At 38.5% G+C, this 121,896-nt stretch overlaps 5 protein-coding genes across 8 annotated transcripts; 1 reads left to right on the forward strand and 4 right to left on the reverse strand.

Annotated features, from left to right (window-relative positions):
- Window positions 1-10,223: 10,223 nt before the first annotated feature.
- On the reverse strand, window positions 10,224-22,872 carry arcn1b (archain 1b). Its single transcript, XM_088345853.1, has 10 exons — window positions 22,699-22,872; window positions 19,170-19,433; window positions 18,420-18,599; window positions 17,466-17,671; window positions 17,195-17,356; window positions 16,888-17,053; window positions 16,159-16,306; window positions 15,105-15,213; window positions 12,685-12,889; window positions 10,224-11,375 (listed from the first exon to the last, which is right to left on the reverse strand). Exons 1-10 carry the CDS (start codon window positions 22,699-22,701, stop codon window positions 11,286-11,288), a joined length of 1,533 nt encoding a protein of 510 aa, XP_088201979.1. The 5' UTR covers window positions 22,702-22,872; the 3' UTR covers window positions 10,224-11,285.
- A 3,570-nt stretch (window positions 22,873-26,442) lies between these two features.
- LOC148358600 (porphobilinogen deaminase-like) lies at window positions 26,443-46,534 on the forward strand. Of its 2 annotated transcripts, none has more exons than XM_088345757.1 (14): window positions 26,443-26,632; window positions 29,451-29,504; window positions 30,610-30,682; window positions 31,622-31,671; window positions 34,304-34,359; window positions 34,629-34,706; window positions 35,941-36,018; window positions 36,092-36,167; window positions 38,177-38,290; window positions 41,032-41,070; window positions 41,170-41,289; window positions 44,751-44,804; window positions 45,141-45,227; window positions 46,304-46,534. In XM_088345757.1, exons 1-14 carry the CDS (start codon window positions 26,609-26,611, stop codon window positions 46,475-46,477), a joined length of 1,077 nt encoding a protein of 358 aa, XP_088201883.1. In that variant the 5' UTR covers window positions 26,443-26,608; the 3' UTR covers window positions 46,478-46,534. The 2 variants fall into 2 exon arrangements, with proteins under 2 accessions (XP_088201883.1, XP_088201884.1); XM_088345758.1 differs by having other exon boundaries at window positions 45,141-45,221.
- Window positions 46,535-51,448: 4,914 nt separating this feature from the next.
- Window positions 51,449-80,589, reverse strand: LOC148358601 (ubiquitin-associated and SH3 domain-containing protein B-like). 2 transcript variants are annotated; one of them, XM_088346244.1, is made up of 15 exons: window positions 80,463-80,589; window positions 80,084-80,367; window positions 70,379-70,432; window positions 67,851-68,037; window positions 65,971-66,169; window positions 64,191-64,360; window positions 62,816-63,024; window positions 58,836-58,962; window positions 56,971-57,094; window positions 56,789-56,908; window positions 56,607-56,699; window positions 56,378-56,522; window positions 54,692-54,798; window positions 52,407-52,516; window positions 51,449-52,050 (listed from the first exon to the last, which is right to left on the reverse strand). In XM_088346244.1, exons 2-15 carry the CDS (start codon window positions 80,209-80,211, stop codon window positions 51,913-51,915), a joined length of 1,911 nt encoding a protein of 636 aa, XP_088202370.1. In that variant the 5' UTR covers window positions 80,212-80,367; window positions 80,463-80,589; the 3' UTR covers window positions 51,449-51,912. The 2 variants fall into 2 exon arrangements, with proteins under 2 accessions (XP_088202370.1, XP_088202369.1); XM_088346243.1 differs by having other exon boundaries at window positions 56,971-57,097.
- Window positions 80,590-83,564: 2,975 nt separating this feature from the next.
- gkup (glucuronokinase with putative uridyl pyrophosphorylase) lies at window positions 83,565-107,064 on the reverse strand. The gene is made up of 23 exons (XM_088345390.1): window positions 106,916-107,064; window positions 103,265-103,371; window positions 103,137-103,181; window positions 102,907-103,060; window positions 98,848-98,919; window positions 98,688-98,776; window positions 98,459-98,612; window positions 96,038-96,115; window positions 95,241-95,332; window positions 95,018-95,123; window positions 94,876-94,955; window positions 94,727-94,795; window positions 93,898-93,958; window positions 93,795-93,811; window positions 93,608-93,665; window positions 88,985-89,077; window positions 88,834-88,894; window positions 88,631-88,744; window positions 86,623-86,680; window positions 86,414-86,482; window positions 86,028-86,091; window positions 85,843-85,914; window positions 83,565-84,477 (listed from the first exon to the last, which is right to left on the reverse strand). Exons 1-23 carry the CDS (start codon window positions 106,970-106,972, stop codon window positions 84,382-84,384), a joined length of 1,866 nt encoding a protein of 621 aa, XP_088201516.1. The 5' UTR covers window positions 106,973-107,064; the 3' UTR covers window positions 83,565-84,381.
- A 1,474-nt stretch (window positions 107,065-108,538) lies between these two features.
- Window positions 108,539-121,619, reverse strand: usf1 (upstream transcription factor 1). 2 transcript variants are annotated; one of them, XM_088345994.1, is made up of 12 exons: window positions 121,555-121,619; window positions 120,971-121,032; window positions 120,791-120,840; window positions 118,058-118,170; window positions 116,372-116,485; window positions 113,904-114,057; window positions 113,728-113,815; window positions 112,670-112,728; window positions 112,499-112,593; window positions 112,295-112,423; window positions 111,071-111,154; window positions 108,539-110,790 (listed from the first exon to the last, which is right to left on the reverse strand). In XM_088345994.1, exons 2-11 carry the CDS (start codon window positions 120,976-120,978, stop codon window positions 111,071-111,073), a joined length of 894 nt encoding a protein of 297 aa, XP_088202120.1. In that variant the 5' UTR covers window positions 120,979-121,032; window positions 121,555-121,619; the 3' UTR covers window positions 108,539-110,790. The 2 variants fall into 2 exon arrangements, with proteins under 2 accessions (XP_088202120.1, XP_088202119.1); XM_088345993.1 differs by lacking the exon at window positions 111,071-111,154 and having other exon boundaries at window positions 121,555-121,616.
- Between the last annotated feature and the right edge of the window lie 277 nt (window positions 121,620-121,896).

Raw genomic sequence — 121,896 nt, forward strand, 5'->3', positions numbered from 1 at the left:
CGAGTCAAAAACTACGTCAAACTCTTGTTCCTGTCCCTGCGCTCAGCTGCAATTATCGCCTCTGTGTCAGTGGGCAAACTGAGTGTTTTTTTTCCTTTGGAAACGCGTTAACGTCAGATTCGCTAATGAAGAGCCAACAAACGTCACAATGTGAGCTCTCCTTGCTCACATTTTCCTAAAGGTATTCCGGATTTTGTGACTTACAAGAGGATTAAGATCACGTGTGAGCAACACAGAGACGACTATGATAACCATCTTTACATTCAGCTCATTCTACAACAGTGTACTAATGCTGATTGTCATTCTTAAACAGGAGTTTCCAAACTACAACACACGCCAGGCACAGGTAAACCTTTCCAATTTTTTAATTTATCAATTAATAAAGATTTTTTGTTGTATTTTCAGAGTAAGATGTTTGTAGTATTTATTTAGTAGTAGTAGTTTCGTTCTTGTAGTATTTCTGTAATAGAATTTTTGTAGGATTAACACGATTTTTGTAGTACAGTAATCCCTCTCTGCATCGCGGTTTACTTATCGCTACTCTTCATATACCTTCAGCCATAAAGATATTTTCAGTACTTTATTATTTAATTGACTATATTTGTTTCAGAAGATTCATATAGATAGATAGATAGATAGATAGATAGATGATAGATAGATAGATAGATAGATAGATAGATAGATAGATAGATAGATAGATAGATAGATAGATAGATAGATAGATAGATAGATAGATAGATAGATAGATAGATAGATAGATAGATAGATAGATAGATAGATAGATAGATAGATAGATAGATAGATAGATAGATAGATAGATAGATAGATAGATAGATAGATAGATAGATAGATAGATAGATAGATAGATAGATAGATAGATAGATAGATAGATAGATAGATAGATATTTCTATAAATCTATATATATCTGGATCGATAGATCTATATTTCTATATAAATATAGATAGATCTATATTTCCATATTAATCTAGATAGATAGACAGATATATATAGAAAATATAGATCTATCCATCCAGATATGAATCAAATTATAGATCTATCTATCTAGATATATATCAAAATATAGATCTATCTATCTATTCATGTATCTATCTATCTATCTATCTATCTACCTATCATTTTATTTTATTTTTTCCATTTAGTGCTTTCAAAAAGGACACAATTTGTATATATATATATATATATATATATATATATATATATGTATGTATGTATGTATGTATATATATATAGCCCTGCGATTGGCTGGCAACCAGTTCAGGGTGTCCCCTGCCCACTGCCCAATGATTGCTAGGATGGGCTCCAGCACCCCCGCGACCCTATTGAGGATAAGCGGTGCAGCTGATATGTATAGATAGATAGATAGATAGATAGATAGATAGATACATAGATAGGTAGATGGAAAGATAGATAGATAGATAGATAGATAAATAGATATAGATATATTGATACATCTATATATATATATATATATATATATATATATATATATATATATATATATATATATATATATATATATATAGGTAGATAGATAGATCTATATTTCTAGATATCTAGAAAGATAGATTTATATTTAGATGGATCTATATTTCTATGTATATCTTGATAGATAGATCTGTAGATAGATAGATCGATGGATAGATAATCTATATTTCTATATATTATCATTTTTCATTTGATTTTTAATACACACACGTAGAACCACGAGTCGTTTTAGACTCCAGGCACAAATAATTGAGTTACCTCGAGGTTAAATGTGCCAGCTCTCAAAGCATCATTGTCCTGACTCTTAGATAAAAACTTTTTGTACATCAACGAGGAAAAAAAACACAAAAGACGTTTTCCTACCTTGAATCGCACCTTCTTCAGCATCATCACCAAATTTCCCGGCGTCTGACTCGGGAATGGCCTTTGCCCCGCGTCCTGTCCGTGTAGCCCTCGATTGTGTGGCGGTAATTCCAGTCAAAACATTGGCGGCCCCTCCAAAAACTCTGTTTCTCCCAAGCCAAAGACAACAGGCCGTCCGGACTGCCCCCTCTCCCCGCTCTGAGACCCTTTCAAAGTTTACCAGCCTGTTCATTCATTCGGAAAAAACGACACACCCTCTTTTTATGGGGAGAGGGGATGCAAAGCACCCCCCGCCCTCCACCCGCAGTCAAAGTATGGGTGCTGGTAAACTCACTTCAACTCCTCCCCCCCTTTGCTACAACGCACACAAACCCATTGTATCTTCCCGTCCTTACCCATCTGTTGAGATGTTCCTCATCTTGTCCGTTTATTGTCTGTTCTCACTGCATGTGTTCTATCATGGCAGAAACAACAAGGAATTGTTTTGGTGAAAGGCCTTCTTGTTTCCCGTAGGACTAATGAGACCACAAACCCCGTCAGAGGGTCCCTGCTAATAAAGCGGCTTATGTTTAGTTGCGTTTGGTGCTAATTAACTAAAGTGCTCAGGATAGCCATGTTTTAATGCACAGGAGTCAAACAGGCGGCCCGCGGACCAGATCAGGCCCACCAACAATGTTCCCTTTAAGCGCACTGCTCGCACATTCACAGCGCACAAGAAAATCTAGCCAGCTCACAAAAATCAGGGCTCAAAATTGCTAATTAAGAAGCAAATTAAGTCAAAGTTACAGTGCATGAAGGTAAAAATACACAGGTTCCCCTGACGCTGTGTTCTAAATGCGGTATTTTGAAGTCAAAGTCGAAGTAGAACGAAGTTGAGTAAAGTCAGTAGAGTTTTTCGAGAACCGGCTTCTTCGGCTCGGCTCACTAAAAGGAACCGGCTCTTTCGGGTTCCAAACGGCTCTTTGGGTTGTTTTTGCTTCTTTATCCCAAGAAGAAGAAAAAAACACGGAAAAAGAAGAAAAAGTTTGTGTTGCATTCAAATAATTTCCAATTATACCAAGTCAATTTTGTTGCCAACATTGTACTTCCACTAAAAAATGTGATTAAATGCAGTTCTGTATCTTGAAACCCAAAAATGTTAGTATTATGCGACAAAATATATCAGGAAAAAAAAAAATCGATATCTTGTGAAAGAATTGTAAGAAAAAAACGACGTTTGTAGGCCGTACGACCTTTGCAATGAGTCAATTCATTCAAAAGAGAAAAATAATTTTGCATTGCCGGAAACTCAACAAAATGTAACGTGATGTCAAGTTTTGTACATGTTTGATAATGATTTAGTTGCCAGACTTGGGATTGCTGTTGCTCACTGTAGTTTCAAGCGTTGCTCACCGACTTTTTGTGAACGCTCAGACCCGTGGAAAATTAGAGGAAACATTGCCCACTAATGGTTTAAATCCGGCCAGCAAGCCAACAGTGAGAGAAGCGCAAGAGGAAAATGAGTTGTAGTTTTAAATATTTCCACCGGATGTCACCAAAGCCAGTTAACACTTGCAAAACAATTGTGGTAGTATTTCTCCATTTCTCTCTGACTCACTTCTTTTTTATTTATTTCTCCCTCTTTTTCTTTTTCCTGTTCACTCTCTCCTTCTCTTTTCTCTATTTCTCTCTCACTCTCTAATTCTTTCTTCTTCTCTGTCTTGCTTTCTTTCTATTTTCTCTCTCTAATTTATACTTTAATTCTTTCTTTCTATATTTGTCTTTCTTTCTCACCCTCTTTCTTTCCCTTTTTCAACCTCTCTCTCTCTCTCTCTCTCTCTCTCACCTCACTTTGTCTCTTTTTCTCCTGCTGACTCTTTTTCTTTCTGTCGTTTCAAATCTCTTATTCTTTTTATCTTTCTCTTTTTTCACTTTCTTTTTCTCTCTATAGTCATTTCCCCCTTCTTCTCCATTCATATCTCTATTCTGCTCTCTCTTTTTCTCTCACTGTTACTCTGTCTCCCTTGTTCTCCCTATCTGTTTATCACTCTCTCTTTCCCTCCCTCTCTTTCTCTGTCTTTTTCTCACTCTCTCTTTCTCTTAAACTTACCAGTGAGATTTTTTATAGCATTTGAGGCCCCCAGCCAATGTTCCCTCTAATTTTGCAGGGGTCTGAGCGTTCACACAAAGTCGGTGAGCAACGCTTGAAACAACAGTGAGCAACAGCAACCCCAAGTGCGGCAACTAAATCATTATCAAACATGTCCAAAACTTGATATCAAGTTACATTTTGCTGAGTTTCCGGCAATGCAAAAATTGTTTTCACTTTTGAATGAATTGACTCATGTATTATTGCAAAGGTTGTACGGCCTACAAACGTCATTTGTTTTTAAAACAACTCTTTCACTTCATTTCATTTTCTTTTATTCCTGACATATTTTGTTGCATAATACTAAAATTTTGGGGGCATATTTAGTCGGTTGCACGATACAGAACTGTATTTAATTACATTTTTTTAGTGGAAGTACAATGTGGGCAACAAGATTGACTTTATATACTTGGAAATTATTTGAATGCAACGCAAACTTTTTCCTCTTTTTCCCTGTTTTTTCTCCTTCTTTTAAAATTTCTTTAAAAAAAAAATCTCATTGTGTTTATTTTTTCCTAGCTGTTAATCTTTTCTTGCTTTTTTGTTCTCTCTTACCTTTTTCCCGTTATTTGCTTCTTTCTTTTCTTCTGGCTTTTTTTTCTGAATTTTTTCCTTCTTTTTTCTCTTCCTTTTGTTTCTTTTTTTCTCAGCTTTTCACTACTTTTTCATTTGGGTATTTTTTTCTTTTTCGTTCTATTCCCCCTTCCTTTAAGTCATTTTGTGCATCATTTTACATAATATTTGGTCATATGGGGATGAAAGAAGCAAAAACAACCTGAAGAGCCGTTTAAGACCCGAAAGAGCCGGTTTCTTTTAGTGAGCCGAGCTGAAGAAGACGGTTCTCGAAAAACTCTACTGATTTTGCTCAACTTCGTTCTACTTCGACCTTGACTTCCAAATGCCGCATTTAGAACACAACGTCAGGGGAACCCGTGTATTTTTACCTTCATGCACTGTAACTTTGACTTAATTTGCTTCTTAATCAGCATTTTCGAGCCCTGATTTTTGTGAGCTGGCTAGATTTTTTTGTGCGCGGAAAAGCTCTGGGTAGTGCGCAATTGCGCACACACACATCTTAGAGGGAACATTGCCCCCAGCTAAAACAAGTTTGACACCCCTGTTTTAATGTCACATTCAACGGAAGTCGAAGAGTTCGAGATCAGGGCCAACAGGAAACTCGGGGCGGTAATAGTGTCAAATTGATGGGGCAGAATTATTCGCCACACCCAAAATGTTTACAGTCCAGTGGTATGTTTCTGATAGGATCAACACGTCCTGCATTTTTGTGCATGCAACATTCAATTTTAGTGCAAACCAAACGCAAACGAGGAAAAGTATATGTAAAACCTTTCCAGCCCTTTCCTACTACAGGTATAAGCCTAAATTCAAGTCTTTATTGTCATATGCACAATAGAGAATGCAGAAAATGAATGAATAATTTGAGTAAGAAAATGTATTATTCTACTTAATTCTATTTGCATGTATTTTTCCTTCTACGGTGAACGTCCAAGCTACTTCATTTTTGAACATTTTTATAATAAACCTCATTCATGTCGAGCAACTCAGTATCTCACAACAAAATGTTAATTAACAATATATATGATATAACGAAACACGTGACCAATATAACATGTTCAACTACATAAATAAACACGTTAAAAAATGGTGTAAGATTATTTTGTATTTTGTAAGGGAAAATACGACAGTTTATAAGGGCATGGAGCCGGGGTGCTTGACAGGTGTGGTACACATAATGTTGTGAAAATATGCCTTTGAATTCAATTTTAAACCTCACCGCTAGATGGCGACAAAATGCATAACTCAAATTTCACAAATTCACATAGAATCCTCTTCCAATACACACATTCTTCGCTTCTAGTTCCATCAAAATGGGGAAAACATTTCTAAAGTCGGATGAGAACAGATTTAAATATGAACTTATTTTGCAGCACTAAATCATTTAATATGGAATATTTCTCCAGGTGACACTTGCATTGGTCTAGCTCAGTGGTTACTTCCAACCTAACCGATAGAATGCTGAAATACTAGTCGTTAACAAGTCCTGAAAAGGATCGAACCACGGGCGCCGTCCAGTGTTTTTTTCCTTCACTTTTTAATTTCGTTATTTTTTAAGCAAATCATTGTTTGAAAATGCAGGTCGCCCTCAAGCGAATCCCACCATTCGCTTTCATGCACAGGAAGCGCCCCCTACCGAAAATCGATGACACTCCCGATACGCAGTTGTGTCTCTGAGGGTTTTTTTTTTGGAGCATGAATGCACATTTTACAAAATGACTTTAAACGCGGGGGTGTGAGCAAGAAAACGAGGCGAACAAAAGGAAAAGAAAAAGGGGAAAACAGAGGGAAAATGACGAAAATGTAAAAAAAGGGGGAAAGGATTCGAAAAAAGAGACAAAAGAAGAAAAAAGAAAGAGTAAAAAGAGGGAATCCAATCAAGATGAAAGAAGTAACACGCTAGAAAAAAAAAAAGAAACAGAAGAATTTTTTTTAAAGAAAATAGGAAGAACCGGAGAAAAACAGAGGGGAAAAGAAAAAGGTTGGAAAAAAGGGACAAAAAAGAGAAAAAAAAGAAAAGGAAAAAAGAGAAAACGAAGGGGAAAGCAAGAAAAGGAGTAAGAATGTAAGAAAAAAAGAAAGTAAGAAAAAACTAAGAAAGTAGGAAAGACTGAAATTATATAAGACTGAAAGTAAGAAAGTAAAACTGAAAGTAAGGCTTAAAGAAAAAAGAAAGAAAGAAAGAACGAACGAACGAAGTTAAGAAAGAAAGAACGAGAGAAAGAATGAAAGAAAGACTGAAAATAAGGCTAAAAGAAAGAAAGACTAAAAGAAAGAAAGAAAGAATGAAGTTAAGAAAGAAAGAACAAAAGAACTAAGAAAGAACGAAAGAACTAGGAAAGACTGAAAGAAAGACTGAAAGAAAGACTGAAAGAAAGACTGAAAGAAAGACTGAAAGGAAGACTGAAAGAAAGGCTGAAAGAAAGACTGAAAGAAAGGCTGAAAGAAAGAAAGTAAGGCTGAAAGAAAGAAAGAAAGAAAGAAAGAAAGAAAGAAAGAAAGAAAGAAAGAAAGAAAGAAAGAAAGAAAGAAAGAAAGAAAGAAAGAAAGAAAGAAAGAAAGAAAGAAAGAAAGAAAGAAAGAAAGAAAGAAAGAAAGAAAGAAAGAAAGAATGAAGTTAAGAACGAAATAACTAAGAAAGAAAGAAAGGCTGAAAGAAAGAAAGAATGAAGTTAAGAACGAAATAACTAAGAAAGAAAGAAAGGCTGAAAGAAAGACTGAAAGAAAGGCTGAAAGAAAGACTGAAAGAAAGGCTGAAAGAAAGAAAGAAAGAAAGAAAGAAAGAAAGAAAGAAAGAAAGAAAGAAAGAAAGAAAGAAAGAAAGAAAGAAAGAAAGAAAGAAAGAAAGAATGAAAGAAAAAAGACAGGTTTCTGGGGGTCCCTTCAACGGGTATATTACAAATAATAATGTCACACTATCCACAAAATGTGTTTATTTTGTTTTTAAATATTGTCCTGCTAAATAATCAAAGCATTTCTAGTTTCTCTCTACAGTAAACATAAGCCATTTTAAACATATGTACTTTTCACTGTAACAATAAACAAACTACAGAATCCAAAAATAAACTTTAAAGACAACTAAACGTGGAAAAATGTAAATGACTATACTGTATAAAGGTGACCATATAAATGCGTGAGAAATGTAAATTGGTGTGCATAATTTATAATCATAGTAATCCAAATTAAGCATAAAATCTCTGGAACACTTACAGGTATAGAGAAGTAGCCTATTTGCGGGTGATGGTAGTTGCCACAAAACACCGCTAGAGGGCAACAAAACATAACTTCAATATTCTGAAATTCAACGTAAAATCCTCTTTCAATCCCTCATTTTTCAACTATAAACCATCAAAATCAGGTAAATATATCTGCAATATGTTGATACATGGTTGGAATTTTACCCTTTAAATACTAATATTTCTCCCGGCTACATTCGCATTGGCTTAGCTCAGTGGTTACTTCAATGACGCAACAATGATTTATTCAATCGTTACTCAGTCCTCTACCGGATCGAACCACGGGCGCAGTCCAGTGTTTTCTTATTTTATCTGATTTTTTTATGCAAAATAATTGTTTGGAAATGCAAGTCGCCCTCATATAATATTTTACGCATAAAAAACGCAATTCCTCTGCAGAATATTAAAATAAAATAAAAATAAAAAACGTGTATGTTCAAAACCTGTATAGCGAAATCGAACGAAAGAAAGAACGAAGTTAAGAAAGAAAGGAAGAACAAAGTTAAGAAATGAAGAAAGAAAGAAAGAAAGAACGAAGTTAAAGAAAGAATCCAGGGGTAATGTTGGTGTGTTAGTAGTTACAATGTAACGATTATTAAATTAAAAAATAAAATGATTTTGCCAGCAGGACCCACCCACGACTACTATGCTTCTCGCAATAAAATTACAAAAATAATTTGGCTCGGTTCTGGTATCGCAATTATATTATTTTATTTGTGCGGCTGCAGTTAATATGAATTGTATTCATTTAGTTTATATTACTCTTGTGTTGATATTATCATCTAAAATATTCTTGTCAAAGTACTTCCGGTTTGTGGTTGAACAAACATGAACGAAATATAACTCATATCTCCTTAAGTCAAGTAATAATAATAATACAATAAAATAAATAAGATTTTAAAAAAAACAATCCTTACCTTGAACATATCATTCATTTTGGAAGATTATTAGGAGAGTAGACATTACAAAAACGTGGAAAAAAAAATCGGAAATTCTAAAACCCGTCTATGTACCACCTTGTTCGGTAAAAAAATGAGTGAAACATGTCATAGTTATTACTTTCTTTGCTTTGTTTTCAAGTTTCTTCTCTATTCCCGCAACACTTTATGTTCCCTTGAAAATTGCTATCCTTGTCTTGCTGTTTGACTGTAGTGTGCCAATTTTGTTGGTAATGATGCAATGTTCAATAAGACATTAAAACCATAAATGACGAGTCCGCCATTAGTGTGGGTATATAGTGTTAGGAATTAAATATTAAAACGCAGCGTTTACCGAATTGTTCGAATTAGTTATCTGACTCCATTAACCAAACACAACCTACATTCACTCAACAATGCACGCTCGTTTCTTGATGGAAAAGATGAACAAGAGAAGCTGACATTTTCACACAGGGCAGATTCAAATTCTTTAACAACAGAACTAAGTGAACTCCATCGTAAATGGCCGAATTAGTGTCGTCAGAGTTTCAGGCAAACCCTCTCTTCAAGTACTCTCGATTCTCCTCTCGGCCCACTTCTTTTCACAAGATGGTGTGCCGGCTCCCCCCATGGGCGTGCCAATGAAGCCCCAAAGTGAGCTCCAACACCTCGCCGCAATGTCAAGAGAACTCAAAACAGCAGAGAGCGTTTCTCAAACAATGTCTGCCGTCCTCCGTCATCAGGGCCTTTCTGCGTCGTCGGATGTGCTGATTATCTTATTCAGATCTACTTTGTCATTCTAGTCCATGTGTATACAGAACGAAATGTCGATACATCTGACCCGGTTTCCTTGAATGTACAGATATAAATAAAATGTTGTATTGAGTTGGAGTATTGAAAATACTAAATAATATACTAAATAATTATAGCTATGTATAGTATTATCAGCCTCACGTCCCGTTCCCGCCATTCCTGTAAACAATATTTTCTACCAGGGTTCCTTGAACTTGTTCATTGAACTTAAACCTACTCGGTGAAAATCTTCATTGCACTCAATGAATGTAACTTGTATTCAATCGTATAAAATCTTTTATAGTCAAATGTATAAAATCCTTCAATAGTTACTGTGATGTTTTCGTCAACACCCGAATGGTTTGGATAAATACACTTGACGCACTTTTCAGGATCGTAACTCTTGTCTGTTAACATTCTGATTTTCCATATATATTTTAAATGTTTGGTTACATTAAAAGTTTTTTTTTTCCCAAGTAAATCAATTTCTTTCAATCAATGATTACTTTAAATAGTATTTTTAACAGGTACCAAAAAATATGGGTGGGTTCCCTTTACCAGTACGGTCATAGGGGCACCATTTTCTGGGGTGTGTCTTGAGCAAGTAAAGCCTGGTAGCGCCCATCCCACTCCAGGCCAAGAAATGTTTCCACCCTGTCTCAATACATGTAATTAAATCACAGAGAATGTGACACCACTTTTTTTCAAGAATACATTTTATTACATTAAAGATTCTGTGTTCCCCCTAATTGTACAATGGAATGTTCCGATTCCCCTTCAGATTTCTACTTAACAAAGTCTCGATTTCGTCATTTCGACTCGCAACGCATCCACACAACCGTTACTAAATTGACATTTGGGGGAGTTCAACTGAAACCAAAAAAAACAGTACGTAATATCATTTTGAAGATTGATTAGTCACCCACCAAAATAAAGTCTAAATGATCGTGCATAATCCTCGTCGAACGCAAATGGCCCAATTTGGTTTTTAAATATTTTGTAGTATTTGGAGAATAATTTTGGCCAACCTTTAAGGTACATCTCACGATAATTCAATTCAATTGCCAGATAACTGTTTCCAATTGTTTGTAAAGGCCTAAAAGGTTTATATGTTATGCCATTGAGTAGGTTCTTTTCTTCTATGTCAAACTTCAACATCCTGTGGTGGAATATGACAAATAATAACAGCAAGTGACAAACATCTCCACATGAAACCAAAAAATACATTGCAAAAGGGGATTGCAGTTAGAGCATAATATCGAGCATCTGCTTTTGAGCCGAGGTCCAACCATATATCATCACCTGAATTGAGTGAGCTATCAGAAAGAAACAGAGAGTTATGTGGTTTACTACTGACAGATACAACGAGAATTATGTTGAAGGCAAGAAAATCTGAAGAAAAAAAGAAGACCCCCCCAATCTGCAATAGAGCCATTACAAGAAGAAGCACGGTTGTGAAGGGTGCACGTTAAGTTCTTGGGCCAATTCCAGGGAAGGCTGATAACCATTGCCTCGGGTTTTCAGAGAGTTTTCAGAGTGCTTTTTCCAAAGTAGAGACAGACTGAGTCTCATCACATAATACAGCGCTGCAGCTCTGCCCCTGCACCTGGAGTTCCGATGGAGTCCTGCTAACGTACTGTACACAATCTGTGTAATTATATAAAGGAAGGGCAGGCAAGGAATTGTCGATCGATCTCTGGGGCACAGATTTGGACTATTTTTCATTTTTTCGTGGGCTATTTTTCCATTTTTTTATTCAAATATTCTTACAGGATTTCATATTTGTCGACAACGAAGGAGGTCTCTGAAGAAAACCGAACGGCGGCGTCCCCATCGACGTGTGTCACTTTGACAACCTGATGCAGAGGGAGAAAGAAGAAGGTGGTCACGATCAACACAGTATTTCAGGCATGAAAATGGCACAGGGAGTTGTATGCTGTACGGGGTTTGGGGGTTTTAAAGGGTTATTGTTCTATCTTCGTTATTCATTATCCATTATCCGTTATCGGTCAGTTCATAATACGCTACAAAGATCTAACGAAATATGTAAGTCTGTCCACCCACACTGCGTTTCAGTGACCTGCAGGAAGCACCATACATACATACACTTCAAGGGTATTTATATAATGAGGGTATATTGTATAACGAGGGACTTTAACTCCACCCGGGGGAGTCAAAGACCACATTAAACCCCACCCCCACATTTGCATATTACCCTATTTTTATTACAGCATGTATTTTATGCAGCACTATTCAAATACTCTATATCAACACGTTATATTGGGTATTTATGTATTCAAGTAAGTCAAGTGAAGTCATGCTTATTTGTATAGCCCTTAAAACACAAAAGTCTCAAAGGGCTGCACGGATCAAAGACGATTGCAGACTATTATTACAGACTATTATGACACATTATATTTCTTTAATTTTATATTTGATTTTATTTTCAACACAAGGATATTGCTGGAAGTGTGAATTTCCCTACGGGGATGAATAAAGTATCTATCAATCTATCTATCTCACAAAACCAAGATAAGGGATTAGGTCGGGATATGTTTGTTATTTTGGTTCAGTTAAGCCTCTGGTCGGTTGCATGAAAGCAGGGTCAATTTAGCTTGGCTCAGTGTCTATGCTAATAGACACAGGACGACTTTTCTTCTCCATTCTCTAACGTTTGTTTCTGGTACCGTCAATTAAATTGGTGTGATAATGAGATGAAATCTAATGCACATCACACACAAATCTAGTACTTATGCCTGCGCGAATTGAACTTTTTTTTTAAATTCACACGCACAACCTCAAACGCACGTTTCACTCTGGGAAATCTCAGGTTACACCCCCCCTCCCCACCTCAAACCATTTTATTATTCAATACAATACTGTACACGTAGGTCAACCTTTTGACTAAAAAAACGGAGATTTTCTCTTAAAGGTGAGGAGTTTTCATGCCTGGTTTTATAGCTATTTTGGGTCAACTTGGATGATTTTGGGAGGCCAGCAACTGACTTAATGGTTTAAAGTTATTTCTTATGTGGAAAATTACATTGAGATACAAGAAATTCTAGATATGAGCTCGATCGTGGAAATAAATATGTATGTAGTGGGGCCACTCTATTAACTTTGTTGATCTTTTCAAATCAGGATTTGAATCCTCAAAGTTCATACCTGGATGTTGCAGTAGTTGTTTTTAGACACAAAGGACACGTTGATTGGGAAGAAGTCAGTGGGCAGCCCGTTGATGCTGAACTCAAGGTTGCCCGACTTGTTGTTGGCATCAATGACTGGTAGGCACCACTCCAAGACGTTTCGTCTGCTGTCGTGTTTGTATTCGCCGTCCAGATCTCCGATGACAGGAGCACCTACGCCAGACCTGCGCCCACCACATACTCTCATTACACCTATAGAATTCTTTTGACCTGCTGTTATTTTTAATGCCATTATTATTTAGAGTTTCGCATGCAGAATTCATACACCCTTTCCATGGCCAAATACAAGCACTTTTAAGACTTTTAAGATTTTCCAATTTCTCCAGTAAAATATCCTGTGTAAATCATGTATTGTGCAAAGCCACAAATATACCTGCGTTTTACACATGTGATTTTCAATTTTACGTGTCATTTATTATCAAGAAACATGATTTTAAGATAGCCGTATAATCGTTTTTGAGACAAATGTCTCCCCATTCAGTAGTTAGGTAAAAATGACAGTAATATGTAGCTTACATTTTCCCCCCTGGCCAACACTACCTTATTTTTTTCCATGGACCATAATATATGCCCATACCTGATAGGTCATTCTTGCACTAATGGACATTTCATAGTGCCCTGTTTAGGTGTAGCAGGCACCTGTCCTATTGGGCGCGACCAGGATGGGGCAAAGACGCTTCAATGAATGCCTTACAAACTAATGCCAGCAGCGGTTACTCACATCAAGTCATGTTTATTTGTAATAACAGAATGTCTGGTTGACAGCTTCCTTATATCAACATAATTTATAAGTTATCGAATGTAGAGCGCTTTTCTTGGGATCAAGAGGTTGCAGGTTCAATTCCCAGCTCCGCCGTGTTATATGTCGAAGTGTCCTTGGGCAAGACACTGAATCCTTAATGCCCCCGATAGCAGGTAGTTGCCTTCCGTGGCTGACGCTGTTATCGGTTTGTTCGTGTGTAAATGGGAAAAGTGTGAAGCACATTGTAGAGCGCTTTCGGAGGTCTTCATTGACTTGAAAAGCGCTATATAAATGCAAATGCAGAACAATGCAGAATAAATGTGTTTTATGCCGTGAAACATTTTTTGAGAACCACCAAAATTAAAATTCAGACGCAAGGGGATTAACGGTAAAAAGTTTTTCTATTCAGTCTCAGGGAGTTAGTAAAACTGGGTTGTCCTAGTTGCCTCACTTTTATAGTGGAGACTCTGTGAGAGTTCAGATCAAATAGTCAAAGCAATGAATAGCAAAATCATGTATCCGTTAATTGTCGTTGTAGTCAAAAACTTTATTAAAAAAATAATAATAATATTTAAAATAAAAAGCAAAAAAAAATCACTATCATATACGTGTTTTTTTAAATCATGGCAGGTTGAGAACTCAAGAGGGAAAAAATTAATGGGAATGCGACAGGCAACAGGAGAGGTTTCCGCATCGTTTTTGAGCAGACTTGTTAAAAAACATGGCAACAATTACAAGCATTTCTCAATCCGTGTAGACACAACATTAAAATTCAATCATTTGAGAGGATTTCAAGCACCCGTACAGACCCTGCAAATGTTACTTTTGCCGTTTTATCCGTTATTAACCCAATTGTGTTCATCACTACTACGAGAACATTCAAAATGTGAATATTTGCCGATTTTATTCGCAAAAACTCGCCCTATGTTGTCCCAGCCTGATGCTGAGATTATAACTCATGCGCGTCTCGATCACTCTAATGTACAACTCTCCAGTCTCCCGAAGTCTAGCATCAAGAGCCTGCAGCTGGTACAAAACTCTGCAACGAGGCTTTTAACAAAAGCTAAGAAAGTTGGACCTAATAACCTCAATTTTGGCTGACCTGCATTGTCTCCCTGTCAATTTAAGATGTTATTCTAATGGTATTATATAAAATTATGCATGGACGTGCCCCCTCATATCTTTCAGATTAAATTTCCTCCTTTGTTCCTGCTCGTAGCCTTCACTTGGAAAATGCTGGTCGACTAGTAATCCCAAGAACAATGAAGAAATACGCAGGTTGGAGAGCTTTCTCCATTCCTGTGGAATGCTCTGATATTTGACCTCAGTGGAACTGTTGCAAACTAGGCTTTAAACACACTTATATTCTATAACTTATAATTGACAATATCTGTGTATTGGTTGTTATTGCAACATCCATTGCAACCTGTTCATCCTGGAAGGGGGATTACCTCATGTGTGGTCCTTTCTCAAGCTTTCTTTACTTTCCTCATGTTGAGGTTTTTGAGTTTTCCCTTGCCCTCATGTAGGTTTTAGATCAGGGGATGGTGTAATAATAGTCTGTTTTTTTGCAATAATCTGTGGTCTGTGCAGCCCTTAGAAACTTCCTGCGATTAAGGTTAAACTTGACAACTTACGGCAATGGTATGGAAATGACCACATCGTTGAGTTCCAGGTTCTCGGCCTGCAGCTCGTATTCAATGATGACATCACAGCCGTCACTGCTCTCTGAAGGCCAGCAGGTTACTGAGGGATGAATGAGACGTTGGGACAAAGATCACTTGACTCGCATTGCACATAAACTTTTCAAGATTTACATGCGGCTTTCTTTTTTCTTTTTAGCTTTCATGTTGGTTTAAGATCAGGTAATGGTGTAATCGTTTTCCTGTGCAGTCCTTTGAGACATTTTTGTGATTGAGGGCTATATAAATAAATGTGACTTTACTTTTATAATACGAGCTATGGTATAACAAGCTAATGTTTACACCGTCTATGTGGGATCCAGGAATCCTACAGCTTATGGCAAGTTCAATTAAAGACTTTTAAAAATACCTTATGATATCAAATTTAAGACCAAGTCGACAAAAAAACAATTGAAACCAACAAAACACCACCATTTTTTCTTGCACACAACACATTAGTCTTGTACACATTGTCTGGCACAGCTTTTAGCCATGGAGAAAAACGTTCTTCGGATAGCCACTGCTCTTTAAATGTACACTTTCTCATTGTTCAAAGTAAACAGTTCTGTTTCTGCTATGTGTATTGTGTATTGTAAACCCAAGACACGTGTCTGCTCTGAAAGGCCCGACCAAAAGCACATCACCCTTTTGATAGTTCTGTTATTGTGGTTACGCGACATTGCCACCAAATTGGTGAATTATTCACAAAAGACAATTGATGAATGGAACTAAATCTTTTTACTCCAAACAAATATAAATCTGATTAATGTGTTGACTTTTTAATACTTTGTAAAACTGGACTCAAGATATTTCAATGCCAATTAAGGCCTATTTTTTACAATAATGAATTCAATGCCTTTTAAGACTTTAAGGATCCTCAAAAACCCTGGGATCCTTTTTAAAATGTTGATCATGTCCTGTGAAGTAATTAGAAACTATGATCAGGCAGCAACCAAACAAACGTGCCATCATGTGTACAAGACTTTTTTTGTTGTACATTTAGACTTACTTGTTAAAGGTATGAGTGACTCGTCTGTAGTTTGTAATCTCCATTTTAGCACGCCGACATCATTGTTGAGAGGAAAAGACTTCTCAGGGTTCTTTAGAGCAATCACTGAATCAGATGTAAACAACTTCTTGTCCACATTGGGATGCGTCTAAAGGGCAAATGAGATTTTGCTGTTGATTGTGGGTCAATTTATTTTGTAAATTGCGTTACATATTTCGTGTTAAGTGTAAGGATTAACAGTCAAATGCTTTAGTACTTAGTACTCCAAATGAAAAAAAAAATACTAAAATGGTACATCGTACTTTTTAAAATTTTTCTTCTGTTGCAACAAACATCACAAAATTTAAAATTCACCCTGAAAAAAAGGGGATGACAGATTAAAGCATTAGGCTAGTAGGAGAACCGTCCCATTTGGTAGACAGTCTGCATTAAGAATTACCAATTGATAGTTGATAACAATCACTGCATACATTTTTCTTGGGAAAAAAATGGTAACCCCCACGCTAACTGTGCTTATTATCCAAATGCTAGGCATTAATCATGACTAACATAGTTTACTAATGCTTAACTGCTGGCATACGTATTATAAAGTTTTACCAACTACTGTGATGAAAATTTTCAGGATAATTTACAAATAGTAAGCGAGTGAGATTTAAGTGAGTTTTAAGTGTATTCCTCCAATTAAATATTTTAGTATAAATTATCACCCCTTGTTTTCAAAACACCTACTTGCAGCTGTAATCCTTTGCTGTCGTCATTGAGGATAACAAGGCGGATGCGTCCGTTTTTGTCATCTGAGACTCTGAGAGTCACAATGCCGAGCACTTCCATGTTCTGCAGACCGCCACTACGACCGCAAGAGAGCGAAATCTTCTCCTCTACACGAAGATGTACGCTGTGGAGCGCACACAAATACAAAGATGAGATATGTAGCACAAGTGACATCAAAGTAAATGTAGAGGCCATCAACTTTGGACAGCATTCTGTGTTGGGGGTGGGGTAGTCACACCCACATGAACTGCCCTAAAACAAGTACCTCTCTACATTCACTGGAGGTGGTAGGGCTTTGGAAACATCTGATCCCCTCTTCCCTAATGATGGCATGATTGTTTCCCCCTCTGACTTCAGCTTGTCAACAAAGTTGTCCACCTCTTTTCCTTTAGCACCTAGTTTTAGTGCCTTACTTGGTCCACTTGGTCTGGAATAAGGGAGAAAGAGTTTGTCAAATAAGACCTTATGACCATTTGACCAACCAAAAAAATATGGAACCTAGCACCTTCAGGCTCATCATTTCTCATTTTGTGTACCTGACTGGAGCTGGTGTGATTTTGGGCTTCTCGGGTTCTACAATGGTTTCTGTGATAATTGATCCTGAGGAGATGCCGGTCATGCCGCCACTGCCAAAGCCACCAAAAGCTGGTCCCTTTTTGCCAGAACGCTCTGCATCCCTCCTAGCCTGCTGGAGCTCCTTGGCCTTTCTCCTCATCTCAGCCTTGGCTTCTCTTTCCTGTGTCTGTAAGATAATTAAATTTGAAAAATTGGGTTTTACACACCATTTGAATCATAAATCAAAAAGGACAAAAATTTGAAATATTTCTGTGAAATTTGAAATCAATGAAGAAAAGCCTTAACGGAATTGCCCTAGTTTAACGCAGGGATTATGTTTCAAAAACCTCCTGCAGTAAGTGAAAACTTTGAAAAATAATATGCATTTTCCTGTATTCTTGTTGCTTTTATGGGAGTGGAGAGATGTAAGCCTTCATTATGTAACTATGAACCATCTAATACAGTTTTCCTTCTAAAGAATTTCTACGACTACAAAATATAACTGTTGAAAAGTGCGATCAAACACTTTGCAATCTTTCTAACTCAACAGTTGAGGATAACTGTTCCAACTTTTAAATGGTTTCACTTATATTAAAAGTGGCAATGTCATCAAAAAGTACATTTCCTGTTGATGTTTAAGCCTATCGCCAAAAGATGATTTGTTGTTTTGGGAACAAATTCGAAGTTGACCATACAACTAGTCTCGTTCCATTTTCATTTTGAAATACGTAATAATGGAAATATGTAGATTCTCCAACCCATGCAGGTTTTAATGCATAACTACTACGTCTTTTTTTTCTTATTTCCAATTACAAAAAAGGGAAATTGTGGGCAATATTCATATTCTGAAAAACAAATGAATTAGGAACAGACAGCTGAAGACAGCGATAAAACATTTGACATGAAAAGGCCCGGACCGAACTTGATAAACGTACCTCTCTGACAGCACGGAAAACCTTCTCTTCATGAGAGTCCATCTCAGTGAAAGTGCGGATTTGCGCCAGGTTGACATTCTCTCTGTAGCCAAGAGCAACGATCTCATCAAATGCAAAGATTAAGTCAAAACAGTGCTCTGATATTTCACTCTCCTCCAGCACTCGGCAGTATTCAGGGATCTGGAAACACATGAAACAGACTTGATTAGACTTTTGCATTAAATTAAATATTTCTGCGCTGAGATAACTCCTTCACTGCCTATTTAAACAGAAAAAAATAGACATATATAGCTGTTGATTAAACTGAAGGCTATGTAGGGGTGGAAAAAAGTAAATACATTTGGGTCCTTGAATGTTTCCAATAAAGGACTTACTTCTGAAGTAAATATAAAAATGTGAGGCAGGTGAGTGAGTCACATGGTTTATCCTGGTGGTGGTTAAGAAAAATACTATTTCGTTTGTTCAATGTATAACGGTTCCACATCTCAGGTAAAACAGCTGATCTAAAAGTCCTACAAAAGATAATACCACAACTCAGTTCATTTTGGAGTCGCTGTCTAGAAAAAGAAAGGGAAAAAAACAGTGACGACCTCACAAACTATATTGTGAAAGTTCCAGAGTGGACAAAACATTAGACTACATGAAAATACCACAGGAGAGAAGGAACTAATTTTATTTTACAAAATAAATAGCAATGATCAGGTGAACACATCTCCACAGCAGTGTAATATTTAACAACATAAAGCTCACCACACGAGAAAAGAGTCTGAGTGTTTCAAGGTCCTCGAGGATGTTGCTGTTCTTGGTGGTGATCAGGACCATGTACAGCTTCTCCAGCGGCTGGTACACATAACGGACACTGTCCGTTTCCACAAAGGTATGCTGCTTCCCAGTGTTCATCAGTTTGGGGAAAGCAGCAAGAAGACCCTCGATTCGTGTCCGCGTCATTTCCACAAACTGACGCGAAACAATGGCCTTGCCAGACTTGGTGCACACCGCCGCTGCCAACAGCACCTGAAGATACACAGTTGACACAGAGTTTTAATGAACTGTACACAGGACACATCATTGTGCTAAAACAGTCACAATAAAAATAGATTGAAGACGTAAAATTGAATCATGGCCAAACACTGTGATCAAAATACCTGCTATCATATTCACTGATTTTGTTAGATACCAGCAACATAAGCGTAAGTTAACTGCATAAAAATTGTCCACAACAAGTTGCGCTAAATTTTCATATCTCCAAGGTTGAGTCTGTAATTTGGTTACAACATTTTTTTCCTGCAATATCTTGGTTGAAAACACCAGCATAACTTATATTTCAGAATCATCTCAACAACCAGGACAAGAACATTGGAGAATATTTTATCTATATTTTAGTTTACCTTAATATTTTATCTATATTTTAGTTTACCTTAATTTAGAAAAGCAAATTACGATTATAATACATTTTTAACCTGTAGCCTGTCTTGAGGCAATGCTTTTTAAGGGGGAAAGAGGCTTATTTAGCCAGGCCGCAAATGGAAGAAACAGAATAAATGGGCTATACAAAAAAAGACAGTAAAGTGATAAATAAACATGAAAATATTAACACATTAAAGAGTTACATAAAAACCAAACATTTTCGTTCTGTATAAATGCATTACCAATATATTGATGCATTTCTAAAAGCCCAAGACATACAAAAAATAAGAGTAAACATGGGCATTCAATTTTGTGCTAAAACAATCCTTATTAAACAAAGGTTTTTGAATGTTAATTTCATATGGAGCAACGGCAAGACCTTGAAAGAATAAGGACGTTCACCATTTTACTTTTGAAATTGTAATTATGTATGTCATGTTGTACTTCAATGTACTAGTCCTACAAAATATTTATGTCTTCAAACTTGACCTGTTTGGTAAACCTAACACATGTCGTCTGCATGGTATTGCAAGGTTTTTATAGAAAAGTTATTGTTAATTTGAGGAACTAAATGTTGGGCAGAACACTCTTTGCAAACACATATCATGAACACAGATATTTTACCGATCGTGAATGCTTCCTTTTTGGGAAAAAGATCAACAGCACCCTCATAATCTTTAATAAGCATTCCCTGAACTAGAAAGCCACAACAGTGAATTATTTTGGCAATTGTGCACAAGTTTCGTGAGTGTGTGATTATTATATATCCATAAATATTTTACTTACCAAAGACATTCCACCTACTAAAACTTGGGTTTAATTGTCAGGTTTTTGTTTTAAAGGAAATGCCAATTTTGTCAGCTTATTCAACTGTGTAAATATAAATAACAGGACAGTTGGCACGAAACCATACAGACACGGTAGTTCCATAAATCCACTAGGGCAAACTGGTTTCATTTTACCCTTTAACTCCTCAACAACGTCAACAACTAAGTTACATGTTACAGTAAAAACATTCGTCTGACTTATTCTACGTTCTGGATATTGCAACTCCTTATCCAAATATTTATTTTAACTGCAGGTGACTTTTGTTTTGTTTTTCAGTTAAGTACAATATTGTATAGTTCAGCAGAAGGTGGAAATTTATCAATAGGACCAATCAGAATCGTGTTAAAATCAGTAGTGAGGACGGCAGAGGAAATAAAGGTACTGGCCTCCCGTTCCTGCAAAGTATCTACATCGAACGAACGAGAAAACGGACACTAAAAATTATAGACAATCCCAGTCACCCTGCTCATCAGGTCGCCGTTTTCGCTCCATTGTGAGCAAGACTACACGTCTTAAAAGAGTTTTTACCCTTCCGCTATTCATATGTTCAACAGGAATTGATTAGGTTATTATGTATAGTATTATTATGCCAACGGCGTTCCTCCGACCAATTCTACTCTAGTGTTGTTATTTACATATTCTTTCTTTTTAAACTATTCTATATAATTACCTTGTATTATACACTACAATATTTTTTTACTCTATTATTTTTTTTCTTTTAAATCTATTATATTATCATTATTGAGAGTTGGCGTGTCAAATGATTTCTTGTACATATCATATATCATTTATACCGGCTGAATAAATAAATACAATACAATCACTCCTAAGAAAACAATACCATTTGGGAACCAATTCCACCATTCTAGCAATATACCTTCATGGGAAAAGAAAAGGTTTAAGTTTTCTTTTTTCAGTTGTAACCATTCATGTATGCAATTAAGAAGATAATGTAATTAGTTTCAATAGTTTTGACATATGTAGTGATTGTTTGAGTCAGACCTTGTGTAGGACACGTTTCCTTGAAATCTGTTATTTATACAGGACACCCCGGCAGTAGCTCAGGAGGTAGAGCACTCGTCTTGGGATCAAGGGATCCCAGTTCGAATCCTGGCTCGTCCGTGTTACATGTCGAAGTGTCCTTGGGTAAGACACTGAACCCCTAATACCCCCAATAAGCAGGTTAGCGCCTTACATGGCTGCAAGGCCGCTATTGGGAAATGTGGAGCACATTGTAAAGCGCTTTGGGAAGTCACTGACTTGAAAAGCGCTATATAAATGCAGATCATTTCATTTCATCACCCTGCACCATTGGATAGCCATATATTGTTATCATCAAAGTTGATATTGTCTGTAGTAAAATGTGATTTTTAAAAAAATTAGATTTGAATTATCTGAACAAAAAGATAGCTATCTTCTAAATAGCAAGAAACTTTAGATCTAGGCTTAAAACACACTTCTTATCTATATCTAATGAATGACCTATGTTTCCTGTTGATATATGTGTATTAATTGTTATTACAACATCCATTGCAGCCTGGTCATCCTGGAAGGGGGATTACTTTATGTGCAGTCCATTCTCAAGGTTTCTTCATTTTGCTCATGTTGAGGTTTTCCTTGCCCTCATGTAGGTTTTAGATCAGGGGGTGGCGTAATAATAGTCCGTGGTTTGAAATAATCTGTGGTCCGTGCACCCCTTTGAGACTCCTTGTGATTGAGAGCTATACAAATATACATGACTTGAGTTTAGCAAAGCTCCTGTAATAATGAGTAGCAAGCTAGTGCACGTCACCACTGCCTGTAACAACCGTATCGCCCATGCAACCCTAATATTCAGATTCAATAGCTACAATTACATTCATGTCATTATTAACTATTTTTCAAAGTTAGTTGTTTGTCACTAAATCATTTCGCCGATTCATTTCCTTTCGAAGACCAGACTGGATTTCGCATTAGCCAGCTAGCTACCTTCTTAGCCTGTGTTTTGTAGCACTAGGCCAAACAAAACGTCTTTAAATGTCGGGAAGTGAACATTTTCACTCACCATTTTTACTTCACTGGTATATGATGACAGGCGTCAGGTTCTTCCTTTGTGTTTAGGTTTAGAAACTCGGAATAAGCAAGGAAGACGATATCGTTGATTTAATGATGTGCTTGTTAGCTTGCCTGGTGTCAATATGGCAGCAGCACAGAGCCACGTCTCCACCGGAAGTACAGCGGTGGATCAACCCACACTGCAAACCTGTGACGTGGTGCGTTCAATGCCGCACGTGATTTTTCGACTTCAATCGCTAATATTTATTCTAAACACCGGCCTAAGCCTTCATGGGGCCCTAGGCAAAATTAGATTTCGGGCAAGTGTCGATAAAAATTGTTCAAACCTCATATTGTTAGAATATGATGTAATGAAATAATGAATGTGTTTTGTTTTTTTTTGGTTTGAACAATTTTATTGACACTATTAACAGCAAATAAACAATGTGAGGTTTGAACAATTTTTTTTCGACAATCTTAACAACAATTAAACACACAATTTCATTATATGGTTTTTAGCAAATAAACAATTAAGCATATTCACAATTTCGTGACGTTTTAACCATTTTTTCCGACATTTTTAACAGCAATTAAACACACAATTTCATTATATCATATCCCAACAATATGAGTTTTTATCGATACTTTTAACAGCAATTAAATACATTCACAATTTCATTATATCAGATTTTAACAATATGAGGTTTGAACAAATTTTATCGACACTTTTAACAGCAGGTAACCAAAGTGTAAAGGGCAATACTGTTGTGCAAGGGCATAGCTCTGTCTTCTCAAGTGGGATTCCATCCAACCCTCCCAAGCAGCATCCTCCAGTCCTCTGCCCGAGACGCTCAGATGGGTCTTCACCCTTCTAACTTCTACCTTTAATTGCTGTTAAAAGTGTCAATAAAATTGTTCAAAAAAAAAAAAAAAAAACAAACCCTAATACTTGTTAATGTGGGCAACTATTTGGAGTCGGGGGCTGCATGGGACATGTTATACTTATTTTGAAATCGGTTTCATCAAATTGGTTTTGAAATGACCACAATTAGAGCAAAATAGTATATTAGGTCTATTAAGCATTTCATTTGTTATTAGTTTTGAAGTATTACTGTAGTTTTTTTTGTTGTTGTTTTTTTTTTAGTATTTCTTAAGTCTGATTTTTTTAAGTCCCATAGTTTTTGTAGTGCTACTGGAGTTTTATTTTTTTACTATTTTTGTTGTACTTCAAAAGTAATGTTTTTGTAGTATTTCCATTGTAGTATTTTTCCAGTCGTACTTTTGTTGTATTTCGAAAGTAGATTTTGTTTTAACATCTGTAGTATTTTCATAGTATTTTTGTACCACGACAGTAGTTTTTTGATTATAGTACTTTTGTTCTATTATTATTATTTGTTTTTGTATTTTTGTACAATCTCTGTTGTATTTTGTAGTACTTCAATGTATGAATGTTTGTTGTGTATCTGCAGTATTTCTGTAGTATTTTTGTAGTACAGCGTTATTGTATTTTTATTTTTGTAGTGCTTTAGTGATATTTCTGTTGTAAACCTATTGTAGTAGTATTTTTGAGGTAATATTTCTCTAGTAGTTTTTTATATTATAGTATTATGTCTTGTTTTTTTAGTATTCCAGTAGAAGCAGAATTGATGTACTTCCAAAGCAATATTTTAGTAGTATTTTTGTACAATTTTTGTAAAATTTCCATAGTGGTATTTTTGTCATATTTCTTTAATATTTTTGTAATAGCACTGTAGATATCTTTTTGTAGTATTTTTGCAGTAAATAATTCTGTAGTCTTATTTTGTATTATAGTATTACTTTAGTAGTGTTTTTGTAGTAATTCCATACTCTTTTAATTTCAGAATGAAAGCGAAATAATATCTGCGGTCCCTGTTTAAAGCACTTCATTTGTTGTTTAGTTTTGAAGTATTGCTGTTCTTTTTGTTTTAGTATTTCTGAAGTCGCATTTTTATTGAAGTTCCGTAGTTTTTTGTGACTGTAGTTTTATTTTTGTTCTATTTTTGTGGTATTTCTGAATAAATTGTATGTAGTATTTCCATAGTAGTATTTATTTTGTATTTCTGTAGTACTTTTGCTGTATTTCAAAAGTAGATTGTTTCGTTGTATATCTGTAGTATTTTCGTAGTATTTTTGTATTATTACAGTATTTTATGATTATAGTGTTTTGTAGTATTGCTGTAGAATTTTTTTTTTATATATTTTTGTACTATCCCTGTTGTACTTTGCAATATTTCTATATAAAATGTTTGTTGTATATCTATAGTATTTCTGAGGTACAGTGTAGTACTTTTATGATATTTCCAGAGAAAAAGTTTTGTAGTATCGCTATAGGTGTAATTTGCAGAATTTCTGTTGTAAACCTCTTCTACTGTAGTAGTATTTTTGTAGCAATAATTATCTAGTAGTTTTTTTTTACATTATATTATTTGTATTTTTTAGTATTTCAGTGGAAGTATAATTGATGTATTTCCAAAACAGTATTTTAGTATTTTTGGAGTAAATAATTCTGTAGTAGTATTTTGTAATATAATATCACTGTAGTCGTATTTTTGTAGTAATTCTATACTATTTTTTTCAGAATGAAAGTAAAATAATATATACTGTCCCTGTTTTAAGCACTATATTTAAAATTCTGTTTTGTAGTTATTGTGTAGTATTTTTGTTGTACTTCAGTAGAATTACTTTTTAGTGGACAAAGTGACAATGTTGGTACCAAACAAATTAACCACTCTTGGGGGCCCCCTAGTGGTTTTGGGGCCCTAAGCATCCGCTTAGCTCGCCTATGCATTGGACACATTGACCTGTGTGCCCACCCTGACCCAAGGTCTAACTCAGTCCTAAACAACCAAAAAGAAAGGAGTATTGCTCAGTATCGAAAATACAACATACAAACGAACATTATATGCATCCATAACCATATATTTCCGTTGCATTTGTATATTATGGCCACTTAGACACATCATTTATTATTTCTTGTAATATTAAAATAGGTCACTGGAGACCATAGCTTGAGACTCCTATTACATATGACACAATTCTTCATACATGCTGCATGAAGTTATAGTCAAGTCAAATAATGTTTATTTGTATAGCCCTTAATCACAAGGAGTCTCAAAGGGCTATAATATTATTGCAAACTACAGATGATTATTACACCATTTCCTGATCTAAAACCTACACGAGGGCAAGGAAAAACTCAAAACCTCAACATGAGGAAAATGAAAAAACCTTGAGAAGGGACCGCACATGAGGTACTCCCCCTTCCAGGTTGACCAGGCTGCAATGGATGTTGCAATAACATATAATACATATTGTCAACATGAAATATAAGTCATTCATAAACTATAGAATGTGTTTTAAGCCTAGATTTAAACAGTTCCAATGAGGTTGCAGATCGAATCTCAGGGTGAAGAGCATTCCACAGCACCGGGGCACGAATGGAGAACGTCTCTCGAACCTGCGGATCTCTTCTTGGCTCTTGGGACCACTATTAGACCAGCATTTTCAGAGTGGGGGCTCTGGACCAGAACATAGGGGGAAATTATCTTTGAAAGATAAGAGGGCGCAAGTACATGCATGATTTTGTATAAAGCCAACAGAACCTTCAAATCACATCTTAAGCTAACAGGGAGCCAATGCAGAAAATTCCTCAAATTTAGTAGCTCCAAAAATCTCACCAATAAAAAGTTCCGTTTTGACGACAGAGAACCAATCAGGTCCGAGAAACCTCAGAACACGGAAATGACCCTGACACTCCCTATCGACGTCACATTTTGTTACTCAGGAGGCGCAATGTAAAATGGCCACAGGACTTTCCAAGGATTTGGATTCATAATTGACTCTGCATACATCTAAACGCGGCCGATTTTCGAGTATCAACTTATAACCGGGCCAGCACCATGACGGAGGAGGCAATCTCTGCAGTGAGTTTTCCAATGATCACTAGCCACACTCTTTTTTTGCAAGTATAGGGGGATTTGCGAAAATTAAATAAAAGAAAGACTTAATGTGTCTACAATGTTTTGAATGTGGACGTCATTCATTAACAAAGATCCTTGAATTTCACACCACGCGTGTATCACATTCATTGCCGGATAGCAGCGGGCAAACACTAGTTCCGCATTACTTTGGCAGGGAGAGTTTTCATTGGCCGATGTTGACGTCTGTCATCGTTTACAAGCTGAGCATTGGACAATGCTATCCTGAGGTACCGCCCAACAATCGACGGTGCTTTGGGAATATTAAATACAGTGTATGTGAATACTGTACACAGTTTACTTGACTTTATTAATAATCAAATATGTTCAAGATTGAGCAATGGTGTTATTTATCTACGTAATGCGAGCATTAACTGTGAAGTATGCGGGATACAAGATACTCTCAAAACTAATCACGTGTTTCCTAAAATTTGGTGCATGATCAAGTTACAATATAGATAATAAATGAAATATGCACTCTATAAAGATTTTTTCTCAAATGCTTCTATATTTTCTTTTTAGGGCATTAAGAAATTGTTTTTGTTCCATCCGTTATCTGCGTGAGCCCATCCCAGCTATCTTCATGCAGTGGGCAGGGGACACCCTGAACTGGTTGCCAGCCAGTCGCAGTTTCATTTTTGTTCTATTAAGAATATTAAATTTGAAACTATAAAGCAGTGTGTTCCAACCTTTTTTAAGCAAAGGCACACTTTTTTTCATTATCTCGAGGCACACTTTCCGACAAAAATGTTTGAAAAATAATTATCGGGACAAGTTTTGTGTTGTTGTTTTTTAAAGCTTAAGATATCATGTTGTCTTGACAGAATTCTGTTTGATCATTACATCAGTTGGTCATAGCTTCAGGTGTCATTAATAACTAAAACAAGAATAAATAATCAATGTGTCACTAAATAAGTTAAAATATTATATATATTTTTTTCACAGTGTGCTTGTTAACGTTGGCAATGGCCTTATCTACTTAATGTAATAATATTTGTCTACCTGAGTATGAACTTGACAATTAAATTATCATTGGCATTTGGATTCTATGTAAACCAAGTAACATATTTACTTCTTCCATATTTTGCTTAAAATATACCTGTTCCCACAAATATATTTTATATGGCTAATGTTATATTTTACTAGTTATTTTGTTGATGCTGTGCTCTTTACAGCCCTTCGAGAATTTTTGTGATGAAGGGCTTTACAAATAAATATGACTTGACTTTATTGACAATATAAAGTTTTTCTTATCATTTGTGGTCACCGTGGCTTAGGAGGTAATACAGGTTATTCACTTTGGTTAAGGATTTTTCCGTAAGTTTGCCTTTTACCGTGTGATTAACTTGTTATTCTAAAAAAATATAAGGAAAAAAATATCTACCAGTGGTGCAAAGATAAAATTACGTGCAAGCTTTTTATTGATCTGAATTATTTTTATTGACTTAATAAGTGAATGGCTTCTATTGTCATTATACAATTGTACAAAAATTGGAGGGTTTCTCCTTTCAGTGCAAAGTAAAACACTTTATAAAGATAGAAATGTTTTTCAGCGGAATCTTAAGTTATTAAATATGCTCTACTACAGTGTTTCAACCAGTGTGCTGGAGCACACTAGTGTGCCGTGAGACGTTGTCTAGTGTGCCGGTGGAATATCCCCAATTTTATCTTTCAAAAAAATCAGGCCATTATTCAGTATTTTTGCTATCTTCAGACGAGGAACTGTAATAGTCATCCATACCAGTAGGTGTCAGTAGACTCTTATATACTTTTTACATCCTAATCTGCTCATGAGGTAGCACAGTACATTTTATAACTTAATTTGTTTAACAAAGCGGTTTAAGATTGCACTGTAAAAATAAAAACATAAAGCACATCATTCTTTTTTATTTTAAGTATTATTTTCTTCTTTTTATATACTAAATATCTGCTTATGAGGTAGTACAGTGAAATATTTGACATAACTTCATTTTCAAACATTTTCGACGGACGATGTGCTTTGGAACTTTTTTTAATAAATAAAAATGTACCTTGGTTCAAAAAGGGTTGAAAAACACTGAGTTATACAATTGTACAAAAATTGGAGGGTTTCTCCTTCGTAGCGCAAAGTAAAACACTTTATAAAAATAAACATGTCTTTCAGCGGAATCTTAAGTTATTAAATATGCTCTACTACCTCATTAGCGGGTAATTGGTATGTAAAAATATTATTTGCTGCCTCCTACTGATGTGGATTCATGTTACAGTTATTTGGCTGGTCAGTGGAAGATAACAAAGATACTTAACAATGGCATGTTTTTTTTTCATGATACGAAGGTAAAATTTGGAAATTTCTAGCAAACTAGACAAGTTCTCAGAGCACACCAGTTTGGCCTCGGCACACGTGTTTTAAAACACTGCCATAATGAATAAATGAAATTAGAACCACACCTACCTAATACATTGGGCTGCCCCTCCCTGCAATGTATAACGGACTCAATGGAAGGGGTCCTTATCTCTTGGCAGCAGGGATGAATTGGGGTGGAGGTTCTGTGAATGAGGGTTTGTCTTAAAAATAAAGACTACGACTGTTCAGTACCTTGAGATCAAACGGATTAAGCGTAAGTCTGCTACGGGACAATTGCTTCTGCACAAGACTGGTTATGGAACAAGGACCGTTTAAATATATCACGGTAAAGTCAGATTATGTTTCACTGATTAAGTATTCAGATGTATGGTGTCTTCATTGTGACACTGTTTCAACCTTGATTTGTTTTTGCTGTAGAGAGGAGATGGAAAAGTCAGCCGCCTCATCCGGATTGGGACTCGCAAAAGTCAGGTATATTAGTGCATGGAGTTAGGAATTTTGAAAATGTATTTCAATTTCCCTATACAGGAAAGCACAGATGTTTTTATTCACGATATATATATAAAAAGGAAAAAAGTTAGTTCGAGTCATATGCTTAACTTGGTGATAAACCATTCTTGGGGAGGCAGATAAAGGAATCAAATAATTACATATACATGTACAATTTGCGCCACGGATGTAAATCTGTGAATTAATAAAAAGGACAATTCATGAACGTTCCTAAATATTTTTAGTCCAAACAAATGTAAATCTTATGTGTCCACAGTTTTAACATTTTCCAAAATTGGATTTAAGACGTTTTAATGCCAATGCGGGCCTTATTTTTCAAATAATGAATTAATTTATATACTTTACAAAGATCCAGGGGAACGGACCAATTCGTTTTTAATGACTTGTATGTGTATATATATATATATATATATATATATATATATATATATATATATAAACATTAAAGAGGATAAGTATTTGAACACGCTGGTATTTTGCTGTTATTACCACGTAGAAATCATGAACGGGTCTGAAATTTTCATCGTAGGTGCATGTCCACTGTGAGAGAGATAAACTAAAAAGAAAAATCCAGGAATCACAATGTATGATTATTTTTAACTATTTGTGTGATATAGCTGCAAATAAGCATATATATATATATATATATATATATATATATTTATATAATTGGTGTGTATATATGTTGTTGCATGCTTATCAGATCTTAGAGCTACAAATATTTCGAGGCATGTAACACATGTATCTTATACCTAAAGGTCTTTTGGAGCTACAGTTGCTTGATTTACAGCCTGGACGCTTACAATTTGAAATCCTCGTCATTGCTTGAAAAATAAACGCCAGTTCAGGCACAAATTAACCTGTCCTAATAAATTAGAATTCGGAGGTAACCGTTATTGCTGGTGCCAAAAACAAATAAGGATTATTTTGCCCTCATGTGCATTATTGTTTTTCCCATTTCACACAAATGTCAACACTCAACTGGACCAAATATAAACGTGAGAAGGTATACTGACATTTTTTTTATGATTCATTAAAAACTAATTCAAGGCCTTTTTTTCTGTAGTTGGCGCGCATCCAGACGGACAGTGTTGCAGACAAACTGAAAGAGTTAAACCCTGAAATCGTTTTGGAAATTGGTAAGAATCTTATCATGGAATGCTTTCTGGTCCTTTTTGAATATTCTTCCTTCAGTTCACGTTATTGCTTTTATTCTCACTTCTTTGGAACACGCAGAAGCCTGTTGAAATAAATTGTCAACACCCAATTTCTTTGCATCGTGGAGGTTATAATTGAAGATTTTTATCGGCATTTCAAAAGTTTTACTTTTTTTTTTTTTTTCACATTTTAATTCAATTTGTTTAATTATGTTTTATGTTATGTTTCATTTGTTGTTTTTAATATTGGACACCTGCAGAGGAGATTTCACAGGATGACAGTTTTTTTTGTTTTGACTATTATTGCCCAATGTTGTTCATTGTTTTGGCTGTTACATCAATGTCACTATTGGCCAATCATGTTAGTGTTCTTGGATATTCCACACCCTTCAGGGGTGGTCTGTTTATTGTATACTTGGAGATTTTATAAAAAGAGGGTGCTCGGAAGAGGGCATTAGGATGGGATGGAATTTTCTTATAGTCCTCCTTGCAAGTTCATAATCCATTGATGTCTTCTCTCCTTATTCTGAGTGTCTATTAAAGCTTTAACCTAACATGGTAGTGTTACTTTATTTTAGAAATATGTTCCACCAAGATGAGGAAAAATACTGAAAATGAGCAGATTGTTCTGCCCTCTGCTAGATGAAACAATTGTGTTTCTTTTAGGTAAAGATTGACCAGATTTAAAATCTTAAAATTGGAAAATTTACATTTGAAATAAGCAACATTATCTGCCAATGGTGTCAACGATTTTTGTTCAGTGTATTATGATAAGGTAAATGGTTGAATGGCCTGATGAATTATCCTTGACAAATTACTGTTATACTTATCGTCATTGTTGTTGTTATTATTGTCATTGGTATTATTGGTCAATATTTATTTTGTTTCTAATTCTCAATTTTACTATCTTTTCTCTTGCAGTGGCCATGTCAACAATTGGGGACAAAATTCTTGACACAGCTTTATCAAAGGTACATTAAGGCCTTTCATCATTGTGCATATTTTGATATTTTCAGCACTATAAGGCATACCGGATAATAAGGCGCATGGAATTAAAATTACTACTGTTGGTATATATCACTAATCACCATTGCATAACCTTGAATGTAACAGGAATCTAACCCAGATCGTAGCGTTCAGTGCACCGGATCCTGTCCACTAGACCACTAGGAATACAGACGACACATAAAAGGGCATTGGGTTTTATCTCATCATCACACTATTTTTAGTCGCAGTGCCAAATTGTTGATTTTATTACTGGGCCGGGTCACGGAAATATCGTCAGACATTTACCCAGTGTTCTCTCTTGAAATCCTTTAAAATGCTTGCATTTTCATGTGGCGTTTTGAAGGATTGAAAAGTGCTTGAGTTTTGGGTGAAGTGCTTGAAATTGTTGCCACTTTTCTCAACAAGTCTGCTTAAAAATGACGCTGACACTGCTCTCTGGTGGCTTCGCTCTGCCATTGCGTTTCTTTTTTCCTTGTTGATGAACGGCAGCTGGCGTTAGTTTTTACAGCTTTGTCTTATTAAGCGTCATTACAGCTAATGGGTCAGTTGTATGCTACACCTAAATAGGGCAATACAAAATTTTACATATTTACAATAGCGTATCAATTATGGACATTAATTATAGGCCGTGCAAAAGAATTAAGGTAGCGTTTCCCAGTCGTACCGTATTTTCCGGACTATAAGCCGTAGTTTTTTCTTTTTTCCTAGCTTAGCTGGGGTTCGACTTATACTGCGGTGAGACTTATATTTGAAATTATTAACACATTGTTATATCATTGAGTTTTAAATATTTGTTACCGATACTTTATATCACTTCACATGTTATTTTCACACAAAACCAGAAGAGGGCGCTCCAAGCCTGTGTTTATATTTTCAACCTTGCTTTGTTGTGGATGGCCAATTTGAAGTGGAATGAGGAAGCCGCTTATTGTTTTCCTCCCGAGTTGGAGGAGTCGTATACCGGTAAAAGTGACTTTGAAGTTGATTTATACATTTGGAGTGAAGCTGTTTATTTAGCAAACATGTTCTTTATGCTTTTATCTGAAAAACTTTGTTACTTCGTTACTGATGTATTCGAGCGTGTTAAAGATATGTACATACGTTTAAAGTTAGTATGGTTTATTGGATCCCTTAACTACTAGCGTCGTCGGGGCACCATTTCCTGTGGTGTCCCTTGGGCAAGTACAGCCCATCCCAGGCTAGATAATGTTTCCACCCAGTTTCAAACCGGGGACCTTTCGCATGATAGGCGAATGTGCTAACCACTCCACAATGGAAACGTTAGAATACCGTACACTTATTCAGCCTGTTCTCTATTTTATTTTTATTTCAAATTATCTTTCAAGATGACATGTATTTTTTAGGTTTTGGGTTTTAACAAATAAATGTCCCCCAAAAATGCGACTTATACTCAGGGTGTCACTTATGTATAATTTTTTCATTAATTATGTATTTTTTGGCTGTTGAGACTTATTGTCCGGAAAATACAGTAAATTGTAATGGAAGAGCTTCGTGCAAGTAACATATTGCTGTCATTTTCCCAACACTGATTTGGGGAGAGATTTGTCCCAAAACCTAAAATATATTTGCAATTTACTCAAAATCTAAAAATCATACGTCTTTATAAACGCACACGCAAGGTTAAAAATCGCACGTAAAAAATTAAAATTATATTTGAGGCTCTACAAAATACAGGATTCACACCGGATTTTTTTGTTTTCATGGTACAATAAAGGGGAATTTGTAAAATATGCTTTGAAAGTCCTAAGTGCTTTAATTTGGCTACGAAAAAGGTGAAGAAACCCTGTAAATCGGTCCGTGGTAAAACCGATTTGCAAAGTCTTTACGAAGCGCACGAGATTCTGAATTGCATGAAGAGGACAGCATTGTGGGAGGTATTTTGGTCATTCTGAACCGAATGAAGAGAAGGGCATTGCGGGATGTTAGTTGGGCGTCCTGAAATACATAATTTAATGCATGGCCACACATATTCAAAACGTGTGTCACTTCCAATGTTTGAGCTGAGAAAAAGTGAAAGAACCTTCTCTCTACTTTAACATATCTTGTACAGTGACTAAAAAGTGTGATAATGCAATAAACGCTAATGCCTTTTCTATTGTTGTCTGTATACCTGGTGTTGTGGATAGAATCCTACACTCCCCTGCTGGGATCCGGGTTTGACTCCTGTTGCATTCAATGTCCCTATTTTCGGTGCTCTCACCATTGTAATCCGGTTCGATCCCCATTTCCACCATTTGTATGCAAATGTGGTCAGCAATAAAATGTACAGACGGACCAATAACGGTACAAATATGGAGCATATTCCCTATTTTTACTGCATATTAGGGGTACCGGATTATGATGCGCAATTTTTGCCAGTTTGGCGTTTCTGGGTGTGCCTTACAATCTGAAAAATACAGTAATCCTTTGGGAAACTTAAAGGGGAGACTGAATTCAGTGTTTGACAGGTGCCACTTTGAGGACAAGTTCCATATTTCCATTGTGAAACACTAGCACAAGTGGTGTAATCGTGGCTGTTTAATAAATAAAATGATATAATAAAATAATAAACTATTTTTTTGTTGTTACGAACAGATTGGAGAAAAAAGTTTGTTCACCAAAGAGTTGGAGACTGCTCTGGAAAAAAACATGTGAGTAGTAGTGCATAGCACATTCTTTGCATCAGTTACAACTCGCCCAATAGCTTGCACACAGAGGAGACAGAAGAAACTGAATGAAAATACGTTTCAAAGAAGTATATGGATGAATGAGAAACACTGAAGCTGCAAAGCCTTTCATGCCGCCCACATCTTTAGATGAAGCCGAGGTCTTCAAAGCAGGATGATGCTTGTGAATGGTTGCATTATTTCGCAAGCAGACCATCTATGTGAACATGGCTATGTCCTTCTATGTGTCATAGGGTTGATCTCGTCGTCCATTCACTGAAAGACCTTCCCACTACGCTTCCTAATGGATTCACCATTGCAGCCGTGCTCAAGTGAGTAACACTTCTTTCAGTGTGTGCGTAATTGCTTTAGGTTGTCAAATTTTTTGTCTTATGAGGGGCCTGTACAAAAAAACAGACTGATGGAAAGGCCATTGAAAAAAAATAATAACTTTAGTTTACCCAGAACATTGAGGTCAGTTTTTTTCAGTTTTTTAACAATCTTTAATACCTTACTGCAAGACTATCTTTTGTTTTACAAGATTTTGGTGTGATTAATGACCCACCCTTGAAAGTTTATTCCCCAGCCTCGTTGCTGGACAGTTCCAAAATCTTTAGACAAGCTGAATAAATAAGGAATGAGTTAGAATTAGAATTGTCTCAATTGTCATTAATATTAACTTGGTGAACATTGTTTCCAACAAGATTAAACATGACGCTGCAGGAAAAACACTTAATCAAGATTTGATAGAGTAAAATAAGCTGAAAAGAATTTTGGGATAAACACAATGTGCAAAAATATTTACAATGTAGTGCTTTGAGACTGGCATAAGTTCTCATAATAGTGCAATGAAAAATTGTTTAATAACAATTTAGTTGATGGATAAAATTGGCTTCTTATTGTAATAATGTGAAGTTTACAATTTGACCCTTGAGTTGTGCAGAAACCAGAGAAAAACATGTTGCTTGAAAAATTCTCACATTTAGAAGAAGCTATACGTAGTTAGTTAATTAGCATATTTGCATATTTGAAAACAGCTGGATGTGGTGGATAAGGATTTTTTTTCTCATTAGGTAAAATAAATTGTTTGCTTTGGACAGTTGGAAAAGGGTTTTGCAATACAGAAATCACGCAGTCGGCTTTCATGCAATATTTTGGCTCTGTTTTACCAGTAGCGAACCGTGGGCTGCAGCGTTTTTAGCGGAACAAAAATACAACAGGAAACCTATTAGGCACCAAGCCACTGAATTTATAGTAAATCTGTGCTGAATTTTGATGATTTTATTACTTTTGAAATACACACAGCATTTAAGAGTGCCATTTTTAAGACAAAGGTGATTCTTGGACAATGTTATCGCTTCAAAACAAGAAATTACACCAAACCTGCTGTTACAAAGAAGAGTATGTGGCTTTTTTATAAAGCAGTCTTAGAGTATCAGCTTATTTACGATCCAGGCTTATATGCTAGTATTTACGGGACATTTTTCCAACTCAAATAATATTTTTTCAGCAACCTCTTCTACAGCAATCGCGTTTTTTGATTTCACTTTGTGTTTTTTACCTCAGGAGGGAGAACCCTCATGATGCTGTAGTGCTACATCCCAAACATTTAGGGAAAACGTTAGATTCTCTTCCAGAAAAAAGGTACGCCCATTCGCTTAACTCAGTAGCTATAATAAGTGTGAATAAATCATGCTATGTTTGTTTGTCTTTTCAGTGTGATAGGCACCAGTTCACTCCGCCGTAGCGCTCAGTTGAAGAGGAGATTCCCCCACTTAGAGTTTAAAGATATCGTATCTTTTTTTGAGACTGAATTATAACATCACCTTTGACAGTTAAAGTAATCTTTTAGATTTTTTTTTGACACTTTCAAGTAAAAAAAATGCTTTATGGAGACCAGGTGTATGAAGGGCCTAAAAACCGCCGTTATTTCAAGACATCAGTCCTCATGACAGAAGCCACCTTATTGTTGTTGTGTTATCATTGAAAAACTAGAAATGGAAAGTCAAATTTCAGGAAAAAAACTAAATTGTTATATACTAATATTAGTACATACTATGTCACAAAAGTAAGTACAACCCTCGCATTTATCATAACGTTTAATTGAATGACACTGAAGAAACATGGCTTTGGCACAATGGAAGGTAATCTGTGGTAAGCTTATATAGCCGTGTAAATGTATTTTTTCCCTTAAAAAAACTCTTAATATTGCAAGTAGTAGCTAAATCCCTGGTAGCAAAAGTGACTTCACTCTTAAGTAAAAGTTCCCGAAGTTCAATATTTTGTATGGCCACCATGATTTTGCTGAACCACTTAAATTCTTCTGGACATGGATTTCACCAGAGCCTCACAAATTGCCACTGGAATGCTCTTCCACTCATCCAAGCTGGGGGGGTGTTTTAAAACTTGTGCTTCTCCACCTTGAACTTGAGGATGCCTCAAATATGTTCTATTGGGTTTGGATCTAAAGACATACTTGGCCAGTCCATCCCCTTTATCCTTAGCCCATTTAGAAAAGCCTTGGTCCTCTTAGAAGTGTATTTGAGGTCATTGTCAGGGTGGTACATTTCCCTGCGACCAAGTTTTTGGATGGAGTGGATCTTTCTCTGCCCCAGTTTTTCACAGTACATTTTTGAATTTCTGTTTCCCTAAATGAAATTCAAGTCCCCAATTCCAGATGCACTCATGCAGCCCCAAACCATGACATTCCCAACACAATGCTCGACTTTAAGCACGACACAAACGTGTTTGTACTTCTCACACATGCCTTACACCATCTCAGACAAATAAATTAATCTGTGTCTTTTCAGACCAGGGATATCTTTCCAGTAAGCCAAGGACTTCTTTTGTCTCTTCAGTGATGTTCTATTAAACATTATAATGACATTTCTGCAGAAACGTGAGGGGTGTGCTCAATTTTGTGACATACTGTATTATCTATTTCAATTTATTACATTTAAAGGGTCATTTTTACTCGTTTTATTAAACACCTCCTTGTGGTAAAAACAAACTAAGGTCATTGACCCGTTTACGGCCATACCAACCTGAGAACGCCCAATCTCGGGAAGCCCAATTTCGTTGTCACAATATGTTAACCCATTTTGTAACAATGACAATAAAGGTATATTCTATTTTATTCTATTCTAAACAGGGTTGGGCCTGAATGGGAGACCACTTGGGAATACCATTGGTTATTTGGTGCTGCACGCTCTGCTGCAAAAGCACTGACTGAACCCCCAGTACAGACGGTGAAAATGAATTTCCATAAGGGGACCAAATCAATCAAAATCATTAAGATAAAATATATATTTTTTCAATAATAGGCAAAAATACATGAACTATCATATAATTGTGCATTTTTACTTGTAATACTTGTGGCTCAAGAAATGTGTATTTAGTTGCCACAATATGGGAAAGAAACGAGAAGAAAAATGGCAGGATATGGTCACTATGAGACTCTGTAGTTTGTATTCTACTTGTGCTTCGTAGCACTTGTTTATGGCTGCACAACACAATGCAACCACCTCTGGTGGTCAAATGTTACACAGTGTACCTTAAATTTCTGCAATATATTTGTATATAAGTTGTTATTTATGTATTTATTTTGTTTTGGCATTTTTGATCGTCAATAGACATAAAGGTCTTTATTTTAAATGATTTTAAATGATTTTTACGGTCAAATGACATATATACGTATATTTTGCTAGGTTAGGGTGCATAACAAAAGCTAATTTTGAACGTGACCTACAGTAGGGAATGGACTGTCGTGTTTCAGTTGTGTTTCCTTAGCTGCAATTTTTAGCGTGGAAATTTGAACACAAGGCTGAAGAAACTGGACGAAAAGGATGATTTTGCTGCCATCATCCTTGCTGCAGCTGGTTTGAAGAGGATGGGTTGGGAAAACCGAATCAGCCAGGTACCATTGTGTGTTTTGTCTCTTTGTTTTGGAATAATTTCAATGAGTGTTCTGCGGGAAACTAACCAAGTACACTGTATTGGTCCGGTTGTTATTACTGCCGAAATCATGGACTGTAAACCGTCGTTTATTGCCGGGCTTATGTTCCAAAAAGCCCTGCGACTGGCTGGCAACCAGTTCAGGGTGTCCCCTGCCCACTGCCCGATGATTGCTGGGATGGGCTCCAGGACCCCGGCGACCCTACTGAGGATAAGCGGTGCAGTTAATGAGATGAGAGATGAGATGAGATGTTCCAAAAAGAATCCGTGATAGGGGAAGTCCATAAATTAGCCACCTTTGTTTTCACAATTATAATACAATTAAATACCAATATTCTATTATGGTGTTTTTTAAGCAGTATGCTGGGAGGCCTTGTCTGTTTTGCCACCCAATTTTATTTTTCCCAAAAAGAATGCCGTCGTTCTGTATTTTTGCTTTCTTCCAGTGGTCACCCAAGTAACTGTAACATTCATCCATATCAATAGGTGGCAGCAGATAACCATTATTTTCTTTTAAATGTTATCTGCTCAAGAGGAAGCCCAGAGAAACATAATAACTTATTTCGTTTGATAAAGGTGTTTAAGATTACACTGCAAAATTAAAAGAATAATTCCAATAAAGTAATAAACTTGCACATATTTTGGTTAGATATTTTCTTCCAATTATTTAACAAACAGAATAAGGTTAGAATGTTGTAAAAATGTGTGTTCCTAAGGCAGATAACGAAGTATTCTATTTTCCTCAAAATACGAGATACAAAAAAATACAAAATCTTGAAAAGCAGGTCAAAATATTTGTTTAACCAAAAAGCTACAGTCACAACAATTGACAAGAGCAACTTTATGATTTAAGCTTTAAAAAAAACATGAAACCGGTGCTGTTGTGGCAAATCCTCAAAAGCATTTGCACTTGCATATATAGAAATAGATTTGCATACATGTCTACATTAACTTACAATACATTACTTGCTTGTGGGAAAAGGTCGGGGTGACCTCGGTTGAAGATACCGTTACCAGACGATTAGAGTTTACCTTGAAGATACCGTTGCCAGACGGCGTGCAAGGAACGGTCACGTACTCATACGGCGTACACGGGACTGGTCACGTACTCATACGTGATACAGGACCGCCTTTTGGGGTGTATCCAATCCAGCGTAATCGTCACTACTGCTTAAAACCATTGTCATGTTCACCGTTCTCTGAGAGAAACTTCGTTGCAATAAACGTCTCTCCCTCCACGCTGGCTTCTGTTTATCTGTTCCCTTATCTACTTATCTATCGAACCGACAAATTCTCCAATGTTGAATTCTACAACAAATCAATGGCCCCACGTTGGGCGCCATTGATTTGTTGTAGAATTCAACATTGGAGAATTTGTCGGTTCGATAGATAAGTAGATAAGGGAACAGATAAACAGAAGCCAGCGTGGAGGGAGAGACGTTTATTGCAACGAAGTTTCTCTCAGAGAACGGTGAACATGACAATGGTTTTAAGCAGTAGTGACGATTACGCTGGATTGGATACACCCCAAAAGGCGGTCCTGTATCACGTACTCATACGGCGTACACGGGACTGGTCACGTACTCATACGTGATACAGGACCGCCTTTTGGGGTGTATCCAATCCAGCGTAATCGTCACTACTGCTTAAAACCATTGTCATGTTCACCGTTCTCTGAGAGAAACTTCGTTGCAATAAACGTCTCTCCCTCCACGCTGGCTTCTGTTTATCTGTTCCCTTATCTACTTATCTATCGAACCGACAAATTCTCCAATGTTGAATTCTACAACAGTGCCAGTAATTAATCTTTAAACATTTTCAATGGACAGTGTGCCTTGATATTGTTAAATGAAAAAAGTCTGCTTCTGTTCAAAAAAGTTAAGAAACACTACTCTATTATACACTCAAACCAAAGACCGAAAGCCTTTTTTGGTTTGATAAATATAAGTACTGTATAAACGTGTTTTTTGTTTTTATTTTTACAAATAACCACTTTACTGTCGAATCACTATTTTAACCATTAATGTGAACTTAAAGTGGAGCGTGTTTAACTTATCAGAATGCAGAAAAGAATGCACAATGCAAATCATTGAAGTAGCAAGACCATGCTGTAGCAAAGGTTCACTGTATTCAAATCCAAATCTTATTTTGTGACAGGAAAAGCAGTTTATAGGCTAAAAACATTATGCTTAAGTTATACTCCCACTTTTTACAAGTCTTTTTTTCTCTAGTATCTTGTTTTTTTGGGGTCAAATCAAGTCACATTCATTTGAATAGCCCTTAATCACTAAGTGTCTCAAAGGACTGCACAGGTTACAATTACACCATCCCCTGATCTTAAACCAACATGCGGGCAAGGAAAAACTCAAAACCTCAGCATGAGGAAAATATGAAACCGTGAGAAAGGGCCTCACAAGTGGTAATTCCCCTTCCAGGATGACCAGGCTGCAATACATTTAGCATTGGGTAACAGTACACTAAACATAGTGAACATCAATAAAAGAAAACAATAGGTATAATATGTTGAAATTTGTCCACAGAGTGAATGACAGCAATAACGCCTCAAGCCTGTACAATAGTCCAAAAAGTCCATAACAGCAACGACGCAGCTTCCTACCTCTGGGGGGAGGGATGTAAAATAAAAGCCTTGTAAGAAAGATAGAAAACAACTAATGCCATCCAACATTTTTTTGTTTATTTTAGATTCTGGAGCCCGATGATTGCCTGTATGCGGTCGGACAGGTAGCAAAAACCTCTTTGTCTTGACTTTGCAGGGAAAGCACCATTTGTAAAGGGGTGTTTTTATCAAATAGTTATTTCTTTATTTTTTTCGTTGCTCAGGGAGCTCTCGCCGTCGAAGTTCGAGCCAAAGACACGGACATTCTGGAGATGCTGTCCGTGCTGAACGACACTGACACGGTTCTGCGCTGCATAGCAGAACGAGCTTTTCTCAAGCATTTGGTACGTATACTCCGGAACACTTAGATTTCTACTCACTATCTCCAATGTACAGTGAATCTCTCTTTAATGTGGCGCTAGTTGAACTTTAATTTGAATAGATTTTTTTTTTAATCCTCAAATGATCCATAGGCACTAATTTCTTTCACCTATTAAATTGAGTTGTAATGGTTAATTGTTGGATGATATGCAAAATAAATATTAGGATAAAGGTATAAAAACCACTAGTGGTACGCAAAAAAAGTTTTTATTTATCTGAATTGTTTTTAGGAATTGAAAAAAAAACATTTGTATTGATATAGGTTTTATTTTAATTCTGAAGCTTCAAGGTAGTGATAGTTTGTGAAATTCTAAGATGTGCTCAAATCATTTCTTACTCTTCCATATGTTTTGAGGTTTGCCTTGGCATTCGGACTTTATTTGAAACAGTCCTTTTCTTACTTTCACCATTTTCATCCTAGAGTTGAAGAAAACCTCATCCACATTCATGATATCACAATTACAATTATATATACTTTATTTTGGAATCATTCACAGAAATGTGAATCGCTTGATATAATAAAATATTGATTTTCTACTAATCCAGAAGATTAAAATTTAAAAATAAACCGCTAATGAACATTCCATACTCGCTGTTTAGTGCATGTTGCTCAATTTTAATTGAAAAAAAAATATTCTAATTGCAGGATTTTGGTGGCATTGAATTAGGGTGGGATGATATGCTTTGGTCACGATTCGATAGTATCGCAATACTAAGGGGGCCGATTCGATTTATATCATAATTCTCGATAATTGCGATTGACAAGTATTGCGATTCAATACAATTGATGATTGCAATTTAATTTTCTTTCCTAAAAAACAAGCAACTTAAATCACACTTCTGGAACAATAAACCATGAATTTTGTTAAAACAATGCATATCAGTCTGTGTCAGTCACTCCGGAAGCTGACATTTATTTCAATTGAGATTGGATTCTTAGATTTATGAGCGCTGGCCTTAGTTCTCGTTGCCCGCTTTCTTCCTCTATTTTCCACTATTTTTCTCTTTCCCGCATCACAAAAATATATTCCGGGGAGAAACAATGATTTTAAAAACTGCCAAAAATAAAATCACGATCCATAAGTTATTCAAGTTTTTTGTCACACTCCTAATATTAAACCTATTTCTTTTTTCCCTGTTACATAACCTAGGTATTTTTTTTTGTGTTTTACTTAGTGATGTTCAATTTTAAAAACTACTGGTGAAGTCCTAACTTAATTTGATACAGACGCTCCCCTACTTACGACCATTCGACTTGCAAAAAAGGGTAGATACGAACATTTTTTTTCGGGATGTCGAAAAATATCCGGACATTGCTGTAAGTTAGATTTTGTATTGTGTGCACCTTTTTTCGAGTACAGGACATTGCTGTCGTGCTTCTTTCCGCCGCTACAGGCGTGTGGCGCTGTGAGAGGTCAGGAGTAAAAAAAAAAAAAAAATCAGCTTCCTCTTCCTAATTCGTGTGTAAACATTCTATACTGTATCTCCAGCGCGCTAAGAACTTTGACATTTTTATTGTTTAATATCTTGTGCATCCATTCAATATGGTTAGTGTAAAGTGTAAAGAAGAGGCGAGCCGTTTCTTTTGAAATTAAAGTGGAATAAGAAAGCTTGATGCGGTTGAGAAAATGGTTGGATCACCATTTTTTTTCGGCTACTTTTCACCACAGAGGAGTGAGACGCCTAACTTTTGGAGCTCATCTTCCAAAAGTAAGTTAAACTTAACTTAATTTATCTTTATAAAGGATATTATTTTATGTAATGTTTTTTTTTTTAGTACAAAACAATACAGCTTACTTATACAAGCCTTAAACATACTTATACAAACTTTAAACATACAAAATATAGCACTGAAGCAACTTACGAACAAATTCACTTACGAATGATCATCCGGGACCTGTCTCGTTCGTAAGCAGGGCAGCGTCTGTACTTTGGTCTACAAGACGCCAGCAGGTGGCGTTTTAGCACTACATTAACTGCTTTGGCCTGAACACACTAAAAAACGACTTACCAATATGTGATGTGAACATATAACGAACATATGGTTTGGGAAGGTTCCTTAAAAAAATCGAATCCGATTTTAGTTACTAGTTGCTTGTTGAAAAATAATCAGTTTCTCAATCCGAATCCATAATATCTCGGTAATGTATCTTGTTTCTTTGAATTACTTTTGGATTACTCCAATTCCAAATACGCTAATCGAAGACAAAATAAACATAATTTAAATAAAAGTAATACACTTTGTTTAAGATGAATTAACAATGTAACATTGAAAATTATTTAGAGGAAACCGGGGTCAGATAGTTACTTAAGTCCCACAAAAAGTGCTCGATTTTTTTTCCAAGGTTGTAGACGTAAGATTTTGGGCCCGGGTTCAGGCTTAAAATGTCAATCATTAGGTTAGGTCCTGTTTGGCTTCTTTCGCCTTTTTTTGTTTGTCTCCCCATCGTGGAGGATCTGCTCAGCATGCAATTACTTTTACTCAAGTACCGCTTATTATATTCTACTTATTATTTTTCTCAAGTAACAGTACTTTTACTTGAGAAACAGACTTTGGCGCTGCAGTTTGGCACTGGAATGTGCTCTTTTGCGCTGAAGTTCTATTATTCAGATAACTCTATCATAAAGTACACGCTTACCAAACTATCAGTTTAACTCCAAATCAGTAAATCCAAAGAAATTTTCATCCTCTGTGTCACTGTAAAAGATGCCCCGCTTCGTCTTTCCACCTCTACGTGGCTTACGTCAGATGTTATTTACGCTTCTTGTCAATATCTTGCAAGCTTTACAAACTTTCTCTCTGATTTTCGGCCAAATATTTCATTATTTACAGCTTGTAATCTGCAGAATACGGTTTTCTTTTTGGTGCCATTTCACTCGATTTCATTTCGCTGCACTTGGTGGAAATGCGCACCGAAGTGTTAATTTTGGCGCTGCACTTCGAAGTGCACACTTGATTTGAGGGACTCAGCCCGAAATAAACCTGAAGCTGCGTACGGAGCATGTGCTTTGGCGTTGAAGCACGTGCTTTGGTGTTAAGGCGCGCACTTTGGCATCGAAGTAAAGCATCGGGTTACTTCACGTCCCTCCAATCAAGTTTATCGGTCGGGTTCGGGCTTACATACCCGAGGGCTGGTCGGATTGGGCTGGATTTTCTAGGCTAATCTTACCACTACAAGGTTGTATAGGTCAGGCATGTCCAAAGTCCAGGGCCAGTTACGGCCCGTCATTATATTTATACAGGCCCGCGGCCTCTGTCAAAAAATTAACAATATGTGGCCCGCCAGTAATGTTGACCGCTGTATCAAATATATTAAGAAAAATATATAATTCACCATTCAACCAGATGATGGCAGTAGCCCTTGGCCACATTTGATATGCACATGCAAGATAACTTCCCGGCTCACGCAAGTGTTTTTTGCAGGAGGGAGGCTGCAGCGTACCCGTGGGTGTGCACTCAGAAATCAAAGACTTGCAGGTACCGTCATATTTAAATGTTTAACTTATCATAATTGAAAATATAATATTGGGATCAAAAAGATGTGTTTAGATAACTAGTTAGGATTAGCTTGGATGATTTTCCAAACGGATTAACTGGTTTTCAATTAATTCTTATGGGAAAAATCTGTTCAAGATACGAAAAATTCTAGATATGAGCTCGATCCATTAAGGACTTAATCTCCTATGGAGAGGGGCCACTGTTCAAGAAAAGATGATTACATACCTGAGATGATGATTTTGACTGTGAAAACTTTATGAATATAGCGAGCAGATCCACACATAATGGATGTTCTTCTTTGGTGTGCGTGCACAGTTGTACTTAACGGGAGCTGTGTACAGTCTGGACGGATCCGAATATCTGAAAGAAACTATGCAGACAAGCATCGCACCTACGGTAAAGGTAAAGGTTTTTACCCCGTTATTAGACCGTAAAATGTTTTACATATGTACTTGGCTAACCATCATGCGTTGGCTAAGACAATGTGAAAATACTTTTTTTTGCCACATTGATGTAGAGTATTTAATGTTTGGTCAGAATTTCGTTTTACAACGTCTGAAAGTAATCAAACAATGTCAAAACATGTCAAGTGAATACTGTTTTTAAGTCAGTCACATAGATATGTTATCTGACTGATACTGGTGGACTGTGAGGTTGGGGAGGCGGGCGTTAGCTTGCTTTTGCGCATCAAAGTTTGCTGTGACAACTCCACCACTGGGGGTCCGCCCTCCGAGGAGACCGATACCAAGAGCTAGTACACGTCTCACCTCGCAAGGGAGTCTGAATTAGGCCAGCAAGAGGGCATATCCTAGGTCTCAAGCCTACCGGCATTCCTCATTGCTCTAAAGCAGAGGACATAAAGACTGGGCCGTCATCCTCATCAAAACAGAACTTCGCAGAACATCTCGTTGTTGCTAGGTATTGGTATTGGTGTGATGAAAAAAGGGCAATTTTATCAAAATGCAACAACGTAATCATCAAGCGAACGTTGTTGTCTATCCGAATGGTTCCAGTTTAAGTTCTCAACTTCTAGTTGTGTTTGTTTTATTTTCTTATTATTGTTTTGTGTTTTATTCAAGCTTCTTGAGTAGATGATAAATCCAAGAGTGCGTGTTTTGATTAAAGTATATAGAACTCTCAAAAACAGTAAAAAATAATTCACCATCAGGATAACTAAACACGGTTTTTCATCTGTTTTTTTCTGACGTAATGATCTAATCTTTGTGAAAACGTAGGCAAAAACGCCGCAGAAAGAGAAAGGCTCAGTTCGCGAGTGGAAGGGCTCCACAAAAACCTTGTTTTTTTTCTGTCCTACTAATGCCAAGATTCTTGCAAATATAAACTGAAGAAAAAACAGTGCATGCTCTCATTCTAACTTATGTAAAATAATACTTTAAACATGCCACAATTGAGTTAATCGGGTTTTAGACTCTAGCTTTTCCTCTGCTTGACCCATTGTAACCGGTTTCGTCCTTCAGAATCAGGAGGAAGTGGACGAGCAGATGCAGCGAGTGGGGGTGACGGCCATCAAGATTTCCGGGGGCTCTCAGGACAGCGCCGAGCGTCTGGGGGTGGACCTGGGTAACCTTCTCTTGAACAAAGGAGCCAAAGAGATTCTGACGGTAGCCCGACAGCTCAACGATGCCAGATAATGGCTACTCGTCAGAGTATTTTGGAATCGGACAGGTTCATAACAGTTGCCTTTAGAAGGATGATTTCACTTCATCTAGATTTGAAGGTGTAGACAATTTGTACCTATGAGCTGGTTTTAGTAAAATATTTGTCGACGTTACGAATACAGTGGTACCTCTTCATACGAGGTTGACTCGTTCCAGGATTGTGATCCTAGCTCCTATTACTTGTGTACCGAGCAAATTTCCCCTTAATTTAAAAATTAAAAACTAATTGGCCCTTTCCTCGCTTCCCTAAAGTATCAGAGTGAGCTGCATATTTTTTTACGCGGCTTTGTTATCGGCACTCGCTGCTTTCAGATTGTCCTCCTTTGCTTGGTCACTCACACAGCTCTCAAGTTTTTCTTTTGTTATCATTCTCCTTTTTTCAGACCCCTTGCTGTTTCCCTTTCTGAAACACATGGCTAAGGTCACAGTCACAAAAAGGAGTTGCCATAAAATACTATTTAAGAGATGTGATCAAAATGCTGCGGAAAGCAGAAGCCGCATGCGAGATTTGGACCAACCTATTGCAGGTGTTGAGTGGTCTCGAGCTGTTTCTATTGGTAGCCTCTTATACAGGGACCTTTCACTTCAGTTATCACTGGTTCACTCGTTGGTGGGAAAAAAAAATCATCCAGCAGCCCTGACCTAAGATCTCCGATGCCAATTCATATCATAGTGTCTTGAATACTGTATTGTGGCACCTGCTCTGCGTTCTACATCTCGCTAAGTATAGTTATGCGAGGTTCCCACTGCAAGGAAATTTGATTTTTTTTTTTTTGCACTGACGTGACCTGTATCCGATCTGTTGGAGTCAGTTTGAGCGGCAAAAATCCCAGGCCACATTGATATGCGGTCCTAAATCCGATACATATCCTATCTTTTAGAATGCGACTTCTGTGTGAAAGTTCAAAGCGCATTCATGTGACCTGCATGTTATCGATAGGCAGACGTCACTATTAAGCCTTCAACCAGGCGGGAGGAAGCTGGAAAATAAACAACCACAGCGGACAAAAACACTTGAGTGTCATCAAATCACGCATTCATGGAAAATGAACACTTATTTTGTCACAGAACAGTCATCAGCGCTTCAATGATTCAAAACATGTTGCTTGAGTTCATTCTTAAATAGATAGTATCCCCTAGTCGTATTTACATTAGGTGTTTAATATTTGATTATTTTTTTGATTAATCAATAAATCGGGCGATAAAATCACCATAAATTCCTCTTCTTTATTCAAATAATGAAATTTTGTGGACAAATAAGAAAACAGTGCACAAAACTGAATATTCTACTACATTAACCAATAAAAACACCTGTGCTTGTCAAAAAACAAACAAAACACATACAAATGTATGCCATACAGCTGCAAATGTGTACTTTTTTATAAAGTGCAAAAAAAGGAACCACTATCACCCTTGTCCTCTAACTCCCTCACATTTTCTTCTTTGAGAACTTTGCATTGCAATGCAAAAATGTGAGCATATCAATGAGGATCATGTTGAGGATGCTCTCAGTGATGACAGCTGCTTGCTGTGGCGTGCATGATGTATCTTTCTCATCATGAAGCTTCTCACTGTTTGCTGTTTTCTTATGAGATAAGAACAAATAGTATGTATTATGACACAATCAACAAGGACACAATAATCACTCAGAATTTTCCAGAAAATTTAAACTTAATGCTCAGTATTACTACAATTGTGTGGAAGTGGAGTTTTTTTTTAATGGGGCACAATTAAACAGTGCTTAAGATGATTTAACTGAAATAAAAACGTGCAGTCATTAATCATCCAACAAGCAAATGCTAACATTAGCGAGCTACCATAGGCAACATTACGTTTCCTCACTTAAAAACGCAAATAAAAAATGAATTAAAAACAAATAATGTAGTGGCTTACTCTTTCACTGAGCTCCCTTCATCCTCGTCCGTGACTCCACCTTTTGGTTTTGATTGCTGCCTCACCATTGTGGTGCTCCCGTTCCATACCAATTTTGCAAAGCTTGCAAGTGACGCACTTTTGTTTTTGTATTTGCGGACTTCGATCTAAATGTTGTATCCGTGTCTGTCATGTTTCATGAGTTGCTTTTACCATTCCCTTTAAAAATAGCACCTTATTTCGCACTCCACCTCGTTCTGTTATGCTCGCCGACTCTTGCTGCGTGTGACGTCACTGGCTCTGCTACATGCTGAATGACGCAGAAATCGTGTGACGCAACGACTCCACAATCTAGTTAGTTGCCCAGGCTTTTAATCGTCGACTTTAATCAGTTTTATCGATTTGTTGTTGCAGCTCTAATTTACATTCAAATCCCACTACACAAACAGCATTTAACGAAGGAAAACAAAGTTTTGGATTTAATTCATATTAGGGGCGACAATGCTCCGCTGTTATCATCCATGAGTACTTCCGCAAACATGAGTGCCCCGCATCCGTGACAGTTTCGGCGTTTGCACTGGAAGATCAAGTCGCATTTAGGTCGAAATATGAATGATCTCACAAAAACATCGGAATTCACCAAATAATCGGAATTTAACATTGAGCACTGCAGTGTGAACCTAGCCTCAGTGTCCTTCACCTTCGTCATCCCACCAAAGTGATGTATATCTCTCTCTTTCTCGCTCGCTCTCTCCCACTCTCTTTCTTTCTCCCTTTCTATTTCATTTAATTTATTTATTTTTTTCTTCTTTCGTATGCTTTCCCTTTCTTTGTTTTTCTCTTACCTTATTCCTTCCTTTTAGTCTTTCTTTCCATCTTTCTTCCTTTCAGTCTTATAGTCGGCAGGGCTTACAGTCTTTCAGTCTTTATTTCTTTCAGTCTTTCTTTATTTCAGTCTTTCTTTCAGTCGGCAGGGCTTTCAGTCTTTCTTTCAGTCTTTTAGTCTTTCTTTCAGTGTTTCCTTCATTCTTTCTTTCAGTGTTTCCTTCTTTCTTCCTTTCATTCTTTCAGTTGGCAGGGCTTTCAGTCTTTCAGTCAGCAGGGCTTTCAGTGTTTCAGTCTTTCTTTTAGTCTTTCTTTCAATCTTTCTTTATTTTAGTCTTTCTTTCATTCAGTCTTTTAGTCTTTCCTCCTTCCCTTCCTTCTTCCTTTCATGCTTTCGTTCCATCGGCAGGGCTTTGATCAACTAATTTAAAATAGTACTGAGTTTCTCTCTCTCTCTCACTTTATCTCTCTCTCTCTCTCTCTCTCTCTCTCTCACTTTCTCTCTCACTTTATCTTTCTCTCTCTACTTTGTGGCTTTTCGCGGGTGGTTCTGGTCCCCCTTAACCGTGAAGAGGGAACTCTTTATCAACTTTTGCCTGTTTAGAAGTGCTCGGATAAAGAGGCACCACTGTATTGAAAACTAACCTTATTCCAACCTTCCGCTAAAGAGTATGTCGTAGTTATATTTACTCGCAGGATGTCACGAAAGCATATTTATTGAGCATCGAATTGCTGAAAATGGCTATTGTCTGAAAGCGGCCATTGCCAAAGTTGAAAACGAGGGCAGATACGATTCACAATGAAGTTAAGAAGTTAAACCTGCAAATGACTGCAAACTTCAAAAGGAATCTGGCCAAAATCGTGCCTTGCAGCCTAGAAGTGTAAAATATTCATTTAAATAGGTGCTGGGATCCAGTGTAGATTTTTTCTAACTTACCCTTTTAAGTGTTGTATAGCAAGGTACACTAGTTGCACATTAAAGGGACAGTGTGCATTATTTGGCACCTCCTAGAGGTAAAAAAACCAAAACAATTTTCAATATTGATTGATTTGTTCCTCTAAGTGAAACAAATAGCAATTTTTCACTCTGAGTATTTAAAAAAATGCACATTTATATCATAGTTCATGTATTCTTTCAGTCACCATTGTTTTTATTCAATGAAATCATGTTCTTTTAGCACTCGATGTGCTAAATAATACACATGTTCTCTTAAACTTCCACATGGAGGCGGGGGCCGCAATCTATCTTTGTTCCCGGGCTGCAAGTTTGAGACCCCCAATTTAGATGCTGTCATTCTGCCATTCTTCACAATCACACAATACGTTTGGATTCCATTTTGTTAGACTTAGTCATTTAGTTTGCCTTGTCCCTTAAAGTTCAGCTTTAAATTTATGTGTGCCGTTTTCACAGTACTTATTGTTACAACGAGAAGCTATTAAAATGGTTTTCTTTTATAATTTCTTTATTCGTTTACCCTGGTGCTAATGTGGAGTCTATTTAAAACATGAAAATAAATTGTTGTCCTAGAGGCTTATATTTTTTGCTCATTTTTTGAACTAAATTTTTGTTGTGCTTTTTGTCTGTTTTGAACACACAACAAACAAAGGATAAAGAGGGGGAAAAAAACAAAAATCTAAAATAAATAAATTAATAAAACATTGCTGTGTTGGGGAATATCTTCCAAGTTTTTCTTCAAAGTCCAGTCTTCATTGTTTATGAGTGGTTTTCCCTATAGTCTATCAGTTTTTTCCATTTGTCCATAAATTGGGTCTCCTTTATTCTTATGCGAAATATGGTCCTCTCCATTAAACATATTTCCTCCACAGTGCAGACCTACTGCTCCACAATGGGGAGTTCTACCTGTAGTTTATGCCATCTTACTTTTTTGCCTGCTGTCAGTAAATTTTTAACCAGGTACTCATCGTTTCTCTGGAATATTTCATCTGTTAGATGACTTAAATAGAGCCAGGTATCCCATATCACGACCTTTTTTTTTGTTATTTCTGTTATTCTTCCTAGGAAATCGATTCAAATGTAGTAAAACGGGTTAAAATGTATTCAAATCCAAAATGACGTTAGAATTGGTAACCTAAATAACGTGTATTACATTCCAAACTATATTGACCTCAAACAAGAAAAACGTGATGCTTTATTTAAATTTTATATATATATATATATATATATATATCCTATGCAATCTCCTATGCAGGTTTCCAATAATAAACAAAGGAACAAGCAGAATCAAGTTATCATTTCCGCCCTTTTTTATGTAACAAACAAATAAATGAACCGCGGTATCATAAGCAGTACTGGTTTAAACCCCTCAAAAACTGTGTTAGGATTAGTATAATACATTCTTCATTTACATTTTTAAATACAAATACAGATGCTGCTCTACTTACGAGGCTGTGCCTCTCCGGTGACTTGACTTTTACTGCTGCTTATTGCTATAGAGCTGCTAAAAGCATTCCAGTGAACAGAGGGAAATATCAATAAGTAACACAAAGGGAAGTGTTAAAAACTGAAGCCTGGACTATGTTCAATTCTACCTCCACTAAGACTTCGTGAGAGTTATGTACATCCACAAAGGAAGTTGGACTCCACATGACCATGGTTCCACGGTGTCCAGGGGAGGTCTTCATCGAGCAGCTTTATTTATCTGCTATATTCTCTTCAATGCACTTATGATCGCTCGACAATCCAACGGATGCTATTTGTGTTCAAGTGTCTCCCTCCAGTCAAAGCTGTGGTTTGGTCCGTGTGTGAGCGGGGGTACGGGGGGGTCTACCATCTGCCAGTGCCCCGAGTTGCTCTGCTCCTCACAAGAACACAAGCCTAAGTAGGGGATCTGTAATTAATAAAGAGAAGCGATTTAGAGTCAAACAAAATTTATCTCTCTTTCTCCCATAGACTTACACTATATCAGATGGATACAACTGTGAAATCCACGATATATTAACGGATACAGCTGTGGTCTTACACTACATAGAGACGGATATACTGTAGAAACTACAAAATATATGGACTGCGACATTATTGCAGTGGGGATAGAAAATAAAATGGAAACGTGACAGAAAAATCAACAACAAAAAGGAGCATTTATGCTATGATAAACGGTCTCAGATCAGATACACTGAGCTCTTAGGAAAAAATATAAACTAAAAGCACAATATTGTACAGCATATTAGAAGAAAATTGCTTAACCTTTCGAACGACTTGGATGAAGTCTTTGGCGCTCCGTGGGACGAGACCCTGCAGCTGGCGTGTGCAGGCCTCAAGGGAAGAGGCGTGGGCTACAATCAGCACATTGTTTCCTAAGGAGAAAGGAAACAGGACAAACAGTGGACAAATGCTTAACATCACACAACAGATAATGTGCGTGTGTGGCATTAAAAAAAGGGAAAGGCATAGTTGCACATGCATACCCTACAAAAATAGCTCAAACACAAACCGGGACAAGATCGTTCACCTCAATTTGGTATATACATGTGTATGGAGGTCTGATTCTGCCATAGGTATAAATAAATGCATTCATAAATATCCATACATCCATTATCTCTACCGCTTATCCACAGTAGGGTCGTGGGGGTGCTGGAGCCCATCCCAGCTATCTCTAGGTGGTTGGCACACAGAGACAGACAACTCACTCGCTCATCCACACCTAATGACCAGCCAATTAACCTGACATGCATGTTTTTAGAATGTGGGAGGAAACCAAAGTACCCGCAGGCAAGGGGAGAACATGCAAACTCCGCACGGGGTGGCTGCGGTAGCTGGATTTGAATCCTGAAACTTCGCGCTGTGGGGCTGCATGCTAACCACCCTTCCGCTGTGTCGCCATAAACTAATGACAACGGCCCCTGCAGGCACCATGAGCTAATGCAGGTTCTGTGCATAAATGAATACCCAAATATAAGCCATATAAATAAACACCAAAATAAATCACATAATACCTAAATATGTAATAATAATAATAATAATTTCCTTTGTATTGTCATTCTTTGTAACAATGTACACAGAACGAAATGTCGATACACCTGACCCGTTGTAGCGAGCCGATGCAGCCGCAGCCAACAGAAGGCGCCGCCATTTTACCAATGTTATAAGTCTTAGGTATGACTCGGCCGAGGCGCGAACCAGCGACCTCCCAGTCTCAAAGCGGGCGCCCTACCATCTAGGCTACTGAGCTGGTATATGACAATGTATTTACATGTTTTTTCATTTTTAGATTTATGTTATCATTTAGTTATCCGTCATGTAGTTTGTCTTATACTTTTGTTACAAATCTTTACACACCTGTCACTAATTATCTTTATTTTGACTGCTTGGACGGCACGCTGCATCAGGTCATTGCATTTCCATTTTCGGTTAGTTCCTGGTTTGGATATTGTCAAGTTTGATTTTGTCTGGACATATTATTTGTTCTCTGACCCCATGTTTGTTTGCTTTTTTGTTACTTGCATTGGCATTTCTAGCTTGGTCTTTGATTTGGGTTTGGATATTGTCAAGTTTGATTTTGTCTGGACATGTTATTTGTTCTGTGACCCCATGTTTGTTTGCTACTTTGTTCCTTGCATTGCCATTGTTAGCTTTGTCTTTGATTGTGGTTTGGATAGTAAGGTTTGATTTTGTTTGGACATGATATTCATTTTGTGACCCCTCTTTTGCTGGTTACTTTGTTCGTAGTTTGGTCATTGACTCCCATCTCATTTTGAGAACATCTCACTCGCCCTCACTTGGGTCCACCTGTCATGATTACCGATGTGATGCACCTGTGCCCGCTCCTTTGGCGCCAACTGCCTCGGACTCTGATTGGCTCCCTGTCAATATTTAAACCCACGTCACTTGTTGTCAGTCTGTCTGCGAACCTCAGTTTACTCCAGGCAAGCTTTTTTCGACCCTGACTCCCACCTGTTTTTGCCCCTGTCTGTTTCCCGGCTTCGACCCGTTTTTGATCTTGACCACGTCTACTCTCCTCTCCTGGCTTTCCACTCATTTCCTATCCCGACCACGTTTTTTGCTCTCCTGTCCCAGCTACTGACCCATTTTTCCGTTCCCGACACCGCCATCGCTTGCCACCGAAGTCCCACTTCCGCGTTCAGAGCGACCCGTTTCCCGCACCCAGAGGTCACAGGATCGTGGGTGCATTCCTTTCCCTTTTTCCAATAAAACTGAGAGAAATATAACGCAAGTGGGTTCTGTCTCCGCTCAGCTAGTTTGACTAGCCCCCGCATTTGAATAACATTTCGATGTGGCCAAATTAACGAAACAATACAAGACTAAATACTCGACAGAAGACATGACAAACTCAATACTAAAATAAATGACAAAATACATAAATAAATGAATACATTGCAAATATAGATTAAATTTGTACTATTTATAAATGTATTTCTACCAATGGCAGAATTGGTCCTCAGTACATTACGTGAGCTACTCATTTTAGCACATAACAGGTAAACATCCATCTCCTTTGTCCCAAATCTTACCCCTGTTTTTGCAGGCTGCCAAAATCTCTTTGGTGACTTGGTGGCTTCGACTCATGTAGTTCTCATAAGACTCTGACACTTTTAGCTTGCTGATGGGGATCAGAGGTCTGTTAAAAACAAACAAAAAAAAACATTTATTTGCTTCAAAATGTATATGATCTCCTTCAATTTCGACCTATTATAGTTTTGTCTCAGGCACTACATTACATTTCGCAAATCCGGGGAGATATAAAGCTAAATCTTAACATCGTTGTGTCACTTGTGCAAAAAAAATGCCATTTCTCATTTCTTTGGTCGAAAAAACGAGTTGCTTCATTTATTTAAAAAAAAAAAATCAATATTTAGTGTTTTTCAACCAGTGTACCTTGTCTCGTGTGTTGCAGTAAAATGTGGGGGAATATATTTAATATTTTATCAAACTGCAAGAATAACATAATAAAACAAATATAGTAAAAATTCTGCACATATACATTCTGATAATAATAGTACTGTACGGAGCACCAAACAAGAATAGAAAATAAAATAAAACAAGAATAAAACAAGAAAGTAATAAATAGCAAAATAAAATACAGTAGAAGGGCGGGATGGTATGCAGACGATTATGAAAAGGCAAGTCTAAAGAAGTGGGTTTTAAGTCCGGTTTTGAAGGTGGAAAGGATGGCGGAATTCCGGAGGTCAGGTGGCAATGAGTTCCAGAGCTGGAGGACAGAGCGGCTGAAAGCTCTGATCCCCATAGTGGGAGGAGGATGATCCGAGGGTGTGGAACGGCGTGGCAATGTGAAGGAAGTTGGAGAGATAGGGAAGGGCAAGGTTATGAATGGCCATGTATGTGTAGAAAAGGATTTTGTAATTTGAATAACTTTTTATTTCACCAAAAGGGGAAAAGTTATTAAGTAGTAAAAAAAAACATTTTGTTCCCTTGGCAAATACCTTTTGCTCATTTTAGTATTTTTTTAAAACTGCTGACAGGCCCTTTTATACAAGGAACGCGGGCAATGACAAATAAGACTTTCTACTTCACATTGGCCATCTGTTTGGATTGGGTCTGGCAAGTACCTGATAACTTAAGTTCTTCCCCTAAATATAATCAATAATAATAATAAGTATTATTATGAATAATAATAAAGTAAAGGAAACAAAATGAGTATAATCAAAAATAGACAACTAAAAGACACTATCCCACACACTGCCACGCCATCCCAAACCCTCAGATTATCTTCCTCCCTCCATCTCACTACACCCCCTGCCTGCCTCAGCTCCATGGAGAGCAGCGCCTTCAGCCGCTCTGCCCCCCAGCTCTGGAACTCAATGCTGCCTGACCTCCGAAATTCTGCCACCCTGCCCACCTTCAAATTCGGACTTAAAACTCACCTCTTCAGACTTGCCGTTTCTTGACCATGTGCCTCACATACTGCCCTCTTTTAACTCTAATATGTTTTATTTGCTATGTATTACTTGCTTGTTTTACTCTTACTTTATTGTTGTGTCCTACTATATGTACAGCGACCTTGGGTGTCCTGAAAGGCGCTTCGAAGTACAATGTATTTTTATTATTATCATTACTATCATAACTAAGCAATAAGTTATTATTATTATTATTATGTTTTTTTATACTTGTATTCCAACTAAAGGGTACAATTTCTAGAATGTCTTTGGTTAAACAAATATATAGAGTATATACGTCACCTGTATGTAGTGTCAACAGTAAAATGGGTTGCAGCTAGTTCAGCAGGAGGTATCCAGGCAGGCAGACAGCTTCCAGAAACCCAATTAGTCCATTCAAAAAGACCCGGTTCTACGCGGATTTTCATCTTGCCGTCCTGCTGCATACCTGTCACGCAGGAACACATTCGGTTCTCTTGATGCAACTGGAAGAAGTTCAAATTAATCAGATATTCGGGAGAGTTTCTCCTACCTTTCAAGATGCTCTGTGCAGTCTGAACACATCGCAAAGCAGGTGAGCAATACACAAAATCGATGGCGGTCTTACCTTCTAGAAGGGCCTCACCTGGATATCGTTTGACACAAAACAAGAACAGCAAAATGACATTGTGTAACTATTTTAAAAGAAGGTTTTTTTTGCCCTAGGTGCCGTACCTACTAGTTGTGCTTGCATGGATCCAAAAACAGTGACAGGAGCATCCATATCGTAATCCCTTTGTTCTCCCCACTGAGGCAACGTTAGCGGCATATTCAAATTAGAACGAGCATAACGACCTAAAAAAAATCAAAATCAAATATTTTTTTGTACACTTTTAGCATTTCATGATGTTGCTCACCTTTACTGTCAGAGCAGAGTGAAAGCCAATGTTTTCCAAACACCACGTCCATTCTCTCGCCGTGTCGACAAACCAAAAATGACCTCTTGGGCTGCCGCGTGGGATTACCACTAATACGCAGGACCTGCTGTAAAGAAATGGATAGGTTTATAGTTTAGTAGACACTCAAAATAATACAATTTTGAACTAGCAAGTAGAACAGGAGAGGACCGTGCCACAAATACCTCCAGGATACAAATTACAAACTGTTTTAAAGGCCATATCCCAAGCTGTTTATTTTTATTAAATCTCCCAGGTTAAAAAAAAGCAGATCAGTCTTAAGGGTTGTGGTTATCAAAGAACCGTAAACCAAACCTTTAAAGGTTTGGGAGCATTTTAGCCTGGTTACAGCCAGGGTTGGGTAGGGTTACTTTTACTTGATTACTTTCAATTAATTTTGGATTACTCCAATACCAAATATGCTAATAAAAGACAAAAGAAACTAAATATAACAAAAAATTACTAAATTTTGTGCAGGCTTGGGGAGTAACGGAATACATGGAACGGCAAAAATGGTGTTGGCAAGCTGTTTGGATTTATTTTCATTTTGTTTCTGTCGCATTTTATGTTAGTTTTGCCGGAGATCAAAGAGTTCAAAGCCAGGAGAGAAAGCTTACCACATGTTGTGAGTCATAATTTTATTCATATTTAGTTTCTTTTGTCTTTTATTAGCATATTTGGTATTGGAGTAATCCAAAAGTAATTGAAAGTAATCAAGTTAAAGTAACCCTCCCCAACCCTGGTTACAGCAAATAAAAAGAACACTTGCAAAGCTAGCAGAGCAAACCCTGCGAATCGTGGCAGAACCTTGTTGAGTCTGACTCGCCTCTGTAAGATTCAACTACCATTCAAGTCAATAAAATTTTGATGACATGGATTGTCATCAAAATTGTATTGTAAATAGAGCTTGAGCGTTATGCCAGACTGTGCCTGACAAACGTACTTAAAATTAAATGCATGGAAATCCGAAGAACAAACGTCAGTCGTTGTGACGCTAAAAACGACAAACATCAGTATTTTAACTGCTTGATTTCAAACTGATGAGAATCATCAAGTTCTTTTGTTACAGACTTTGCAGTTGACCACTAAATGTACTTCTCAAAATGCACATATTTGTTTTGTGTACTGTTTTACAAGAATAACAAATGTTGATTGTTTTTAATTTATTATTTATTCACCTGTTCCGAAAAAAAATGGACACATTTTTTTTTATCAATGTATGGCTCTACTGGGGGCAGCACGGCGGCGCAGTGGTTAGCGCTTGTGCGGCACAGTTCATGTCATGGGAACCTGTCGTGGGTTCAAATCCAGCTCCAGACTTCCTGTGCGGAGTTTGTATGTTCTCCCCGTGCTTGCGTGGGTTTCCTCCGGGCACTCCGGTTTCCTCCCACGTTCCAAAAACATGCATTTCAGGTGAATTGGCCGGTCCAAATTGTCCCTAGGTGTGAATGAGCGAATGAGTTGTCTGTCCCCGTGTGCCCTGCGATTGGCTGGCAACCAGTTCAGGGTGTCCCCTGCCCACTGCCCGGAGATGGCTGGGATGGGCTCCAGCCCCCCCGCAACCCTAATGAGGATAAGCGGTACGGCTGATGAGATGAGATGAGATGGCTCTACTGTCTGAGCACTGTGTCTAAATGGTTTTGGATAAGGCATTTTTATTTGATTTTTGTATGAATCCGCAGTAGGTTCAAAAAAAGATGTTTATCAATTTGTATTGCGTTTATTGTCATGTTTTAAAGAATTAAATCAACTTTACTCTAAATTTAAGATAAAAGTCATAATTATCCGATGACTAATTGTTTTGTAATCGTTGGTTTCAGCCCTACCTGCATCGGATGACAAATGAGACTGATGGCTGGCGTGTTTTCTGGGCTTGTGTCGGGGTGTCCATCACAAATACCCCTCGTCCTGCTACCTTTTTCAGAGGGCCCACAACTAAAAAATGAATGGGACCTACAATAGAGAAGAAGATATTAAAATATCACACAATGACCATTTTTAATTCAGTAACGTGCAGACAGGAGAGGCAAGTGAGGCTGTGCTTTACCTGCCATCATAGAATTATACAATGAAAAATATATGACACTATTTTATTTATTCAGTGTTTAAGTTTTTTTTCTCATTGAACTTCACAACTTTTGGATTTTCCGTTCCAAATCAAGTCTTTTTTGCTTCTCTAAGCAACTTTATTAGTGTAGGTGAGATTCCTTGCTACAAATACATTGCCTCTGCCTTTTTGCAGCCACAAACTCTGCCAAAAAGAAGGAACCTCAAAAGACAAACACTCTGTCCCACAAGACCTTTTATTTTCCCTGTTCCTAATTTTGTTTCCTATTCGAGCAATGGATTATCAAAACTGTCCGATAAAATTAACTCTCCCTCTTTTTTTCTTCTGACGCTCTTTTCTTCCAGGACTAGGAGCCCAAAGAGGCTCGAGCTGAGCTTGATTGCCATGGCTGGCCTTTACTCCTGAACAAGGAAGACAAAGGAAGCCAAAGCCAGGGCTGCCACGGCCTAGATCGGCCCGTGGCTACCTATCTCCCTTCTCCCTCTCTCTTTGCTCGAGAAGCAAACGATGAGTCTCCAAACGTGGAAGAAGAGTTTTTTCATACGCGCCTAGAGTCCAGGCGGTGGCCCTCCCCCATCCCAAGGTGACGAGGAAGAAGTTCACAAACTGCCATTGATTGGTGCTCAGGGCATTATTTTTGTCATGTCCAGCATGGTCGCCGTGGCGACCGGCTGGCCCCGCCCCCTTGGCACCAGCTGTAGCAGATTTTCTAATTTGCGTGTGTGCTTCTTAAAGGCGGGTTTTGGGGATTGCCGGTTGCGGTTTCATTGCATTACTTTGCATTGTTCTGTTCTGTTTGACTTGAGGAAACCTGTACTTGCCCGTTCTGAGTAAAAGCCTGTTTTGTGAGTATTCCTAGTCTGAGTTCCTGTTTGCCTGTAAGCCTGTTTTTGCTTTTGTCCTTGAGTGTTGGACGACTTTTATTTCCTTAATAAAAGTAACTGATCGTTAACGCGAATGAGTTCACCCTTCCTGCCTCCTGCCTCCAATCTGGTCCGGTCTCGTGACAATTTTGTTCAAACATGAAACAGAATAATATCTGATCATTTTGCTCAGTGGGGCAGCACGGCGGCGCGGTGGTTAGCGCGTGTGCAGCACAGTTCTGAGGTCATGGGTTCAAGTCCAGCTACCAACATTCCTGTGTGGAGTTTGCATGTTCTCCCCGTGCTTGTGTGGGTTTCCTCCGGCACTCGGGTTTCCTCCCACATTCCAAAAATATGCATGTCAGGTTAATTACTGAGGATAAGCGGTGCAGATAATGGATGGATGGATTTTGCTTAGTTGATTATTTTTAACATCCAATTGATCAATTATTGCTTTCAATCAATGCAGAATTATCTTTCCCACATGTTACCTTCTGTTATTTAGAAGCACGCGCGTTCGTTGTGATGCAATGTTTTCTTTTTTTATTGATTTTTCTCTTGTCATATATAAATAAATTTGTTTGTTTAGATTCAAACATGTGTGCATCCTGCATGTGTCCACACTTGTCCTTCAGATCAATCATTCTCAAACTCAATGAACTGTAAAATTGATAAACGTAAATAAAAGATAATATTTTGAGAATTTGCTCCTCCACAAAATATTGAAATAAAAGAAATGATTTTAAACTAATTTTGGTGGTAGACTTTTAGCAGCACTTGATGGTCAAATCGGTAACTTTGATTCTAAACTTAATGAAGTAAAAACTAAAGAAATTTCTTCTACACTAGTTTGATGCTAAATTTAAAAAAAAAAGTGTTTCCTGCAAACCATAGTATTCAGGGGAGTTTGTCTAGTAAAATTTCAGGTACCGTAAGTTTACCATATACAGTGAATGTAAATATATTGTGACATAGGGCTGCACTATTAACCAAAATCCAATCGACGATGCGATGTGACGTAGTGCGATTGTGTAATCGCATAACACCGCGTTTTTTCCTAAGGATTTATAGACAGCAACCCTAGGAAAACTCTCCAGAGGAGGGCGCGGTTTATTAAAATGTAATCCTTCTAAAATTCACATAAAATCTCAATCCAAGACGTACCCAAAGTATATTGAATGCTATTGTCTGAACTAATTTGGTCTCCCTTGAAAAGAAACACTCTCAAGTTTTGTCCCCAACTACTAACATCGAGTAATCTATGTTGGAACACACAGAAATGGAAGATTTTTATTCTCGTGTGAATTTTTTTTGCAATCGCATGCCTGCAGATGAGTGAAGCATGGGAATCTTAGCTGGGACAATCCCATGAAGCCTAACCTGGTTCCAGTTCAAAGTTGGTCACAATCTGAAAAGCTAAACATGACTATTTTATACATTTTCTAAGGTTATGTCTTGGCGTGACTGGTGACAACATACAGACACGTCTTTGCTTCTCAACAATCTGACGTTTCACAGGCCGGTGGTCAAAGCATGGCAATAGTGTTAACCCTTGAATGCATAAGTGGGATAAAACAAATCCTTAATGAATGGTTATTCCTCATGTGTTGATGAAGATAAGACCAATTTGTTGAATCGTCTCATACGTGTTCAAAGAACACAGGAATCAAATGACGTAAGAGGGAGTTATTTTTTATTGATACACAATTTCAACAAGAAACTCAGCGAATCACAGATATGATTGGGTCTTTATAGTTTTCAACATAGCACGTGTACCCGGTTTGGCCCCGTCCCTTTTCTCGCCTGAAGGCATACATGCCAGGGTTCCGTCCTTATTTGGAAGTGTTTTTAAGTTTATGCCAGTTTATGTCACCTTGCCCTTTGCCGTTATCTCTTGTCCTTCCTTAAGGATGATTGTTTATACTAATTCATCCGCCGAGACCTTCCCGAGATGTAAGCAACATTTCTCCCAACTGTAAGCAAGTCTTTCTACATTTCTTTCTAAATGTATGCAAATCTACTCTACAAATGCAAGTTTATTTTCTACAACAGTGTATGGTATGATTCCATCAGTATTTTTATTTTTCCCCCACTAAATACCAACTCCACTCATGGTAGAATGTACGTGTATGTACTGGTAGGTCATGCATCCAAGGGTTAAGTACTGTACATACAAAAACATAAAAAATAGCACATAAAATGCACCTTTCTTTAAAAATCAAAAATCGCATCGAAATTGCAATACTGGTCTGAAAAATCCCAATTACGTTTTTTCTCAAAATCATGCAACCCTGTTGTGACATCATACTACAACTACAAGTCAAGTCATTCCATTATCTGCACAGCTTATCCTCAGTAGGGTACCATCCCAGCTATCTTTGGGCAGTGGGTAGGGAACACCCTGAACCCGTCACCAGCCAGTCGCAGGGCAAACAGAGACAGATAAGTCACTCGCTTATCCACACCTAGGGACAATTTGGACCGGCCAATTAACCTGACAAGTCATGTTTATTTGTGACGTCCAAAATCACAAGGAGTCTCAAAGGGCTGCACAGATTATAGCAAACTACAGACTACACCATCCCCTGATCTAAAACCAACATGTGGGCAAGGAAAAACTCAAAAACCTCAACATGAGGAAAATGAAAAAACCTTGAGAAGGGACCACACATGAGGTAATCCCCTTTCCAGGATGACCAGGCTGCAATGGATGTTGCAATAACATATAATACATATTGTCAACATGAAATATAAGTCATTCATAAACTCTTTCAAGCCTAGATTTAAACAGTTCCACTGAGGTTGAAGATCAAATCTCAGGGAGCAGAGCGTTCCACAGCACGGGGGCCCGAATGGAGAATGGAGGCCTGCTTACCCATGGAAAACCCAAGTGTCTGATTCGTCGGCGAATCCGACATAGTTTTCGGGCAGCAGGCCGGAGAGCCCGTTAGCCTGGGAGGTCCCGTACAGCCAGCCTTCTGTCGTGTGGATCTGGTCCACTGGGGACATAAAGACAAAATCCCCTACCACCAACTCTATTTCATCTTCATTCTGGGGCGTGTAGGGGTACATCACTCGAAGAGTCTGTAAGCGGAAAATTTTACAACTCACATATGTGCTGCTCCTTGTAACCAAATAAAAAAAAATGATGATTGAGATGTCTACGCTTATTTAAGATCTACACAGATGTTCTATTCAATGTACGTACTTGATTGTATATGCCCGAATCAATAAAGCTTACTTATTAATCATTTATTGATACTGAGAATTGTCTTTTGTGAAAGCTAATGGAATCTAACACCACCTCCTTGTGTCATGGGTAGTGCAGTAATCCCTCACTGTATCGCAGTCTACTTTACTGGTTTCGATACTTGGTGTATTTTCATTGTGCACTGACTTCAGCAGCAGAAAACACACAGCAAATGCTATCACGGGGGCAAGTGGGGAAGGGCTGTGTGCGTGTATGATGGTTGGGCGTGGCTGTCTGTGTGCGCAACTGTTATAGGCTGATGTATAATGTCAGCCAAACAGCTAGGCAGGCCCACAAGTTAATGGGTGCACCAAAAAAACACTGCGAAGCAAGGCGACAGCTAGTATTTTAGCGGTTCGTTGCATTGAAAAAAAAATCACCAGTTAAATCGGACTCTGAGGAAAGTCAGAAGAGCGCAAAGAAATGCTGATCACCACTAGGTTCTCCATGGATTTTTATCGGGTCCGGGGAGAGACTGAGGCGGCGTTGGAAGTTGAAACATAAGCAGGGCTGCAGGTCTGGCCTACATCTGTGGCTACGTAACAACTTTCACAAGCCACCCCCATCTCAACACAGATCCATTAGCCATAAAATGGATGACCTGGAGCTAAAACTCATGGGAAAATTCTACTGTTGTGACTCTTGTATTTTAATCATCATGGAGACCCGGCTCACTCCGAGGATTCCTATTGGTAACGTGCAGCTAGCTGGCTGCTATTTACATCACCTTTTTTTCACACTTTTTGTTGTACTACTTTATAATGACAATGAAGATCGTTTATTCAACTACAATTCTGTGTTCTGTGTTTTTATTTGTAGATTTACAGTTAACATTCTTCTCCAATAGTATATATTATATTTTACTAATATCTAATAAACAAATAATTAATTCTACTTTTTGCGTTTTGACTGTTGCGGGACTTCTTAGTATTACTGCACATACATCAACCATTCAGTATATAAAAAAGGTCCACTTCTGACTTAAAATGAAAAATCTTACCTCATGGTTTGCAAAACGAATATCCCGGGAGAAAAGAACTGGGAGCCAATCACAACCGAGCTTCACCTCGATGCCTTTGGCCAGTCTTTCCAGCGAAGCCAGGTGATCGCTGGAGAAGTTGTAGGCCAGAGTTACATGGAGCTGCTTCTTATGAGGCTCCACATGGACATCTGCATAAAACAGGAGATTTTTGCTGAACCTCATAAACTAATGTAAGTTGCAATTCTTCATTTCAAGTAGATTAAAAGCGTCTCTAACTTGAGTGGTGTCCGTAAATTCAAAATATTCCACTTGCTCATGCCATCTTCTGGCTGAAATTATCATTGTAGGCACAACCAAGCTTTTGTATGGCGCATGCCTGTACGTTTCTCTCGTAGACACGCTCGGATAAACTCTTCTTTTTTCATCTTTTTGGGGGTTTGTGCTGGCATTTGGACTGTATTTGAAACGGTCCGTTTCTTACTTTTACCATTTTCATCCTAGAACAATATAAAACCTCGAGCACATGCATGAAATCACTCCCCTCCCCTCATCCACCCTCCTCCTTTCCTCCAGCCTAATGCACTCAGTGTTCGAAACACAGATGATAAAAGTAAGATAAAAGCACATCGGCGCAGTGAAAAAATATATAAAGGCTCTTTGAACTCAGTTTGGCATTTTTAACACATACTTAATTTAAAAAATCTTTAGTTTTAAGATTTTTAAGAACAACTCAAATCACACACCCAACTGTTGAAGGTACAGCTTTAAAGCCGCTTGAACTCTTCAGTTAAAGCTGGTTAAAAGCTTCTCTAAAATGGAGTTAATGCTTTAAAGCTGCTTTAATCTGTGTTAAAGCTTCTCTAGCTTGAGTTAATGCTTTAAAGCTACTTTAAGCTATGGTAAAGCTTCTCTAACTCGAGTTAATGCTTTAATGCTAATTTAAGCCATGTTAAAACTTCTCTAATTCGATTTAATGCTTTAAAGCTTCTCTAACTTGAGTTAATGCTTTAAAGTTGCTTTAACCTCTGTTAAAGCTTCTCTAACTCAAGTTAATGCTTTAAAGCTGCTTTAACCCCTGTTACAGCTTCTTTAACTAAAGTTAATGCTTTAAAGCTGGCTAAGCTATGTTAAAGCTTCTCTAACTCGAGTTAATGCTTTAAAGCTGCTTTAACCCAAGTTACATCTTCTTTAACTTTAGTTAATGCTTTAAAGCTGCTTTAAGCTATGTTAAAGCTTCTCTAACTCTAGTTAATGCTTTAAAGCTGCATTAACCCAAGTAATATCTTCTTTAACTTTAGTTAATGCTTTAAAGCTGCTTTAAGCTATGTTAAAGCTTCTCTAACTCAAGTTAATCCTTTAAAGCTGCTTCAACCCACGTTAAAGCTTTCAAGCTGCTTTCACTTTTGATTTAAAGCTTTAACTTCAAAGCTTTGTTGAGCGTTTTACAGCAAAAATCTTAATGCCACCTATTTACCTGCAGATTAGGACTCAATGAATAGGTTTTTTGTTTTGCTTTTTGGAAAAAAAAAATTGTAAAATTATATTAATTAACCCCCATTGTCCCTTTAAGGACTATTATTCTGAGTCACACATTGATACAAATGAAAAAAGGCACAAAGCTGCCTGAAACGGAGTTGTTCATTAGTATAAACTTCTTCTGCGTTTTCGAAATTACACAGACATATTGAGCGAGTGCTTCAATAACCCAACTCGACTTCCAATTAGTCACTGTTCATCTCACGATGACCGTGTAGCTGGCGAGGCTTAATAGAATCTGTTTTATCTTGCGGGTTCATACCAGCTTTCCTGGCTGCCTCTGTGCCAAAGTCAGCCGCGAACTGCTTGAGGACCTCAGCCGCGTGCTCTTCCACGAAAAGGCCGATGAAGTTGGAGGATGTGTAGAGTTCAAGGGGAAGCGGGCTGGGAATCCTACCCCGCCACTGCTGTACAGTATTTTGGAGGACCTCACATAAGGTCTCCACTTTGTGGTCTGCGCACTAAAAAAAGAGCGTTGATTTTTTTCAGTATTCATTGAAACTGCATTGGCCCCTCTATACAAACAAGCAACTCTGGTTACAGGATCCGATATCTCATTTTAAGCATGCAAAATATGAGGAAATATGACTAATTTTGCATAAAATCTATATATTTCATTGGTATATTCCAATTATTTTCGGAGATAATTCATTTGAAGACAGCATGTCTTGTCTTCGTCCTACTGAGCTCTAATGTCATCGGAGAAACACCACCACCCCAGGAATCCATTTTCCATATTATTTTACAGGTCGATTAGTCGAAGAGGGTATGAGTGTCTTAAGCTAAGTTTTGGTCGTTTTTGTAGAGAATGCCGAGGCGTCGTGTTGCAGGTGAAAACAGTAAAGGTACAACAAAAGGTGAGCAGCAAAAATAGGAGATAAATAGTAAAAAAAGAGAGCAGCGACCGATCAATAAAAGGCGACCGCAGTCTCTGTGAAAGAATACTAGGCTAGCCGACCAGAAATCACATTGTGAACAGCCAAGCTAACAGGGAACCAAAAACGAAAAGCAATAATGGCTACAGTTATGAATGCAAAGCCGGCTGGGAATTACCCACGGGACACAGCAAAACCGTTGCTAACAGTGATCTTTCTGGCCGAAAAACACATGGTGGGCAGCCAGAGAGCAACAACATGGAGAAAACAAAACGGGAAAACAATCGGCAGCCTCAACGCTAACGGTGAGCCGGATAAAATATACCAACCACAACACACGTGGCAAAAAACACGAACAAAAAGCAACAACCGCCTCGGGTGGCGCCAGCTGCAGTTTGTTGACGAATTGGCTCCTGTGAGTATTTAAACTCGGTCCTGTCGGCCCCCTTTTGTCGGTCCGTCTGAGCGTCGTGATCAGCAAGCCCTTTTTTGCCTATCCCGTTTTTTGCTCCTGTTTGTCTCCCGCTACGATCTGTTTTGATCTCAACCACGTCTCCTCTCCCGTCCCGAATTAAGACCTGTTTTAATCTTGATCACGTCTACTCTCCTGTCCTGGCTTTCGACTTTTTTCCAATCCTGACCACATTTTTGCTCTCCTATCCCAACTACTGACCTGTTTTTTCTGCTCCCGAAGCCGCCATCACTCGCCACGGAAGTGCCACTTCCGCGTTCAGAGCAACCTGCTCCCCGCGAACAGTGATCACCGGATCGTGTGTGCAATCTTTTCCCTTCTTTGCAATAAAACTGTGAGAAACGTTACGCGAGTGGGTCCTGTTTCCGTTCTGATCCTGACACCCGTGTTCCCTCCACCACCAGGCATACACCTCCGTTAGCAAAAGTCGGTTCCTCCATAATAAGTGCTCATAATAAACTTACATTTCATTTTGTTAATATCATTTTATTTATCTCATCACTGTATTTTTATGTTCAATTACTATTTGAATGTGTTTTTAGGTATCAAGAAAGGTGCTTTACACTGTACGTATTTAGGGTTAACTTGGATGATTTTGGGAGGCCCGGAACAGATGACTTGGTTTTCAGTTTTTTTGGGAGGCCCGGAACAGATGACTTGGTTTTCAGTTTTTTCTTACCGTAAAAATGAATTTGAGATACAAGAAATTCAAGATAAAAACTCAATCAGGGAAAAAATTAATCTTGTATGTGGAGGGGCCACTGTATTGATTATGTATCTATTTCCCTAACTCACCATAAAAAACTGGCAAAGCGTGATATGAGGGAAAATGTTGTGGGCTTTGTTTTTGCCACATTTCACCCGACTCTGTTGCCAGAAATGGGAGAGCTGGTTCTGCAGTGGTCCACTGGGTCGGAGGTAGAGGACGAACTCCCTTGGTAAATGGTCATCCAGGAATGGATCTTCAATGTGAGAAAACAGCCTGAGGGGAAAGTTACACACAGGATGTGTACAGTACAACATTATAAGCATGTGTTTACCCCCAATGATTTAGGATCTGGTACTAGTATAGTCACATGTCAATGAAGAGATCCGGCTCATCTCTAAACAGCAGAAAGACGCATTGCAATGAAGAACAACGGTGACCAGATGATGAAGGTGTTGCATCTGAGTCAGATACTTTTTCTTCTCCTGCTATTGGTTAACATGGAAACCAGTACTGTTTCATGTGGGGGAGCACCTTTACCTCAAAAAAGAGCCTGAAGAGGTATGAGCACCGCCAGGCTGTACTTGTCCAAGAAACACCACAGGAAGTGGTGTCCCTACGACCCAAGTGGTTAAAGGATACATGAACCATGATTACACACCACTCCTACCTGCTTTTTTCCTGGCATTAAATTATTCGCAAGAAATATTCATCACAACATTCTAATAATATGTTGCAGTGGCATTTTTTTCTTCTGTTTCTTCCCAGGAAATGATCATTTTCACAGAATTTAGCATAATTATTTTTTCAGTTGTAAAGACGGGGTTATATCTTGAATCTGTTGGTTCCATGAATGCATTTCTACCCAATTTTCTAAACTTTAAAAACTTTAGACTCACAGGCCGGATCCAGCTATTGGATTATTTAATCCGGCCCGCCCCATATTTCTAAGTAGACTCCACTGCCCCGGCAGCAGGACTCAAAGGAGGAGGACTGGCTTCATCCCCAGGGCAGTTCAGCACCTGAACTCACAGCCCCCCTGCCCCCTAGTGTTCAGTAGTGTTTTGCCCCTGCATCTTCACGACAGTGCACTAACTCATCTATATTGGTACTTTTTATAAACTTTTAAACATTTTAATGAGTTTTGTTTATTGTATGGACTTCTGCATTTTACGGTTGAACATTAGATTATTGTATGTAGGTATGTGGGTAGGCAGCACGGCGGCGCAGTGGTTAGCGCGTGTGCGGCACAGTTCTGAGGTCATGAGATCGAACCTTCCAGTGTGGAGTTTGCATGTTCTCCCTGTGCTTGCGTGGGTTTTCTCCGGGCACTCCGGTTTCCTCCCACATTCCAAAAACATGCATGTCAGGTTAATTGGCCGGTCCAAGTTGTCCCTAGGTGCAAATTGTCTCTCCCTGTGTGCCCTGCGACTGGCTGGCAACCAGTTCAGGGTGTCCCCTGCCCACTGCCCGAGGATGGCTGGGATGAGCTCCAGCACCCCCGCGACCCTACTGAGGATAAGCGGTGCAGATAAGGGATGAATGGAAGGATGTGAGTGGGTGTTGTATGCTACTCTGTGTGCCTTTTAATTGCCCCTTAGGGAACAATAAAGTGTTTTCATTGATTGATTGATAATAAGGGAAAAAAAACAATTCTCGGATTTCTATCAAAGGTTATGATTTTTTAAAGATAAATACAAACCAAATGCTTCTTCCCGGCGCTAGAGGGCAGTATAGGGGTAAAATAGCGGACGTCTTAGTCTGGTTTAATGTTAAAAACTAATGTTAAAAAATTGTGCAGTATTTTGTCAGCGTCAGAAGGCCCAGCCTATTAGTTTCATCTGACGTTATTGCCTGTTTGCTGCTAAAACTTTTATTTTGTACTTCATTATCTATATCAAAGTAGTAGGACGATTGAGGCGATTGAGTTTTTTGGAGTTTGTCATGTTGGTGGTGAGTTGGTTCAGATGTAAAGCTGCATTTACTCAACTGTTGAAAGAAACAAATTGTGAACATAATCATTGCCAAACATGAAAATTATCTTTTTCATTTTGTGGATGAATGTGTTGTGGATAGAAAAGATCCATTTTCCCTGGGCGAGTGAGAGTCTTCAGGAAATAAAATGACAAGCTTCGCCTTTCACAACCTCCTTCTTCAATTCTATCCTCATCCCAAATTCACCCACGCCAAGACCTGCCACTCCAACCATCTTCTCCAGTTCCCTATTTGTCCCATTATCATCCACTCAAGCCATCTTTCTTAAAAGAACTCTCTAATCTCCGCTTCAACATTTTTCTTCAGCCCAAGACCTTTTCTCTAGTTTCCCTCAAAGCCTCCCTCACAAGTTTTCTTCCTCAGCAGTTCAACAGGGGCGCGGCGACCAGTCAACCAATCGGAATGCAAACACAATGTAAGGTGAAAATCTGCTAAGTAGCAAAACCGCGAAAAGTAACCCGCGACACAGTGAGGGATTACCGTACTCCTCTAAGTACTCATTTTATATAAAAGCTTCGGTGTTTATTCCAAAGACAGGGCAGCGTAACCCATTATACTTTTAATGACTCATGATGTATTCATGTACATTTTCCCTACATTTACAAGTATTGCTTACACTCACCAGTCACACGCTGCTTGAACACTTCGGCCCCCAGTCGATGCCAGGGCTTTTAAACTGAAACATAAAAGAGATTTCAACGTAATTAATGAAATGTTCCTTTGTACATTACTCAACGTCAGGTCCAAAATGATGTCCGGGTAAAATAGGAGACTTTTGAGTTACAATCAAACTCATTTATTAAAGAGAAGCAAGCACATTGAAACAAGGTAAAATTGCGTTCGTGGATTGCTATGAAATAATCCCACGGACTGAAGCGTGAGCGTCTTTCTTATACCATTTTCATTTCGTGATTGGAGGATAGAACAAAACACGTGCACCTAAGAGCATTCTGATTGGTTTAGACCGGAAACACATTTAACTCCAGTGTATAATGTTGGTCGCTAGATGTCGTGCGAAAATAATAAATGATACATCACAGCAGTTAATTGTTTGAAAATAGAGAAGAGTCTTGAGAAAATTACCAGTGGCCTCCAAATTGTAGAGACAAAGTTCCTTTGGCTTGGTAAGCTTGTGCTCTTGTCCTTGGGTAGTATGGGTTAGCAAAAATGAGTTCTGTGCACCTGTTTGATAACAGATACAGAGCCCACCAGAGGCCTCCAAATTGTAGAGAAAAAGTTCCTTCGGCTTGGGAAGCTTATGCTCTTGACCTTGAAGGCGCTGATTCCAGAAAAGAACTTGAAAAAGTAACTACACACTTTTTGAGTAAATATAAGAGTATAAGAGTAAAAGTATAAAATATAGTAGAAAAGGCACACTTAGACCATATTTCCTTTACACTCAGCGTTTCAAAAAATCCGCGGAAACTGAAAACAGTTTAATAATGAAACAATTTAAAGTGTTTGCATTGAAAGTGCGCAAGGACATTTGTACGCACAAATTATTTTGATTCATGGTATTTTATTATTCATGCCGTTCTTGATCATTGGTTAATATGAACCGTCTTGTTATTATGTATTTATGTGGATTGTATTACTGATAACATATGAGAAACATATTTTATACCCTACATTACAGCCTTTCCACACCCAACAAGCATCAGAGCTAGCGTAAATATGATAGACAGAGACTAACAAGCTGTGTTGGGATGACTGCCTTCCTTTGTAACACGTTCTTGGACTTCAATTACTTTTCTTCGTAACAAGTACTGTAGAGCGTTACGAATGATATTTGTTACCCACAGGGTTGGGTAGGGTTACTTTAACTGGATTACTTTCAATTACTTTTGGATTACTCCCAGGGTTGGGTAGGGTTACTTTAACTGGATTACTTTCAATTACTTTTGGATTACTCCAATACCAGATATGCCAATAAAAGATAAAAGAAATATGAATAAAATGACTAAATTTCGTGCAGGCTTGGGGAGTAACGAAATACATGGAACGGCAAAAATGATGTTGGCAAGCTGTTTGGATTTATTTTCATTTTGTTTCTGTCGCATTTTATGTTAGTTTTGCCGGAGATCAAAGAGATCAAAGCCAGGAGAGAAAGCTTACCACGTGTGGTGAGTCATAATTTTATTCTTATTTAGTTTATTTTGTCTTTTATTAGCATATTTGGTATTGGAGTAATCCAAAAGTAATTGAAAGTAATCCAGTTAAAGTAACCCTACCCAACCCTGGTACCCAACTGTAGTTACTCCATGGTGCGTTAGGGATTGGGTTAGGGTTAGGGGTTAGAGTATTATTCGGCAAACCATGAAGTATAATGTCCCCTATATGATGAACTCTCTTGCATCTCTCACATTGTCACATAAAATCCCCGATCTGCCAGCAATAGCATTTGAAGGGTGGGCATGTGTATATTCAGGCGGTATTGGGGATGGAAAAACGGGTCAGTAGCTGGGACAGGAAAGCCAAAACGTGGTCGGGGTCGGAAGCGAGTCATAAGGCGGAACAGGAGAGAAGACGTGGTCAGGGACAAAAAGAGGTCGAAAGCCGGGACGGATGAGTAGACGTGGTCAGGATCAAAAATAAGGTCGAAGCCGGGGAACAAAGGAAGAAATTAAACGGTACAGGTGGAAGTCAGGGTCGAAAAGGGCTTGCATAGAGTTAACTGAGGTTCGCAGACGGACTGAGTAAAGGGGACAGACAGGACTGGGTACAAGTACTGATCGGGAGCCAATCAGAGCCTGCTGCAGTTGGCGCCAAAGGAGCGGGCACAGCTGAGTCACATCAGTGATCATGACAGTAAAATCATTTTTGCTATATAGTATGCTTGGAGAAACAAAAGAAACGTCTCGGACAGTACCCAGAAATTGAGAGGGAGATCTTCGAGTGGTTTGAAGCCCAGAGACAAAATGGATATGGAGTGTCTCGGCTACGTTTGCGAGCTCTTAAGATTGCATAAACCAAGTAATATGAAAGATTTCTGCTTTCACAGGTAAGTGTATGTTTTCTTCTATTCTTTTCATTATGTGACTATTTTAAAGACGTTTTTAGGGGTACTCTTCTATGGGAGTATACAAATTTGTAACTGCATAGTAACCTTTGGAGAAACGCGTTACTTTTTGGTGTCAGTAATTGGGGGGAATGGGGGATAATGTGAAGTAACTAGTAACTGTAAGTAATTACTATTTTCCAGTAAAGCACTCGAACATGCTTCAAGCACCACATGTATTTGTATACGGACAACCTACAATATGTGAATACACACACAGACACACACACAAAGTCCTCATCAAATTAGGAAGGAGATTAAACGCCACATCAAATCTACTTTAGTTTTTGATCCTTTCAACTCTGCCATGTCCTATTTACAAACGTCAAACGGAAACATCCACAGATTAGCGTACGTGCAGCTGTAAGTAAGCAGTAAATATTAATGACAGTAGTGAAATCTTCTCTAAAATGAGGCCTACCAGACAGTACTGCCCTTAGAATATGGTTAGGACATTTTTCAGGTACTAGTGCAATCAGTTTCATTATCTGTGTGTCAAAACTAATTGCAAGATTCCACAAGAACACAAATCTATGCATGTGAAATACTGTAATACCGGTGATTTTCCTATATTGTTGAAGGATTTTATATTTTAAACGATTAAATGCATGTTACATTTATCGAGTGCAATAAAGATTTTCACTGAGTGAGCTACAGGTCACGCAGTTCGGAATGCGAATGTTTTATTTAGTTCTGTTGATAACAGGACTCTGACGGAGAAGGCCAGACGCACAAGGACAGACATCGCGATGCTCTTCTCCGAGATGGTGGGGCCACGTGGGGGCTTTTCTCTGGCCCGCCCATGGGAGGGGCCGGCACACCAGCTCGCGGAAAAAACGTGGGAAGAGGAAGAACTTTGAGAAGATCGAGGGAGAATCAAGAGAGAAGAGGCTCGACGAAGACTCGAGCGACACTAATTCGGCTAATTCGATGGCGTTCACTTCGTTAATTTGTTTAAGAAATTAAATCTGCCCACATGTGGAAATGACGGTCTCTTGTCTGTCTTTTCCACAAAAAGAAACGGGCACGCATTGTTAGGTGAATGAAGGTTATGTTTGGTTAATGGAGTCAGATAACTAATTAGAACAATTTGGTAAACGGTACATTTTAATGTATTTATCTATGTACGTATGTATCTAACATTGTGCAGGGGCACACTAGTGTCCCATGATACCTTGTTTAGAGCGCAGTAAGAAATTGCCCTAATTTATCTCTGCACAAAAAGCACGCCATTGTTTAACATCTTTGCTTTCTTCCAGCGATCAGACGAATAACTGTAAAATGTATCCATTTTAGTAAGTAACTGCGAATTACTATTTTCTACACTAAATGTCGGTGAAAACCATTGCTCGCTGACAGACTTTGACTTGTGACAGATCTTTCCAGCAAGGGTGAGAAATGCTACGATTTCTTGCTAAGTCCAAGAGCCGTAGCTGCAATCAACCAAGGCAGATATCAGCTTCAACCCATAACGAGGACATAACCTTTCCCCTTGATCGTCTGAATGAATAGTTGAGCAAAGTTGCGTATGTTCCTGCGTCAGATTATTTTTCATGAATCCAAGCTTAAACCATCTTCTATTCAATATCTTAAGAATGAACTATATTTCATGTTATCATAACATTCATTGCTGCCTGGTCATCCTGGAAGGGGGATGACCTCATGTGCGGTACCTTCTTAAGGTTTCTTTATTTTCCTCATATTGAGGTTTTGAATTTTTCCCTTGCCCTAATGTAGGTTTTAGATCAGGGGATGATGTACGTAATTATAGTCTGTGGTTTGCAATAACCGGTGGTCTGTGCAGCCCTTTGAGACTCCTTGCGATAAAGGGTGTCAAAAATAAACATGACTTGACTTTTAACATATACAGTATTAGATTTGTATCAGATAAATGGGGCTACTGGTACTGGATTGTAAACTCTGATACCGGCATATATGTAGGATTTCCTTTTACATTGCACAACCATATTTAGGATATTTAAGAATCTATTAGATTCTATTAGGGCCAATCACTCTACTGAGACAGCACTGATTAAGGTAACCAAAGATCTTCTACTGGCAATGGACTTGACTTGACATGAAAAAAGAAAAAAGATAGTTAGCGCTCAGCCAGACGGAGCAGAGGATCAGCATTCAAGTCCAGCTGCCGCAGCCTCCCCGTGTGAAGTTTGCATGTTCTCTCTGTGCCTGTGTGGGTTTCGTCCGGGCACTCCGGTTTCCTCCCACATTCCAAAAACATGCATGTCAGGTTTATTGGCCGGTCCAAATGGTCCCTAGTTGTGAATGAGCGAGTGAGTCTGTCACTGTGTGCCCTGCGACTGGCTGGCAACCAGTTCAGGGTGTCCCCTGCCCACTGCCCGAAGATAGGTGGGATGGGCTCCAGCACCCCCGCGACCCTACTGAGGATAAGCGGTACAGATAATGGATGGATGGAATTCAGCTTCTGCACATTTGCCTGCTAGTTAGAGTAACAATGTGCAAATTAATCAACCAGTATCCCCTATTCACGAAAACATGACCATGATTCGAATCTATTTTGCAGTCATCATCAAATTCTTTCAAGAATCTGGAGAAAATATGTATGAATCAGTGACATGCAGCTGGGGGAGGCAGGTGAGGCTATGCCTCACCTGTAATCATGAAAGTATCAAATTAAATTATATTAAAATGTCACTGTTAATGTTCTTCTCTATTAAACATGGCACATTTATGGATTTTCCTTGTCAAAATCACAGAATTTTCACATTATGTTACAAATATTATTTATACAACTAGTACAGGGGTGGCTAACCTTTTCCAAGTACAGGACAATACTGTAGTGCTTCTCTCCACCGCTACTGGCGTGTGGCGCTGTGAGAGGTCACCCAGCATCCACCCAGAAGAAATCCTCTTCCTCTTCCTAGTTCGTGTGTAAACATTCTGTACTGTCTATGTCTATACCATCTCCAGCTTGCTAAGAACTTCGACATTTTTTTTGTTTAATATCTCGTGCATCGATTCAATATGGTTGGAGTAAAGTGTATAGAAGAGCCGAGCCGTTTCTTTTGAAACAAAAGTGGAATGAGAAAAGCCTGATGTGGTTGAGAGAATGGTCGGAACGCTTTTTTTCGGCCACTTTTTACCACGGAGGAGGATCTCTTGAAGCGCATCTTCCAAAAGTAAGTTAAACTCAACTTTATTGATCTTGATAGAGCATATTATTTTATTAATTTTTGTACAAAACAATACAGGTTACTTATACAAGCCTTAAACATACTTATATAAACCTTAAACATAGAAAATTTAACACTGAAGCAACTTACGAACAAATTCAACTTACGAACAATCTCGTTCATAAGTGGGGCAGCATCTGGATACATTTTCTTGTTAAATAGTCAGACAAAATTATGGCGTTAGATAAATTGCAGTCAATTGGGAGTCTGCAATAAATGAAACCCCTCTGTATCAGGAAAAAGAAGTCAATTTGTCATGCCAACCCAGAGACTACTCAACCTAGAATTCCATGCTCATAAAATAAAACCCTTAAGTGCCTATTTAATCTGATAAGGTTGGCTGATCCCATGCTTCGGCACAGAGCATCAGATGAACCGTGACAGGAGATGAGGCCAAGCTTTAGGAAGTACACGTAGTGCACCGTGACGTCTGGAGAGACCAACCGTATGCACGTCCCTGTTATTTCGCAAAAGATATGATGACTGTTATCAATGTTTGAGTTGTTTTGCAATTATAAAAAGTGAAATGATTGCATACAGTTCTGTTTTGACATCCTGAAATAATTTTAATAGTGTGAACAGCACAGATGTAAGCCTCCTTAATAGGCACTAGAGGCTGTGCTAAAGAAAACAAGGGGACTGCTAAATAATTCATGCCCAACTCCACAGCACTCAAAATGGATTATATTTTGCACATATCACACTGATGTAGCAGAGGTAGTCGAATGCAATCCATTTGCTTTGCTTCTGTTTGAATTGCAAACAAAACTATAAATTAACAGCTCAGTTTAATGACACTTTTATTTGTTGAAGCACGTTGTCAAGGTTAAAACTTGAGATTGTAATAGGATAAAGAAATTGTTCCATTGGAGGCGCGTGCTTCCATGATCAGCTCAGGAAGGAACCACGCTTCTCCAATGGCTAGAGACTAATTTATTGAGAAACTCAGGCATAGAACAACACATCTGATTGGCTTAAGCGAGGTCACATGAATACAAGAAACAAATTTGATTGGTTGAGACGAAAATCGCGTTTAAATGACGTGAATAATGCTGGTCACTAGGTGGCGTGTAAGTAAATGATAAAATGTAAATGCATTTATATAGCGCTTTTCAAGTCAATGAAAACCTCCCAAAGCGCTTTACAATGTGCTTCACACTTACCCATTCACACACACACTCACACACCAATAGGGAGTCAGACATGCAAGGTGCCTATTATGCAAAGTTTCATGTGAAACAGACTCCGCTTGATATTAAATGGAAGCATAATAAATGAGCAGTAAGGAAAGTGAAACTTTGTAATGCAAAAGGTACAATGCGTCACTGTGAAGAGAAAGGAATGTGGGGAGGAAAGCTCTTGAGCAGTCTTCCCAGCACTCAAGTGAAGGCCATCTTGATGAATAGTTGGCGGGCCCCAATTGGACACATTTATTGCAAGACTACAAACAGCACCTGGATACAATCGTTGGCTTTGTTAAGGTACTTTTGAGGATAAAAGCATACAGAGGCACATACAAACTATAATCAAACTATAATTTCCATTACAAATGTATTTATTTATTTAGGAATTTCAAAGGTTATACGAGAACAAATGAATGTAATGTTATGACAAATGTACACTATTATTTTTGATTGGTGGTACACGTGGGACGCTAAAACTCAGATACCGTGTGAAAACTATTATACAGAAAAAGAAAGTCAATTCATTTCTGGGGCGCTGCAAATCGACCAAGGGGTATATTAATAAATGCACATTTATATCATTGTTCATTTTTATTTTCTTATATTTCAAATCATTGATGTTTTTTTAGTGAGAGACTGAAATATACGCATTGTCCCTTTAACGTATCGGCTGGATGGTGGCCACAAGCATCAGCTGGCAGTTTGACAATCAACTACGAACTAGAGGATATGATAACATGATATTGTCACTGATTTCTTAAGGTAAACCTATTATGCAGGAATTTCTCTTTAAACTTCTAAAGTTATTTTTGTTTTTGAGAAGAGGGGTGCTATTACATATAGGTACAGAATCGATGACTACGAAGCTTTGATTATTAGGTTTTTTACGACACAACCAGTTGGGAACGTTACGTAACGGTGTTATTTTTTAATTTGATTTCATTAAAAATTTGAAAATCTGGGTAACGTAGTTCTTATGTTGTTAGCGTAAAACATCATATAGAAAGACAGGGATTGGAATAATTAAATAGTTTATACTTTATACTTTAAGCACGGCGGCGCAGTGGTTAGCGCGTGTGCGGCACAGTTCATGTCTTGGGAACCTCCTGCGTGGGTTCAAATCCAGCCCCAGACTTCCTGTGCGGAGTTTGTATGTTCTCCCCGTGCTTGCGTGGGTTTCCTCCGGGCACTCCGGTTTCCTCCCACATTCCAAAGACATGCATTTCAGGTGGATTGGCTGGTCCAAAATGTGTGAATGAGCGAGAGAGTTGTCTGTCCCTGTGTGCCCTGCGATTGGCTGGCAACCAGTTCAGGGTGTCCCCTGCCCACTGCCCGGAGATGGCTGGGATGGGCTCCAGCCCCCCCGCGACCCTAATGAGGATAAGCGGTACGGCTAATGAGTTGAGATGTCCAGTTGTCTATTTAGACTTGACCAGTGTCTCGGGTTGTGAGAGTTGGATTTATCTGTTTTACACTACAGTGTCAAACGCACTTGTTATTTTTGAACCGTCAACTAATGTTGTTTGAAAATACTTCAAGTACAGGAGCATATGTATACTTGAGCAGTTGCCTGACTAAAGATTGTGATGTATTCTATGGAATGCAACTCACTTTATATTGTTTTACAATACAATACAAGAAAATTACTTTTTAAATAGAGAGGATGGGTGCCCCCAGGCTATACTTGCCCAAGACACACCACAGTAAATGGTGCCCCTACCAACCTGGTAGTTAAGGGAACCAACCAATCTACCAATCAGTAACTGTAACGAGTATCACTGACGATAAAATAATACTTAATATAAAGCGACAGAGACAGGTAGTTCTACGAAACTTCCACCGGACCGACGCGGAGCAATCCCATACCTGTCAACCTGTACGTTTTTGCCGTACAAAGTATGTTTATTATGCATTTTACGACGTGTACGACGTACGAGAAAATCTGTAGGGAAAAACGCAAATTTGGCAATTATGGGTACCATACGGTATAAACCAACTATCACGAAACGGCAAAACAATCAAGTCAAACGAGTTCGCCGCGGTAGCCTCTATCTCTGTATCGTTTTTTTCGTTGCAAACGAAGCGACCGGTTTGATGCTACTGTGTGCATGCGTCTGGGGATTTCCCATCATGCATCATTCTGATCAGGGGTTGATTGAGTAAATTTGAAATACATGTGGTCTTAAAAAACATCGGATTTCATGTGGTAGTTATGTAGTGAAAGGAAGTCCGTCTCTTTTTAGAGAACCGGCTTTTTCGGCTCAACTCATTAGAGAGAGCCGGCTCTCAAACGGCTCACTTGCTTTGATGGATTATATTACGAATTATTATGTTGTATAAAGAAGTTAAGAAAAAAGGAAGTATAAAAGGAGAAAATGAAAAAAGACAGGTTTGTGGTGATCCCTTTAATCAGTATATTACCAACAATAATTTAATGGAGAAAATAAATTAATAATTTGAATAAGAAAATGTATTATTCTATTTAATTATATTTGCATGTATTTTACAGTGAACGTCCAAGCTACTAAATTTTTGAACTTCTCATCTCATCTCATTAGCTGCACCGCTTATCCTCAGTAGGGTCACGGGGGTGCTGGAGCCCATCCCAGCAATCATCAGGCAGTGGGCAGGGAACTTATTTTATAATAAACCTCATTCATTTCGAGCAACTCAGTATCCCACAACAAAATGTTAATTAACAATATATAAGATATAACGAAACACATGACCAATATAACATGTTAAACTACATAAACAAACACGTTTGAAAAAAATATGGTGTAAGATTATTTTGTATTTTGTAAGGGAAAATACGAGAGTTTGTAAGGGCATGGAGCCCTGGAGCTTGACATGTATGCAATCCGGACACTTACGCTCTTGTCCTGGGGAAGCCCATTGACAGCAGCACGTCCAGGCTGGAGACGCATTTTGCAGAACCCGTCCGATTCTGGCGAAGTCTCCGTGGAAGAATATTACTGTAGAGCTCTTCTCTGGCTGCCATGATCCAATGTGGAAGTCAATACGTGAATTATCTCACTATTTGGTGTCTCCAAATCAGCCTCGACGGGCAAACTTGCTGCTCCGCCGCAGGAGGAAGCAGCAATGAGGTGTGCTCACTCTGGGAACTCGCGCAAGCGCACGCAGCCAAGTAATGCGCCTAGCAAGTAGCCAAGGAGAGATAAGAACTATTATTACTCGCCAAACAATCAGCGACGCGCGGTGATCTCCGTGGCTAGTGAGGCACATACTTACTAAAAAATTAACCTTCATCCTCCAGATTTTTTTCACACCAAATGTCCATCGCGCATCATTTATCTCCACACTGAATTACTCCCTGGGCGAGACCACCTCCAAGTTGCAACGATGGGGGGCCCATTTGATAATAGGCAAAGTCATATGTTGTAAGATAATACAAAACGGGTTTTCGGTGTATATTTATTGTAATTGTTATGTATTTTTGTGGAAGATATTGTGCCGCCCAGCGCCCCTCCTCCTCTGCTTCGTGTGTCAGTGTGTTTGCGCGGCGCCTCGCAGAGGACAGATCCGTGTTTTAACACAGCCAAGGAAACACATACGTACGATAAGTGACCGAATCATGACGACTCCTCCAACGAAAAAATGTCGTTATTTTCAGCCAAAAAGGGCAAATGACTGGGGCTTTGTGCAAAAAAATGACCGTGCTGTTTTGTGCATTATGCCTCAAAAGCGTTGTACCTTGCACAGCAAGTGTTAAACGTCATTACGAGACGCAACATGAACATGAATTCAAGGACCAGTCAGACAAGGGGGAGACATTAAAACACGCTGTGTCCACTTATGGCAGACAAAAACAGACCCTGAAAACTTTGTCACCACTAAAAACACCACCATTGAAGCAAGTTATCACATTGCTCAGTGCATACCAAAGCACAGAAAACCATTTACTGATGGCGAATATTTTAAAGAAGCGTGTGTGCGCGTGTGTTTGCATGTGTGCGCATGCGTGTCTTCTGCTTTGCTGCTGTTATTTCAAGTTTTGATATTTTCTACAACCAGATATCATTGATGAATGGCATGGTAGCTGTCCATAGCACTTGTTTTTTGAATGTAGTTCACTGTCGATGAAGAATGGTTGTGGTAAAAAGTTGAAGTCATGGATGGCTACAGGCCTTTCCACTTGTTATTCACATTCCTTTTTTAATTGATTGATATGATGAACAAGAATAGTGGAAGATAAATTGGTCAGTTATACGATTAAAATGTCTATCCATGTTGTATATTTGGACTGGTGTAAAATCACAGCTCTGTTGGATATTAAAAAAATGTTGTGCGAGTCATTAATCTTGGTGTGGTACACTGATTTACAAGAAAATTAAAAGTGGCACTTCACACCAAAAAGGTTGCTGACCCCTGCTATAGACTGTTGGCCAGTGTATAGAAGTCTATTCTGGTCTGCATTGACTGGGATCTCCTCCCTGAGGGTAGAAAGTGGAAGATGTGGTGAGCAAGATGGTGCTGGTCCCGCAGGATGTTGTGGACTCTTCTCAGACAGCGAGTGGTGTAGGTGGTGCTGATCTCGGGGAGAGTTGTTCCCATAATTTTCCCGGCAGCTTTCAACACCAGCTGGAGCGCCTGCTGGTCAGCCTTACGGCAGCTGGAGAACCACACGAAGCATCTGTACACCAGTACATTGCTGATGGCAGAGTTGTAGAAGTTTGCTCAGGAGATGCGTTCCTCAGCTTCCTCATGTGGTAGAGGTGCAGTTGTGCCTTTCCCACTGCTAAAACAGTATGGTCCTCCCAGGTCTTCAGTCACTGTTAGACCCAGGAATTTAAAACTTCTCACCATCTTCACATCCTCAGTGCTGATAGAGAGGCTGATATTTCATATGCTTCTTCCAAAAAATCCACCAGCATCTTCTTGGTCTTCAGAACCAGGTTGTTGTTTTGACACCATGACTCAAGATGTTGCACCGCTCTCCTGTAGTTCTTCTCATCAACGTTGGAGATAAGTCTGAACACTCTGGTGTGGTCAGGAACTTGATGATACACTATTATTACATCATTATCACTATCAACCAATCATGTTGCTTTTGTTTGATTTCAACACCCTTTAAGGGAAGTCCGCTTTTGTAACCATTCTGTAACACATCTGCCTAACATGGGAGGAAATATTTGTCGGCCTGGAGACGAATGGGCCCCAGCAGGCTGTAGTTGCCTCAAACTCGCCACAAGAAATGGTGACCCTAGAGGTTGAGGGAAAGATCTAATAAAAAGAAACAGCTCAGGGGAGGGCTTTTAGAACAGGGAGGAATTTCTTAACTGAGATATGGCTTCTTTCCCTGTTCTCCTTGCAAGTTCCAAATTCATTGATGTATTTTCTCCTTGTTTTGACTGCCTACTAAACTTTAAACGTATCAGCTAACTTTGCTATGTTGATTATAGCTATGTCCTTAACTGAAAATGGAAACTAAAAAGGATTTTAGTACATGGGGAGAAAAAAATCGGTGAAGCAGTCGAGAGATCGTATAAAATTTAATATGGATTCAAAATTACACAAAGTCGTTGTGTGGCATTTTTATCAAAAAAGGTAGAAAAATTAATGCATTTTTCATTCACAACATAATTTAACAATATTCAAAAGCAAAAAATATATATATCTTTACAAGTACAGACGAAGAATGAACACAAACTTGGACAATTTAAACATAATACCAGACTTAAACTAAGCTAAAAATATATTTTTGAAAACACTTCATTACATGCACTTTATGACTTATATGTCTGCACCTTCTGTTTATGTGTCGTACTGTCTACTTGTGTGTCTTAGTGTAGTGTGTCTTAGCAAAGTGGTTTTTTTTATCTTCTGGACACTGAGGGCTGAGAGGGACGTAATTTCAATTCTCCGTATAAGCTACAGAATTGACAATAAAGCTGATTTTGACTTTGAATAATGAATTTAATGACTTTTAGGACTTTTCAAGGAACCCTGTTTATGAAGGCACTGGATACGCCACACTACCAGCATCAACTTTGGGTATTTTTTTTTGCATTTACATACAGTGGAACCTCTGTTTTCGAACGCCTCTCAGTTCGAACAAATCGTAGTCCGACCAAAAATTTCGAGAAATTCTTGCTTCGCTATTCGGTCAAAAAATCTGAGTTCGAACGCTGGTAATGCGTGAGTGCGTACGCTAGGGTGCGATGCTGAGCGGCGTACGGGTGAAGATGGCTTTTATCGTGACCAACTGTTATCGCGTGCGGACGTGCTTCGTTTTGCTTTCGCTTTTAATATGAAGTGTTTTATATATAGGCATAATTAGGGGCTAAAACACTTCGTATTTATATATATATATATAAGTGTTTTAGCCCCTAATTATGCCTCCGAAGAAAGTCAGTGCAAGCAGCAAAGTTGCTACAGGTGAAAAAAGAAAAGTAGTGCGTACAACTATTGCATTTGAGAAAGAAATAATAGCAAATTGTGAAGGAGGTGTGTGAGTGTCTGGTCTTGCTAGGGATTACCCCACCGTCCACCTGCGTCTTCTGCTGACCACCACAAAGGTAAGAAATCCTATTCATAATTATTTTCTTTATCCTTTTTATTTTTTTATTTTTACACGTTCATGTTAGCGTAATCTTTCGTACGGAAGATTACGATAATGCGAACGTACGATTAGCCTGGGTTAGCTTTATGATTCGAGGTAACCATTCAGGGTGTTGGAACTGAGCCCAAAATTCAGGGTGTTGGAACGGAGCCCCCTTTCCAATGAACCGCTCACCACTTGTTGTGGAGACCCGGGTGCTAAATGACTTGTAAACGACCTGATTTTTTTATTGTTACAAATTCATGTTAGCGTAATCTTTCGCATGGAAGATTGCGATAACGCGAACGTACGATTAGCCTGGGTTAGCTTTATGATTACGTTAAACATTCAAGGTAAACATTCAGGGTGTCAGAACGGATTAAAACGATTTACATTATTTTTAATGGGAAAAATTATTTCGGTGATCGAACAAATCGGTTTTCGAACAGGGTTCTGGAATGGATTATGGTCGAGAACCGAGGTTCCACTGTATTTGCATTTACCCCGCAACCCTACTGAGGATAAGCAATGCAGATAATGGATGGATATTTGCATTTAGGTTTGTAGCTATTCCCTGTTTGGCAGGATGACACCAGCCCTGGGAGGCCCTCACGCTTGACCGGCAAGACTGCTGGCAGATGGGTTGTATGGAGTGATGACGCAGAAGACACAGCCGGCCTCTTGGAAAGCTTGCCTCATCTCTTTCTGATGGGAAACAAAAAAAGCTGCATCAGGCAAGGACAAGTTTGACCGCTAGGTGTGGGCGGTACTGGGAATTTTGGTATTGATCCGTACAAAGTACAGACTCTCCCTTACTTACCACCATTCAACTTAAAACGGTAGTAGAACGGTAGATACTAATATTTTTTTCGGGATGTCAAATAAATATCCGGACATTGCTGTAAGTTAGATTTTGTATTGTGTGTACGTTTTTCAAAAGTACAGGACATTAATGTAGTGCTTCTTTCTGCCACTACCGGCGTGTGGTGGCGCTGTGAGAGGCCACCCAGCATCAACCCCAAAGAATAAATCCGGCTTCTACTTCCTGGTACGCGTGTCAGCATACATACTGTACAACGTGTACTGTATCTCTAGTGCGCTAAGAACTTTGACGTTTTTATTGTTTAATATCTCGTGCATCAATACGGTTGGTGTAAACTGTCAAAAAGAGGCGAGCTGTTTCTTTTGAAATAAAAGTGGAATAAGAAAGCTTGATGCGGTTGAGAAAATGGTCGAAATGCTTTTGTTCGGCCACTTTTTACCACGGAGGAGGACATCTGAAAAGAGTGACCAGATGGCGTTGGTCACAGCTGTTAGAAATGGCTAACTATAGGGGCAAGGTAAAGCAGCTACTAAAAAGGCCAGTAAAACATTTCAAGAGCATGATTTATGGCTCACAAAAACAACAGCAGCCAGCAGTGAGCCATCACCTGCAACTAAGTGGCTAGAAAAGGAAAGAGTGGGTAAAAAGTGCCAGATGCCCAGCTCAGAAGACTCAGCAGCGTTCACTTGCTGGAAGGAAAGTGACAGTGAAAGACAAAGAACAAGCAGCTAACAATAAAAATAACAGCCCGTGGCAATCGAAAGCCAGCAGACAAACGGCTAATATGAGTGGCTAGAGGGGGAAACAGTGGAAATCAGTGGAAAATGCCTGAATCACAAAATTTAGCCAGGTTCACTTGCGAAACTGTTTACTCTTTGCATGATTTCTGTTATTACTTATATTTTATGTTGATGTTGACTGTGTCTTGTCTGTTAATACTTTTGCAACATCAATTGCAGCCTGGTCATTCTGGAAGGATCTTTACTTCATGTGCAAACTCTTCTTAAGCTTTTTTAATTTTCCTCATGGTGAGGTTTTTTGATTTCCATCTCATATAGGTTTCGGATCAGGGAATGTTGTAATGGTGATACGTGCAGTCCTTTGAGACTTCTCGTGATTAAGGGATATCCAAATAAATGGGACTTGAATTGACTATTATGGTGGCACTTGGAAAGCACATTATTTTTGAAGACGTTAGTGGATGTGAATGGTTGAAACATCACAGAACGCAATAAAAGCATTCCTACTAGTTTTGCAGGATCAAGACACAAGCCCACCACTGCACCTCCGCTGCCTGGTAACTTCACCGCTGAGCCAAACTGCCAAAAACATAGACACAGATATGAGGAAGGCGGAGCATGAGAAGGACACTCATAGGAAATTGAGTGCCGTTAAATAAAATATAAGCTGAACCATAGATACGATTGCTCACCTGCTTTGCTATTGCCACCATCTTGAGGTTTCCAGGACCAAGACACTCATCAGAGTATACAGACCTATGAATGTTTGATTTGAATTTTTTAGTCTGAACCCACTTCCAACACACTGCTGACAATGGGGACTACACTCAAGAACAGTGATTATTTTCACAGTTACATTTTGTAGAGTAAACAAAATACTGAAAGCTAAAATCCCCCAAGATTACAGATGAATTTCATGTTAGCTAGTTTGTGCATTGTGGTCAAATTTAAGGTCTGATTTTGAAAGCTGTTCCCCCTCTAAAATCTCAGGTAAGAATATTCAGTGTAAATGATTTTCGATTATATTTAAGTCTTTAGATAAACATGCTATGAAGGCGTCAAGATAATTCTTGTTTACCTGCGTAGCTCAAAGTTGCTGTCCATTAGTTGGGCAAGACGATCCCAGTCTTTTTCCATTAGAGCCTCCCTTAGAGAACAGATAGGAAATATTCTTTAGCCACTGTTAGTGAAAGGAAGCCCTGATTTAAAAATTCATGAAATTGTCATTTTGAATATTTTCCAGAGAGCAAAATAAGCAAAAATATATTGAAAACATGACTAATTTACCTGGCTAGATCAGTAAATTGGGCAAAAGTCTCCATAGCTTCGACCACTAAAGGCTCCCCTGAAGAAAGACAATGCTTAGAATAGAACCAACACATGATCATACGACATCGTAGTTAGAACCACATATTAAAATCTTACTTTTTAAAAAGGGAATAATATGTATATAATATAAGCTTATCACACAATTTTTACTATGTATCGCTGTATGGCGCACCGCACTGTTTGGCGTCCTTTTCTGTACAATGTCTGACAATAAGAGGTAAGATCAGGCCTAATATAATCCATCCAGACTCGACCAAGCGGGTATTAGAGCCCAAAGGCTCGGGCTTTGGGTCCCGACCAACTAATATGATTTGAGGGACCGAGATTAACTGAAGTTTCCCAATTTATTTTGGAGAACTCGGGAGGAGCAGGGAAGTGATTTTGGCCGAGAGCGTGGACACAGGCTGCGTGAGACGGGGAGGGAATCCATCACACTTATTCTCCAAAAATGAAAAGAATCTAAGAACAATGATGGGTGGGTAATTAAATAAAAAAGATTAAAAATTCAGCGAGAGAAGCCTGAACGTAATGATTGACATCTAAGGCCTGACCCGGCCCAAATCTTGTCCTGGACTCGGGCCCAAGATTATACTTCTCCTGACAATATTCTTCTGGCCATTATCCATTATCTGCCCCGCTTATCTTCAGTAGGGTCGCAGGGTGCTGGAGCCCATCCCAGCTATCTTCGGGCAGTGGCCAGGGGACAACCTGAACCGGTTGCCAGCCGTTCGCAGGGCACAGAGACCGACAACTCACTCGCTCATTCACACCGTGGGACAATTTGGACCGGCCAATTACCAAGACAAGCATGTTTTTGGAATGTGGGAGGAAACCGGAGTGCCCGGGCGCGGAGAGAACATGCAAACTCCACGCAGGGAGGCTGTGGTAGCTGGACTTGAACCCTGAACCTCTGCACCGTGGGGCTGCTTGCTAACCACCCATTCACCGTGCCGCCGTCAGCCTAATAATGACATCAGTAATGATAAATATAAAAATATTGAGCCTAAATCCATAGGAAAATAACATAGGAAAAACAATTAGATTTTATCTCATCACACGATTTATCTTCTCGGCACCACACTGTACAATGTTGTTTTGGCGTAGTACAAAGTGGCACCAAAATGTCATCTAAAAAGGCAGTTTAATTTTAAAGGTGGTGTCCGTAACTTTAAAATATTCTACTTGCTCATGCCATCCTCTGGCTGAAATAAATATTGCAGTCTCTTTCAAGCTGCTTGTATGGCGTGTTCACGTATGTGTCTTTCTCAGACGCGCTCCAATAAACTCTACTTTTGTCATCTTTTAGGAGTTTTGGGTTGGCATTTGGACTGTATTTGAAACTTTCACCATTTTTATTCTAGAAAAAGAAAAACCTCAACCACACCTCTCCTACACCCAAACTTTTTTTGTGTTTTCAGGCGGCCGGAACACCGATAATAAAAGTAATATACAAGCAGGTAGGCGCGTTGAAAAGAAACATATAAAGGCTCTTTGAATTCTGTTGGCCATTTTTTACACAGACTTAATAGAGAAAATATTTAATATTAAACCTTATATGAACTCCTCAAACTATGCAACCCACTCTAAAGGGATGAAAATGCTACAAAAACATCCATCCATCCATTATCTCCACCGCTTATCTTCAGTAGGGTAGCGGGGGTGCCAGAGCCCATTCCAGCCAACTTCGGGCAGTGGGCAGGGGACACCATGAACTGGTTGCCAGGGCACACAGAGACAGACAACTCACTCCCTCATTCACACCTAGGGACAATTTGGACCGGCCGATTAACCTGACATGCATGTTTTTGGAATGTGAGAGGAAACCACGCAAGCACGGGGAGAACATGCAAACTCCACACAGGAAGGTTTGATCCCATGACCTCAGAACTGTGCCGCACATGCGCTAACCACTGCTCTGCCGTACTGCGCTACAAAATCAAACCAAAAACCTAAGAGAGCTGGCTACCACAAAGCCAGCGTTGCCGAACATTATTATGAATGCGTCCAGAGTCGCTGGGATCACTTAAGTAGGCCAGCCAGAAGGTAGGAAGGCAGCTCATATCCAAAGGGATGTAGTTGCCTGAGAATGTAAAAAGCACAAAAACAGAATGTTGCAAAATATGAACCTCTTTGTGTTTTGTGTGTGAGACAGCAGAGTGGAGTGAATACCATATCCCTGCTCTTCCATGAGCTTCTTACTGAAGTCCATGTAGACCAAGCCTTCGTAGACCTGCACAGGAAAACACCATTTGCTCCAAAGACTTGTGCACGACTCCGGCTTTACAAGCCGACTTAATACTGTTTGCAGGTATTTCCTCACCTGTGCAACTCTGTCTTGAAGGCCTGCGGTGATTAAGAGTTCATCCGTTTCCACACTAAGAATGAAGTTGGCTCGGACTGGCTTTGGGAGATCCTGGTACGACAGTGAAAATTTAATATCTTACCCCCAAAAAATAATGAACTCTCACCAAATGCAATCAAGATTGTGTTTTGCATAGTTTCATGATTAATATAGTGATTGATCTTGTTTGTAAGCAGCAGACATGGGACCAAGTCACACATGTGCAAGTCTCAAGTAAGTCTCAAGTCTTCACCTTCAAGTCCCAAGTAAGTCCCAAGTATTTTTTTCTTGGGCAAGTCAAGTCACAAGTCAAGTCCCGAGTCTTAGATTGCCAAGTCCAAGTCAAGTCACAAGTCATAAAAACAGCGACTCGAGTCGACTCGAGTCCAAGTCACTAAGTCTCAAGTCCCCATGTCTGGTAAGCAGTCCGTAAAAATTTACACTTGACAGAAAACCAAACGATACAAGAAATTATCACAGAGCAAAATAACGCGAACAATACATAAACCCCAAGTAATGTAAAGTATAAACGGTATATGTATGTATGTACTGTATGTATGCACTGTTTGTACCATTTTCTATGTATGCACTGTTTGTACTGTATATATTTGTAACGGGTATAGCAATAATTTGTTTTGTTGAAATTCCTGCTGAAATATATTTGTAGTTCGTGTCCTGCAATGACGAATCAAACAGCGCCGTCTGCTTAAGTTTAGTCTCTGATTTTATGAAATGAAATGATCTGCATTTATATAGCGCTTTTCAAGTCAAGACTTCCCAAAGCGCTTTACAGTGTGCTAGACATTTCCCATTAGCGGCCGTGCAGCCATGTAAGGCGCTAACCTGTTTAATGGGGGTATTAGGGGTTCAGTGTCTTACCCACGGACACTTCGACATGTAACACAGAGGAGCCGGGATTCGAACTGCGATCTCTGGACCCCAAGACGAGCGCTCTACCTCCTGAGCCACTGCCGCCCCAGAATGCGAAATATTGTTAGCAGCTAACAATATCTGGTCTCGTCATAAATTCAGAAATTTAACTTAGCCTTACTCCATACCAGCAGATGGTGCTGTTGGACTCGCCATTGTAGGACACTTATACAGTACACAGACTATACAAACATATTTCAGCAGGAATTTCAACAAAACAAAAATTATTAAAATATCCGTTACATATGTGTGTATGTATACACACACTGTATGCACTTAATGTATGTATGTATGCCTGTATGTACTGTAATTATGTGTCTACCGTATGTACGTATGCACACCTATGTTCAAAAGTTTAGGTTCGCTTAGAAATTTCCATTTTTTGGAGGATACTTTTTTTTCCAGATGAAATTAAAAATGTCTGACCTTTCCATTGTCTCCACAAATTTTATATATTTTTTTGCAACTCATTTGAGTAATAAAAAAGATGTGACTTTTCGTGGAAAACACACTTTTTTCTGGGTGACCCCAAACTTTTGAATAGTATGTGTATGTGAGTACTGTACATATGTATGTAATGTGTACTGTACGTATGTATGTATGAAGGAATTTATGTATTTATGTATGTACTTTTGTATTGTGTACTGTAGGTAGATACATTTGATGTATGTACAGTGCATCCGGAAAGTATTCACAGCGCTTCACTTTTTCCACATTTTGTTATGTTACAGCCTCATTCCAAATTGTATTAATTTAATCTCTTATCTCAAAATTCTACACAAAATACTTCATTATGACAATGTGAAAAGTTTTTTTTTTGTTTTTTTTTTACTTTTTTTGAATTTATTAAAAATAGAAAACTAAGAAATCACATTTACATAAATATTCACAGCCTTTGCTTAATACTTTGTTGATCCACCTTTGGCAGCAAATACAGCCTCAAGTCTTTTTGAATATGATCCCACAAGTTTAGCACACCTATCTTTAGGCAGTTTTGCCCATTCTTCTTTGCAATAAGTCTCAAGATCAATCAGGTTGGATGGGAGACGTTTGTGCACAGCCATTTTCAGATCTCTCCAGAGATGTTCGATCGGATTTAAGTCTGGACTCTGGCTGGGCCACTCCAGGACATTCACAGAGTGGTTCTGAAGCCAATCTTTTGAGATCTTGGCAGTGTGCTTTGGGTCGTTGTCCTGCTGAAAAATGAACCTTCGCCCCAGCCTTAGGTCAAGAGCGCTCTGGAGCAGGATATCTCTATATATTACTGCATTCATTTTTCCTTCTATCCTGACTAGTCTGCCAGTTCCTGCTGCTGAAAAACATCCCCACAGCATGATGCTGCCACCACCATGCTTCACTGTAGGGATGGTATTGTCCTGGTGATGAGCAGTGCCTGGTTTCCTCCAAACATGGCGCCTGGCATTCACACCAAAGAGTTCAATTTTTGTCTCATCAGACCAGAGAATTTTGTTTCTCATGGTCTGAGAGTCATTCAGGTGCTTTTTGGCAAATTCCAGATGGGCTTCCATGTTTCTTTTTCTAAGGAGTGGCTTTCGTCTGGCCACTCTACCATACAGGCCTGATTGGTGGATTGCTGCAGAGATGGTTGTCCTTCTGGAAGGCTCTCCCCCTCCGAAGAGGAACGCTGGAGCTCGGACAGAGTGACCATCGGGTTCTTGGTCACCTCCCTGACTAAGGCCCTTCTTCCCCGATCGCTCAGTTTAGAAGGCCGGTTAGCTCTAGGAAGAGTCCTGGTGGTTCCAAATGTATTCCATTTACGAATAATGGAGGCCACTGTGCTCATTGGGACCTTCAAATCAGCAGGAATTTTTCTGTATCCTTCCCCAGATTTGTGCCTCAAGACAATCCTGTCTTGCAGGTCTACAGACAGTTCTTTTGACTTCATGCTTGGTGTTTGTGCTCTGACATGCACACTCAACTGTGGGAACTTCTAGAGACAGGTGTGTGCCTTTCAAAATCATGTCCAATCGACTGAATTTACTGCAGGTGGACTCCAATTAAGCTGTAGAAAGATCAGTGGAAAAAAGATGCACCTGAGCTCAATTTTGAGCTTCATGGCAAATGCTGTGAATACTTATGTAAATGTGATTTCTTAGTTTTCTATTTTTAATAAATTCAAAAAAAGTAAAAAAAAACTTTTTCACATTGTCATAATGGAGTATTTTGTGTAGAATTTTGAGATAAGAGATTGAATCAATACAATTTGGAATGAGGCTGTAACATAACAAAATGTGGAAAAAGTGAAGCGCTGTGAAAACTTTCCGGATGCACTGTATGTATTGTTATTCTGTATGTATGTATGTATGTATGTGTCATGATTACCGATATGCATCACCTGTGCTCGCTCCTTTGACGCAAACTGCCTCGGACTCCGATTGGCTCCCTTGTATTTAAACCCACTCCTTGTCTGTCCCCTTTTGTCAGTCCGCCTGCGAACCTCAGTTTACACTAGACAAGCCTTTTTTGACCCTGACTCCCACCTGTTTTTTGCTCCCGTCTGTCCCCTGGCTTCGACCCGTTTTTGATCCTGACCCTGTCTACTCTCCTCTCCTGGCTTACGGCCCGTTTCCAACCCCAACCACGTTTTTGCTCTCCTGGCTACTGACCAGTTTTTCCGTTCCCGACACAGCTTTGCTCGCCACGGAAGTCCCGCTTCCGCGTTCAGAGCGACCTGCTTCTCACGCCTCGTAATCACTGGAAATTTCTAACCCTTTCCTTTTTTCCAATAAAACTGAGAGAAGAGTAACGCAAGTGGGTCCTGTCTTCGTACTGGTCTTGACAGTATGAAGTTACTGTGTGTATGTGCCACATGTACTGCATGTACTAATGTTCGTATTTATGTCTGTACATCATTGTAGGAACAAAAAAAACAAAAAAAAACTTTACCTCAAAATAAGGAGAGTGAAGGAGAAAAACGTCAAAGTGACTTTTGATGGGAAACGCACTATTTTCTTAGTGACCCCAAACTTTTGAAAAATAATGTATGTGTGTACTGTACATAAGTAAGTATGTACGTATGAACTGTATGTATGTACTGTCTGTATGTACATACGTTTGTACATATTTAAGTACGGTGTACTGTATGTATGTATGTATGTATGTATGTATGTATGTATGTATGTATGTATGTACTGCAAATACTGATGTTCATATGTATGAATGTACATCATTGTAGGAAAAAAAAAGAAAAGAAATTCATCTCAAAATAATGAGAGTGAAGGAGAAACCAATATTCTAGATACAATAATAATAGTGATATATACAGTCATATACGGCTACCAATTCTTAAATGTTTGCATAAGATCTGCTACTCAAATATTTAAAATATGTTAATTATTAATATGTACGAACCAATAATATGCATATGCAACTATATATGCACACTTTTTTTATTTTTGATAAATAAAATCTGGGTTCTACACTTGGAGGAGGAAATTAGAATTTGAATAATAATATCGATAGAAATTAATATATTCATTATCATAATTAAGTACACAGATAAAAAATAGAAACAGGGTGAAGGGTCTCAAACTCAATTAAAAATTGGGGACACCAGAGCAAAGGTTTGGGTGAGGTTAGGCCGCATCAGGTGACCAAAAAGAAAAGACTGATAATATAATCTAGAGACAAGTCAGGCGGTGTAATCCTTACATCATCTGTCAGGTTGTAAAATTTCATGAGACACTTCAAGGTAGCTGAGACGATGGCGCTGCACAGAATATTGACTAGTTAAAAAAGTCACAATCTAAGACACAACTACATTGCATAGAAATCAAGTTAATATCTACAGTAAGCAATAAGAAGATAAAGAAAAAAGGGGTGCGGGGGAAATACCAACCTGCTTCCAGCCAGTCCCTGAAAAAGACAACAGAAAATCCTTTAGTTTAGCCTCCCATTTGTTTCCTCTCTTAGTTTTAAAGAGTACGCAAACGGGCACTCACCACTTGTCGTGGAATATTTGTGTCGTACTTCAGTGTGAAGTTTCGCTTTGCCAATGCGATGCTGTAAAAAAAAAAACGTTGATGGGAAAAACCAGTGGAGAGAAAAACCACAATACAAATTCCAGAATGAAATAAGCAAAATATATGAGTTATTTTTTTCCGGTATAAAAAAAAATCTGCATTTGTATGCCTTACCTGTTGATTATTTGTGAACATTATTTACAGGAACATGAAACCCAAAGCAACCTCGCTATCAGCAAAGATTACGAGGGATGAGGCAAGTGAAAGGTCCCACTCTCTACTTTTCTCTCCCTCTCTTTCTCTTATGTCTTTCTCTCTTTTTTTCTTTCTCTCTTATCTACTAGTCCGGGCCCGAGAGAATGTTTGTTCTATTGTGTGGCCCCCGAGTTAAAATGAGTTTGACACCCCTGAACTAGAGTAATAATACATTTATAATAATTCAATACAATATTAATCAAATTATTGAATAATTATGATTATCAGGTAATTATTTGAAAATAAAGCAGCTCTCGTTTTGCAGAAAGAAAGGGAATTTAATGTAATAGTTGTATTGGTTCCTAATCTTTGTATTTGTGACTAATAAATAGTTGAGTAACTAATGGCCTGCTCAGACCTTTATTTCTACAAACAGTCGTCAGGCAACATGTTTACTGTACTTTGTTGAGGGTAGTCATTTTAGACACAGGCAGTGTCCATTATATGCGGCCTCTCAGAATAGGTATCTTCCAAAATAGTCGTCAGTTAAAGAGATATTATGTTTACTTTAAATGTTTAGATATCAACTTGTTCTTCCCCCCAAAAATCTTACCCTTGTTTGCAGCAGAACTGATAGAATTTCTTGCAAGTTGCTTGCAAGAGCCGAAGGCCTCCAAAGTATCTGCAAGGAATAAAAAGTAGACAGGTGCCAGGAACACATTTGACATGTTATCCATTTAAGGCTTAGTGTCAAATACACACCCTTCTTTCCCACTGATACTGAACAAATCTTGTAAGCTTCCAAACTCCGTGGGGTCATTGAGAGGATGAGGAACGAGAACCTGGAGTAACAAAAGTTAGTGATAGTGATAGTGATAGAAACCTTTGGTACGGCAAGCTTCACCAAATTTGGGCTTTCCACCAGGGTGACCTCGGCCCAGAAGTTCATGATGGTCATAGCGATGGTCTTCCCGTTAAAGCAATCTGATGGGTTTCCCATGAGTCCAACCCTGTCATCATTTGTATCCATTATTTAATTGTATAGTAAAAGAACGCAGCAATTGCATATAAAACCTTAAAAAATTGTTAATTTATCTTTTTTTTAACTACAAATATTTTTGTGTTACCTGGCAAAAGACTGAAATGTGATTGGTTTAGCAGGTTTGTTGTTTTGTTTTGTGGAGAACACCGTGAGCCACTTGATGTAGTCTGACAAACCCTAACATGTTAAAAGACACACAAAGGCATGACAAAATAATAACACATAGAAATACAGAAATACTTAATATGCATAATTGCTGTTAAAAATGTCGGAAAAGAATTGTTAAAACGTCACGAAATTGCGAATATGCTTAATTGCTGTTGAGATAGTCGAGAAAAATTGTTCAAACCTCACATTGTTTATTTGCTAAAAACCAAAAAAACAAACCAAGAAGTATATAATTGCTGTTAAAAGTGTCGATTAAAAACTCATATTGTTGGGATATGATATAACGAAATTGTGTGTTTAACTGCTATTAAAAATGTCGAAAAAAACTCATATTGTCAGATATAACGAAATTGTGAATAACGAAATTGTGAATATGCTTAATTGCTGTTAAGATTGTCGAGAAAAAATTGTTCAAACCTCACATTGTTTATTTGCTGTTAATAGTGTCAATAAAATTGTTCAAAAAAAAAAAAAAAAAACATCTCTCATAGGGTGCCACAAAACAGGCAGGAGAAATGTATTTAGGATAACAATATTTTGGACATCCTGAAGAAATCAAATTGTCTCCCTTATTATAAAACTAAAAAAAAACACTTTTCTAAGCAAATATGCATTAACTTTGGCCAATTCTACACGGAATGCACAAAAAAGCTTGAAGCATGCCACAACTATAAACTATTATAATTGTTATATTAAATAAAACATTGTACATACCACTTGACCAATTAGCTGGAAACCGGTTGGAAGTTTCATTCCGAATACATCAAGACGATTGTTGTTGATCATACGCTCCTTAGGGACAAAAAAACATAAATGCTATCATAAGCAAAGCTGATTCTTCCGTAAGATGTACTTTATTTTCCTCTGCTTTTAGTCCTTAATTATTTGATTTATACAATCCAACCTCCTATTTTTTCCTTTATACAGAGATTATCTTGCTGCAACATTTTGTTGAATAAAAACAAAACTCAACTTCAATTAAAACTGACAAGATGAGCAGGTTTTTGTCTGATTACTGTATTTTCACAATTGTAGGGTGCGCCGTGTTCAATGGCGCAGTCTCCAAAGCTGGTTCTAGTTCTGTATTTAACACTACTTAGGGCAGGGGTGTTCAAACTTTTTGCAAAGGGGGCCGGATTTGGTGTGTTAAAAATGTAGGGGGGCCAACCTTGGCGGACGTTCGTTACATATAACAGCAATTAATTTGAATACATTTCAGCAAGCCATTCTGTGTTTCACATTTGCTTTTTTATTTTAATTTCAGCTATCTTAAGCATATTTTTTGGTTCATTTCAAACATCTCATCTCATCTCATTAGCTACACCGCTTATCCTCAGTAGGGTCGTGGGGGGGGTGGGGGAGCTGGAGCCCATCCCAGCCATCTCCAGGCATTGGGCAGGGGACACCCTGAACTGGTTGCCAGCCAATCGCAGGGCACACAGGGACAGACAACTCATTCGCCCAATCACACCTGGGGACAATTTGGACCGGCCAATTCACCTGAAAATGCATGTTTTACAAACATGCATATCAAAATTCAGTTGACATTGAAAATTGAAATTAAATATTCACTTAACTTCACTTTTTTTAACACTTTAACTTTTTTGTAACAGTTGAAGAGAAGTAATTGTACTCTTGGGTGCAAATTACATTTGAAACATAAAAAAAGTATCTCACAATGGCAGTTTAATATTTACAGATTTTTTAAACACAATAACAGAGAAATTGTCATATAGACAAGTGCAGGGCTGATTTGAAATATGACAGTAACTATATATGTTGATTGGCACACCTCTCTCTCCCTCTCGCTTGGCGACCCGGGGACAGGACGCGCGGTGGTGATGTGCGCACTAGCGGTGTAGCGCGCCCTCGCAGTCAACTTTCCTCCTTTTGTTAATTGCCGCCATTTTAGAAAACTGGGGGGCCCCACATACTAATTTGCTGTTCCTATTTGAGCCTCTGGATGGCAGCACTTAGACAGCGCTGCTGCTCTATGTATTACAGGTACATAATTCTACACGCGGGCCAGGCGTTATTGATTTTATGACGGAGGCTGCGGGCCGGATGAAAATTGACCACGGGCCGCATTTGGCCCCCGGGCCAGACTTTGGATATGCCTGACTTAGGGCGACCACAAGATAAGGCGCTGGGGCCCTCTGCTGGCGCAGTGTTACAATAACACAGACAAGCAGCAAAGTGTGCGTATTTAAAAATAAAGCGAGAGCAAAAACCGAGTTTGGTTGTGGTTTATTTAAGTCTTGATTACGAAGTAAAACACACGGATACACTTTGTCGGAGTTCGTTTTCCGGCTTCCCCTACTTGCAAACCAACAATTCATTCTTAATTCTCTCGCGCCTTCTCGGTTTCCATGTTCTTCCGCGTAGTGTACAAAACAAGGAAAGCATTCAATGGAGGGAAAGTGAGATTTTGTATTCAAATCATATTTGAGAGGAAAACTGTTAAACCTCCAGTAGAATAATAGCTTTCAAATTTCAAGATACGCTACGGGTTTAGCATCCATGAGAACTTCCGCTAACAATAGACGTATTGCATGTCATGTCACGTGTCCACTTACGCACAAGTGGGACATGGTGGCGTTCACACAGGAGATTTCTAGAAGTCACAGGAGATCACACACAAGTCGCATATAGTTGGAAATGGGAACGGTCTCACAAAAACATCGGATTTGAGCATTAAGGTCTGCGGTGTGAACCTAGCCTTATATACATGCCTGCACCTCACCGTTTAGCTGGAATACCCACACTTCCCTCATAGCGTTCCTAGCTACGCCAAATCCTTTACCCTACACACAAGTCGCAGTACACGATAGGGCACGACACACAACTTAAAGAAAATCTGAGACTTTTATGTGCGCCTTATGGTCGTAAAAGTACGGTAGTCTTTACAATTTATTTGAAGTTATTTCCAAAGTTTAAGAAATATTTGTGTTTTTGTTTTCTTATGGTGGCAATACTTTGAAACTGTAACTCATTTCCAGTGGGAAAGACTGATTATGAGAGCATGATTTGTATTTTGGCCTTCGCTGTACTTTGGAAAATGAAAAATAAAACGTGAGAACGTGTAATTTAGGCTACGTTGGCTATCCTGAAAAAGTACGATATTTCTTTACAAACCCAGAATCTTCCAAAGGACTTGTCTGGCGCTTCCGTCCAACTCAAGAACTCTGACAAGACGGGCAGCGTTTCTTTTTGGATGCAGTAAAAGACCACAGTGGCCAGACGAGAAGATGTGAGTCCTTCTTTAGGTTTCTCCCAGAAACGGGTGATCCTGGAATAAAAGAAACACAATTGAAACAACTTTCTTGGTTTTTATTTGGATTTTCTTCAGTCAAATCCTGATCACCGATGAGACTCAGGACAGACTTCAACAATGCCCCTGGAGCTGCTTTTTTCTCCTTCTTCCATCTCGTAGTAGACGATCTGCTCTCCTGGCTTTAGCACACACACACACACAAACTCAGCACATTTTGCATCATTACCCTGTAAGAAAAGAGGATCCTTACCTTAGACCGAAAGAAACGGATCACTTGAGTGATGTCCATGTTTTGGTCCGCACACAACATGTCTCCTGCTATCTACACCAAACAAAGAGTGATGAATAACCCTAAATATCCCCAATACAGTGGTACATCTTCAAACGAGCAGCTCTGAACACGAGAATTTCAATATGCGAGTTTTATTTTCAATAAAAATCTTGCTCGCAATACTTGGCCCACTTCTTCTTCTTGATCACATTACCCCGGTTTTGGCTAACCTGCATTGGCTCCATGTTAGCTTAAGATGTGATTTCAAGGTTTTGTTGGTAGTATATGGACTTGGTCCCTCATATCTTTCAGATTTAATTTCCCCCTATGTTCAGGTCCGGAGCCTTCGCTCTGAAAATGCTGTTCTCCTAATGATACCAAGAGCCAAGAAGAAATCCGCAGGTTCCAGAATGTTCTCCATTCGAGCTCTGGTGCCGTGAAATGCTGCCCTGAGATTCGATCTGCAACCTTAGTGGAAATGTTTAAATCCAAGCTTAAAACACACTTCTATTCAATAGCATATGAATAACCTATATTTTACGTTGACAATATCTGTACATTTTTTGTTATTGCAACATCCATTGCAGCCGGGTCAAGCTCATGCTGGGGTTTTTAAGTTTTTCCTTGCCCTCGTGTAGTTTTTAGATCAGGGGATGGTGTCATAACAGTCTGTGGTTTGCAATAATCTGTGGTCTGTGCAGCCCTTTGAGACTCCTCGGGATAAACGGCTATACAAATAAACATGACTTGATTTGACAAAGGAAAATCCAGTTCACAAGCATTCTCAGGAGCTACAACTAGAGACCACTTGAGACCGCTCACCACTGGCATCAGATCGTTCCAGTTTGCACATGCAAAGAGGTACGAGCAAAAAATAAATTGTTCTGTAAAAGGTTTTTGTGTGTATGCTCATTTAAAGGTAAAGTAACTTTAATTTTAAGTGAGTAGTCAGTGATTACGTATCATTAATAGTCTCTCAATCTCATACCTATCAACCTCAGCCAATTGTATTTGCCCATATTAGCGTGAATAAACCTTCCAAACACAATGCGGCACCTATTTACTCACAGCAGACAGATTATATAGAATACCGTGACAATATTAGAAATCTACAATGACATTGTCATCTGCTACCAGTGACGAGAATCAAGCTGAGAAAATCAGGCATATAAATTGTAATAGGGCTGCAACTAACAATGATTCTAACAATCGATGAATTGGTTGAGTTTTCTTTCGATTAATTAATGTATCGGATTTTTAAAACAAACATTTTTAATTTACTCCTATATTCAAATATTGAATTCTTGGACGGATGGAAAAAATAGTGTTTAACTCAACAGATTATTATGTAATAAAACAATAAAAAAGCAAATAACAATAAACAAAAATGCATACACATGTATTCTATACTCTTCTCCTACCACCTTATCCAAATATCATATTACATTTAGACTTATCATACAAAACAAAAATGAAGAAAGTGCGATAAATTAAATGTTTATGGGTAGCAAAATTTCTATCTGCCAAGAAATATAAAAAATGCAAACCTACTTTTAAAACTGTTGTCAATTATTTTATTTTTTGGTTACATCTTTGAATTTGATAAACATTCCCAATGTCATTCTAAATGTTTTTCTTTTTACTTTGTACATCTTGTTAATTTCTTTACTTTTTTTTCCCTTTGTGTTTCTGCAACACTTTCTGTTCCCGCGTTAACTTTGTAGTGTTTTACTGTTTGATTCCAATATTGTTTGTAATAATGAAAAGATCCATAAAAATGATTTTTTTTTAAAAGGAAGATATTTTAAAGCACTGGTTCTCAACTAGTCTTTCTTGAGGACTCACTATTCCACTTCGATGACAACCTGTGACCCAAATCAAGAAATAATGTCCACTTCTCATATGGTGCCATTTAAAACAAAGATAGTGGAATATATTCACCATTTTCCAAAAACAAAAATGACAAGCAATACCAAAATGACTTTAAGTACCGTATATAGTCGCAGAAATCGCTTATAAGAGATCACCTAAAATCGCTTCAAAATAGCCACATACTCAAAGAAATTCGAATAAATATAAATAAAATGTCTACCAGTCATTGATTATTTAATCATGTAGTTAATAAAAACTAATATAGTGGGCAGTCTGCAACACTAGTTTTTTGAAGGTAAGAACGTATTTGATAATATTTAGAGATATTGTGAGCTCAAAGATTTTTGAAAACTCATGTTGATAATGTGTGTGTACTTAATTGTCTGTACAGCATTTTGAGATTTCTTTTGATTAAGGACTATACAAATAATCTTTTTTTAAAGGGTTTATGGCGCTCTCTGCCGGACCATAGTGGTACTACATCATTACAACTTCACAACGAGATACAATGCACTTATTGTCATGATTACTGATGTGAATCACTTGTGCCCACTCTTTTGGCCCCAACTGCCTCGGACTCTGATTGGCTCCCTGTTCCTATTTAAACCCACTCCTATCTGTTCCCTGGTGTCAGTCCGTCTGCGAACCTCAGTTAACACTAGGCAAGCCTTTTTCAATCCTGACCACGGCTACTCTCCCATCCCGGCTTTAGACCTATTTTTGTCCCCAACCACGTCTACTCTTCTGTCTGGCTTACGACTCGTTTCTGACCCCGACCACGTTTTTGCTCTCCTGTCTCGGCAACTGACCCCTTTTTCCGTTCCCGACACCGCCATCGCTCGCCATGGAAGATCCACTTCTGCATTCAGAGGGACCTGCTTCCTGCGTCCAGCAATCACCGGATTGTGGGCGCAACCCTTTTTCTTCCTTCAATAAAACTTGTGAGAAACGTAACGCAATTGGGTCCTGTTTCCCTTCTGGTCCTGACACTTTTTTGAATTGATTAACGTGCTTAGTGGCCCATAAATTGTGCAACACGATGAATCGAGGAGTTAATTAGTTGTTAACAATTTTGATAATCGATTCGTTGTTGCAGCCCTAAATTGTTCTACTTATATTATTTGATGATAAAAAAAAACATAAAATACATGGAACGCGTAGATGTTGAGAGGTATGTGATGTGTCACTCCCTCCTCCTCCTCCGCACCATGCACACCTTCAATACGGTAAGTACTCATAATAAACTCACATTTTATTTCATTAATATCTTACAGTGGAACCTCGGTTCTCTACCATAATCTGTTCCAGAACCCTGTTCGAAAACCGAGATTTGTTCGATCACCAAAATCATTTTTCCGCATTAAAAATAATGTAAATCGTTTTAATCCGTTCCAACACCCTGAATGTTTACCTTGAATGTTTAACGTAAACTTAAAGCTAACCCAGGCTAATCGTACGTCCGCGTTATCGTAATCTTCCGTACGAAAGATTACGCTAACATGAACGTGTAAAAATAAAAATAAAAAGGATAAAGAAAAGAATTATGAATAGGATTTCTTACCTTTGTGGTGGTCAGCAGAAGGCGCAGGTGGACGGTGGTGCTATTGTTTCTTTCTTAAATGCAATAGTTGTACGCACTACTTTTCTTTTTTCACCTGTAGCAACTTTGCTGCTTGCACAGACTTTCTTCTGAGGCATAATTAGGGGCTAAAACACTTCGTACACCTATATTAAAAGCGAAATCAAAACGAAGAACGTCCGCACGCAATAACTACACCCGTACGCCGCACAGCATCGCATCCTAGCGTACGCACTCACGCATTACCGGCGTTCGAACTCCGATTTTTTGACCGAACAGCGAAGCAAGAATTTCTCGAAATTTTTGGTCGGACTCCGATTTGTTGGAACTGAGAGGCGTTCGAAAACCGAGGTTCCACTGTACTTATTACTGTATTTTTTTAATGTCTGTTACAGCTGCTAAGCCTAGGTTTTTGCTAGGTATGAAATAAAGTGAAACAGAAAAAAACGAAACCAGAAAAAAATGGGGACCTGAGTGCGGTAAAGCAAAGAATGGAGCCAAAACAAGGTACTGTAGGTGTATTGAACAACAGTAGGATAACAAAAACAAGAGATACCAATGTACTAATTTGTGAATTCTTGCATTACCACGATGACATCGTCTTGCAGCTTGCGACTTCGTATAGCAAGTTCCAAATCAGCCACAGCGCCGAGCGAGTCTTCTTCTGTGGTGCTGCCATCGTTTATGATGTTTTCCACAGGGAAATCATTGGCTGTTGCCCAGCGCTCAAAATGCTTATATCTATTAAAGACCACACCATTAAACAAAGCAGTACTTTGTTTTCTATTCTCTAACCCGAAGGTGGTTTTGTACTCACTTGTCTGCATTCGTGACAAGGTAAACCTCCGTGAACAACTGTCGCCTACAAAAGGGAAAAACACAGGCAGTGAGCGAAATGATGGTAGTTAACAAAAGAAAGATATATGTTTCGGAAAACAGACTCACAAGTTGACTGTTTTCCACCAATAGTCTAAGATCTTCCTTCCCCCAATTCCTGGAAGCAAGGTCTTGGGGACCCCAATGAGGTGGCTGTACAAGCCAGTGTCATCATTCTGCTCGACAAGGGATGGATAAGAACAGGATTTGTTATACTGATCTTAAAAATGTTTCTCCTCTTTCTTTGACGAAATATCTACTTTGACACATTCCAAAACAAACCCCATTCCAACATCTCCCCACAACAACCTCAACCCTATGCCCACTTACATTATCAATCTAGTATCGGCACCGCTTATCCTCAGTAGGGTTGCTGGAGCCCAATCCCAGTTATCTTCAGGCAGTGGGAAGGGGACACCCTGAACTGGTTGCCAGCCAGTCACAGGGCACAATGGGACAGACAATTCACTCGGTCATTCACACCTAGGGACAATTTAGACCGGCCAATTCACCTAACATGCACGTTTTTTTGGGAATGTGGGAGGAAGCCGGAGTGCCCGGAGGAAACCCACGCAAGCACGGGGATAACATGCAAACTCCACACAGGAGGTTCGATCTCATGACCTATGAACTATGTCGCACACACGCTAACCACTGCGCCGCCGTGCTGCCCCACTGAAATTATTGGTTGTGTACAGACGCTCCCCTACTTTTGAGTTACGAAAAACGGTAGATACGAACATTTGTTTCGGGATATCGAAAAATATCTGTAAGTTAGATTTCGTATTGTGTGCACCTTTTTCCGAGTACAGGACACTACTGTAGTGCTTTTTTACGCCGCTACCAGTGTGTGGCGCTGTGAGAGGTCACCCAGCATCCACCCCGAAGAAGAAATCTGCTTCCTCTTCCTAGTTTGTGTGTCGCCAGAACTTTGACATTAATATTGCTTAATATTTCGTGCATCCATTCAATATGGTCGGTGGTAAGTGTAAAAAAGAGGCGAGCAGTTTCTTTTGAAATTAAAGTGGAATAAGAAAGATTGATGCGGTTGGGAAAATGGTTGGATCGCTTTTTTGGGGCCGCTTTCTTCCCACGGAAGGGGGAGTCGCCAAACCCTTGAAGCTCATCTTCCAAAAGTAAGCTAAACTTAACTTTATTTATCTTTATAGAGCATATTATTTTATGAAATGTTTATTTATTAGTACAAAACAATACAGATTACTTATCGAAACCTTAAACATACAAAATATAGCACTGAAGTAACTTACGAACAAAATCAACTTAAGAACGATCGTCCGGAACAAATCTGGTTCGTAAGTAGGGCAGCATCTGTATGATGTTTGTTGGTGCTTTTGTAACATCCATTGCAATCTGGTCATCCCGGAGGGAGGATCACCTTATGTGTGGTCCCTTCTCAACGTTTCTTAATTTCCTCTTACTGAGCTTTTGAGTTTTTCCTTGCCCTTGTTTAGGTTTTAGATCAGGGGATGGTGTAATAATAGTCTGTGGTTTGCAATAATCTGTGGTCTGTGCAACCCTTTGAGACTCCTTATGATTAAGGGCTACACAAATAAGCACGACTTGATTTGGTGAACACCTTAGTCCCAATAAATAAACATATTGATAGTATTAGCAAGTTAACAGCAAGTAATTATTTTTTGTTGCATGGACCCCTTTTCCTACTGAAGGATTATATTCATTCTTTTTCAAAAGGAGCAGTTCACATACTTCATTCATTAGTTAAGGTTAGACAATAAAACGTTTTTTTTTTCCTATACTACGGTTTATATATTGCTTTCTTGCTCTGCCAATCAAATGATAAATAAGATATGGGTTTATTCATTTGTAAAAAAAAATAGTATTATCAAACCATAAATCCACTACAAACATGAAAGCAAAAAATGAGAAAATCACGACTCAAAAAGGCACCGAAACATATCATGATGAAATTAAAACACAATTAATCCAAATTATATTTGTAACACAGTTAAGCAAACAGCTTATCGTTACGATTCTATGTATTGATAATGAATCCTGTTTTAATACAATTTTATAGATCAATTCAAAACATTAAAAAGTAGAATGTTCTCTTTAAAACTCCTGACAAAATATCAAAAGGTTTCATCTAAAAATTTAAATGTATATTTTATAAAAATCAAAAAAGGGCAGCAGGTCTTCTTCCCAAAAGAACATTTTCTATTTGCCATTTATTTAGCAAATTGCTTTGAAACATTCTATAGTTTGAGTTAATTTAAAATAAAAGTATTAATATGCAGTATCTTTGGGGAAAACTGAGCCACCCATGGTGTCTAGAAGAAACTCTAATATACTATTTTAACAATGTTTGAAGTTGAAGATGACATTTTGACACCTTATTTGAGGAATATCAACAAATTGCTTTTTCGCTTTCAATCACTTTGTTCTCCATGCCTTGTAAGTAGCAGAAAGCAATCGATTACATTTGAAATAATCCAGAGTCAGTATAATGTGAGGGTTTATCAAAGTGTATACATTTTCCATATTCATACAAATGATCATTAATGAGAATTAACCCATTAATAATTGTTGTCCAAGTTTACATCAATATTTCTAACACAGACCCGAAAGCATACCTGTCAACATGTACGTTTTTGCCGTACAAAGTACGTTTATTATGCATTTTAAAACGTGTACAATGTACAAGAAAATCTGCATGGAAAAACGCAAATTTGTCAATGATGGGTACCATCCGGTATACACAGACTATACGAAACGGCAAATCAATCAAGTCAAACGAGTTCGAGTTGTGTAGTGAAAGGAAGTCCGTCTCTTTTTAGAGAATAGGCTTTTTCGGCTCAACTCATTAAAGAGAGCTGGCTCTCAAACGGATCACTTGCTTTGATGCATTATATTACGAATTATTATGTTGTATAAAGAAGTTAAGAAAAAAAAAGAAGCATACAAGGAAAAATGAAAAAAGACAGGTTTGCGGTTATCCCTTTAATCAGTATATTACCAACAATAATTTAATGCAGAAAATGAATTAATAATTGTAACAAGAAAATGTATTTTTCTACTTAATTATATTTGCATGTATTTTCCTTCTACAGTGAACGTCCAAGCTACTTAATTTTTTAACTTTTATCTATAATAAACAAAATGTTAATTAACAATATATATGATATAACGAAACACATGTACAATATAACATGTTAAACTACATAAATAAACACGCTTGAAAAAAAATTGTGTACGATTATTTTGTACAGGAAAATGCAACAGTTTGTAAAGGCATGGAGCCGTGAAGGTTGACAGGTATGCGAAAGTACATTTCTTTAACTCTGATTTATTTAGGCAAAGTCCCTTTATTACCTCACGTGCGGTCCCTTCTCAACGTTTCTTCATTTTCCTCATGTTGAGGTTTTTGAGTTTTTCCTTGCCTTCATGTAGGTTTTAGATCACGGGATGGTGTAATATATCTGTGGTTTGCAAAAATCTGTGCTCTGTGCGGCGCTTTGAGACTACATATACAAATAAACATGACTTGAGTATTCTTTTCTTTAACTTGTTTAAATTTGGTGCAACCTTTAATTATTGCACGAAAATCTAGAATATTAATAAAGCATGTTCAAAGGGAGCGGTATTGTGACCCTATTTCACTTTCCTTGGCGCAGCATCCACTGTGGACTTTGCCCAAGCTGGTACATATAAGAATGATTTCAAAATGAAAACTTCTCTCACCTTTATTTCAGCTTGTAAACGTGTGCCGTGGCCGGCAACGAGTAGTATACATATCATTCTAATAACTTTTTAAATTTACGTACTAAATAAAATCAAGTATTCCTTCTAGTTAAGACTGTCAATCCTACCAGGGGACTGCAGCCTTAAACTGTACAACCACTTCCGGTGAAGATACACGCCCTTTCCGTTACACAATCTACAAAATAAAAGCAAAAAGATCACCCCCCCTCCCCATTCCGACTTAATCTGTTTACCAGGAACTGTTAACGCAACATTGGATGATTTTTGTATGGTACTGTAAGTGGGTTTGTTCAATAAAGCATTGTAAAAAGGAAAAATAGTCTTCTTAAAGGGACAGTGTGTATTATTGAGCGCCAAAAAAAACATCAGAAAAAAAATAAACAAGCAAAAACACATGAACTATCATATAATTGTGCATTATTTTTGATTTTTTTCGTGGGTGGAGAATTTTTATTTGACATGAGGCTCACCTAGATGGAGCCGACATTGCCACCCCAAAAAAAACGTTTTTTTTCTTATTTCTTTTCATCATTTACTTTTCCGCTCTTTTTCCGTATCTCTTTTTTCAATTATTTCCTTCTTTTTTCTTCCCTTTACCCTCTCTTTTCCCCCCATTTTTCTTTATCCTTGTGAAATTCTTGGCAAAGTAAAGAAAAAGTTGCCTTTTGATAACCGAGTCTACATAGTTTGTAAATGGTCTGCTTTCATTTGGCGCTTTTCAAGTCAATGAAGACCTCCCAAAGCGCTTTACAATGTGCTTCACCCTCACTCACATAACTGCGTCAGCCATGCAAGGGGTTCAGTGTCTTGCCCAAGGACACTTAGACATATAATAAAGAGGAGCCGGGAATCCAACCTGAGACGTCTTAATCCCAAGACGAGCATTCTACCTCCTAAGGTAATGACTACCTTTTAATCGTGGCACTCGTTTCTAGTTACAATACAATACAGGTGTCAAACAGGCGGCCCGCGGGCCATATCAGGCCCGCTAAGGGATTGAATCCAGCCCGCGAGACAACACTCAGAGAACAAGCTGCAGGTTGAAATATGTCAACTTGATGTTGCCAAAGCCAGGTGCCTCGAACAAAGACACTGTCATTGTATTTCTTTCTCTCTCTCTCTCTCTTTTCCACCCCTTTTCTCCCACTCTGTCTCTTTTACTCTCTGTGTCTCTCTTTTTCTCTTTCTTTCTTTGTTTCTCTGTGTGTGTCTTTTTCACCTCTTCTGCTCTAACCTCCTTTTTTCCTTTTCTCTTCCTACCCTTTGCACTTTCTTTTCTCTCCTTCTGTCTTTCTTCTTCTCTTTGGATTTCTTTCTTCCTCTCCCTTTCATTTCCCTCTCTCACGACTTTTTATCTTTTGTTTCTCACGCTCTCTTTTTCTTTCTTTGTCCCGCCCTCTCCCCCTTCCCCTCCCTCTTTCTCTTATTTATCTCTCTTTCATCTACTAGTCCGGCCCCCGACAGAATGTTTGTTCTGTGTGGCCCCAGAGTTAAAATGAGTGTGACACCTCTGCAATACAACATCCAGTGGTCGAACATTACACACTGCCCCTTTAACTGGAGAATTTATGAAATCTATCCCCCCCAAACAAAGAGTCACAGTTGTTTTACAAAGCAACCTTTAATACACAAAATTTTAAGTAACATATATTCCTGTTCGTCTACATCTTAAATTACTTGTCCTTTCTTGCATGTCTGGTTGCAAAGTACTTATGATTTAATTTGAGAATAAAATGGCGTGGAAAAAGAACTACTATTGAAAAGGCAAAAAGAACTATAAAAATGAGAATGTTGTCACATGGAAACATGAATTAAGGACTATAAAGTAGTTTGGGGACGATAATGAAAGCCTTTAACGTGGCGAAATAAGTCGTAATACATTTACACTACGCTCCAGGGCAGCTTTGTTTGGCTAAAACGTAGAACAGCGTGACATGTTAAACATCTTTCCCGGTATTCGAGTCTACAATTTCTTCCGCAGTACGTTATGGCCACCATAAGGTTGCCGGGTCTCAGTGAGAAAAAGCCAGTCCCATTTTAACACTACTACTTATCAGAAGTAGTACACATCCATTTCGATCAGTCGTATAAATTCTTCATGGGTTTCACATTCTATAGTCTTTCTACACATAGAGCTTTGGAGACAGGTTGTGAACAAAAATGAGTCCCTTGCTGCATGCTATATCAGAATGCAACACACCAAACTCACACTGTGGTCATATAATGTCACATATTTTCCGGACTATAAGGCATACCGAAAACTGAATTTTGTCCTGAAATTTTAAAAGGCGCCCTATATCCCTGTGCGCCTTATGAACACAGCAAAATAGAGCGAATAAAATCCTAATGCATACACCAAATATGCTTTACCAAATTAAAGTTTTACAATAATGCCACATTTGAGCAATGAATCTGCTATAAATGATCAAATGGATGAACATCGCTGACATGAAATGTGAAACATAGTATGCAACAGGAATCAAACCCAGGTAATAATCGATGATAGCACAAACACATTACCACTAAACCACCTGTGTTTAAATGACAACAATTTAGACCTTATCACACAGTTTTGACTCCCGGTTCCAAGAACACCGATTTGCATAGTAAATTCTGATGGGTTTAAAACCGTCCGTCCACTTCTGTTAGAAAATGAAGTAAACCGAGAGTCATTCAACAAAATACTGTCTTGTTTCACAGACAGACTGAGGAGATCCTTTCTTCCTCATGCCCTGAGGCTCTTTAACTCCACCCGTGAATTTATTTTCAACACAAGGATACTGCTGGAAGTTTGGAACTGGAACTATGAATTTCCCAACGGGAATGAATAAAGTATCTATCTATTTATCCATCTATCTATTAAAACAAGAAGTGGAGGTGAAGTGGAGAGACTGTTTAACCTATCAGAATGCACTATGCAAATCAGTGTTGTGATGAGAAAAGATCTATTGGCTTTTTGTACGTCATCTAACACTGGTGGTATAGTGGTAATATGTTAGCACTCTAACCCCTATTACTCTGTTTTGATACCCATTGCATAGAACGTTTTGTGATTTGGGTTAGCTTTGCATTAATATCTACCAGTATACAAGAAGGATCCTATTGTAGTTTCGATTTCATGCATCTTATAGTCCGGTGTGTCTCATGGTCTGCATGAGTATGACAAAAGACTATCTTTGAGAGGTGCATCTTATAGCGCAGAAAATATGTTAAAATTATGGATTTCACACTGCAGTTCCTTTCTTGCATTTCATGACAGAGTAGCATGCAAGAAAACCAGTGTCCAGGCGCCATTATGCTCATATTTGGAAGTGCTTATTGAAGAGCATACAATATATTGTTTACCGATGTTTTTTTTTCTTGCAGGTTGATCAACTGCTTTTAAACACTCCTGTCACCCCTTTGTTTTTTTAATTGGTTCCTTTGCCATAGGAGTCAGTGTGTGGTCACCTTGAGCAAGGCACCTTTCCATCCTACATAGCACAGAGACAATTCGGATTCTTTATACCTGGTGCAGTGCAAAAATCCCAGTTGAGCCAAAAGCAAGCTATAAGGAGGAACGCATTGACCAATTCTCTTTCAAATGCAACACAATTGAAATTGGCTTAAATTAAGTACTCGTAAAACTTTAAAAATAATAAAAAGTTTCATTGAGACAATGGGTTGAATATTTTGGGTCATGCGAGCTTGACAAGCCCCACAGTCTTTGTCAGATCATTACGAGTACTTTTGGCCCCTGTGCGGTTGTCTTCAGAATAGGCTTTTTACTGCGGATCCGTGCTGGTGGAGACCACAATGCCGTGCTGGCGTAGCACATTCCTCAGGATCTGATTCTTGGATTTGCAGTCTTCTACCTGCACAAAACACAGGCCCAAAACGCAACTTCATCGATATGTAACGTTTATGGGTTGTGACAAAAGAGCTGGCTTATATGCAGATAATTTTCAGGTTACGGTCAAAATCTGATTCTGGAGCTAATGGAAAACTAATTTACATGCAATCAACATCCCATAAACGATTTGAATTTACTGCTGGTCAACCTCTAATTCAAGGGTATAGGTTTTGGCTTGTCATTGGTGGGGACAAAACAATGTTTGCTCAATATTGGTGGCGAAACGTCCCTTACGTCCATACCTAAAACTGTGCCCTTGCTTCAATTTGTAGACCGTCCCAAATGTAGTGGTTTCCCGCGAGTTGTGGCTCCATGTCATCGATTTCCTGCGTAATGGAATTGGCGTTGGCAAAATACATGGTCTGCAGCCGTGACTTCCAGGCGTTATTAGCCTAGCAGTTAGCAGTAGGCCGGACCAGCAGCACCCTCATCTTCTCCCAGATGCTACCCAAGTTGCTTCTGCAACCCGATAATAATCAAAGGAGCACCTGATGGTGATCACCATTTCCCTGCACTTTTCTGACTGTTCCCAGAGTCCAGTTTAGATTATCAATTTCTTTTCAATGTGATGAGCTGCTAAACGTTATCTGTTCGCAGTTTGTTTTGATTCAAAGACGTAAACAGTGCATGCCCACACCGGTTTTACTTTACAGTCCCTCATAGGCTATCGCGGGGCTGTGAACCGTGAAAAAAAGCCTGCTATTGGCCGAGAGTATATGAAAAGTTCGGAGGGTAACTGCCATATTAGGAATAATTTTATGAGTCTGTTCATTTGTAAACAGAAATTATGTGGCAAAACCAATGTATTAGAACAAGCAACGTCCAATGATTCAGAAATGCTTTTAGGCAATTTTTTTTTTACAAGTCTGTGTTTTGAAGTAAATATTCTACACTGTTGGATTCACATGACAGTCCAGTATGTAATGACTCCATGTTTGCAAACAGTCAACTCATTTCATGACTGCCAGGGGAGAGAATTGGTAACCTACGCCGGCTTTATAGTTTTCGGGTATCTTGTTTCAGACTGATAGTGATGTTGCTGTGATGAGTACATTTTGAATTGGTCAACATGTCTTGAATACCAAGAGTTATTGAATTGGTAAGCTACGCCGGCTTTATAGTTTTCGGGTATCTAGTTTCAGACTGATACTGATGAGTACATTTTGAATTGGTCAACATGAATTGAATACCAAGAGTTATTGATTTCCAATAATATGTGGCATGATGTATTTCAGTGACATCGTACAGACACGTATGTTTAGCAACAGTCCGGCGGAACATAAAGGGCTTAATAAGAAAGCAATAGCAGTAATAATTGCATATGGCTTCCGTTTTGGCTTCATTTTTTTCAAAAGAAGTATACGGTACAGATAATACTTTATTGTTTTGGACCTGTATCCTTACATAAACTCTTAGTCGAATTCCAAAAATTGTGCAACTGTATCGCTCACACACACTGTACATACCTCCTGTCGGAGAAGCTGATTGTCAATCCGAAGTCGATCAAGTGCTCCGAGATCCTCTCCCAATTTCAAGTTGCTCTGTCGCAGTTCCTTGATGTAGTCACAAGCTTTGGACAAAATTCCACCTTTACTCTGGGAAAAATGGAGGTGTGATCAGTTCACACACCAGTTACCTTAATAAAATAATGGTGTCAAAGTGCAGCTCACCTGGCCCGTCTTGGTATAATCAATGTTGCAGTCGGGTATTGTCTTTGAGAGCTGCACAATCCAGTTATTGATCTTATCCCGCCGTCTGCGCTCAACTAGATAAAGGGATGCGTGTTTCTCCCTTATTCAAACAGAATTGTATCTGTAGTGCCAGTTCAACTTTCTACTAACCTTCGTTGTGTTGGGCACGCCGTTTCTCATCCCTGGACCCCCGAGGAGCTTCTTGTTTTCTATAAAATACACGATCGTGTCATTTTGACTAATATGCTCCACTTATGGTTAGTAATGGGCATTCTGAACCGCGGCTTTAGATTCATTAAATGTGATCTGGGAACCAGAACCGGAAATAGTACAAGAGCTTTGGCAAGACACTCATCAAACTACCTATATTCTTGAAATCATATCTAAAACTATATTTGGCTATTTTTGTAATATCCCTCTTATTTTTTTCGTTCAATTTTGTATAGTTGACATCAAATAACTTTCCACAAGTTTTACCCCTAAATATTCTAATGATTTGCTCTTCCAGATAATACTATATCTCTCTTTTAGTCCCAGGGATGAAACATAATTAAAAGGAGGAACCGGTGTTTTCATAACATGAATTTTATAGCCCGAGTATTAACCACAACTTTCTAGGAGTTTCGTATATCTAGAACAACTTTTGATGGTTTGAGTTAAATACATCAATATGTCATCTGCAAACAATGCTATTTTATGTTCTTCTCTTCCTAGGACTACTCCTCAGCATGAGCTCATGTTTTCAAAGGCTGGAAAAATTATGTCCAAGGAACAAAATAGATTACTGCAATAGTTTGTGGACTTATATGCATGCATTGATGTCTGTGTTGAATGTAAATGTTGTGCGTTGATATAACGCTTTTCAAGTCACTGAAAACTTTCCAAAGTGCTTTACAATGTGCTTCACACCTGCCCAACCGAGAGCAACTACTTGCTTATCGGGGGCATTAGAGACTCTTCGACATATAACACAGAAAAGAGGGGATCGAACCCACTAACTCTGGATCCCAAGACGAGCGCTCTTCCACCCGAGCTACTGAATGATTCTTTACGATTTCACATAACAGTTGCACTGGAGGGCAGTTGAGAGTCAATATGAGTAAAACCAAGTGGTGAAGCTTTGGATGAAACAGTTTGGCCAAAGTCCCATTGGCTTATGAGTGCTCACTTTGCCATAACTACTTATGCATATAATAAAAAATACCTACGCAATGTATGGTTGAGTGCGAGGCGCTATTGTCCTTTGACTAGATCCAGTCAAAACCTCTTGGGGTGACATCATCACATAGAGCTGCCCTGTAATAAAAATCAAATAAGAAAATATTAATACTTAATTGCGTTGTTTATTTTGAATGAAGCGCTTAGTGCGCTAGTATGTTGTTACCCGCGGGTGTTGTCTGGCTCAGTAGTGTATCAGATGCTTGCACTGTGGTCACCATGGTCCCTGCTGTGGTATCCGCAATGGTTGCAGGATAGTATGCGTACTGTGTCTCAGTGGTGCCGTCTCCCTCAAGCCCTTCTGACTGGGAGAAGACAGCCTAAGGACCCCCAAAATTTTAAAAAAATAAATAAACAAGGTTATGCATTTGCAACAATACAAAATTGTCCCATCAATGAAACCCATCTGTCAATCAATGAAAACATTTATATTGTCCTCTTAAAAAGTAATGTAAATCTTCAAAAGGGTAAAAAAGGATTTTGTTTTACATTATTAAATTTTGGCATCAACTTCCTTAAAGCAAAAAAAAAAAACAGCAGCAAAATCTAAAATAGTAATGCTCTGGATTTCCGAGTAGCTCTGTCTCATCAAGCCCTATGTCCACCAGTGTCTTCGTTATTCTATCACCTTCACGTCAGCCGATCAGCTTATTTTGTCCTATGTGCAGGAGTCTCTCACTGACTTTTCAGTGTGTTCGTTGGCCCCTTTAATTTCTTTTTTTTCCCCACAGCGTCACATTACAGTTTTGTTAATGAGTCGATACTCAAGTCTTGGTTTTGTTTATTAAACCACATTTTTAATCCACTCTCTGCCTGCTTTCCGTGCTCCCACTAACCTGCATCCTCAACCTGATGCCAGCAGTTCACAAAACTGTGTGACTGCGATTGACTGACAGCATAAACAAGGGGGACGGCTGCACAAATCACGTGTCAGCCAATACTGTATGTTGGCCTGGAGAGGGATGGGCGCCACCAGTTCGAAAATAAATTTGTTGATCAAATCAGAATCTGAGGAAAAGACTGCAATAAAATGCTGATTACCAGCGGGTCCACTGTGGATTGTTAGAATCCGGAAAGCGACTGGGGTAGCGTCAGGCGAGAAAGCAATAGTACTGCAGCTACCCCAGCTGGGCCTGTATCTCACCAACACCAGATCCATTACTCATAAGAGATGACCTGGAGCTACAACTTCTACATTCGGGGCTCATCTACTTTAATAACCACAGAGACCTGTCTTATATGTATTTTATGTTTCTGATATCCGATAGTTAAATCTTTTGTACATGTTCACCCAGGAATGCCATAGCCAATATCAGTGCGTACTATCTTTCACAAAGTTGATATCAGGGACAATTAATACATTGAAATTCAAAGGCTTCCTGCTACTGGCAAATGTTATTATTGTATTGCCAAGTAAATAAATATATGGAAAGATCCCAGAACTGGTTTTTTTATATGTTCATCACGTAATGCATTAAAATAAAAGATTGACTATTGCAGTCCTTGGAAAATCAGGTCCTTGAGGGCTGAATTTTAAATTCAGAGCAGCCAAACATTGAAAATCATGTTTTCAAAAAGTATAAAAAGATTTTTTAGAATTAAGGTTTTTGTAGTTGCATTTAAACGCTGCATGTTTAGCTCTAAAGGGTTTCTTTGACAAAAAGTATAAGAACACCAAACCTGCTGTGACCGCACGTGTCCAACAGATAGCAGTAATACACCATAAATAACCAGGGTTTGTTGGAAGGTTGGATCACTTAACCACTAGGGTTTTAGGGGCACCATTTCCTGCACTGTGTCATTGTAACTACAGCCTGGTGGCGCCCATCCCTCTCTTGGCCAACATACCCATCAATATTGCAAATACAAATATGAACATTGCCTAATTTTCACCCCTGATGTTCGTAGTTTTCACAGAAAATGAGAGTCTCGTAATTTGCTATAAACTGAAGTAGTAACCTACAGAATAGTCCTAGTATTTGGTTGCACTGTAAAAGTTTTTTACACAAACAACTGATTCATATTATCAGTTTATCAGCAGCAGGATCTGCAGAAGCATGACATTGATGCTCGGGATTTGAAGCAGCTGGACTTGAGATAAACGTGAAACCTTTGAGCGATTCTATATAACACGCTACAGTGTGCATTTGCACGTCACACTGGGTATTTGTATATTGTATTCTTTTTGCTTTATTATTGTATTGTTCTCAGCTCAGGGATGCTGCTGGAAATGTGAATTTTCCTCCGGGGATGAATAAAGTATCTATCCATCTATCTATAACGTGCTGCTCTACTGAAATTTGGGGCTGGATTTACCAGCCATGAACGATAGAATCAAAATCATTCCCATTTAAAAAAATGTATGTGGACTCTAGGTTTCCAATAGAAGAGAGCCAGTCTCTTTTGACCTGTGATTGGTGAGTATAAGCAGTAATATCTGAGAAACATGGAAAACCAAAGATACTTCAAGATGGGTGAGGTGTTTGGACAACCTTCATTTCAGTATCAATACAAAGCACAAAACCTAAATTGAAAAGTAATTCAAAACTGTTTTGGCACACGGAAAAAAAGCCTACATGTATGTGAAAATTTTATTTCACTGTGATTTTTGGTACCCTATTTCAGTAATCTCACCTGTGTGACGGCCTGAGTCGTTGCAGGGAAACCGGTGACCAAGCTCACTGCCGCACCTCCATCTGTCTGAGCCTCCAACTGGCCGTCAGACACCTGGATCACTCTGTAAGTCACCTAGAAGAAAAAAAACGTTCTTAGATGTTGCATTATCCCTAAAGAGGAAACACAAAGCTCTTTGACATTTAGGGTTATCATCAAGTGGACGAAAACAGACAACTTGCAGCGACTAAGTTGTGGTTAAAAAAAACTTTGTATTTAAAATATAGGTTCAAAATGTTTCTGGCTTTGCTGCTTAGAGGAAAACACATTTCAATTCTTTGTTTTTTTTTGTTGGGTTTTAAACCCTGACCTGATTGGATGATGCATCAACTTGTGCATGCATACTAATCTTTTGTTTTCAACAATCCGGGAAAACACCATCACAGATGTGGGACTAATTTTTGCAGGATGACATCAGAACATTGACATGTAGTTGTTTGCAGAAGAACCTAGCCTTCATAAAGTTGTTTTACTTATTTCTATGAGTGTTGGTTGAAAAAAAAACACATATCACAATAAAAAACAAATAACACAAGATTGATTTGATCATTTCTTTAAAGTTTTGTTCCTTGTTTTAAAGCCTGTGCTGTGTTTCAAATTGGAAGCTACAATCAAAGCCATAATCAGCTCAAAGATTGAATAGAAGAAAGAAAATGAATAACCACAGACAGTAAGTGAATAGAAAAGAAAGGGCTTTTAAACTATAGTCAAGTCAAGTCATTTTTATTTGTATAACCCTTAATCACAAAGAGTCTCAAAGGGCTTTACAGGTTATTACACATAAGCAGTTTAGGTTATTCATATGCTATAGAGTAGAAGTGAGTTTTAAGCTTAGATTTACACATTTCCACTGAGGTTGCAGATCGGATCTCAGGTGGAAGAGCATTCCACAACACCGGTGCCCGGATGGAGAACGCTCTCGAACCTGCGGAACACTTCTTGGCTCTTGGGATCACCAGAAGACCGGCGCTCTCAGAACGAAGGCTTCGGGCCGGGACATAGGGGGAAATCAGATCTGAAGACAAACTTATGATCTTGTCGTTTTTGTAAGCTCACTATCGGGTGAATTGTGGGATCTATCTTATTACTTATATTGCCCAGACATACTTTGAGGTAAACAAAACATCAATATTGTAGTCTATGCAGTTCATTTATTTACTACAGTTTAAGTTTTGCTTTTTAGAATCCTTTGATTTTATATTGTTTAACATTTTTATCCTCCTTTAACCCCTGATATATTCTGTTCTTATTGTGTGCAATGTTATTTCTGACTTATATTTTTTAAAACAGTAATTGTACAATAAAGTTGATGAAAAATGTTTTACAATTTTTTGGGTTACAATGATCTTATTGTAAAATGTCATTTAATCTTACAGGAACGGAATTAATGGCAGCATCTACATATTCAGTCACTCCTGTCACTGTGTTAATTTTGCCCCCATCACAGGTGAATCTGCCAACCTACCATACACACTTTAGCTTTGTGATTGGCCAGCAAAAAACAAGTTGGCTTGGTGAATGATGTATATTTTTAGTTTGTGAACACAAAAATATCACGAGAAGTGTAGTTCAACTGTTCTGCCCTTATGATCCACCACATTAAAGAGACTGATACAAAACAAAGTGTATTTTAAAATGCCATCTTACTTGCCCAACTCCTCCTTCTGTCTTGAACAAATATTTAATGGGTTGATCAGTGAATGTGGACGCTGACTGAATGGCCGCAATAGCTGCCGGGTCTTCCGCAGTGGCAACTGAGCCTGACGGAGCACAAAGAAGCATGTGAGATGTTATTGACTGCGTTTGGGGAAAAAAATGAATAATAAACACACACAGTATAACAGGGAGAGTTTGATTAAAATATAAATGGATCATCAAAAAATTGATAAGAGCGAAGTCTGTAAAAAATAATATATAAATGGACACATGCTGACACTCATAGTGTCAATAGTCAATTATTATTATTATTATTAAAAGGACGCTTGTGATTTCAAGAGCCAAGAAGAAATCTTCACGCTCGAGAGCAATCTCCATTCGGGCCTCGGTGCTATGGAAGGCTTTGCCCTCTCAGGTAAGGCAAGTAACATTTACTGTATTTGTACAGGACTGTCTCAGAAAATTAGAATATTGTGATAAAGTTCTTTATTTTCTGTAATGCAATTAAAAAAACAAAAATGTCATACATTCTGGATTCATTACACATCAACTGAACTATTTCAAGCCTTTTATTATTTGAATATTGCTGAATTTGGCTTACAGCTTAAGAAAACTCAAAAATCCTATCTCAAAATATTAGAATATCATGAAAAAGTATACAAGTAGGCTATTCAACTAATCACCTGAATCATCTAATTAACTCGAAACACCTTGCGAGGGTTTCCTGAGCCTTAAAAACACTCAGCTTGGTTCAGTAAACTAAATCACAAGTATGGGGAAGACTGCTGATCTGACTGCTGTCCAGAGGACCATCATTGATACCCTCCATCAGGAGGGTAAGACACAAAAAGAAATTTCTCAAAGAGCAGGCTGTTCACAGAGTGCAGTTTCAAAGCATATCCACAAAAAGTCTGTTGGAAGGGAAAAATGTGGCCGGAAACGCTGCACAACCAAGAGAGATGACCGCAGCCTTAACAAAATTGTGAAGAAGAGCCGCTTCCAGAATTTGGGGGAGCTTCAAAGACAGTGGGCTGAAGCTGGAGTCCAGGTATCAAAAGCCACAGTTCACAGACGTGTCCGGGAAATGGGCTACAATAGCCGTATTCCCATGGTCAAGCCACTTCTGAACTCAAGACAACGGAAGAAGCGTCTGACTTGGGCTATGGAGAAGAAGCACTGGACAGTTGCAGAGTGGTCCAAAGTCCTCTTTTCAGACGAAAGCAAGTTTGGAAGTCAAGGCGCCAGAGTCTGGAGAAAGGCTGGAGAGGAGCAAAATCCAAGTTGCTTGAAATCCAGTGTGAAGTTCCCACAGTCAGCAATGGTTTGGGGAGCCATGTCAGCTGCTGGTGTTGGTCCACTGTGTTTCATCAAGTCCAGAGTAAATGCAACTGTGTACCAAGAGATTTTAGAGCACTACATGCTTCCATCTGCTGAAAAGCTCTATGGAGATGAGGATTTCATTTTCCAGCATGATCTGGCACCTGCCCACAGTGCCAAAACCACCAGTAACTGGTGCACTGACCATGGCATCACTGTCCTTGATTGGCCTGCTAATTCCCCTGACCTGAACCCCATCGAGAATTTGTGGGGTATAGTTAAGAAGAAGATGAAAGACACCAGACCTACAAATGCAAATGAGCTGAAGGCCGCTATCGAAGCATCCTGGGCATCAATAACACCTCAGCAATGCCACAGGCTGATTGCCTCCATGCCACGACGGATTGATGCAGTAATCCGTGCAAAAGGATTCCCAACCAAGTACTGAGTGCATCAATGGACATTTTCAAATGTTTGATTTAGTTTTGCTGTTATAAAATTATTTTTTTACTTGGTCTGAGGAAGTATTCTAATATTTTGAGATAGGGTTTTTGAGTTTTTTTCAGCTGTAAGCCAAAATCAGCAATATTCAAATAATAAAAGGCTTGAAATAGTTCAGTTGATGTGTAATGAATCCAGAATGTATGACATTTTTGTTTTTTAATTGCATTACAGAAAATAAAGAACTTTATCACAATATTCTAATTTTCTGAGACAGTCCTGTATAGCCCTTATTCACAAAGTGTCTCAAAAGGACTGCACACGTTACAATTACACCATTCCCCTGATCTGAACCTGATGAATGCCATTGTCTAGAGCCCGCTGCCTCAATTTAGAGACGAGAAGCTTATCGCTGCTGTCAAGTTGAATCCTGTGCAGTCCTTTGAGAGATTTTTGTGATTAAGGGCTATATAAATAAATGTGACTTGACTTTAAAATAATAATAAGAATACAAATTTTAGTTACTGCATACGTGCAAATTTGATGCTTAGCGTGTGTTGTCTGTTGATGCCCTTGCAACACATATTGCAGCCTGATTGTCCTGGAAGACAGGTTACCTCATGTGTGATAAGTCTGGAAGTCTTAGTGTCCAAATGGAAAACACCCAAGAGAAGGGGCATCCATTAATCATGTGTCCAGGAACTTAACTTAAGGCATGTTTTCTCTGAACTACATATTGAATTAATGTCTGACAATATTCTCCACGTCTCGAGGTTTCATAAGTTTCCCCCACCCCACTCTCTCAAGTAGGTTTCCGATCAGGTGATCTTGTAATGGTTGTCTATGCCGCCCTTGGAGGCTCTTTGTGATGAAGGGCTATACAGTTATATGCGACTTGAGTAGACCTAAAATAAACTGCTATATTTCCTTATACACATATAAAAGTAATAAATTGATTGCTGTCACCTTCTTCATTGACTGTAGAACTCCCATCATCTTCAGGGCTTTTTTGTTGGCTGCAAAACAAAAAAGATGCTTGCATTTCCCTGAATTAAACATACACAGGATTTGTTGATGATAACACAATATATTTATAGAGACTCTTGTGTCTCTCTGCGTCTGTTTAGCATAAGAAATCTCTCTCACCTCTTCATTTCTGGCGAAAGTCCTAACCAAGGAGACCGCCTTCACTCGCTCCCACAGCCGCACTGTAGAAATTGTTTCATGAATTGCAAAACAAACAAACTGGGGTCGCATACGTCGAAATGTCTCTAAAGTTTGGTTTACATAGACTTAGCATCTTGTAAAGCCAAAAAACCCATTCTGCTAATCGACAGACATCACTGATGTTGTCGTCGTAGCGAAAACCGTCTGGTGCTTATGCTCAAAACGACAGAAAACATGTTATGGATTTAAAAGAAAATTGAGAATTGTTAATAAGTATGAAAGACATTTCATGGGTTGAATTTTATATAGGTTTTGAATTTTATTCGTACAATTTCGACCGGAAGTTGCGTTTTTCGCTAGCAAGACGAGATGCTTTCAATTTTCGAACCCAGCGGTTCTTGGCAGATGTTTAACAACACTTTGGCCCGTGGCGTTAAATGGATATACGAAGTGGTGAAATATGACAACAAACTTAAGCTAGCGGTTTATATATTTGCGATGCACAGTGAGCATTAATTGATTTTGATAGCAAATTGTATTGTGAGAAACAAAGATCTACTTACGCCAAGGTTTGGACCCTCCCACATTTGTCAACACCATTAACTTCGGCTTTACGCATGCGCGACCGGAAATGGCGTCATTTGGTCCGAGCTGTTATTTACATTTTTCCCCTCTAAAAAAAGGTTTTCCAGAAGAAAATCGGACATTTTACGCATTCTATGACTGATACTGACATAAATTCTTAATCTAATGAATTCATTAGTGATACAAAACGTCAGTCAGTGGTTAACATCCACCCAGAATAGTTTAACAACAATAGAATATCTTAAAGGGACAGTGTGTATTTCGCGTGGTGGTAATAACAATATTGCATACCTGTCAAGCTCCACTGCTCCATGCCCTTA

The sequence above is a fragment of the Urocampus carinirostris genome, chromosome 10 (assembly GCF_059441175.1).
Source record: "Urocampus carinirostris isolate Australia breed hairy pipefish chromosome 10, RoL_Ucar_1.0, whole genome shotgun sequence".
NCBI lineage: Eukaryota > Metazoa > Chordata > Actinopteri > Syngnathiformes > Syngnathidae > Urocampus > Urocampus carinirostris.

Excerpts from the sequence above, each read along its gene's own strand:
- arcn1b (XM_088345853.1), bottom strand. Across the intron at positions 16,307-16,887 it reads GCAAAGGATTACAGCTGCAA|ACGCATCCCAATGTGGACAA; the intron begins GTAGGTGTTTTG and ends TTTGCCCTTTAG. Across the intron at positions 12,890-15,104 it reads GTCATTTCCATACCATTGCC|GTCTGGCGTAGGTGCTCCTG; the intron begins GTAAGTTGTCAA and ends TGGTGGGCGCAG.
- LOC148358600 (XM_088345757.1), top strand. The coding sequence starts at position 26,609 with ATGACGGAGGAGGCAATCTCTGCA. Across the intron at positions 31,672-34,303 it reads TTGACACAGCTTTATCAAAG|ATTGGAGAAAAAAGTTTGTT; the intron begins GTACATTAAGGC and ends TGTTACGAACAG. Across the intron at positions 34,707-35,940 it reads ACCATTGCAGCCGTGCTCAA|GAGGGAGAACCCTCATGATG; the intron begins GTGAGTAACACT and ends TTTTTACCTCAG.
- LOC148358601 (XM_088346243.1), bottom strand. The coding sequence starts at position 80,211 with ATGGCAGCCAGAGAAGAGCTCTACAGTAATATTCTTCCACGGAGACTT. Across the intron at positions 70,433-80,083 it reads GGCTTCCCCAGGACAAGAGC|TTTAAAAGCCCTGGCATCGA; the intron begins GTAAGTGTCCGG and ends TTTATGTTTCAG. Across the intron at positions 63,025-64,190 it reads TTCGTTTTGCAAACCATGAG|ACTCTTCGAGTGATGTACCC; the intron begins GTAAGATTTTTC and ends TTCCGCTTACAG.
- gkup (XM_088345390.1), bottom strand. The coding sequence starts at position 106,972 with ATGATATGTATACTACTCGTTGCCGGCCACGGCACACGTTTACAAGCT. Across the intron at positions 88,895-88,984 it reads TTCAAGACAGAGTTGCACAG|GTCTACGAAGGCTTGGTCTA; the intron begins GTGAGGAAATAC and ends TTTCCTGTGCAG. Across the intron at positions 88,745-88,833 it reads CATGGAAGAGCAGGGATATG|GCAACTACATCCCTTTGGAT; the intron begins GTATTCACTCCA and ends TTACATTCTCAG.
- usf1 (XM_088345993.1), bottom strand. Across the intron at positions 116,486-118,057 it reads CAGAAGGAGGAGTTGGGCAA|GTGACTTACAGAGTGATCCA; the intron begins GTAAGATGGCAT and ends TTTTTCTTCTAG. Across the intron at positions 112,594-112,669 it reads GCGTGCCCAACACAACGAAG|TTGAGCGCAGACGGCGGGAT; the intron begins GTTAGTAGAAAG and ends CCCTTTATCTAG.